We start from the raw sequence: 123,467 nt of genomic DNA, 5'->3' as shown, positions 1-123,467 counted from the left end.
CTGAGAGAGAAGGTTAAATGTCTCACAAAGCTAGAATTCCCAGGATTCCCTAGCACTGAGCCAGGGCAGTTAAAGGGGTGTCAAACTGGATTATTCCTGCAGTGCGGTTGCAGCCGAACACGTTTCTATTTGGCACAAAGCTCCCTGGACCCCCTTCATGTCAAAATAAATATCTTAAAAGTATTAGAAGGACTGAAAGATTCTTTGGTTGGTTTTAATGGTAATTTTGAGAGTTGAAATAAGTTCCAATTATTTTTATTCAATTAGGGCTATGGTTTATTGCCATATTAACATTACGGGGACTTTTGGGGATTTTGACTGAATATTTGGTGAGATACGCGGGGATTTGGTGAGTTTTGGCCAAACGTTTGGGGAATTATCTTTGATGCTTGTTGGCAACACTGATGGGGACGCAGGTGATTTTACCATTGGGTCCCTGTTCCTGAGGGGTCGTGGCCTCCTTCCTTTTCCCTGCACCTACCTTCCTCCGCTCCCATTGGCTTCCTATTCCCGAGGGGCGTGGCCTCCCTCTTTGCACGTGGAGCATCATCATAATTATTTCAAAGCTGAATGGTTTATTGTGATTATTATTATTATTATTAGGAAAACCTTCAAGAGCAATTCCCATCGCTGACATGAAGACAGACACACAGATATAATCTCCCAGGAGAAATAAGAGGCAGTGGCCACTGGGTTTTGCAAAAGGGGACTCTTTCCCTGCGTCCCTCTCTCCATCCTCCATTGATGCTAATGCTGCTAGAAAGACTTACAGCTGGACGGAGGAGGAGGAGAAAAGAAAGGGCCCTTGGCTTTACCCTGTGCAGGATGCCTCTGCGCTTGGCACTTCCGTGTGTGTGTGTGTGTGTGTGTGTGTGTGTGTGTGTGTGTGTGTGTATATATATCAGAAGTGTTGCTGATCCTGCTGTTGAGAGGTCAAATACTGACTTGTATTTTTATTTAATTGGCTTCTGGGTGCAGTTGCCCGACAGCCCTTGCAGGTAGGCTTAAAGCTGAGATTCAGTGGCAGCACTAAGGGTGGGGGGGACAAGATGAGGTTCAAAGTCCTGACCAAAAGGTCTCCAAGCCAGGCCCTGAATCACCAAACCAATCAGAAAGCTCAGGCTCAGTGGGAAACTTAAGCTAAGCATTTCTCCCTCCAGAAGCCTAGGAAGCGCTTCCTTCCCTGCTCCCTCGCGCCCCCTTGTGGTTGCAGGAGCAGCCCTGCAGGCAAAAGGCTCAAGGTTTAAGCTGAGATTCAGTGGACCATTGGGGGGGAGGTGGGATTCGAACTCCTGGTCCTAGGGCAAAGGGGCCTCGGGGTTGACGCTGCCCTTAAATGGTGGCGAAGGGGACCTGGCAGGAGACGCCGTCCTACCCCCCCAATACCCACCTCAAGGGGGGGGCTCTGAAGGTGGGTGGTGGGGGTCCCCCACTGCCTCCCAATCCTTGCCAAGGGGGCTGGGTGGCTGCTGCCCAGGGTGCCCAGAGCCCCCATGCTGGAGGAGCCATGGCTCACTGGAGCCACCTAAAGCCAGGGATGCAAGGGGCAGGAGGGGTGCAGGCCTCAGCGTTTGGGGTGGGTGGGAATGGCACACAGGCATCAGGGATGCCCCTGCCAGGCGCACTGCAGGCGGAGCAGTTATTTGGCTCCGTAAGCCTCCCTTTTCCCAGAACTCAGGCTGGCAGGAAGGTGCCCGTCGTGGGATGACCTCTGACCCCTTGGAGGACAAGGTTGGGTTGCGGCTGTTTTTCCTGACCAGAGGAGAATGGAAGGGTTTTCCCTGCAACTTTATTTTAAACATGTGTGGCCACAGTATGTAAATATTGTAGGCTTATTGACTAACCAGTTAAAAGCTGAGCGGTTAATTGATCTGCTAATCTGTGGGCAGCCAACAGGCAGGGGACCAGAGGAGGCGGCCCAGGGGCACACAGTGTGTTCTGGTGTCACAGCTGGGCAGCCAAGTCCCTTGTGCCAAACCCCTTTTACCCATGCAAGGGATGGCATGACATGGCATGGCATGGGATGGGTTGGGACGGGACAGGACGGGATGGGACGGGACGGGGGGCACCTTATAAGCCTTCCTCCCTCCCTTTTGGGCATCTTTAGGAGCCACTGCATTTGGCTTCCACCTCTGGTTTGCTGTCAGGGCATTTTATGCTCCAGAACCACTTGTCTCAGAAAGGGGATGAGATGGGGTCTGCCCTGCCACTCCTCTGTGGCCATGGCTTGTGCGGCTGCCAGGTCTTGGTTCTCCCTGGATGGAGGCTGGTGTCACGGGAGCCTCCCTCCACCACCACCCCCATCCTCTGCCTGATCAGGGAGGAAGAGGAGAATGGTGTCCAGGGGCATTGTCCTGGCTGTGGCCACAGAGAGAGGGGCTTGGGAGAGAGAGGGAGGAGAAGGTGGCATAGCTCCTCCCCTTCGTGCCCCCCCACTGCCCTTTAAATGCAGCAGCATCCAAAGCACGCCTGATGTTTGGCAGCAGAGGTTCGCTGACTGACACGAGGAGGAGATGCTCTGAGAGCCACAAGCAGAGAGGAACCGTGGGACAGGTGCTGGGCAGGGGTTCGGCCCACTCCCTCAGGGACGGCATATGGGCCGCTGAGCCGAACCGGTGCCTTCTGGAGCCCGGGATGGAGCCCCGGGGCAAGGCAGGGCTGGCGCTGTGCCTGCTGGCCTTCTTGCTGACCCTGCCGACCCCCGGCGCGGCCTCCCCTTGCCTGGAGCAGTGCCGCTGCTACCTGAACACCCTGCTCTGCCAGGAGCCCAACACCATCCGGAGCCTGGTGCAGCTGCGCAGCCTGGAGAACTTCACCGAAATGTGAGTGCCGCCATCTGGCTTCTCATGGGAGACTGTTCCCAGGGACCCCTTGGCTCTCTGGGGTGGAACATGACCCTGGCAACTTGTGGGCAACCTTTTGGCGCAAGGGCAGGGCACTGGCAAGAGCCGAGGCTCACGCTCTCTCCCTCTCCTTACCTGTCGTCACTCCCCAGTGCTGTGTCAGGCAGTGTGCATCAGTGATGGTGCCCTGAGTTCGTTGGGAGCAAGCAGAGGCTGGGGGAACCCTGGCCAAAGAGGGAGGATACCAGCCTGGCACCTGCCAGAAAGGAAGCCAGGAAAGGTCCAGAGGGCTCTCTTGGGAGCTGTAAGCGTCTTCCACCCTCACACTCCTGGCTCCCAGTCACAGCAGCTGGACATGCCTGAACCGGGGCCTTCTGAGCGGTCTTTCTGGTTGGAGAAGGAGAGTCCAAAGTGCCAAGTGAAGAAGCGCCTCCCTGGAAGCAATTCTTGGCCGACTCAATTTGTGTGAACTGAGGGCCCAAAGCCCCTGGAACAGGTGTGGCCCCTTCCCCCAGGGCCAGGAAACCCTTCCATGAGGGACTTTCTGGGGGTCGACAGGTGCTCCCAGCCCAGAGCCTTTGGGCCCCTCTCCTGTTTGCGCAGACAGATGGGTGTTTTCCCTGCTGCCTTTCCGCATGAGGTGCTTTCCATATTCCTGGGGGGGAAGCAGAGGCTCCCCTCCTGCCCCCACAACACCCTTCTTCCGCACACAGACAAAGTGCCCTCAGGCCCTGGCTGGGTCAAGCAGGGCAAGAGGGTGCTTGAATATGTTGGGGGGGGGGTGTTCCTTCCTCCCACATGGAAGCACCTTCTATTTGGCACCAGGCGGCAACTGAAGCCAGGGAGGCACAAATCGGGGAGCTGGTGCTGGAGTGGGGCTGGGGGCCTCTGCCTGGGCCTGGAGAACCCAGGAGCAGCTCTTGTGCCCTGGAGAGATAAGGCTCCACATGTGGATGGAAGACCTCCAGGGCTGAGCTTCTCTTCTGCGTCAACTGACACACCCAGTGTGACACACCCAGCCCCCCCACAACCGCCGAGTGTGGCTCATGGGCTCTGGACTCTTCATTGGGGAAGAGGTTGGTGGCTGGGAGCAATGGGGCTAGCAATGCAATGGTGGGCAGTGGTTCCCTTTGGGGGCCCTGGCATCAGGCATGTGGTTACCACATCTCCGGAGGGCCCAGGTGGGGAGAAAGGCTGCAGCCATTGAGCCTGAGATGAGGAAAGGGGCTGGGAAGGGCTGTGTCAGGAGGGGAATGGGGGGCATGGTGAGATGGGGGGGCTCTTGTTTCACTTAGGGAAACTGGCCGGCCAGAGAACGGGCCAAGGGTCCATGCCAGGAACTGCCTGGCGATGCCCTGTGGCCAGGTGTGGCATGGGAAGGGGAGGCTGGACTCACACCCGTCCTTTTTAAAAGAAAGAGCTCAATTCCTGAACTAAGGATGGGGCCACAGTGGCTCTGGTTAGGGGGCACCTGGGGTGATGAGGGGTCCTTGCGCTCGGTCCCTGGGCCCCACCAGCCTTTGCACCCCTCCCTGGCCCCCTTTGCCCTAGGACTAGATGCCCACCTGGCACAAGCAGGCCTTTGCCCCTGGCCCTTGGGTGCGAAAGACACTGGGTGGGGCTACTTTCAAGGCAGAAGGAGGAGGCTGCAGCTGAGAGTGGCCTGGATGCTGCAAGGGGGGGATTTCGGCTACTCTTCCTCGATGCAGATTTGTGGGGAGCTTGGTGAACTTTTTAATACAGTATTGCATTCTTGTTTGAGAACCTTAAGGTACTTGTTGTCTCAGTGTCTCAAAACTTTTCTCCAGTAGCTGTATTTGGCTGAACCAACGGAGTCTGTTTTTGAGAGGATGCCAGTAACTTGCGCTGGTTGTGACTTTTTGGACAAGCAACTCAAGGCTCTGCAACAGAAACAAGGAGGGCTTTTCCTTGGTGTCCTCTTGCAAGGCTTATGCTGACTGAGCTTGTCCAGGTGCCATGGAGCATCGCAGGTCATTGGGGGCAAGCGGAGTTTGCCCTCTTAACAGGCAGATTTTGCCGTTTTGTTGGTTTGTTTGTTGCCTTGCTGCCTTTCTCCTAAATTGGACCCAAGGTGGCTCGCAAAATATGCTTAAAAGTAGTACAGTTTTAAGTACAGAATTCAGAACTTCACATTTATGTAGCAAATTAGAATTATAAAACCATTAAAAGCATATAAAAGCACATTTTTGTATTAACAAAACGACAACCGATCTTGCTTTTTGATAGAAAAACAAGAAAGTCACTGGACCTCCTGTACTGTTTGTCTCATATATGTGTGTGTACATGTGTGTGTATGTTTACACACACACACACACACACCCCTAAGACAAACCTTTTCTTGGCAACCTTCCTTCAGAGATGTGTTGCCATTGCCATCCTTGGAGACTGAAAGAGCGACTTGCCCAATGTCACTCAGTGGGTTTTCATGGCTGAGCTGGAATTCAAAGCCTAGCCTCCAGAGTCATAGTCCAATGCTCAAGCCCCTCAGCCATGCTGGCTCTCCCTCTCATATATGTATCTATATGTGTGTGTCTGTGTCTGCGTGCATATTTTCAGCACTCACATGAAGTGTTTGGTTCACAGCTTGGAAAAGTCATAGCCATCCCAATTTCCATAAGCACAGATCCCTGTGGCTCCCTTTCCAGGCTGACAGTGGAGCTCTCCTTGGCAGATGAGGAGGAGATTGTGAGACAAAGAGACAAGAGTTGTATTGCAGCAAGGAAAGTGTGGCAGTTTTCGGTTTAAGCCCCGTCTGCTCTTCTATCCATCCAAGATGCACTCATCCATTAAAGGGGGGGGGGGCAGTTCCATCCCATGGAGACCCTCCTGTGACACTTGCGGGGGGGCTGGGTTGGGCATGGGTGCCTTTGCCCGCTCCTGCCTCCCCAGAGGGCCAGAAACAGCCCCCCATAGAAGCCCAACATTTGGCTTAGGGGGGCAGAAGCAGTCGAGGGAGAAGAAATGCTCCCCGACGCTTGGCCCAGAAGCCCCCTTTCAGTGCCAGGACCAAGCACTTGTGCATCGATCCCCAGTCCCACATCCTCATGGCAACATTTTAGCAGTTAGGGGGGAAAGGAGGCTTTTTGCCATGTCACTCTAGTTCAACGGCTGAGGCTTACTGTGCCCCTGCATGGACCCAGAAGGGACCCCTTGGCTGACGCCAGCCCAGCGAAGGCGGCTGGCTTAGCTTGTGGAAAGGCTCCTTTCTACATGGAGGCCGCAGGTGCTATGGAGACCCTCTTTGTGGGGATGTGGGGCTCCTGCCCCAGTTAGTTGGTTGTCGGCCTGGCTGGCCAGCCAGTGCCGAGTGCCTCCCTGTGTGCCACAGGCTTGGCTAATGGCTCTTCTCCATCTTCTGGGCTGTAGATGGGCCATTACCTGCTCTCTCCCACGCAGCATGGGCCATCCATTATCCCCCATACGGCAAGAAGAAAGGTTCCCGGAAGATCTGCTGCGGGGGCGGGGGGGCATGAAACGTTGGCATGGTTCTTGGGCGATGCCACCCAAGCCCTCCTCCCACAGACAAGGCAGAGGCAGAGGGCCGATCATGGTGAGCTGGCACAAGCCCTTTGCAGCACGCTGCTTAAAGGAGAAGCCCTGGGCCCAGCAGACCACCCAAAGTGCTTGTCCTAATGGCCGCTGCCCCATGAAGATGCAGTGCGCAATGGACTGCTCTACGGGGCGGTGGGGCATCAGGGCTCCTGTGTTGCTGCGATGGAGTTTGGAAGAGCTGGACGCATGGCACTCGATTCCTAAGCTGGAACCAGGAGCGCCTTGTTCCAAGTGGGTGCCATCTTTGAGGGGCATATTTTAGGCAGCTGGGTTTCCCCTTTCTCCGGTCCTTTCAGGTCCCTCCTTGCTGAGGACGACATCCAAAAGAGAGGGCAGGGGTCACCTCTGTGGTCCGGTGGCTGTAGTAAAATGGTTTCTTTAACAGAGGAATCAGGATGTAAAGAAGACTTAATTTCACTTCAGAAGTAAAAGTCTTTGTAAAGTAAATGGACACAAATGTACTGTGATTAAAAACAATCCATAATCAAAGCATTGGCTTGTGGCGAAATGTTGAGGGCCAGTGTTAACAGTATGATGGCCTTGGCAGCATCCCTCCTGGCTCTCTCCCAACCCTCTCTGCCACCGAAACGCCTAATGCTGCACGGCTTGCGTTTGTTTGAAGGTGGGGATAATGCTCTAAGAAAGGCTGGCTTAAAATAATCAGTTTTATTTTAGAGGTACTACCAAAGTTTTCCCCGAATGTATTAATATATCTGCTCCTCTCTTGAAAATTAGTTGTGAAGTCCACTCCCTGCAAACCTTGCTTTCCTGCCCAAAGTGTTGCCCTGTCCCTGAGCAGCAGAGAGCCTCGGAGGATCTGCCTTTGGGGCCCAGAGACTCAGGGGGTCAGAGGTGCCTTGTCCCCAAGCATCTATTCCTTACCCACCTTTGGGGCGCTTTCTCTTTATGCTGGCCATCAAAGGGCGAAGCTGGCCTTCCTTTGCGAGGCTGGTTGCACAGCCTCTATTTCTCCTGGTTGCTGCAAGGGAATTGTTATGTACAGGGTGGGCAGCTGGGTGTTCCTCTTAATGAAAGTGTCTCATGACTGAGTGGCTTGGAATGGCGTTGGCGCTTGGAGAGATCCCTGCCGACTCTGCCAGGCAGCAGTGCCATGTTTTAGGTGGGGCTCATTCCTGGAGATCCCAGAGGGGTTATTCCTTGGGGGCAGGAGGGGTCTCCCATCCCAGGACCAGACCCTGCTTAGCTTCCGAAATCAGGCAGAGAGGCAGGGGGCATTTGTGTGCGTTCAGGGCAGGGTCCTGGGAATGGGGGCAGGTGGCTGACCGGAGGAAGAGCCTGGCCCTTGTGCTGGAAATGGACTGAATGGCAGCCTCTGGAGGCCTCCTCTCTCTAACTCTCTTTCCTCTCTCTCTTAGCGTCATTGAGAACCAGACCATGCTGACCAACCTGACATTGGAGGACATGAAGAACCCCCGAGAGCTGAAGAACCTGTGAGTTTTGGGGTTGTTTGTAAGCAAATGGGGCCAACGGGAAGCAATCGCTTACAGGTCCATTCAGCCGTTCCCAGAAAGAGGGGGCCACAATGGATGCTGGAGGGAGAAGACAAGGACCTGACTTTGCCATCAGGAGCTGTGGCAGTGCCCCCCCAGCCTGGCCTGTGAAGATGGGCATGGATGGCTGCAGAGCCATCTTATTCCCTGGACACAGCCAGCCTCTTATTCACTGCCACTTGGGGCTGTTTTGGTGCCCCTTGGGCCTTCCTCTGGGGGGGAGGGGCAGGCACTGGCACTTGGGGGGCTTCATGGCAAACGCCGCCTTGGGTGTCGTTGCAGGACCATCTCAAAGACGCACCTGCAGTACATTTCCCCAGACGCCTTCGCAGCCAGCCCAAACCTGACGCACGTGTGAGTAGCCAGGGAAGGAAGGGCTCCGATCGGCCGCTTTGACCACTGTGCAGAACGGATCGGGGCACCATTCCTGTTTGGTGCTCCCCTGCCCCCAGGCCCCCCACCCCTTTGAAAAATACAGGCCCCGGATTCACTCAGAGCGTCCTGTCCGCCTGTGGGGCTCTGATGCCCCCTCCTCCCCTGCGCTTGCCGCTGAAGGGGGGGAGGAATTGATCGGGATCAGCTGTTCCTCTTCGCAGTGAAATTGATGCAGGGAGCAGAGAGTCCTTGTCCCTTGGCAGCCCCTCGGCAGGGAGCTGGGCAGAGTAACCGGAGGGGCCTCTGGGCATTGAGGGGGGGGGAGTGAGAGATGCTAGCTCTAGCAGCAGGCTTACATCCGACCCCAGCGCCAGTCTGAACTGTGGAGGCTCCCACCCTGCGTCCAGCAGCCCTCTTCCTCCTCCCACAATGCATTGCCCAGAGAGATGTGGGGCCAAGGCCAGGACACACATATCTCTCTTTGGGCCCCTTTGCAGCTTTGGGAAGGGGCCAGGAAAAGGAGGAGGCAGCATCCCTTGTGTGGTAAACAGGCAGAAGGGGGCCATGCCACCCCTGACCTGCATTTGGTTCCTGGCCCAGCTTTACCATTTGACCTCCAGAGCCAGCATGGCGCACTGGTATGCACATCAGACTATGGCTCTAGAAGCCAGGGCCCAAATCCCTCTCAGCCATGAATTCTCTGGGTGATCTTGAGCAAATCCCACTCTCTCAGTCTCAGAGCAAGGCAACGATGGCAACTAAACCCCCCGGATGATTTGCCTTCGAAGCACCATAAGTCAGAAGCAACATGAAGGCACACAATAACTACCAGCTTTTTCCAGGGGTGGGCAATACGTGTGGCATGTACATCACCACTCCCTCTATGTGGGAAAAGATGTTTAAAACTAGAGTGGTGATCCCCCTTTGCAAGAAGGATCACAGCCACCTTGGTGCGTCTCATGGAGGAGAGTCTGTGGGAAATGAAGGGGGCTGCATTTCTGGCCATTTCTGGTTTTGGTGGGGAGAGCCCCCCCCCCCCCCCCCGAAGCCTTCTCTGCACAAAGGGGGATTCCCTCTCAGAACACTGAAAACGCATCTTTGGGGGAAGCGAGTGAGTGAGTTTGGGGTACACAGTGACAAAGTCCCAGAAGCAGATGTGGAAACACGCTCCTGCCCCCCATGCCTCTGGCCCATCCCTCCAAGTCCCACCAGCCTTTGCTTCTCTGCATCTCACCACATGAAGGGCCTGAGCAGGGAGACCGTTCATCACTGTTAGCACTAATGTCCCTCTTCGACAGGGAAGCATTGATTTGCTCCCTCTCAGTGCAGCACACCCCTCGGCTCTTCCCCATCTCACACACGGACACACACTCACACACACCCCACATCCGGTCCAAAGGAGAGGGGCCAGTCCTGGCAGCTCAGCCTCTTGAGCCTCCATGTTCATTTAAAGTACATTTATTCACCCCACAGGGCCACTGAAGGGCAATTGGTCAATGCCAGAACCTCCCAGACCTTATACTCTAAAAAGGCAGGGGAGGAAAAGTGGGGAGTATGGTCCATGGGGAGGGTGTTCTTCCTGGCAGGGCTGGTGGGCAAAGTACAGATGGCAAAGTACAGCAAGGAAACATGCAGCACCACTGGCCGCTAGACGGGTCTCTGGGAGCCACAGTTGGGGTCCTGACCCACAGAGACCACAGTCTGGGCAGAGGCTGGGGAGGGGGCACGGGGCCAGGGAGTGAGTGAGTGAGTGAGTGAGGGGTCTCTCCTTCTCTCCCCCAGGAACCTTGCCTACAACTGCCTGCAGTCCCTGTCCTGGAGGGTCTTCCACCACCTCCGTCTCCAGGAGCTGTGAGTAACCCCCACAGGCGCACATGCATTTGACCACTTGCCTGTGGGCCAAGGCTGTGCCCCCTCCCCATAGCAGTGCTCTCTCCCAGGGTGGGCCCTGTCCTCTGGGGGATGGAGGGTGGTCAGGAGAGACAGGGTCCTGAGGGAGAGCCGAGAGCAGAGGCTGAGCGAGGAGGGGGCTCTTGGGATGCCAGGATCCATCCTCTTGTTGCTCCTCTCCCCTCTGCCTGGTCCAGAGGAGCCCCTTCTTGGGGTCACTGCCTCCTCCTCCTCAAGAGCAGCTGCAGAAAGGAGACCCGCAGCTCTCTTCCAATTTGCCTTTCCCCAGCAGCCTCCACATTCCTATGGACCTGGCATGACCTTCTGCCCCAAAAGAGCTGCTCCCGCCACTAGAACCCCTTACTTCTCAATGGTGCCAGTGCCCCCATTGCCCCCACTGCCCCTTCCATGGGTGCCACAGCATGGCAGCAGGGGGGTTCAGGAGGCCCTTGGTTTCCCCACAGGATCCTCACGGGGAATCCACTCCAGTGCACCTGTGGACTCCTGTGGCTGCAGCTGTGGAGGGCGGGCAGGCCGGCCGAGGCAGGGGGCAACCAGTCCTTCTCCTGCATGGCAGAAGATGGTACAGAGATGCCACTGGCTGACATGAGCATCCAGGGCTGTGGTAAGTGGGGGGGAGCGCTCCGGTGCCTTTTGCGGGTAGGGCCCTCTGTGCTACGGAAAAGCCCAGCGTGGCCCCCTGTTCCTCTCCCCTCACGTTCTCTTCTCTTTGGCAGAGGTCCCTGAGGTCTGGATTGAGTACAATGATGCCCCCATGAGGGAGGGCGAGAATGCCACGCTGACATGCCATGTGGAAGGGCAGCCAACCCCAGAGGTGAGGTGGAGCATGTCAGACTTTGGACCAAACTCCCACATCATCATTACCCAGGTGAGTCCTGGTTGACCATGGTAACCCCAGGTGCAGAGGAGTGGGAAGAAAAGGTGCCAGTGTGGCATCCCTGGGCCTCCGAAGCAGAGCCACAGACAAACCCGAGTGTCTTGGGGGCAGAGAGCTTATGTTCCTCTCTTCTGCCCTGCCATCTACTTGGGAGCCAGGGGCCTGGGGCTCTCAGGGAAGGCTGGCTGGGTGGCAGTGGCCGATGGGGTGAGGGCCGACCAGCGTGGCTAATGTTTTGTGCCCCTGCAGATATCAGAGTGGGAAACCACACTGTGGGTCCTGGGCGCCTCCAAGGACTTCAACCTCCAGAACATCACCTGCCAAGCAGAGAACGAGGCCGGCCTGAGCGAAGGGGTGGCACAACTCAACGTGATATGTAAGGAAGCCTCCTGCCCACCCCTACCATGCCCTCCACCAGTTGGGGACACTGGCAAGGGGGGCAGACAAGCATGGGGGCCCTTCGTTTGACGACTCCCTTGAAATGTCCTGAGAGCGGTCTGGCCAGGAGGTCCTGCATGGGCTGCAATGGAGGGAGAGAGGCTCCCAACCCCAGGCAGTGCCCTGAAGGTTTTGCCATTTGGTCTGTGGGGTGGGGGCTGTATGCCTTTTAAATGCCCCCTTGGAAGACCAGCCCTGAGGAGAGGGGCAGCTTCCTCCCCACTTGAGGGGCTTAGCTCTCGGCCTGACATTTTGGCTGCGGACGGTTCAGGCGGGGCGGAGAGGGTTGCCCCCCAATGGCAGGATGCTGAGGAGAGCTGCCAGTTTCAGACATTGATGGGAAACAAGAACTGAGGGCCAGTTACTTGTTTAAATCCTGAAGATTTGCAGAATGGAATGCTTTCACTGCTGCTGCTCAGAGATCTAGTCAGAATCTCTAGTGGATTCTGGGCTGGATAGATGACCAGTCAACCTACATCAGGCCTCTGTTGGTTCGACATGTGTTCAGTCATGGGTATCTTCTGTCATATTTCCATTGCCACTCTACAATTAAAAAAAATCCACATTCACATTTGTTTCTCATCAAAAGCAGCATTTTGCCCAAATTCTCCCTTCCTCAGCATTACAGGGCCTACTTGCAAATGTTAAAAATGCACCATCACGTCAAAACCTATTGGGGAGGCCTGAATCTCCAGCGTGCCAGCCAAGGCTGCAATTTAGGGGTGGACTGCATGCTGTTCTCGGCCCCCATCCGTGATGCTCTTCCTGCCTTTGCAGTTCCCGCAGCGGTCCGTGAGCTGGGTCCCGCCGTGGAGTACCACAAGTGGTGTGTCCCATTCTCCGTGGACGGCAATCCCAGCCCCTCCATCCGCTGGCTCTTTGAGGGCACTGACCTGCAGGAGACCCCCTACATGCACACCCACCTCTTCCTGGAGGGCCCCCGCAACTCCACCCTCCTCCACGGGTGCCTTTACCTGGATAAGCCCACTCACCTGGCCAACGGCAACTACACCCTGCTGGCGCACAACGCCCTGGGCACTGATGCCCGCACCGCCTACCAGAACTTCATGGACACACCGGATGAGAACTTTCACCTTGAGGAGCCGATCCATGGTAAGCAGTGGTCCTTGTAGGGCAGCTTGCCTGTTAACTGTTCCTTAAAGTCCAGGGAAATAGGAGGTGGTGGTCTTGCGGATGCAGCCAGTGTCCATCTCTTTGTTGCACCTCAGTGACAGAGGCACTGCTTGGGAACACTTTTCCTTCTGGAAACCTCTTTGAGTTTAGTTACTAAGAAACTGGGGGGGGGGGGGGAGGGGCAAAACACCACCCTTCCATGGGGCGCGGGGGAGAAAAAAGGTGATCTGGGCAGCCGATCTCTCTCCTTTGCCTGCCCCCCCCCCCCCCCGACACACACATAAGGGTGTCTGGTCTTAAAGAAAAAGGGCATGTTGCCCAAATATCTGAAGTGGGCAGCAGTTTTGCCACGTTTTTTCTGATCAGTCCTGACTTCTAGGGGCTTTCTGGGTCTTGGACTGAGTCTTCCTCATATGTGGGCTGGCGCATGGGCAGGTGGGCGGCACGTGTGGCATGACCCCCAAGTGTCTGCTCTGTCTCCCACATGCTCACTCTTTCTCTTTTCCCTCCTTTCTGGATGCCTCAGTGTCGCTTCTGCCAAAGAGTAAGTCTTTGAGGAGGGGGTGCTGCCCCTTGGGAACTTGAGGGGAGGCAGGAAGGGGGTCAGGCTCGGACCGAAGGGTCCCCAGTCAGATGGGCCCCTCTGTTGAGAACCCCAGGGTTTGCACCTCGGGGAGGACAGAATGGTGCGCTTCCCTATAGACCATGCTTGGTGGGGGGGATGAGGTTGACCTGTGGAAGCCTATCCCCACTCCTTGCCACCCCCAGGACATGCAGCTCCCCATAGCTCTGGGTGCCTCCAATGCCTTGGGGTACTAACAGTCGGCCTTTGCGCTTTGCTTTGTTTTGTGGGGTGGGTGAGGGGGCTGTGTTGTTTGTGGGGCTGAGGGGACATCAGACTGCTGGGTTGGGGGGGGCAGCACTTCCAGTCAACCATTTGGCTTTGATTCCTGAATGGATTTTTCTTTGAGAAGACATCTTTGATGCAGAGGGTGTCAGAAAATGTGTCCCCATCATGCACTCAGATTCCCAAAGTCCTGAGATGGGGGGGGTCTGGCCCCGTGTGGGTCAGGGGCAGCTGGGAGACCCTCTCTGCTCCTTCGCACCCAGGCGCTGAGGACAGGAACAGCACAGAAGGGGGCCCTGTGGAGACTCCGGAGGAGCACACTGTCGGGGTAAGAGGCCTTTGCTACCAAGGGGCAGGCGGGGGGGGGGGGGGGGGGGGGGGGGGCCAGGGGGGCACAGGGGGGGCCCCAAGACTCCTGCCTGAGGACAAAGTGCCTGAGGACAAAGTGGGAGGGAAGGAGAGGGCCTAAGGACAGAAGAAGAGCTGTGCTTTGGGGCATGCACAGAGTGACCCTGGCAGGGCCAGAGTCCTGCCTCACCCTGACCCTTGCCCTTCTCCTGGGCCACCTTCTCTCTCTGCTAGATCTCCGTGGCTGTGGTCCTGGCTGTCTGTGCCTGCCTCTTTCTCTCTATCATGCTGGTCATCCTCAACAAGTGCGGCCAGAACTCCAAATTCGGAAACAACCGTAAGCTCCCTTCCTCTGCCTTCGCTGTTTTGAGATGTGGCTGCCCCCCCTCCCTCACTGCAACCCCTCTTCCCCCTTGGGATGGTGGGGAAGGGTTTCTGGGGCTCCATGTTTGCCCCTTGCCCCAGGAAACCTCTGGACAGAGCTCAGCACCTCCTTTCCAGCGACAGCTAAGGGGCCACAGGGTGCCACTTGGGCTGTGGGGCAGATCCCCTCCAACTTGCTTCTTTCCCCACAGCTTATCTTTAGCCATTCTGGGTACACCTCCCCTGAACCAGGCGCCCCACGAGGGAAGAGGCAGCATTGGCCCCTGGTTGTGTCCTTCCTGCCCCCTCCTTTACAGGGACCTGTTTGACACCCCCCATCTTTGAGCATTTGGTCTTTCGATCCTCCTGGCAGCGGGGGGGGGGGGGGGGGGGCCCCCCTGAAAGCGGGGGCGGGGGGGGGCCTCTGTGAATGGAAAATGAGGGGGGGGGGGGGGGGGGGGGGGCTAGGCTCCTTCCACAGGCTGCCACCCCCTTCTCCCCCCATTTCATTAGTGCTCTTTTTCCTCCCGTTAGCCAAGCATCAGCTGCTAATTCACTGCTGGAATTGATTCAGGCTGTAAGTGGGTTTGATCTGCCTGGATCACCCCCCAGGGGCCAGAAGGACTCAGGGCTGGGAGGGGGGCAGCCACTTGTAGCATCCCACCCCCCCCTCACATGCTCCGGCTCCCTCTTCAGCAGCCCCTGATCAGCCGGAGGGTGGTAGCCCTTCCAGCCCGACCCCTAGGTCTCCGCCTGCCCCACTGATGGGGGAGGTCTGGGTGGGTTCCCGTGGATATGCCTGGCCCTCCTGCCTTCCCCCAATCAAGAGCTCTGCACCAAGGCCTTGTCTCTCTGTGTGGCAGAACCCCAGTGATGCCCCCCTGGCCCCAGTTCTGGTGAGATGAGCTGAAGCCCCCCAAAGGGGAAAAAGCTTGTCTACACTGGAAGAGGGGCACATACTCACAGTTCCCTATGTGTCTGTGGGACCCCTGGCCTTGAGGCCACAGCCCACCACACCTGTGAGCCCCCCAGAGGTGCCAGGGTCAGGACCAGGAGGGAGACCAGGTTCTCCTAGGCGCCCTCCTTCCCACTGCCACCCTTCTGCAAAGGGGCCACGGTCCAGTGCACCTGCCCGGATTGGCAAGAGGGCTTTCGGAAGGGGGGCCTGGCCCTGTTATACCCTGCTTCCCATCCTGCCCTCCCTCCCCCCTGGATTTGGAGCCATTATCCCCCCCAACAGCTCCCTCGGGCCAAGCAGCCCTGCTTGACGTTGATGAAGATGCATGGGGAGGCTTGTAGGTTATGGACCCTCTCGCGGTAATTACTGGAGGCTAAATGCTCTGGTTACGGCTCCCTTGCCAGTGCCTCCCTCTCTGAGCCAACAACCGGTGAGGGGCTGGCTAGAAACCCTCCACCCTCAGCCTTGGATGTTGGGTTGGGGGGGGGCACAAGCTCCAATATGGAGTCTGAGGAGCCAAAGAAAGGGAGCAGCCTGGAGGCCACTTAGCCCAGCCTTGGCAGCTGCAGAGGAGGCAGTGGGGGGACTATGCCCATGGAGTGAGCAAGGAGTGCCCCCCAAGAAATGGACCAGACCACCCCACCCTGCCTTGGGGCTGCCCAGCCCCAGCTGTTCTATGAGGTTTTCCATTGCAGGCAGTTTCCATCTCCAGGGAAACTGTTCCCCCCCCCCTTTTCTTGATGTCTGTGGGCCCCAGAGGTGAACCCCAAGGCCTCTTTGGCAGACCTGGAGCTTATGAGGTGGTCCAGTTGCCCCCCCCCATGGGAATCTGCTCCCCTCCACCCCCAGGGTCCCATCGCCTGTCAGTCACACACATCGCAACCTCCTGCCCCCCTTCTGAGACCCCAACAGACCACACCTCACAACATGGCAGGGAGATGGCCTACCCAAGAAATGCCTCTTATGCCAGGGCAGCCTTGTAGAGGAGGTCTGAGCGAGGTGCCATTGCTCCTTCCAGACTGAACTTGCTTTTCCAGAGGGGAACTCAGGCTGGAGGGGACCCCCCCCCCCCCCCCCCCCTTTAGTGTCTGTCCTGGGGGTGGCATTGTGGAGGAGGCTCCTCAGTACCCCCCTTCCTGACCGGGAGTGGACGGGGGGGGGGGCTCACTGGCCATGTGCTGTGCCCCGCAGGGTCGGCAGTCTTGGCACAAGAGGAGGAGCTGGCCATGTCGCTGCAGTTCATGACCGTGGGGGGTGGTGGCGCCGGCAGCCCCCTCTCATCTGTCGAGAGCAAGCTGGAGGCCCTGAAGACCAACTTCATAGAGAACCCCCAGTACTTCTGCAACACCAGTAAGTGCCTCACCCGCTCACCCCTTCATGGTACTCCCCACTGCCCATGCGCCCCCCACCATTTTCCTTGGTGTCCTGGGATAGGGCCCATGGCTGGGGGGGGTGCAACTCACTGGGGCAGGCCACAGGGCACCAGATATGGCTGCCAGCGCACTGGGGGCTGCTACAACCTCACTACAGCGACAGCACCACAAAGATCCCCAGCAAAAGGAGGTGGCGGTCCGAGGAAGCTTCTGCATCCAAGGCCCTCCTCCCCATTTACGCCCGCATCCCCCACCCCTTCTCAGCTTCTTGAGATTGCTTACAAATGATCTGAATCCTAGTATAGAAATTAAAGCAAAGCCATTAAAACACCGCAGTATATAAGACCAACTTAAAAGCAATTTTAAAGCGGTTGAACTTACAAGAGGATTGTAAACATCAGAATATGTGAAGGCAATTTGGGGAAATGGAGGCAAATGCCAAATGGCATAAAAGCAGTGAGTGGGAGACTTTAAAGGTCTGGGGGGAAGCAACAGGTGTTTGAATCCACTGTACCAGGGCAAGGGAACGTGGCCCTTGGAATGGCAGGAGGGAGAATATCACAGCCAAAGAGCAGGCCTTTGCTCCTGCCACCCCGTGGCTTCTGTGGGTGGCCAACCCTTTGCATGGTGTCCGGAAGCAGTTGAGCCAGTGCAGCGCGCAGGAGCCCCAGGATTGTGATGCCCAGCTCCAGTTGGGAGCCCCACACAGTCTGGATGGCCGCAATCTGGTCTGGTGGCTGCCTCTGTCCGGTTATAGCTGGTGATGCAGCAGCTGGATGGACCAAGGCACCTTCTTGACACCCTGCAGCCTTGCTTTTTGAGGGAGGCAGCGCCAACCCCCCAATCCTGGTCTGCTGCTCCCCAATCCTGGTCTGCTGCTCCCCAAGCTTTTAGCCAGCATCGAACTTACTCTCTGCAGACGTCCACCACATCAAGCGTCGAGACATTGTCCTGAAGTGGGAGCTGGGCGAAGGGGCCTTTGGGAAAGTCTTCCTGGCTGAGTGCTACAACCTCAGCCCCACCCAGGAGAAGATGCTGGTGGCTGTCAAGGTGAGTGGTTGTGGGGGGTGCCTGGCCCCATTTGTTCCTCACCCCTCATCTCCCCCCAGCCGAGCCTCCAGGTTTTCCTTCCCCACCAGAACTTTTCCAGAGTGCTTGTCTGCGTCAGAGTCTGGCCAGTCTCTGGCCTTTGCTAGCCCTGAGTGGATTTCTTGGGGTGCAGGAGAGGTGCTGGGGTGTTCAACCTTGGACGCAGGGCGAGGGGGTGTTGTGGGAGCCCAGCTTCTCTGACTGACTGGTGCTCCTTCTTTCCCAGACCCTGAAAGAGGCCACGGAGAGCGCCAGGCTGGACTTCCAGCGGGAGGCAGAGCTGCTGACGGTGCTGCAGCATGAGCACATTGTCCGTTTCTACGGTGTCTGTGCAGACGGCGAGCCCCTAGTCATGCTCTTCGAGTACATGAAGCACGGAGACCTCAACCGCTTCCTCCGGTAGGAACCGGGGAAGGGGAGAAGGGTGCCTTGCCCAGCAAGGAAAGGGACACGTGGGGGGGGGGGCAGGGCAGCGGAGGCAAGCAGGTTTGGGCTGGCCTTGGCCCCATGGTTCATGTCCTTGGTAAAAAGAGGTCAGTTTGTCCAGCAAAGCCCACACCAAGTCTAGGAGCAGAGAGCAGGGCTGGTCATTTGCCTGGACTTTGCTGGTCAGGAGGGAGAGCTTCGCAGTGGGGAGGGGGAGACTCTGGGTTGCCCCCCCAGTCTGACCTGTCGCCTTTGCACTTGGGATGACAGTACTGACCCTGACAGGCCCTTGTTCTTCCTAGCAATGGTGGGCAAAGCCCCCCCTCCACAAAACAAGGGTCTCCTATCCCCACCCCCACACAAATGCATACTCCTTTCCCTTTTTCCTGTTGCTGATGCTGGGCTGGTTGGTCCCCGTGCAGTCCTCCCCCCGCAAGTGCCTCCTCCCTGCTCCATTACAGGAGCAGCTTTTCCACCCCAGCTAATGCAATCTTCCCTTGCAATATTGATTAGATTAGCTGTCTGAGAGGCTCAAATTGAGGGAGATTGGCCATCAGATGGAATAAGCAGAGGCTCTTTCGATTGGCCCCCTAGGTATTGCCGATAGACAGGAGCTGCCAACGGCCCGCTTAGCCTCCCCGGGACGAGGGCAGGAGCGCAGGGCTTGGATGGTTATGGTTATGAGACTTGGCATTAATGGCAGGGCTTTACCGGAGACCTGGGCTCCTCACCGCAGCCGCCTCACCCACCACTGTCAGCTGTGCTTTGTCTCAGCCAGGCCACCTTGGCAGCATCTCTTGGGAGGGACAGGGAGCATCTCCCGCACTCGTCACCCCTGGCGTGTCGCTGCAGAGAAAATAGAGGGCTGCCTTCAAAGGCACAAGTGCAGCATTTCCATAGCGTTTGGCTGGCTGCTCTTGGAAATGGGGCTGGGGGAGATCAACCTGAGACTCTTAAGTCCCAGAGTGGGCAGAAAAACACCCATCATCCACACGCACCCCAGCTTGGATTTACATCCTGACAAATGGTAAAGTTTCATGTCATTGCTTGTCAGTGGGCAAAGAGGCCTTGAGGGTCGGCAGATGCCCCCGGGTGGAGAGTGGGGGTCCTGGGCGAGAGACGCATGGACACAAGCAACAGTTGCATCACTGAGAACAGTGCAAACGTTTATCTGCACGCAAGTTGTTTCCTGCCTCTTTCCCGGAATCGGGATCCAAAGTACTGCATGACAGAGTTGAAATAATATTTAAAAGAGCGTTAAGCAACAGTAAGGTTCAAACAGTTTAAAAGTTCCATCGTCAAAATAGTAACTGAAAACCCAATGCACAGCACACCCTTTGAAATCTTGGTCCGTGGCAGACAGTCGGTTCCCAAAGATCTACCTTCAGGGAAAGGACTTGGCTCTTGGGGGAGGGGACAGGGGGGCAACAATAACATCTATATTTTGGCATGGAGTCAGTGGCCATAAACCCCTGGCTTCACCACACTTGGCAGCACTTTCACTGCCGCAGAATAAAACCAAAGGAAAATGTCCTCACCATCGTTCTTGCTGCAGGCTCTGCTAGAGAGGCCTGGAGGAGGGGAGGTTGCGGGGAGCAGAATTTGGGGGTGCCCCAGAAGGAGAGCTCATGCAAAATGGCTTTTGGGACTGGGGGGACCCAGGTTCTGGGCCTCCTGAGCCACGGAAGCCACTGAGCAGTCTTGGACAGCCATGCTCTCTCCCTCAGCCTGACCTACCCAACAGGGATGCAATGGATACAGAGCACAGAAAAGAAAGGCCAGCGCTTAGGCAAGGAGGAGACAGACTGGCCTGTATAGACTGACCCCTGACCCCCTCCCTCTGGACTCCTTGCAGGTCCCACGGCCCAGATGCAAAGATCCTGGACAACGGGAGCAATGGCCCCTCCTTCGGGCAGCTGACCCTCAGCCAGATGCTGCAGATCGCCACGCAGATTGCCTCCGGGATGGTCTACCTGGCCTCCCTGCACTTCGTCCACCGGGACCTGGCCACCCGGAACTGCCTGGTGGGACACAACCTGGTGGTGAAAATTGGGGACTTTGGCATGTCTCGGGACATCTACAGCACGGACTACTACCGGGTGAGCAGCTCAGGGGGATCCCCTCAACTGGCCGGCTGGGCTGACCGCTGGCCATGGTCAGAGGGCATCTGGCGCTGCCTCAGACCCCTCCTGCCCTTCTCTTTTGCCCTTCCAAGGCATTGGCTCTCCTCCTTTCCCTCTCCCATCCTTCCTGCCTTTGGCGGGAGGGGGGCACCCAAGTCCCCATTGAGCCAGGAAGATCATGGGGGAGAGGGCTATTTGGAAGCCAGTTATGGGGTCCCCACAGGCCCCAGCCCCTCTCCCTTTCTCTCCCGCCCTTCCTCTAGGGCTCCATAGGGATTGGCCTCTGACAGGCGGGGGCCCAAAGAGTCACTCCCAGGGGCTCTTTTTTCCCTTTTAGCTTCTGGCCTGGACCCCCATGCATATTTAATGGAGCCCTGGGTGGAAAATCCTGTAAGCACTTAATCAGTGGAAACTCAGGAGTGCTGGCAGGGGTCAGCCATTGAATGGAATGAGGCTGGAAAGCAAAGGCAGGCAGGAGGGGGCTGGAAAGTTCCCAGCTTCCCAGAGGAGCAGGGATTGGCGGCGGAGGAGTCTGTGCCAGCCCTCCCCAGGATGTACAGGCTTCCTGTCTTCGGCTTGAGCGGCCTTCCAGGAACTCTTTTGCCGGTGCCGTCCTCTAGTCCAAGCTGCGAGGCTCCCTTTCTCTCCAAGGTTTCCTTTGCCAGAGCGGTAGGGTCCTCTCTGCAGTCCATCCCTCCCAATCCCTGGGCCACTGCTGGTGCCTCTGTTCTGCCTGGGACGAAGGGAGACCCCCCCCCATAAGGGGAGGCAAGAGCCAGAAGAGGGCTTTCCATCACTGTGCTTAGTGCCAAGGGCCTGTCTTGGCTGCCAGGCATTAACAGTTTCCTCTCCTCTCTCTGTCCACCTTCTGCCCCCTTTGCCCCCACCCACCCCACTCACAGGTTGGAGGCCGGACGATGCTGCCCATCCGCTGGATGCCCCCAGAGAGCATCCTGTATAGGAAGTTCACCACGGAGAGTGACATCTGGAGTTTCGGGGTGGTTCTCTGGGAAATCTTCACCTATGGCAAGCAGCCATGGTACCAGCTCTCCAACACTGAGGTAAAAGGGAAGAGGGATGGGTGAGACCCCCAGAGTGTCAAGGGAGGTGGGGTGGCAGAGGAGGGACACGGGGCCTTTCTTTGGCCTTCTGCTGGCGGTGAGGGTCTGGGGGAGTCTGTGCAGCCAGCTGTGGGGCAGAGCAGCACAATTACCTGGAGGCTGAGCAGGTGAGGGGCTAAGGGCAGCACTACCCACTTGGGGCTGAAATAAAGCTGCCAGAGAATGGCTCCGGTGAGAGCATGGAGGCGTTTTTAGCTGCAAACCTTAGCCTTCCTGGGGGGGGGGGGGTAGGGATGGGATTTCAGTCCCACCCGCACTCGCAATGGCAAAGGACTATGGGAGTTTTGGCCCAGTCCCCTGGGGCAGGCTCCCAGGCCTTCCTTTCTGGTGGTGCCCATTCCTGCTCCCTCACCCCACAGGCCATCGAGTGCATCACCCAAGGGCGGCAGCTGGAGAGGCCCCGGACCTGTCCCTCGGAGGTCTACGACATCATGCAGGGCTGCTGGCAGCGAGAACCCCAGCAGCGGCAAACCATGCGGGAGATCCACCGCCGGCTGTCGGCGCTGGCCAAGGCCCCCCCGGTCTACCTGGCTGTCCTCAGCTAAGAAGCGAGAGGAGAGGGTCTCGTCCATCCGGGACCCACCCCCAGCCCCAGATAAACCTCACCAAAGATTCCCCCACCCCACCCCACCTGTGGCACAAGTGGCGGAGGAGATGCTGGCGGGTGGCCATACGACCGACTTGCCCTTCCGCATGCCTTCAGAGGAGCCGGGGCAGCTGGTGGCCCCTTGAGGGCCGAAGAGGACCCTGGAGAGGAGGACTGGCCAGAGAGCATCAGCCCCTGGATCCCACTCAGTCTTTAGTCCCAGTAGACAGACAAACTGACCGACCTCCGGCCGCCACTCCGTGGGGAGGGCACCAAACGCCGCCTCTGTGGTGGCCGGAGGGAGGGAGAGACGGTTTCCTTGGGGTGTCTAAGCCTGCTGTGGTGAGAGGCACACAAAAGGCAGCAGCGGCAGCTGTTCAGAAAGCATTATTTATTGTGATACGCTTTAGATCTCTATTGTAATTAATAGCTTCTTCTGCCAGGGAGGGGGGAGGGAGTGGGGGGGATGGCATTTGGGTGGAGAATGTTCCGGAAGGAGAGGGGCAAGCAGGACAAGGGCCAGCTATGCCCAGAACACGACCAAAGTTCTCCTTGTGGGTTTCTTGATATTAAACTCAATTAATCTGGAGCTCCTTCTCCCCTTGCTGTCGGACACAATTGGCGCCCTTCTCTCCTCCCCTGGCCTCCAATGTCCTCCTCTTTTGGCTGCTCTGGGAAAGCCAGGCCAAGGAGTGGCCCTCAGCAATGGCCCTTAGAGGGGGTGCCACTAGCCCAGGGTGCTTTTTGGGCAGCGCCAGCCACTAAAGCCAAGCCCAGGGCTGCCACCTTCCATCTTGACTGGCTGACCCGGCTGGCAGGAAGAGGGTGGCCCATCCGCCTTAGGCTCCATGGCCTCGTTGCGGGAGGAGGGCAGCTGTGGAAAAACTCTGCCATGGCTGGTGGCACCCCCCACACACAATTGCCCCCTGCCACACACAATATGCAGGGCAACCATTGCTTGGGGGCCTGCCTGGCAGGGGAGGATGGGCCCTGGGGAGGGAGCCCACGGGCGGCACTTACTGGCATTTCCTGACTCACGTCCAGCGGCCATGATGGGACAATGGCTAAGTGGGATCTGGCCCTTCGTCACATAGATGCCTGGATTACACTCTCCAATATATGCCTGTTGAAATCCTGGGCTGTGGGCAGAGTGACCAAGGCCCTTCCCTCGGAAATGAAGGAGTGTGTGCGCATGTCCCCTCTGTTGGGGGGGGCTTTGAGGAGGCTGGGGGGAACCGGGAGCTTCCTTTTGCTAGACTTCTATGCTACTGCATTATCATCATCGTTATTTAATATTACTTCTGTTGCAAGGTGCCCTAGAAATGTTGACAGTCAGTAAAAAAAAACCCTATTAGATGCCTAAATGTCACCGGGATGGGAGCCCCCTTTCCACCTAAACCTGTGGGGCTATCCTTGCAATGCAGAGCCTGGCAGAAGATGGACCTGGCAGAAGATGGACCGGCGTGGGGGAAGCCCAAAGGGCTGAGGGCGCATGGCCCTTGGGCTTCGGTGGGGCCTTCCTCTGCATGGCCCCGATCCCTCCTTCCTCCGAGTCACGTTCTTTGCCAGGCTGAGCACTGCCTCCTTTTACCTCCAGGCAGCATTGCTCCTCTTTGCACAAGAGAATCAGAGGAGACTTACACTTGGGCTGAGGGCCAGCGATGGGCAGCCTGGCCACAGGCGCAGGGAGACTTGCACAGGCACACCGCCATCTAATCAAAGGGCTTATCGAATCCCCGCGTCATGCCTGCTGCAGAGAAATAGCAACGGCTCCCTTCAGGACCAGGCAGAAATGGAGCTGGACCAATGGCCTGGTCTGGCCATGACCATAAGAGCCCTTAGACAGTTGTGCCAGTGGCCGAAGAGACGGAGGAGCAGGCCGGACTGACAGACGTTTCAGCCAAAAACAGACGGTCTGCAGGGCTCTCCGGCCACTGGCTGCGGGGGGGGGGGGGGGGGGGGCCGGCGGGGGGGGGGGGGGGGGGGGGGGGGGGAAGAGGCCTGGCTGAAGGAGGGCCTCTCCATACAATGGGAAGGCCAGGAGCAGTGGGCCAAGGGGTGCCATGTTCTGGCTGTGGGAGCCCTGCGGATGGCGAAGGAAGGCTCTGGGCAACTGGCACAGTTGGGGGCACTTTCCAGGCGGGTGCCCTTCTGACCAACCACACCAGCCCCAAAGCAAGCCATTTGTGCCTTAAAGTGAGTGGGGATTTGACCCTTGCCCTCCACTGCCCCATGCAACGGGCCCTCGCGCCATTGCTTCCCCCCAAGTGCTCTGGGCCTGGCACTGCCCCAGGGCCCTACTTTGGGCAGCCCTTCTGGGGGCGCCCCCACATAAAGAAAGTTCCCCACAGAGGCCGCCATTGGCCTTGGGGAAGCTCTGCCAAATGGGGCCCTGCTCCTGAGCAATAGGGCACCCCCTGGACCTGCTGGTGTGGGCACCTAAGAAGGCAGAGGTCATGAGGTCAGAGGGCCTGGGTCGAGGCACTGCAAGGCCCATCCTCCCTGGAAGGGGGCACCACTGAGGCATGTGTTGCCCCCTGGTGCTGAAGAAAAGGAAGGCCCTTTCCCATGGAGGAGGAAGAGGAGGAGGAGGAAGGGGCCCAGGGTCTCCTCACTCACTCACTCCCTCACTGGGGTCAGGGCCCACAGGAGCCCCCCAGGGCTAAAAGGGGTCCTGGCCTCCCTTGGGCCTATCCTTCCTTCCCTCTTCCTTCCCCAGAGCCTTCCCTCTGCCTTCTCCCTCTGCTCCCAATTCTGGCTGGCCGCTCTGGTCCTTCCCTCCCAGCCTTCCTTCCTGCCTCTCCCTCGCCCTGAAGCCCTGCACCGCCTTCCCACTTCCATTCCTGGCTTCTCCAGCTGCCTGCGAGGAAGCAAGGAGGGAAGGAAGGGGGCTCTTGCTGGGCCTCAGGCAGACAAGGTACTTGGGGGCAGCCCCATCCTTTTGGGGGGCTGGCAGCCAGGGAGGGAGTGCCGGGGAGAGACTGGGCAGCAGGGCCCCGGGGCTAACTTCTGAGGGCAGTGCCAGGCCCAGACCCTCTCAGGGTTCTGCCCCTGCCCCAGAACCCTCCTCCAAATCAGCCCCTCTTTCCAGAAGCGCAGGAGTTTAAGGGCATGCCAGTGCATGCTTTGGACCAGCGCTTTGGACACTTGAGTGCCAGGCACATCGGTGTGGCTTGGCAATGGCCAATGGACTTCCCCAGGAGCTTGGGGCATTTCCCTTAAATCTTCTTTGTAAGCTGTAACTGTAGCCTTGGCTTTTCAGGACATGCTCCGGCAATCCCCGCACGCTCGCCTTGTCCATGGCCACGTCCGTGAGAACGTCCTTAGCCTCCGTGAGGATGGACAAACAGACGCATGGCAGGGAAGGGCATGGAAGGGCACCAGCTCCCCCAGGAGCCTTGCTGGCTTTTTCCTGGAGCTTTTGATTGTTCAGGAGCAATGTGAGCTTCCTAGATAAGTGTTTATTGCACAGGAGTAATGGTCTGCTCTGTGGCAATGCCAACTGGTTTACCATGAGGAAATTATTCCAGGGCAGTGGCAGAGGTGTCAGAGTGTCTGTGTGTAAAACTGCCCACAGAAGAGAGAGGTCTCTCTGGAGCTGGTGGACAAGCGGACACATCGCCCCATGTTGGTGTGGGGCGCTTTGTCCGGACTGCGTCCGCCTTGCCCCACGGCCGACCCATGCAGCCCAGACTGGGAGGGAGGGGGTGGTTCTGCCACTGGAGAACTGGAGGAACTGAGGCGGGAGCTGGTGTCTCCGGCTGCGCCAGGCCCTTGCTGCTCTGTGTAGGCTCTCAGGGGTTGTGGCATAGAGAGCCCAAAAGGGCATTGTGTCTCTGAGCATATGGGAGTGAGTGTGTGTGCGTGTGCGCGCATTTAGACACTCTGTCAACTCTCCCTTCCTTTGACTAGGCATGCCTCTGGCCTCCTGGGTGCCCTGGACCTGGGCATCCATCAAACCCTCTTTACACAGGCCTTGCCAGCTCAGGACATGTGCCTCTGTGTATGGGAGAGACTGGTTTTGGCCACTGCCTGCCCTCCTAATGTGGCAACAACTTCCCTCCAGCCAGGCTCTCCTGCTTCCCCCAGTAAAACAACAGTAGGGCTATACTGGGAAAGAGGCTGCAGCTCCAGCCGGTCCTCGTGGGGCTCCCAGGAACCATGTGTGGACCCCACTTCTTTGCTAGCAGAGCTCCATCCAGCCCAGTTTTGCCCTGGCTTGGCTGCCTCAGCCTTTGCCTGTGGTTCTGGGGGTGGGAGTGGGGCACTGGCTGTCGGTGGGGGCTTCCCTTTAGTGTGGCACTCTGCCAACTGCCCATCGTTCGCCCGCTGCCTGTTCCTTTCAACAGGGAGATGGACGTAAAGGTGGGTCATCACAGCTCCCTCTCTGAGCTCCAGGAAGAGGCGAGGAAGGTGGGAGGCAAGTGTGTGGCAGGGAGAGAGGGGCCCTATGGGACCCCCATGTGAGATGGAGCCCCTTTGGAGGGTGCTTCCGTGGAGCATGCCCTCCTGCTCCTCCTCCCAGCTGCACCTTCAGTGGGCTTAGCAAGCAGGCTTTTCCTGGAAATGTGTGTTCCTCTGCAGGCGCTTCCGGGCCGTCCTCTTGTGGCTTGTCCCAAACCCTGCGTTTTCCTGCGATGAAGTCATAAAAGACAAAAGACAAGCAAAACAAACCCCATGGCCACAACAGCTGCAAAAGGGGTGCGAAGGACAGAGGCCCTCCTGGCAAATGCCTTTCCGACCCTTTGGGCACCCCTTGCCAGATGGAGACGCTGAGCGCCCGCCATCACTCAGTTGAGGTGCCAGGGAGATGCTCAGCTGAGCTGCCAGCATCCCCAGCTGGAAGGGCTTCAAAGGGCAGGTGGGCTCTGTGACCACCAAGGACTTGGCCTATGTCCCCTCTGCTTCTCTCTTGCTCTCACGTCCGCAGTTGTTTCTCTCTGGCAGGTAAAAACCTACAGCTTCCAGCACCTTGAGGAAAGGTTTTCATGGGACTTGTGGCAGCCAGAGGGAGAACCGAGGGTCTCTAGTAGCAAGCGTGGCTAGGAGGGCATTGGCACAGTAAAGGCCCCTTCCTGAAGAGGTCTGGTCTCGCCTGGGCGAAAGATAATGCACTTTCACTGGGTGCCATGACAGGCTTTCTGTGAGGCAGCCATTGGGAGGATCTCCCTCTGGCAAGCCTGGCTGGATCCACTTTTGAGGTGCATGTGGCTCCTTTGTTGGCAAGGGCAGCCGTGTCGCTTGGCTACCCCTCTGTTTCTGGGCACAAGCCAAACTGCTGGTTTTCCCCTGTGAACTGAAGGGGAAAAATTGAAGGGGGGGAGACCCCACCCTGAGCAGATGATGTGATTGCTTTTCACCCGGCTGTGCTGCATTTAGCCCCTGATGAGGGAAGGAAAGAGGCGGGAGGGTGGTAGAAGTGGGGGGGCAAGGAGGGCTGGCAGCAGATCTGCTTCTGGGAGCATCTGTGGACAGAAAGGCAGAGCAGATGACTGATAAATGAGGATCAGGGTGGTCCACAAAACCTGCAGAGTCAGAAGGAACACAATTAGCCTTATTTCCGAAGGGGATGGAAAGTGCCAGGCTTAGTCTGGAACAGAGGCTGGGAATAGGAGGCTTCCTGCCACTGGTGGTGGTCCAGAGCAGCCAGGAAGAGTCCTTTGCTCCGTTTGTGCAGAGCCCCTGCCTCTCAGTGGCATTTGGTTGGCCACCTCATGCCCTGGCCTGGCTGGCAAGATGGTGCCCGCGATGTGGAGGAGCCTGTCCATTCGGCATTAAGAAGGCATCCCGGGTTCTGGGCAAGAGCAGGAGAGATTATAGTTTGGTGGGCTGGCAGGCAAGCAGGCGCCTGACTATATTCCTCCTAAGCCTCAGTCCAGGAAGCCAGGATCCTTTCCAGGAATGCCTTGGCATGTGCGGGGCTTAGCTAAGCCTGGCGCCACCCTTACCCTGCTCCCCTTCCACCTCTCATGAAGGGCACAGGGGTTGGAGGGCACCGGGGACAAGGTGCTGAGTGTGCCCTGCTTGCCCAGAGGGGAAGGGTGGCCCTGGGGTCTGTCTCCACCCACTCCTTGGAGGGGCCAGACTTTGGGTGGGAGACCATCTGGGGGGAGGCAGGGTCCCTGCTGCGCTTCTGTGGAAGGACCCCTGGGGCACTGAGGTGGGCCCCAGTTCTGGGTCCGACTGTTTGGGTGAAGGGTGCACCCCATCTGCAGCGCAGCATAGGACGTGGCATGTGGTACTTTGAACAGGTGCCGCGTGGAAGGGGTTAGGCTGCCAGCCGGCTAGCTGGCTTCTAACCACCTGGGATGGTGTCTTCGTGGTCTTTCCAGAAATGTTTGTTAGCAGAGGAGTGTGAGCGTGGGAGAGTCCTGGCAGGGAGGCCCTTTGCTTCCCCCGCAGTGGCGTCTTGGGGCTCCTCAGCCTGAATTCAAAACAGGCGCTCCTCTTACCACCCACCACCCATCCCCACCACCGTAGGTCTGAGGAACCGGGATGTCCAGCTCCTCAGCCCCGAGATGAAGCAGTGCCCCCGCAGCTCTTCATGTGGGGCAAGAGACCCCTTCCTCAGGCAAAGCTTGTAAGGTGCAGAGGAAGGCAGGCTTCATGTGGCTGTTAAGCACAATCCGTATCTGCCTGGAGAGGCAAAGGAAGACCTACGTTGCCTCTTCCCACCTTCTCTGCTGTGCAGAGTGCCAAGCATTGCTACTGCCGTACCAAAAGCCTGTGCCAGGAGGAAGAGGAGGATGAGGTTCCTTAGATTAATGTTGAATAATCCCCCCCCATGCCATCCTACAGAGGGAGGCGGCTGGCTGGCATAGCACTGTTGCCTGGGCAGCTCTTTGCACTGGAGCCCACCTCCAGTTTGGCTTGTCAGCTTTTAGCACCATTTGTCAGGCTGTGAGAGAGATCCTCATGTGAAGACTTCTGTCTCAGGACAGGAGGCATTTGAGGAAGAGGAGGAAGGACACCACACCCCACAAGTGCGCGGCTTCTGGTCAGCGGCCATAGTCCGTCCCGAGCTCCTCCTCCGTCCTTCTTTGGTGCCAAACTAATCCCTTCCTAGCCCTAGTTTTAAACTTTGCAGCCCCACAAAGGACCTTGGTTGTTTTAGCAGCAGCCAATAGAGGTGGGTGGACACTCCTCAGCATGGGAACCCTGGCTTAAAACAGTCCAAATGCTCTTGTTTCAGTTGTTTTGGACAGCAAGGGGAAAGTGTTTGGAATTCTAATTCTCATCTCTCTCTCTCTCTATATATATATATATATATATAAATATATATAGTTTGCATGTTTGTGTGTAATACCCCCTTTCAGCCCTTCCTCCTCTCACAGCCTGGCTGCATGTTGGAACCGGGCGCATGGCTGGTGGCTCGGATGGCAGGCAGGGCTGGGCTCTTTCCCAGCTGAGCTCCATCCGTGGGGCTGCGAGAAGCTCCAGGGGCCATTTCCTGTTTCCAGTCAATCAGAGGAGGGAGGCGGCAATGGCAGCGGCTGCGTCCTGAGATTAATGGAGAGGTTTATTGAGTTTCACTGGAACACCTCTGCTTGTGGCTGATGCGCTCCAGATGGGCTGGCTAGCCCTGCCGTGGGGCTTCTGAGGCAGTGCCCTGGGGCACTGCTTGCTGGCACTGGCCAAGGCTCCCAGGCCCTGGCACTCGGAGAGTCTCGTGCCATGGGGAAGTCGGGCTCCAGCCTCACCATCCTCAGCCCCGATTGCAGCAGATGATGATTTGAGGAGGGCCCTATCCTCTCTGTGGCCCCTGCCTGTCCCTGAGCACCAAGGGGGGCTGCCTGGGGTCCTCTTCTGCCTGTTTGGGGAGAAGCCCTTCCCTCTCCAGCTGGCATGGGGCCGGGAAAGGAGACCCACATGGAGGCCCTGGACACCTGGTCCAGAGCACCTGGCTTGAAGCACAGCGGTGATAACAAGGGGGGGGGCTCCTCTTGCTCGGCTTCAAAGGGGCTCCCGCTACCCCAGCCTGCCGGCTCCCTTCCATTCTCAGGATCCAGAGAGTGTCCCATTGCTCCTGGAAGCTATTCATCCTGCCTGGGCCAAGTGTGTGTGTGTGTGGACAGGGAGTGGAGAGATGGGAGGACAACTGCTCCCACCCCCAAGTGCCCGACCGCTTCCTCCAAGCCGTTGTAGCCCCAGGATCCTGGTTTTGCTCCCTGGAACAGGGGCTGGGCAGCGGGGGCGGCCTGCATTGCTGAGCATCTGCATTCCTTCCCCCTCCAGGGGCTGGGAGAGTCCAGCAAGAAGGCGAGCCCCAGCCACCCCCCATATCCAGGCTGCTTCCCTCCTGACTGCAAGCAGTGTGTGTTGGGGGGGGGTCTCTGCTGCTGGGGAAGAGGAGAGGAGGATGGGGTGAGTGGAAGGCGGCCTTTGCTCTGGCCTCACTTCCTCCGTCCCTTGCCAGGCCTGAGGGTGGTCCCTGCCAGGAAGCGGATGGCCCGGGGTTCTCTCAGGAGCAGGCTGGCAGAGTTGCCCAGGAGGGAGCATTCTGGCCTTCCTTGGGGCTCCTCTGCTGCCTCCCTTTCTGGGCAGGAGAAGGAAGGGAGGCATCTCCCAACAGAAAGGAGTGCCACTGAGTGGCCAGCTGGCACTGCCAACAGTCCAGTGCTGCTGGTCAGACTCTGGCCCAGGACTCCTTCCTTGCCCAGGTTCCCTGGCACCTGCCTCTGTTTCTTCAACAGGGAAGCAAGACACTTGCACACCCCAGCCATCCCAATAGAGCAAACACCCTGCTGTGTAATTTTGGGGAGACCAGATTCCCCACATTCATGGTGCTAATGATGGGAGGGGGGCAGGAGAACCCCTTCTCATCCTCCTCCTCTTCCTTCTCCTCCTCTAAGGTTGAGCTATCAGTCCTTGCGTTGCTACTGATAAGCTCTGACTCAAATTACTCCAGGCTTAATTCAGGGGCTGCTGTGACTCTTTCCTCACCCCTAGGAGGAACCTGTTGGACCCTTCACCCCACTGAGGCCCTCCATTACAATGGGGTGGCTCCCTCCTGTTGCCCTTGGTCCCAGGGTCCCTGGTGGCCCTCTGCAGGTTTGGAAGTGCCTTTGGGGGGGGAGAGCAGCCAGGCAGCCCCTCCCCTGTGTCCGCTTCCTGTTTTCACACAGGGCTGCTTCCTGCGCTCCTCTCTGGCCTGGAGGGATGCCACGGAGGGGGACGGCAGATGGATGGACCAGTGGCAGAAGCACCAGGCGCTGATAAGGAAGAGCAGAGGAAGCAGCGGTTGCTTGTCTTTCAGGGGAGAGCAGAGCTCTGGGGGCCCTGAGCACTTCTGTCCAGCTCTCAGCCCTGTCCTGCTCATGCGTACACTCCCCCCCCATATAAACGCACAAACAGTGTCCATAATCCTGCCTTTGGGCCCAGGACAACATCCATGGTGCTTATGTGTGTGTATAGCTCCTTGAATGCCCAGTTATCCAAAGGTCAGTCCAGACCCTCAGAGCCCCTGCAGCCTGTCTGGGCCTCTCATTTCTGATGGCACCTCTGCAGTGGCATGTGGAGCACCTCTGGCATGGCTGCTCTTTCCCAAGGGGGGCTGTACAAGAGGAGCCAGAGTCCCACGTGGTCCCCTCCACTTCCTTGCCCCGGCCTGGCCCTGAGGAGGAGGGCAGGGGCATCTTCAGGGCCCCCACTCCCACCCCCCACAGGGTCCCTTGCCTGCCTTGCCTTCCTTGGGCCTTTCCCCTGTTCTTGGCTTGTCACTATTTGGTCTCCATCTGTCCAGGGAATAGGGAAAGGTTTGGACAGAGGCCTCTGACCATGAGGCTCAGTCTGCACCCAGCTCTCTTGACAGCATTCTGTGTTTCCGGCAGCAGATCCCTGGCCCTGAGCCTGAGAGCGCCAGGGTGCCCCTCCTCGCATTGGAACTGACCCACTTCTTTGTTTTGGGGTCAGGGCTGTCTCTTTGGGGGAGCCTAGTCAGAAGGGTCCCCAACACCTTCCTGCCCTGGCCAATCTGTCCCCCTTTCTCTCCGTTCTCAGGGGGATGATGATCCCGTATGCCATCCTCTTGCTGTGGATGCGACTGGTTTGGGGCTGGTCGCTCACTCCTGGTGATCCCAATGTCTGCAGCTACTGGGAAAGGTGAGCAATGGGGGGGGGGGGGGGGGGTACGGGAAGGAAACCGCTGCCCCAGCCAAGTCATGCCTCTGGGGAGCTCTCTCTCTAGGGCTCACTCTTTATCCCTGATCCCACGAGGCTTTGCCACAATGGAGGGGGGAGCCTTTGGCCTTCCAGGTTTGGGACTACAGTACCCAGAATTTTGGGGGTGCTTTGAGTTTGTTCTCTTCCATCCCCTTTCTTTCTGTTTGATTCTTTTTAGTCTCTATGCCTCTCCTGGTTTGCTTTAAGTATTCCTATTGACATTCTTTCTCTGGGTCTCTTGTCTTGTTTTTATTTTTTTTCCATATTTAAATGGGGTTTGAAGGATGTTGTTTGGGCTGGTGCTTGTGTGTCTGTTATTTTAGCCTGCATCTTTCTCCCTTTTACTCCCCTTTTCCCTTTGCTGGGTCTCAGGTGAGCCCCCTGCCCCACCCCATAACACAGCAGCTGTCTTACGTGCAGCTAATGGCTCCTGATGCCTCTCTCTGCTCAGTTTCACAGTGCCCTCAAAGGAGTCCTACTTGCAGCCCTTCGCCCAGGTCTCCATGGAGCCTTGCGAGGGAATGTGGCCCTTTGTGGAGAAGACCTGCACCCGGCACAAGTAAGAAACTATCCCCCTCTCCTTCCCATTCTTGAGCATCTCCTGGCTCATGCCTGCCCAAATTCTCTGCCGCCTGAAAGGTTTGCCAGGGTACCTATTAGAAAAGGAGGGGGATTTGGGGCCAGGAGGGCAAGGACAGCCCAGGGACCCGGGAAAGGCTGGGCCGAGGGTGAGACTCTGGTAACAGAGGTGGCTTTGGCCTTTTCAGTAGAACTTACCTTTTGATTCATTCATTTGTATCAGCTGTTTTAAGTACTGTCAAAGTGGCTGGCACTCTTGGGGCAGTTTGTATAAAAACCCCTCAAGGAATCAATAACAGCGCAGCTGGAAGAAATGAATCAGTCAATGCTCTGTATCCACATTTAGGGTCTTAAGAACCAGCCATAAAACTTAAATAGCAGAAGTGAAAAGGAGTGAGTGTTGGCTGAGGAGGGCCTGAGCCTGGCTTCCTCCCTGGGGTCCTCCAAGAGTCTGGCTGGCCAGGACCACTGTCCAAGGAGTCTTAACCAACGGCTTAGGGGCAGGCATCTGTTTCCCCCTCATGAATAGAAATGGCTGGCCCTGAAGAGTTTCTGCCCGGCTCCTCTGCCCGGCCCCACAGGCCTCTTTGGGCTAGAGGCCTCCTTGGCATTGACCATCTTGTCTTGGCTCTTCCACAGAGTCCTCTACAAGGCTGCCTACAGGCAGAGCGTGAAGCTGGACTACAGGAGGCGCTACCGCTGCTGCCAGGGCTACTACGAGAGCAACAGCCTCTGCGTCCGTAAGTCCCGGCTCCCTGTCTGGGCCCAGACCCCCACAAGTCCTCACCCCAAGAGGGGCTCTGCTGCCTGAGGGCTTCTCTCTCCTTCCCCTCCCCCAGCACAGCCCCAGCGGAGGGGGACAGCAGAGCCCCCTGCTCTGGGGCAGTTCAAAGAGGGGAGAGGGCAACCATCCACTATCCCCTGAAAGGGGAAAGATGTCTTCTGGGGCCAGCAGGGAGAAGAGGGGGGGGTCTTCCTGAATGCTGGGGGGCAGGTTGATCCCTGGGCCTCTCCCTCCTTTTGGACCCACTTTCTGGCGTCTGTGAGGCAGCTCTTCTCACCCACTGAGACCCTCTGCAGCCTCCCTGGGGCCATTTTGCTTTGCTGGGTGAGCAGGGCTTTGGGGCGATACTGGGGCTCCTTCTTCCCTCCTTCTTCCCTCCAGCTCGATGCACCCAGGACTGTGTCCATGGCAGGTGTGTGGCACCAGAGCAATGCCAGTGTGAGCAGGGATGGAGGGGCACGGACTGCTCCAGTGGTGAGTCTCTTCCCAAGCTATGTGGGCAAGCACCCCAGCTGCCCCTTTTGGCCTCCAGTGTCTGGGGCAGCTGCCCGCAGATAAAAGTGCTGGGGGCTTGCAGAGGTCTTTCCCCCTACAATGTTCCTTCCCCCAGTGCAAGTAAAAGGGATAGCAAACAGGGATAGCAGGAGGAGCATCACAAATCCCAAGGGTTGGGGGTCCAGAGGTCCAGATGGAAGGGAGGGCTCCCAGGAGCCCCATTGCAAGGAGGCTTGCATGGCTGCTTCTGGGCAAGCAGGGACTGGGTCCCTCTCTCTCAGGTAAGGCTGCCTGGCTTTCTAGTTCATGGCTGGGAATATCCACTGGCCACTTAGCAGCCCACAAGTAAACACACAGGCCACCACCAGGGCAGCATGGGAGGAATCTTGGGTCCCCTGGCTGGATCCAAGTCATTTAGCCACCCCCACCCCCCACACTTTGATACCTGGAGCAGCCTGGGGCAGAAGGGGAAGGTGGGGTTTCCTGTTTGTGCATCATAGTGCTGGTTTGCAAGGGGATTTCTGTGGTTTGTGGCTTTTGTAAACCTCCATGTGGGAGTGAGGAATGCAAGGAATGTGTGTGTGTGTGTATGTGTGTGTGTGTTTTCTCTGTCTCTCTTTCTCTCTCCTCCTTCCCCCCTCCCCCCGCCGCCATGCTCCTTGGCCACATTGCAGACTGTCCCACATCAAATCCACCCCCGCTGCTCCATGGAGGGTCTTGGCAGAGGCAGCCGGTTCCCACACAGAGGGACTGTCCCTCTGGGCCTGGGGTTTACAGCGGGTCACTGCCTGGGAAATAAACACCCCACAGGAGCGGAGGGAAGGAGGGGATGGTGTGGGGTGAGGAGTGACAGCTGCCTAAGGGGGAACAGGAGAATGAGGGGGCCCCTCTTCATAACCCTTGTCTCCTTGCAGCCCCACTCATGCCGTGCTCTTCTCATCTGCTGACATGTTTTGATGGCCGCCTGGCCAGCGCAGGCTGTCTGTGGGTTGCCCAACTCACGGATGCCCCCTTTATCCCTCCCGTCCGTTCCTCCAGACTGCAGCAGCCTCTTGTGGGGCGCCCACTGCGAGAACCCCTGCGTGTGTCTGAATGGGGGCAGCTGTGACCCCCTGACCGGGGCCTGCGCCTGCCCTCCAGGCTTCAGGAGTCCCTCCTGCCAAGAGCCCTGCGCCCAGGGCACCTATGGCCCCGGCTGCCTCCTGGATTGCCACTGTGAGAACGGGGCCACTTGCGATGGGGCCACAGGGGCCTGCTTCTGTTCCCAGGGATACGCTGGGCCACAGTGAGTAGCGGGGGCAAGGCTGGGGGCCAGAGTGGGACAGCTGCTAAGCTGCTTTCTTGGGCAGTGGTCAGGGGACTGGCCTCCCCTTCCCTCCATGCCTGTCTCTTCCAGCTGCGAGCTCCCATGCCTCAATGGAACCAGTGGACTTCAATGCCCAGCCCACTGCCCCTGTCAGAATGGGGGCATCTGCCACCCCCAAGAGAGCCATACTTGCGCCTGCCCTCCTGGGTGGATGGTACGTACCTTCCTCAGTTTGTCTGTCCATTTGGAGGGCAGCCGGGCAGCCTTCCTTTAGCCCGTTCCCTGTTCAGCCCTCCTGGCCTTGTTAAGGGCCAGACAGGCCACCCCAAGATCTGAGAGGGCAGAGGAACTGCTCTGAGCCCCTCTGTATGTGTTTCTGGGAGTGCGATCCTCCAGGAGACCCCATGGCAGTTGTGGAAGCCCCTACCCTCCAGCTTTCTGCTCCTACGTTGCAGGGCCCCATCTGCTCCATCCGCTGCCCCGCGGGGCACTTTGGCTCCAGCTGCCAGGGGGAATGCCAGTGCCACAACGGAGGCCAATGTGACCGTGACTCTGGACAGTGCCGCTGTGCGCATGGCTACATGGGAGAGCAGTGAGTAGACGCCGACAGAGAAGGGGGCTGGGGGTCCTGACTGGTCTTGCTTCCCTGTGCTCCTGCCAAGGGGCTCCAGAAGTCTGACCTACTGATTTTGAAGAGCAGCGTCTCATGAGGAGGAGGCTTTTGGGCAGTGGGGGGGGGGGAGTCCTTGGAGTGGGTGAAATCCCACCACAGAGTTTGCCTAATTCCAGCTCTGGCAAGAAACACATATACACACCTCAACACCTGGCATTTGCTTTCATGATCTCCTGGCCAGAGGATCCCTCCCAGAAGGAGGTCCAAGTTTCCCACAGCCCTTCTGTGGGTTGGAGGGAGGAGAGGAAGGGATCTATGGGGAAGGGATACGGCTCTGAACTGAAGGTGCATGTGCTCCCTTCCAGCCCAGCTTTATAAAGTGTTGGAAATGATGGAAGGGCTGAAGAGGCAAAGGCCCTTGGCAGCCCTGGTTTCCTCCATCTGTGTTGGAAGTGGATTCCCAGCACCCATCATGTATTGTGGGGGGTGGGTTTGGGGGGGCTGTGCAAATGATGGGAGGGCAGCAGGGAACATGCCAGTCATGGGGAGTGGTGGGGCGGGGGCCCCCTTTCTGGCAAATGGAGATCTGGGTTCAGCTGGGGGGGGGTCCTTGGATGTTTTCTTTTTGTGGAGCAGCTCTGCCTCCCCGACTTCCTAGGCTTGCTCCCTCCCTCCCTTCCTTTCTTACTTTTCATTGCGCTTTCTCCTTCCCCAACAAAGGTGCCGTGAGGAATGCCCCATTGGCAAGTATGGGCAGGACTGCCAGCAGGACTGCGACTGCACCAATGGCGGGCGCTGCTTCCACATCAATGGGGCCTGTCTGTGTGAAGCTGGTTTCTTTGGCAGCCGCTGCGAGGAGCGTAAATGCTCACCTGGCTTCTATGGCCTGGGCTGCCACTTGCCCTGCCTCTGCCATCCTGGGCACACACAGAGGTAGGGACCCTCTGGGCAGGTTAGGGGAGGCAGGGAGAGAAGGAGGGAGCGCCCCGTGAACGCTGCAGCACCTGGCTCAGACAGCCATCCATCTGGGCTAACGGGCGCATGCCCTCTCCTTGCTCCTTCAGTTGCCACCCGCTCTCGGGCGAATGCACATGCAAGCTGGGTTGGACTGGCCTCCAGTGCAATGAGACCTGCGCTCCAGGCTATCACGGCCTGGGTTGCCAGGAGCCCTGCTTGTGCCTCAATGGGGGAGCGTGCGACAGCGAGACGGGGCTCTGCCAATGCCCAGCAGGCTTCACAGTGAGTTCCCAGAAGGTAGATGCGAGGCTTTGCGTTCAACTGGCCTCAGACTGGCTCTCAGGGCTGCAGTACTAATAGCTGAAATGATAAAATGTGGTCCACCCAGTGGCTTGGCTGGAGGGAGAAACCAGGCCTTTGAGCTCAGGGGAATGGGCATCGTTCTTCTCCCCCTTCCGGCAGCACCAGTAGGAAAGTGCCGAAGATCCTCAGCAGTTGAAGAGCTTTTTGCCCAGCACCCCCACCCTTTCCCCTGGCTCTCCCTGGGCAAGGCAGTCGGGAAGCTGTTCTGAGCTGTGTCCTTTTGACCTCAGCCCTCTCTGTCCATCCCTTAGGACAAGCACTGTGCCAGTCGCTGCCCAGTCAACTCCTACGGCTTGAACTGCACCCAGCACTGTGACTGCAAGAATGCCTTGGCCTGCTCCTCCGTGGATGGGGCCTGCGTCTGTAAGGAAGGTACAGTGCAGTCCCACGGGACGGTGTGGGGTGAGGCAAGGGGCATGTGCTGGCAGGCACCCTGCTGCCATCTCCTGCAGCCAGAGGTCCTCCTTGTTGGAGGAGCCCTCTTGGACTGCCCTTCCTGGAAAGCCAACTCCTTCCCGTCTTGCCCTCTCTGTGCCTTAGAGGCCCATCTACTGGGACCCTCTCCTCTCTCTCCTCAGGCTGGCAAGGAGCAGACTGTTCTCTCCCTTGCCCCATGGGCACCTGGGGCTCTGGCTGCAACGAGACCTGCCAGTGTGCTAACGGAGCCACCTGCAGCCCCGTCAGCGGCAAGTGCATGTGTGCCGCAGGCTGGCGTGGCAGCAAGTGCCAAGACCCATGCCCAGTAAGTGGCTCTGGGGAGGAGGGAGGGAGGAGGAGTTCCAGTGGGCACACACAGGCACACCAACTGCCCAAGGTGCCCTCTCTGCCTCCCACAAAGGACACCCACCCCAAGAGGGTGCCTGCTGGACCTGGCTCCCTTCTCTGGCTCCTTGCCCGAGGGGCATCCAGGCAAGTCTGGCCCTGGGACCCCCCACAAGAAGGGGGGCTGTCAAGCCAGGAGAGCAGTTGTCAGAAGGGGGGAATCTGATGGCTGTGGGAGAAGGGGGCAGCATGTCTGTAGGTGAGCCAGGTACCTGGGCCCAAGAAAGTTTGGTGCCCATCATCCTTCTCTCCCTCTTTCTCCCAGGCTGGGTCCTTTGGCCTGGGCTGCAGTCAGAAGTGCACCTGCCAGAATGCGGCTGGCTGTGACCCCTTCACTGGTCAGTGCCTCTGCCTTCCTGGGTGGACAGGTAAGGAGGAGGCCTCTGCCCATCTCCCACCAGACTGGCGGGGGGGGTGGGTTCATGGGAGGAAGGAGGCTTTGACTTCTGGGAGCCCTTCAGACCATCGCTGGCCCAGGGCTCTGCAGCCTCCCCAGGCTTCCCTCATCATTTGAGGGGGCTGGCTTGGTCCTGTCCACCACGCGCCCTTCTGCGCTGCTGGGAAGGCTGAGCTGGGCCTTTGGAGCTGTTACGAAGGAAGGAGGGTGTCCAGCCCTCCCTCCAAGCACCTTAACTCTTCAGGGGCTGCTTATCTGCCCAGAGGTTAAGTCAGCATTCCCCAAAGGCACCTTGAGATATATGGACCCTTGAGTGTACCCCTGGACTCTTCTCCTCCCTGGGATGCAGAGGGGGCCGGGCTGGGCAGCTGGGGAACGAGGACCCCATGTGCCTGACTGCGTGCTCCACAGGGCTTCACTGCAGCCAGCCCTGCGGAGAGGGCCTGTGGGGGCCGCACTGTAGCCAGCTGTGTTCCTGCAAGAATGGCGCCTCTTGCTCCCCGAAGGACGGGAGCTGCGACTGCAGCCCAGGCTTCAGGGGCCCCTCCTGCCAGCGCCGTAAGTCACGCACCCATTGCCAGGGCAGCCTCATGTCCCCCCCCCTTCTGCCCAGGACCCAGAAGGGAGCCCACGACTCTGGCCAGGGTGGGGGCACCCTCCTCACAGTATAGTTCTTTTCCAGACCAAATGTTTTTGTTGTAAAATGTTAGCATAATAACTTCTATAGCACTACAACATCATGTTAAGCTTTCCAGTCCCTGTGCCATTACTCACTTGCTCCAATAAGCCCCTTCAAGGGTTTCCCTAACATTTAGCAAACAAAGTGGAGCAGTGCTGGTTGAAAGTAAATTATGGGGATCTGGAGAGAATGCCTCTCCTGGGCAGGGAGAGCAGGGTCCCTGCAGCAGAGGGCCCTCAGCTGGGCTGGGGAGAGGGCCGGCCTTTCCTGACCCCAAGGGTCCCAGCCTCCAGGGGCTGCCCAGGCGACCCAGGCCCTTCTCCCTATGGCCACATGTGGGGGCAGGAGGAGGTAGAAGGAAAGGGTGGCCTGTCTGCAGCTCTTTTGTCTCCCCCCTGCAGCCTGCCAGCCGGGACGTTATGGCAAGAAGTGTTCGGTGTCCTGTCGGTGTGCCAACCACTCCATCTGCCATCCTGTGGACGGATCGTGCGACTGCCCTCCCGGGTGGATGGGCAACGATTGCTCGAGGCGTGAGTCTCCCAGTCAGGCCTGAGAAGTGGAGGGAATATGGGAGCGGGGGAGACTGGGAATTGCCATAAAAGAGCTGGGACGCAGTGGCTAAAGGCCTGAACTGCAGCCACAAGGTTGTGGGTTTGATCCCAGGCTGGAATCCAAGGTCCACTCAGCCTTGCATCCTTACGTAGGTTGCTAAAAGGAGTACTCAGCTGGTTGGGGGTAACTGGCTTACACACTGTGAACTGCTTAGGGAGTGCTTAGTTCACTGATAAGCAGTATAGAAATGTACTTGCTATTGCTGTTGCTGTATTGCTACCAGAAGTTCCTTTTCCAGGGTCCCTGTGGCCTTGAAGAGGAGCCAGGACTGTCTTACTCAGTGGGAGACCCACAGAGGCACCTTCAGGCTCCCCTCCTGCCCTGAGTGGTCCCACAGGCCCTGGACACGTCCGCTGAGCTGCTGGGAGGGGGGGTCTTTTGAGGTGGCATTGCCACTCTCAAGGCCTCTGTGCCCCAGTTATTCCTTGCAGACTGAGCAGGTGTCTTTCTGACACCACATGGCACCTGTCCTTACGGTGGCCTCCTGGCCAAGGGGCTTGGAAGTGGGATGTCCCCCCCCCGGAACATTGTGGCCATCCCTGTGAGGGAGGCCAGCAACAGAAACTTTGGTGCCAGAGCAGCAGCCCTAAGACTCTGGGGGGGGGTGTTGTGGGTCTGAGCCCAGGAGCTGCCCAGCGCTCCCCCCACTCTATTGGAAGCAAAGGCGAGAGAGGCGTGGGGGTCTCCCTCTGAGCTTTCCCTTCCGGTCTCTCTTTGCAGGCTGCCTCCCAGGGTTCTTTGGGGCAAACTGTAGCCAGCGGTGCACATGTGAGAACCAGGCCGCTTGCGACCCAGAGGTGGGGAGATGCGTGTGTCCCTCAGGCTTCACTGGGGCCCGCTGTGAGACCCGTAAGCCTGGGGTGTGGCTCTGGGGGGTGTGGGACCGATGGGCTCATGAGTATCAAACGGGGGTATGTGGGGCAAGGGAAGATCAGGGGCTCCATTTGACCACCCTCCCCCTGGCTCCCACTCGACTCCACTTGGAGGTCAACGGGTGGGGAGGTGGGCTGGGGACAGAGGGGGCTGGCGGCCATGTGGACACGGCTCAGCTCTTCTCCTTTGGGGCCTGGCTCTCTCTCTGTCCATCCATCTGACTCTCTCTTGCTGTCGTCCAGGGAGCCCTGACCACCCGCTCACCATGGTCCCAGCCGCGCCAGTGGGCTCCCCCTCCCTGGGGGCTGTCATTGGCATCATTGTCCTGGCGGTCCTTCTGGTGGCCTTGCTAGCCCTCTTCCTCTGTTACCAACACCGGCAGAAGATGAACAAACTGAACCGGCACATCTCTGTGGCCTACACTGCAGGGAGGACAGGCAGTTCAGAGTATGCCGTGCCAGGTGAGACTGGGCAGGGTGGGGGTTGGGACTCCTGGCTTCACACAGCTGACCACAAGCTGGGATTTTGGGGGGTGGGGGACAGGAAGCGCCTCCTACCAGCTCTTCTTACACCAGAGGAAGTGTCCCAGGGCTGCCAGCTCCAAGGGATGGGCCCTGAATGTTAAGTGGGGAATTAGGGACCTGGCCCTCTTGCCCCAAAAGGCTGAGCCCCTTTTTCTGTTAAGGGGCAAAGGAGGGTGCCATTTGAGCACCGCTCTTGGCTCACTTACATTTGCCCTTCTGTCCAGATGTGCCTCCCAGCTACACCCACCACTACTATTCCAACCCCAGCTACCACACCTTATCACCCTGCTGCCCAAGTCCACCCGTACCCAGCCTCCCTGAGACTCCTGTGGGCTCCAGTAAGGTAAGGGCCCTCCCCACCGAGCCTGGCAGTCCCTGCAGGGCCTTGGAGAGGAGCTTTTGACTTCCATCGGTGGGCAGGTGGGCAGGCAGTGCTTTGGGCTAAGGATGGGGTGCTCACCCACCCCTACAGTGAGGTGGAAGAAGGGTCTGTGCAACCAGCCTCCTGCCTAGGAGGGCAGGGGTGGGGAAGGGGATTCCCTTGCAAAGTGGGGCTGTTGGGTGGGATTTGAGTGCTCAGACTGTGCCAACGCTTCCCTCTCGCCACTTCCCCCTGCCTCCCTTGTTGTTCCCCTCTGCCTTCCCTTGCTGGTAATGGGGGTGCCATTTTGTGCCAGAATAGTGCTCTGAAACCTCACAGCTCAAGAGCTCCCCCACAGCTCAGTGCCAAGGATCCTGGCAAGCTACCAGAGGGGCAGCCGCCAACTGACCAGGGAGTGGCCCCCCCAGGACAGATACTTACCCAGCCCTTGCCAGGCTCTCCCTTCACCTGCCTCCTCCCTCCTTGGCCAGGGCCTTACTAGCTGAGTCCCACAGCATCCCCACTCTCTTTGGGCATGGGGAGAGAAGCCCTGGTGTCAGGGGGCCTGGCCACCCTCTACCCCTGATCTCTGGAAGGCAGCCCCTTGGGCCCTCGTCCTGTTCTGCGGTGTGTTGCAGGGCTCTTCCCTGGTGACTCTCCTTCTCTCCTCCCTCCCCCCCAGTTCTCTCCCATGAAGAGCCTGGAGCGCGAGTGGCCAGGGCCACATGGGGCAGAGGGGAACGCCACCCTCCCAGCTGACTGGAAGCACCTCCAGGGGTCCCTGCCCCCCACCTTTAGCCTCACCTCGTGGCAGGGTAAGTGGGGGGCTTTCCTTTGCTAAGGAAGATGCAGTAGGGAGGGGCTGGGGGTGAAAGTGGGGAGAGGGGGAGACAGGATGATGGAGACCCCCCCCCTTGCCCTGCTGACCACTCCGAAGCCACTTTGGCCCTCGTTGGTGCCTTCCACCCTCCGTCTCTTACTGTGGGGAACCTCTGTCCATTCCCCAGAGAGAGGATGGACAGAGGGATGTTAGGAGTCAGCTGAAGTTATTGCCAGAAGAAAATACATACTCAGTGACCTGGTCAGGTATGTTAGGATTCTAAGGTAAGAAGGGGAAACTTTACTCCTTTCGTTTAACTGTAAGTTACTTTTATAGTTAAGAGGGTGCGTATGTGGACTCACTACTTGGGTGCATTTTCTGCTACATGCCTTCCAGGTAAAAAGTAAGACAACTTCTCTGTTTTAATTCTTTTTTGATTATCAGGTGGGAAATGCTTTTTGAAGAGTAAGTGGAGGTAGTAATGCTTGATGACTTTTTGGAAGTCCCTTTCCAAGCCCTCCCCTCCTCAAAGAGCATTTATGCCCCCTTCCCAGCAAACGCGGGGGCCCCATTCGACTGAGTCATAAGGGCATCGCCCCACATGCAGCCATGGGAAGTGCACCTCCTAACTCTGCCACCCCATTTCCTCCCCACATCCCAGGAGGAGGCCAGATGGACCGCAGCTACAGCTACACGAACGGACTGGGGAAGTCTCTCAGCAAAGGTAAGGCAGATGGTGCCCTTCGAACCAAAGAGGCTTCCCTGGGCCTGGTCTGAAGAGTGGAGGTGAGGGGCTGCTTGGAAAAAGTGGGGCTCTGTCTCACGTGCCCCAAGACAAGGCCAGAGCAGGGCTCTGAATGGGGTCCTTGGGAATTGGGGAAGGCCTGGGGGGTGCTTGGAGCGGCACCTTTTGTGGCAACTGGGGTTCCCAGGTGTGGCCTTGGTGTTGGTCAGCCTGGACCCCTCGCCCCCTTGTCACCCCCGCATCCTGCAGGGTATTCCCCTGAGGAGGCCCTGTGCGGAAGCGGCAGCTCCCTGGGCAGTGAAAACCCCTACGCCACCATCAAGGACCTGCCTGTTCTGAGCGGGCGGCCCTCGGAGAGCAGCTACATGGAGATGAAGTCCCCCGCAAAGCGTGAGCGGTCCTACGCGGAGATCAGTCTCTCTGAAGAGCCCACACGGGTCCTGGAGGAGGAAGAGGAGGAGGAAGGTACTGGGCTGGGGCAGGCATGGTCCTCTGTGGGGTTTGCGCCAGGACAGCCAAGAGCGGAGAGGCTTCCCCACTCCTCTGATGGCGCTGGACGCCTGCAAACGCTGCCAGCCTCTGCCTCCCACTGCCTCAGGCGCAACTGTGTCCAGAATCTTTGCTCACATTAACCTTCTTTCTGTCCCCCCCAGCTGCCTTGGGACCCTGACCCCCATCATCCCCAGCCAGCATGGCAAGCGTGTTAAGGGCACAGGAGGAGGGGAGTGGTGCTTCCCCTATGCAGCCCTCCTTGAGGCTGGCGCTGTTCCTGCCTCCTGTTTCCAGAGGTGCCTCCTGGCATGCCCGCGCCTTCCTCGCTTTGCCCTGAAGAAATGCCTCCCTAACCCTAACTCTAACTCTAACCCTAACCTTTCTTTCCCTCCAGGTCGCAGCTGCTCTGGGGCAGAAGGAGCTGCCTTGCCAGGCCCGCCAGCTCTCCCGCCGAACCATTACGACTCACCCAAGAACAGCCACATCCCCAGCCACTATGACGTGCCCCCCACCCGGCACTACCCGCCCTCACCGCCACTCCTCCGGAGGCAGGACACATGAGGATCCCCCGCCAGCCCACCCCTTTGGCTTTTGCCTTTTGAGAAGGACGAGAAGGGGGCAAACAACAGCCTGAGGATCCTGGAAGAAGGTGGCCATGTCCTTTGTGCCCAGGCAGTTTCTCTGGGTTGCTGGCGTTCTGGCAATTCCTGGCAGCCCCCCATGAGCTTCGTGGAGGTGAAACACTGAGCATCCCAGCAAGGGCTCTGTGACGGCTCTTGCGACTGAAAACCTCCAAACTGAGCAGCTGCTTTGCCTCCAGAGCAGAGGAACCCTTTGCACAGAAGGAGTCGTTCATGAGTCAGAAAAGATGCCACCATTTGATTTATTTTGCTCTTGCGCTTTGCCCTCAACGGCTGAGAGGACCCCTTGGGCCGAGCCCCTCTTTCTTCAGTGATCTGGCCCAGAAGCCTCTGCTGTTTGCTTCCCGAAGTGGGTCTGGAATCCAAGCCATCAGTTTTGTCTCATACATTTTGTCACTGAACAAGACTTAACAGGGAAATGTCCTGAGAGGGCCTTCCTGCCCTCCCTCTCCCCCCTCTTGCCCTAATTTTTCTGGGAACTGCGAGTGCTGTGGGTGACATGTGAAATGTTTTGCATAAAAGCCCCTTGCCCTGTTGACACCAAGGGCTGTTGTGCGCAGACACACAGACAGACACAGAGCATGTGCCAAAGGTGCCAGGCTCACCCAGCCCTCCTGCCCTTGGCCTGCTGGCCTCCACTGGGATGGGGAGCGAGTCCAGCTGCCAAGGGGGCTCTGATGCTTCTCGGCTCCCGAAGAGATGCTCACCTGGGCACACTCAGACCGGTGCCCCTCGCTGCTGCTTCTATGTGGGGCAGGAGCATTTCCACAACTGTCACAATGGAGCCCAGCAGTATTGGCTACCATTTGTGCCATTCATGGCCAAAGCTGGACACCCCGTCTGCAATGCTTTGCAGGCAGAAAGCAATTAAGATGGTTTTCTGGACAATTAATTCCTACAGAACTCTTCCCCCGCAACGTCCAAGCTGTGCTGCCTCCAAATGACTTGTGTTGACCATTAGGAGCCCAGTCTGTACCAGGGCCATTGGTTGCAGCCTCTCTCTCTCTCTCTCTGCTGGACCTCCCCCCCCCCCCATGCTTAGTTTCTCATGGAAGAGTGACCGGGTGGCCCTCTGCCAGCCTAGCCTTTGCCTTGCTTTTTGTTGGAGGGCCCTTCGGTGCTCCTGCCTCAACACTGCAACTCTTAACATTTGTACCCTAAGTTTCTTTCACTACTATATGGATTTGGCCACTACAGCGTACTTTGATTTCTGCTACCAGGCCTACACTGAAGTTCCTTATGAGGCTATGCTGGGTAATGCAACCCAAAATGTGGCTGCTGGTCCAGGACCTTATCACACATGGGGGGGGGGAGGAGGTTGCAGCTCAGATCCGCAGTCACTCTGTTCTAGCAATGCAAAGCATGATTTTTTTTTTAACCAGATCCAGAGTCACTCCTCTCTAGCAATGCGGATTGAGGTTAAAAACGTCATGTTTTTCCACACCTGGTTGCCTTTCTGTTGTCCTTCCAAAGTGAAGGAAAGAGAAGTCAGTTCAATTCCAAGTCAGTCCCGTGATTGCTGCGGACTCAAACAAAGGGAGTGAGTGCACCTTTATTACCACACCAGAGCATACTTTGAGGGCTCAACGATTCGAATCGGCACCCTTGCACATTGCTCAGTGGGGCTCTGGACGATGTCTCCTTCCCTGCCCCCCCTTTGCTGTCATCTTTCATCGAAGTGAAGGAGGAGGCAGGGGATGATGGGATCGGTGGCAGGTTAAGGAGAGGAGCAGATCGGGGTCTAGGAGCAGTCAGTGGATGATGATGGGATAGGTCGCTTGGTGGTACCTGGGCCAGGATCAGGTTTGACGGAGAAAAGATGGGTTAGCTCGCTGGGGGTCCCTGGTGCCAGGATCGGGATGCAGGAGCAGTCAGGGGATGATGGGTTAGCTCTCTGGAGGCCCCTGGGGCCAGGATCGGGATGCAGAAGCAGTCAGGGGATGATGGGTTAGCTCTCTGGGGGGTCCCTAGGGCCAGGATCGGGATGCAGGAGCAGTCGAGATGATGGGATAGGTCGTTGGAGGTCCCTGGGGCCAGGATTGAGATGCAGGAGCAGTCAGGGGATGATGGGATTGGTGGGAGGCTGAAGGAGGGAAGCAGATCGGGGTGTAGGAGAAGGCAGGGGATGATGGGATTGGTGGGAGGCTGAAGGAGGGGAACAGATCGGGGTCTAGGAGGATGCAGGAGATGATGGGATCGGCTGGTTGGCAGAGAGGAGGAGATGGCATGAAGGAGGAGGAGGGGGATGACGGAGCAGGACGCAGGGGCCAAGGGGGTGGCATCGGAGTGCTTTTCCACACCAGACCAAATCGCAGTGCAATTGAAGGCAGCCTGGAAGCGAATTCTCTGAAGTCACTTTTTTCCGGTGTTTACCAAAATGGAGAGGTCACTTCAGAAACACTGCTGAAGCAATTTGCAAGCAGCTCCCATAGAGATCAATGGCGTCTGATAAAACAGTTTATGACATGAAACCGCATCATTGGAAGTGCAATCACTTCGGAAGTGAGCGGGAACTGAGCCACAATACCACCAAAAAGCTCCGTGTGATATACTCCCTAGACTCCTCCAGCCAGCATTACCATTAATGACCAGCTGTAGATCCTGTTAATAAAGTACCTTTTTCTAACTCTTGCTGTCACTCGCTAAACTCTTTGGGATACAAAATATATTGAAATCCTGTCTTTTAGGTGCTTTGAATACTACAGAAAACTTTGGGGGCAGATTATAATCCCAAAGCACCTTCAACCAGGACGGTTGGTGTGCGGTGCTGGCTGGCAGAGGAATCCTGACTCTTGCGTTTAAAACAAAAGAGTCTCTAAATCTCTGCTGCTGCAGCCAGATGGAATGATGCCCTTTGAAACCTCAGATTCCTTATAGACAAGTGTCCTCTTCTGATCCCATCTGATGTGAAGCTAAGCGGGTCAGCCTTCACTAGTACTTGAATGGGAGACCAGTGAGTACCAGGCACCGTTTGCTATATTTCAGGGAAAGGAACAGGCAAAACTACTTTGCTTAAGAAAACCTCATGACGGCACACGCACATGTCCACAACTTACTTTGCATTGACACTCTTGCTCCCTTGTGGCTGACTGAGCAGCACAGCGCCCAGCTTTTTCTCCCAAAGGGCTCCTTGCCCTAAACCATCGCCACAAAGGGCCTGATTCTCCTGCAGAGAGCCCACTCCTTTGGCTGGAGTGCCCTCCTGTGGCTCAACCTGAGCACTGCAGCCTCTGACCTTGGTGCCCCACTTTGGCCTCATTGGTTTCATGAGCAAAGTCCCTCTTTGGGTTGAAGAGCAGCTGTGGCCAGCCAAAGACCTGTCCTTTTGCTGAACAGTTCCCAGTACCTGAGTCTGAGCCTCTTTGGCACCTATGGGGCCTGACCCTTGGGAGCATCCTAATTCACAGAGCACTTAACCTGCTTTTCGAGGGGTAAAGCATGTGGCAAGGAGGCTGTGAGTGAATGAGATTGAGCTAGGTCTGGTTCTCTCTCACCAATTCAGTATACAAAGAAAAAAGGTTTATTCTGTGTTCATCTCGTGGCACAACAGGTGCAAATGGCCAAAGCACCCTGCCAGCACTCACCTGAGGAAGAGGGAAGGAGGGAAGAGGGAGGGATGCTCTTCCAGGTCCCATGCCCCAAACCGAGGGGACCTGGAGCAGGGGTCCCAGATGTCTGGTGCTGCCCTTTGGCCTGCTGTTCAGTCATTTGGCCCTGGAGCTCCTGCTTCACGCACAGAGGCTGCCAATGTAACCCAAGGGAACTCAATTGCAACTGTCAGTCTGAGGTGAATGGAAGCGTAAGATGGCAGCCGCCGTGTGTGCCGCCTGGCTCTCTGCAAAACAGATCAGCCCAGGTAGAATGTCTGCCATGAGACCCAAAGCCACAGCTGGCAATGGCAGCACCAGGCACAAGGGGGAAGATGGAGAGGCAGAGAGACGCCGTGGCACCTGCTGCAGCGTCCAGAGCGCAAGAGCAAAAAGGAGAGGGACCATCTCCTGGTTGCTGTGCCTTCAAGGCAAAAAGGGTAGGGAAGAAGCCAAAGATTGTCTCGCAGCTACTTCTGCTCCACAGGGAATGCCCCTTGCCTTGGTGGCAGTCCTTGTCCCTTGCAGGAGGCTCTGAGGGCGCCAGCAGTGGCAGTCTAGCCTCCTGGCTCAATGGCTGGGTCTCCCATTGGGGCAGGGGTCTGCTGCCGGCCCCTTCTCTTTGCAGGGGCCCAGAGAGAGAAGGGGACCATCGGGGGCCCCTGGCACAGGCACTTCTGTCATGAGCAGCTGGTCTGTCTCTGCATCCAAAGCCTCCCAGGAGCTGCAGTGCTTGTTCTCCAGGCTGTAGAAAAAGGAGTGAGTGCGGAAGCTGCTGTTCATGTCCTCTTTGATGCGCTCCAGGATCTGGGTGAAGGAGGGCCGGAGGCGTGGATTCTGCTGCCAGCACCAGGTCATCAGCTCATGCCTGGAGCGGGGAGAGAGAGCGGAGGGGGTCCTGGGCATTACAGACTGGACCAGAGAGCCCCCTTCAAAGGCAGAAGGGACCAGGATGCTCCCAGAGGAGTGGGGCCATGTGGGGAGTCAGACATCCATGCTCAGCCCCACATACTCTGGAGCTTCACTGTTGCTGGGATTGGAAGAGGGGGAAAGAGCGTGGAGCTATGCCATCCTCTTCCCATAAGCCCTGCCTCGGCACAGTCTCACGATCACTCCAGCCCCCCAGGGACAGAGAGGGAGGGAGGGAGTGACTCACAGCTTCTCAGGACAGTTCTCTGGCCTCTCCAGGACGCCGCTGTCCATGACAAAGTGCAGGACCTGCTCGTTGGACATGCCCTGGTAGGGCTGCTCTGCCAGGGTGGCAATCTCCCACAGCACCACCCCAAAGGACCTGCAACACAGGCTCCGGTCATCTCTCTGGTTGCCTCTCCCCTCCTTTCGGCTCAGGAAGAGGAGGTGCCCACTGAGGGAACCCCAAGACCCACAGCTCAAGCCCAGAGCCTCCTCCTGGCTCTCTGGGGAGCAGGGACCTGCCAGCGCTGAGCTGTGTGTCTGGGTTGGGGTCACCCTCCCATCCCCTGCCTGATGCTCGCCATCGCCTACCAAATGTCCGAGTGAGTGTTGAAGAGGCCGTCCTTTAGGGCTTCTGGAGACATCCAGCGGACAGGCAGCAAACCTTTCCCTGTTTTGCGGTAATAGTCAGTCTCATAGATGTCCCTGGTCATGCCAAAATCTATCAAAGGAGAAGTGGAGAAGAACTAGTCAGAAAAGAGTCCCAAAGGGGTGGAGGGAGAAGCAGTGAGGGGCATAGGCATATTCCTTCTGCAGGCCATGCAGCCTCCATGGCAATGTAGGGATGGACAAACCTCTAGAGTAGGGCAGTCAGTCCATCTCCCCAACCTGGCACCCTCCCAATGGGACGGGGATGATGGTACCCATTACCTAATGGAGCATAGCCAGTGGAAGGTGCTGGTTTAGGGAGGCAGCTCTGGCCCAGGGCCTTGACCTGGCCATGTCTCCTGCTTCAAGTTGAGTAGGCGATGGAATGACCAAGGGTGAGCAGTGACTGGAGCCAGGCTAATCCCATGCACATGCACACACACATGCTGGGGGTGGGGGTTTCCCTGCCACGGCCCACCTCCAATCTTCACCGTGAAGTCCTCCGAAACCATGCAGTTGCGGGCCGCCAGGTCCCTGTGGACAAACTTCTTGGCGTTCAGGTAGGCCATGCCATCGGCAATCTCGCCAGCCATCTGGATCATCTCTTTCAGCGTGGGGGGAGGCAGGCCAGGGTTGTTCTACCAGGAAGACACAGGCATGGCTTGGGCAAGGGGGCCAGGGGAGAGGCAGCCCTCCTTGGACACCCTCCCATTGCCCACCACCTTCCATCCGGCTTCCCCTTCCCTCCCTTACTCTGGCAGATGCTCCACCACTTCTTCCTGCATTCAGAGAAACTTCCCTTTGTGGAGTGTTCTCTTGCTTTAGGATTTAGGCTGTTTCCTTCTTGGGAGACTGGCTGGGGATGTTCTGCTCGCCAGGCCCCCAAATGGCCTCCAATTTCCACCCCATGCATTTGGTAAATCCTGGTGCTGGGTTCTGGACTGGCTCTGTCAGAGGAACAGTAGCCCACCTTCTGGAGGGAAGAGGGTCCCAGGACTCAGGGGCAACCCAACCGCCAAGGCCTGGTCCAATGTTTCCACCCATCACCTGGGGTCCCCACAGGCCCTCCCTGCCTGTTCAGAAGGGTCCTCCTCCCAGGCTGCTCTGGAAGTAGTTGGGCTCTGGAGGAGTAGCAGTGGAAGCAGGGTGGGCATGAGGGGGCAGGGGGGATCAGCAATGCCAGGGGTGACCCATGGCACCAGGGGTTCACCCACCTCAGCTTCTGGCCGGAGGGAACGGAGGAAGCTCTTCAGATCCCCGCGTGTCATCAGCTCCATGATGACCAAGGCCGGCTGGCCCTGGGAGACCACACCAAGGAGCCGTACCTGGAGGCAGCACAAACAGAGAGAAGCACAGCCCCCCAAAACACATTTACAGTAGGCTTCCCAAAGGTCCCATGGGCAAGACCGCAGGGAGTGTACTGTCAGCCCTGATGGTCAGGCCTGTGTTGATATTCCTTTGTTTGGGTGGACTATGAAACCAGCAGTTGTCCTTTGAGCTCCTGGGTTGGGGGGGGAGGGAGGGGGCTTGATGGCCGATGGTTCTCAGGGCACCAGATGTTTGGGAATGGCTCCCAGAATCCCCTGAAAACCATCAGCCATGCAGGTCAGGGCCTCAGGGAGCTGAATGAAGCCTAAAAAGCACCCCCAGATGCAGCACCCCAGAAGTCCCTCAACCGTTTCCAAAAGAAGCTTTATGGACTCCATCCCCCCCGCCTTTCCCCCATGATAGTCAATATCCATTCCAGGCCTCCGCTGCTCATCCCCAACTCACCACATGGTGGCACCTGAAGGCTTTCATGACGGAGGCCTCGTTCAGGAATTCGATCCGCTCCCGCATGGTGGCCAGTTCGTTGACCGTCTTGAGGGCCACCCGGGTCTCCTGGCCTTCTCCTTCAATGTCCTTGGCGATCCCCTCATAGACCATCCCAAAGGAGCCCTGGCCCAGTTCACGCAGCACCTGGATCTTCTCCCGGGGCACCTCCCACTCGTCCGGGAGGTACACTGCCCAGCAAGAGCCAGAGAAGGAAAGGCTCAGGGTTAGGAGGGCAAGGGGAAGGGCAGTAGCCCACAGGAGACCCCACCAGTGCGCAAGCAAGGAGGGCAAGGCGGCACCCGGAGGCACAAGCACACCACAAGCAAAGTTCCGGAGGGGCAAACCTTGCATGGCTTGAACCGAGGTCACTGTCCTCCGAATCTTTCCCTTGCTAAGGTTGTTCCCTCCCCGTCACATGCCTGTGCCTTACAAATGGGCCACATCTGCCCCAAGAGATGACTGCGAAAGGAGCATTGTACTCACTGTTGGAAGTGCTGAAGTATTCGGGGTTGACAGAGGCATAGAGGGTCCCACTGGGGTACCCCTCCGTGCTCCTGGGAAGGAAGAAGCGGAGAGACAGAGCTCAGGATGGCCCTAAGTGGGGCCCGGGGAGCAGGTGGGGGGCTTGACTTGGTAGACCCTGCTGTTTGGATCGGCATGTGGAAGCCAAGGAGAAGCATGGCAAACCCCCCTATCCCCAGTCGCCCTGCTCAGCCCCTGCAGACTCTGAGTCTCTCCATCTGGTGTGCAGCTTATCACCCTCCACTTTGCCAAGCATTAGTGTCTTTTCTATGGAGTCTTTCCTTCTCATGATAGAGCCAAAATATGGCAACCTCAGTTTAGTCAGCTTTGCTTCCAGGGAGAGTTGGGTCAACATTTCCTTACACATGTGTGGCAGCAGGTTCAGCCATTCACCCACCCACAGAATATTCTGGTACAAGGAAAGCACAGGGTTTCTTTTGATAGCAATAGCAATAGCAAGTACATTTTGATACCGCTTATCAGTGCACTTAAGCACTCCCTAAGCGGTTTACAAAGTGTAAGCAAATTGCCCCCAACAATCTGGGGACTCATTTTAGCGACCTACAAAGGAAGCAAGCCTGAATCAAGCTTGAGACCTTGATGGTGGAACAAACATGTTATCCCAAAGGTAAGCTTTTCAGTCAGTGCCAGATATGCTGACTCTTTTTGGTTGCAAAAACCAAATTTAGCATAAATGCACCCTGTTTAGGATTTAATCTATTTTACTTCTTTTAAAATGTGTAGTAGCCTTTGAGAAACATAGACACCCCAAACACCAAACTGTCACCATCCCCTGCACCTGCCCGCCCTGAGAAAAGCTTACCTTTTCTTGTTGTACAAGAAGACAAAGATGGCCAAGCACGCAATCCCCACCATCAGGACCACCGGCATCAGCGTCAGGAGCACATAGACGTTCCCCGCCTCCTCTTCCTCTACTTAGAAGCAGGTGGGATGGAAGGAGAGGGGCAGTTTTCACTCCACTCTTTCATTACCAATAAGGCGACCCACCCACCCGGCTTTCTCCCACAAGGGGCCCAGACTGCATTCTGGCCTTCAGAGGGGCAGAATTTCTCTTCCCATGGCCATAGCAGCTGCTAATCTGCCCTTGGGAGGCACCAGGTGTAATCTTGCATGGCACAGGCAAAGTCTCATCTTCTGCCCACGTTGCTGCCCACAGCCCTTTCTGCAGCACCAGGCACAGCTTGCAAGGCACCCCACGGCAGGAAGCTCTGGATGAGGTTCCCTGCTCCTGAGGCACCAACTCAGCTAAAGGAGTGGGCCTCTCATCCCAGTCCTCCCCTCATCCCTCCACCCCCAGCGCAGCACAAGGATCTGACCCTGCAGCATTTCTAAAGGAAAGAGAATCCAACCAGGCTGAGCCACTGAAATACCCTCATCCATGCCACCCCATCCTCCGGGGAAGGAGGCACTTACCCGGCCCAAGGATGTAAAACTTGATGAGCCCCGTCCATGACCCATTCCCTGCCAGCGAAGTGGCACGCACCTTAGCCGAGTAGTTTCCCGGCTGGAGAAGGGCAAGGTGGTAGCCCCCATACCGGGCATAGCGGTGGCGGGAGACACACACGACCGAGACGACCTTCTGCAGGAGGGAAAAGGGGAGCCGAGGGGGAGAGGGGTGCTCAAGGCTGTCTGTGCCTTAGGAAAAAGGGGCCCCTTCCTCACAATAGATGTCCCCCCTCACCTCGTTTTCCCGGCTGTATTTGATCTCGTATTTCAGGACCAGCCCATTAGGGTTCCTAGGCTCCTCCCAGCGGAGGAGGACACTGTTCTTGCCAGCCGACTCCCAGGTGATGTTGCCGGGAATGTTGTCTGCTTGAGCTAGGAGAGTGGGGAGAAGACGCTCAGCCACAGGGCCCAAAAGAGATACCCCCAGACCTCCTCTGGACTCCAGGTAGGCCTTGCAGAGTCTGTCCAGCAGATCCTCCTCAGCCAGCCTTGCCAAGGAGGCTCAAGCAGCCCCCTCACCTGTCCCCCAAGCAGGTCTCTCCCACTGGGCCCCTGGTCACTCACGTTCTGGCATGGTCCTGGCAAAGACAAAGGTGGCAGCGCTGCAGCCCACGGTCTGGGCAGCGTGGTTGCAGGCGTGGATGTCAATGCGGTACTCAGTAAAGTGGCGGAGGCTGCTGATGGCCGTCCGTTCCCTCACCACTTTGTCCTCAGAGATGCGGAATTCCTTCCGGGCCTTTGGGTCTGTCTCCGTGGCATTGGGGGCAGCTGCGTTGCGCGGAACATCTGGAGAAGAGGGGCTGGCAAAGAGGTGTCCAGCCCCTGGTGCGGAAGCAGCATCTCTGCGCCTCTTGGGGATCCTGTCATGGGGGAAGAGAGGAAAAGGGTGGCCACTGGCCTGGCAGGCTGATGGCCAGAGCCAGGAAACCCCCTCCACTGGTGCCTCCAGCCAGCCCCTTCCAAGAGTCAACACCCAGCAATATCAATGGTGGTTTTGATTTTCACATGTGCTTTTGTGGCTATAAGCCCACTCAGTACTACATCCAAAGAAGGGAGGTTATAGCCACAAAAGCTCACATGAAAAACAAGAACTGTTAGCCACCACATTTCTAATATGGCTCCTTCTTTGTAAAGAGCTCCATGAAGGGGGCATGATTCTCCTTCTGCGGCTCACCTGTGGGAGGCCTTGTTGATGGACGTGACTTTCCATGGAGGCCTGGAAGAAGACAGGCAGGAGATGAGCACAAGCCCTGCTACAGCTTCCCCACTGCCAGGGCTCGCTTTCTGGGAAGCCTGCTTCCCACGGAGTAATACGGCATTCAATCCAAGAAATAATGCTTGAGACCCAGGAGCGACTCAGATGCCCTCAGAGGGAGATGGTGAGGCTGGCAGGCAAATGGCTTCCTGACTGGACTGAAGAATGGGAAACCCACTAGCCACTGCTGAGAGGGCACTGCTACTTTCTGGCCATTTTGGGGAGGGCAGCTTTCAGTGTCTCCTCCCCCCCCCCCTTCACCTCCAGAGCCTCTCTTGGCCTGATCACCTGGGGATGATGATGGAGTTGTGGAGGAAGTTTTCAAATTTCTTCTGGAAAGAGACTGTTTCGGCCCCCAGCGGGGTCTGCCCGACAGGGCTCTGGCATGGGCAGCACTGGTCATCTTCCACGTCCCCACGTCCCTCACCATCGTCCGTGTCAAAGCGGGTGTCTGCACTGCTGGTGGGCAGCCGAAGGCCTTGGTCCCGGAAAGAGAGAGAAGGGGACAGCTAGCCATGAGACCCAGTGGCACGGCTGTGCCCAGGAGCCCCTCGCCAGCCCAAGAGCTGACCACTGCCTACCTTTGTGACAGTAGTCGTTAACAAACAGCTCCGAGTCTTCTGCCAGTTGCTGCCACAAGACCAAGTAGTAGGTGAGGTTGCCGTTGGGCTGAGTGGGTGGCTTCCACCGGACAATCAGGTGTGAGGAGGAGTTGGACATGGAGATGACATCCCGCGGCACAGTCGGGGCTGGCGGGCGATATGGGCACAGAGAGAGAAAAGGGGAGGGGCGGCTATGGAGAGGGAGGCCCCACAGCAGCCGCTGCCACCATGGGCCCAGGGGCCCCCCGTACCCCCCCCCCCCAGCCAGGAACTGAGAGCAGTGATCTCCCATATTCCAATACAGTACACTGAATGCTCACCATGGGCTTTCCTAGGCTTTCTAAAGACCACTCACCTGCTGGCATGGTGCGGATGTAGACCACCTTGCTCTGGGCCCCGTAGTTCCTGCCCTCTTCTGCGGTGGTGAGGGTGATGGCCCGCACAAAGATGGCGTACTGGGTCCAAGGCTTGAGGCTCTGCAGGATCACCCCGGGCTCCTGGTCATTGCTCAGGGGGAGCTCCACGTCCACCACATTCCAGCTGTTGGCCCCACAGGCATCCTGCCCCACATACTCTGTCACGTTCTGGAAAGGCCTGTGGAGATGAAGAAGGCTGAGTGGCCATGGCGAGTCAGGGCTGCACAGAATGCCAGGGGATGCTTGCCCCCCCATTCCAAACAGGTGCTTCAGGGGCCTCAGAGGACCTTTAGGAGACCTGTTATGTCCTTGTCCAGGAGGCGCAGGTGAGGGGCCAGGCAGACAGGGGTGGTGTGCAGACCAAAGCACCAAGTGTGTGTGTGTGGGGACTCTGGGTACCCCCTTCCTCACAGGAAAACTGTGAGACTGTGCCCCCTCCAGCCCCTTGGAAAGGATGCTCCCTACAGACTTACGACTCCTTGTAGTAGACAATGAAGCTCAGGAGGTCCCGGTATTCGGGCGGCTGGTAGCGTTCCCACTTGAGGTTGATGCGGTCCGACTCTGTGGCATTGGAGATGAAGCGCAGGGTCTGGGTCTTGCCTGGAAAGGGGGGGGGAGCCCATCAGCTTGGGAGGGGGCATGAAAAGGGGTCAGGGTGAGATAGTATGGCGTTGGAGCCTGGCTTCTGGGAAGACCGAGATGTCAGCTTGCAACCACAGTTACGAACCACAAGCCCTCTCTTCATAGAAAGGCCTCCTGGGAAAGGCCTGGACAGGAATGCAGGGGCAATGGGCTGCGCCACATCTCCTCCTTAAGAGGTTTCTGCTTCCGCACCCGCGGGGGTTTGAGGCCAGTCGAACCGGGGGGGGGGGCAACCTTTGGCCCTCCAGAAGTTCTGTATTTCAAACCCCAGGCGCCCCAAGAGCCACTGCAGGGACTGTGGGGGTTGTAGCCCAAACTGCTTGGACAGCCCCATGCCAAGCAGGGCTGCAAGATAGGCTTGATGGGGTGGAGGCTGAGGAGGACAGGCACCTGATCCTCCCGGGGCCCAAGGAGCCCCCTCCCCGCCCCACAGGCCACTCACAGGAGGCCCTGTCCCCGTTGGTCCGAGGGTTGATCTCTGCCTTGTTCTGCCGGCCTTTGGTGCCAGTGATCTCCTCCATTTGGTAGATCTCTGAGAGGCAGAGCCGGGGGTTGAAGGCAAAGTACATCTTGCCCACCGGGATGGCGAGCATGTGGTGGCGCCAGTCCCAGAGCTGCTGGAGGTTCTGGTTGTCCAGCACATAGAGCGTGTAGTTCCTGGAGGAAAAAATAAGACGAGGGGAGGGCAGCTGAGCACCGGCAGATGGGGTACAAATGCAGGCAGCGGTGGGGGGTCCACGGGGGGGGGGGAGGCAGGAGTTGGGGAGAGAGAGCAGAGATGGTCCACTTGTGGATGAGGCTCAGTGGGCAGGACCTGATGCCTGCAGGGGCCATAATTCTGAATGGCTGAAGAGCCCCCCCCCCGCCACTTGGTCAAGGCTCACCCGGCCCCTCCTTGCCCGCTCTGCTCACCCGTCCACCATGGAGTCCCCTCGGATCAGCCGGAGGTTCTTGAAGAAGGAGAGGGAGATGAGGGCAAAGGAGTGCTTGATCTTCAGGAAGCCTGTGATGGTCTCCACAAGGCCAAGGCTGCCCTGCAGAGCGGAGGCCAGGTTGTCTGCAAGGGAAGGCCAGAAGAGAGAGCACAGCGTAAGCCCTCCATCAGCCTGGCTGGCCTGGTCTCACCTGGTAGCCATCCAAGGAACAGCAGCCTGGCCTCAGAGCCTTGTGGGCAGGGAAGAGTGAAACAGGGCGTTCTCCCTTTGGATGGGCTCTCCACCCACCCACCCAGATGGTGCACAGCCCTCCCACTGATGGGCTCCAGCAATTCCTCCTAGCAAGCACTGGAACTGGGCCCCCAAACATCTCCTCCTGCCCAGACTATCCCAGCCCAGGAGCCCAGCTGTGGGGACTGGACTGAATCTTCAGATGGGGAGCATCTGGGCAGAATTGCTTGTTCAGGGGCCCAGTTCTCCCTCTGGCTGCGAGGAGGAGCTGCAGCCCATCCGCTGCATCCATTTGCCACTAACAATGCTTATCTAACCACAGCAAGCTGTGCCAAAGCCAGGCACTGGAAGAACTCTTGGCGAGGCACAGAGCAGTCCTGGCACATGTCCAGTGGGCTCCCCACTTGGGTTTGGCCTCTCTCATTTTGCACATTTACTTAACCAAACATGTGCTTAGTGCAACTGGTGCTTCTGCTCCTGCCACAAATGGGTGCCACAGAACCTGAATCCACAGCAGCCGCCCCCACCGACACTTCATGCCTCCAGGCCAGAGCTCCCTCCCACTGCCTAGTGCCAGAACGCCACTCACCCCCACGGCGAATGTTGATGATCAGGTTGCCCTCTACAAGGGTGCAGCCAGCCAGGTCCCGGGCTGCCCGGGTGGAGTCAATGGTCTTGGTGCCCACTTTACACTTCTTGGGGCAGAGACCTTCACACTTGTGGCAGACAATGCTGCAAGGAGGGAGGAGGCAGAGAGAGAAACTGGGCTAGTTGGCTGTGCACCCTCCTTGCACCCCAACAGGCCCAAAGATTTAGGGGGGGCTGCCTCCCAGCCTTCGCCCGCTGCTCACCTGCTGTCGTTCCTCGTGTACCCAGAGGGGCACTCGGATAGGCACTGCCGCTGGTGGATGACAAACTGGGAGGAGTCGCGGGGGTTCTCTGACACCTTGCGCAGGCTGGCGCAGTGCTCAGCAGTCACGCAGCGCCAACCCTCGTACTCGTAAGTGAGCTCTGGGCATGAGCGGAGGCAGCGCCCGTTCAGTTCAAAGTGGCGACAGGCCACACAGGTGCGGTGGTCCCGGGGCCGGCTGCAACCCCCCAGGCACTCCGGGTGGCAGCACTCGGCGGCGCTAGTGCAGGCAGCAGCGGCGGTATCAGTGCCAGCAGCCACAGCAGGGGCACCTGCTCCTCCTCCTCCTCCCCCTACTTTGCAGGGGCACACTGAGCAAGAGGAAAGGAGAGGCTGGTTGTGAGGACAGGACCATCCTGCTGCTCCTGCTCCAAAACGCTCCTCCGGAAATGCCCAGGAGGGCCGGGAGAAGACTTGTCTACTCCCCTCCAACCACTGAAGTCCTGGTCTACAGCCTCACAAAGCACCCAACTGGCATGGGCAAGGGCCAGGGACTGTGGGAGCGGTAGTCCACCACACTCCTGTCTTAGAGATCAGGGAGTAGGATGTGAAAACCTTCTGAAATTTTGAAGCATTTCCCTCTCTTTTGTACAACCAGAAGTTGCCTACGGCCATCACATCACTTCTGGCGGCTGAGGCTCTGGCCTGTCGGCTCCGTCTCTTTGCCTGCTGGGGCCACAGACCACTCAACGTGGCCAGCAGATGTGGATGGCTGAGCTAGTACATCCTCTTGTGGGCAAACTCCTTTTACAGATTTGGAAGGAAGCTCTGAGCCAGGACCGCTAACATTTCCCCAAACCTTACAAACCCTTCTTAATTCTATACTATCATAACATGCCCAGCCTGCCTTGAGCCACTGGAACAGGGAGGGCATTCCACCAGGAGCCGGAAGAAAGGAAGGATGGATGGATGTGCAAAGCTAAAAGCCTGTTGCCTAAGCAGACTCCTCTTTCATCGGCCCCTCGCCCAGAATCAGGCCCTTCCTGCAAGCTTTTGAAGGGCTCACTGCCTCCATCCTTCACCCAAACCACTTCTCTCCCACTGCTCACCAGATCTGTTCCCACAGCCAGCCAACCTTCTTTTTAAGAAGGGAAAAGGGAACCCTTTCCTACATCCCTGCCCTAGATAAGGGCCTGTGCCTCCCACCCTGCTCTCCCCACAAACAGCCGCCCACCCTAGAGATGGAGAGGCATCGCAGAAGGCTATTTGCCAATGCTTTTGGGTCTACAAGGAAAGCCTGGGACAGACAGACAGACAGAGGGCTCAGGAGGAGGAGGAAGGGATACTGGCTGGCTGGCTGCACATGATAAGCATCAGTCTGTTTACAGTGTATATTTCATTAGCGGGCCTCTTGTTGACAGAAAACAAACCCAGATGGAGGGGGGAAGGCTCAACACCTTTATGAGCATTTCACAGTAGAGTCAATGGGGGTGGAGGTTAGGGGGCTGGCTGCCCTCCTCCCCAAAGGACAATACAAAGGGGCCCCCATTAAACTGCACCGCCTTAACTGCACCGCCTTCAAAAGAGACAGAGACAAAGAGATCCCAAAGAGATGCCATTCTTCAGGACAAGACCCAGTTCTGACTGTTTTATACAATCAGACACTTTCTTTGTTAGGATCATAGAATCTCAGAGTTGGAAGGGACCGTAAGGGCCATCTATTCTAACTCCCTTCTGCAATGTGGGAATCCACAGCTAAAGCACTCCTGCAGAGCCAATGGGGTGTGTGCATGGGGGGGGTCTCCGTCCCTTCCCCAGGCCCATAGCCCCACATCCAGCCATGACCACAGCAAGGGATAAGGGAAGGTTTCTGGAGGGCCCCCGGAAGGACCCTTCCCAATTACTCCCCCTTAGAAACTAGCCCACCCCAGCCCTCTTGAACCCCCTTCCGCCCCACCACCAGGCCCAGGCCCACCTTTCTGGCAGTTGCTGGAGGTCCAGCAGCGGTACTCCATCTCCCCTCCAAGGCCCTTCTGGGTCTGGACGCAGGGCTTCTCCACACCTAACATGCCTGGGCACACGTCGGCGCACTCCTCCACAGGCTTATTGTGCAAGATGATGTTATGCTCCAGGGAGTGGGGGGGCTGCAGGAGCCCCCAGTCGATGGTGGAGATGTGGCAGAGCTCCTGGTTGCGCTCAATGCGCACCGAGCCATTCAGAACACTGGTCAGGCTGAAGAGGCCGATATCACGCAGGTGGGGCATCTCAAAGATGACCAGGGCATAGTTGAAGAAGAGGCTGGTCCCCCGGATGACCGCCAGGTTGGGGAAGAGGTCCCGCAGGCTCTCCAGCCCATAGACCCGGAAGAGGAGCAGGTACTCGGTGACCATGACCAGCCGGGGGAAGCTGAGTGGCCGGAAGTCCTCACTGCTGCTGGTGAACATCAGCAGGATCTGGAGGCTGCCCTCCACCACTGTGCAGTTCTCCAGCCTCCGCAGCTGGGAAGCCTCCAGGCGGATGTCCAGGCTCTCACAGACTATGCAAGGGGCAGAGAGGAGGAGAAAGTGACAAGGGGTCAGTCAGAGGAGGCTGCTGCCACTGTCATCCCCATCATCCCCATCTCTTTCCCCAGTTTGGGACTCAAGTTAAAAGAGGTACAATTAAAAACCAAAAAGATCCCATCATACGAATGTTAGCAGGCTCTGAGCTGAACTGGATGCCCCAGTGATACCCCCAGAAACCTCTGGCATCTCGAGGGGCAGCGGCTGCCTGGGCCCCCTTCCATTAGCTGACCCAGAGAGAAGCCTGACTGAGCTTGGGGAAGTTACTTTTATAATAAACGTACGGCAACAAAGGGGCTTTCAAATGTGCTGCACTACCTTTTTAATAATCACAGTTTTTAGTTGATCAGTGCTATAATTGAATAAGAACATTAATGTTTATACAATTTGAATGTTATAACTGTTTCTGTATGTATGCCACCTTGATTCCAGGAACGGAGAAAAGGTGGGATACTGTTGGGTTTTTTCTTCTTTTTGCATGTAAGCTCCAGTGTCCCGTGAACATGATGAATGGGGGACTCTGGAAACTCTTGTCCCACACTGGTTGGGGAAATGGTCACCCAAAAAAGTAACCTCCCCAAGCTCTGATCTATACGCACAGTTGGAAAGGCAAAGAGGGTCCCAGGGTCTCCCTCGGATTTTGTCACAAAAACACTCCAGGCTTTGAGAAGGGACCCGATCTGCATACTCTTCTTGCCTTGCCCAGAACAATCATAGCTCCCTCTGGACAGGTGCACCCCATGCACATGCCTGCCTTGGGCCAGTTGCTCCAAGCAATCGTGTGTGGGCAGGCTGAGGGGCCGCAGCAGAGGCCTGGGACTGGATGGTGATGGCATAGGAGCCCAGGGAGGCTATGCTTTGCTTTGGCTGGCACCCGCCTCTGCCCACTCTCAGGTGCAGATGCCATCCACTCCTGGCAGGAGAGTCAATAAGCTAGTGCGGCCCCTCCACCATGGGAACATGCTGCCTGTTCCCAGGGAAGGAGCCCTCCGCCTGGCACCTCCCTTGCCCTGCTCTGCCCTCCTTGCCAGTCTCCCTCCTGGCACTGTTTGCTGAGCTATTTGCTCAGGAGGGCGAACGGGGCCGTTCCCACCCACTCCCCCTGAGCTGCCGCACTCCTCCTCCGTGGTCCAAGGAAGAGATGGGTGAGACTGCCATGCAAGGGGGATGCTCTCCCTTCTCCTCTGCTGGCGGGCAGAGGCAGGCAAAGAGCAGCCCAAAATGCTTCATACAAAGAGGGCTCCATGGCAGGGACCACCGGGGAGCCCCCCGGCTCAGCACCAGAGCCAGGGGTGGGGGCGACCAATGTGGACATCCTGAAAGCCCCCCCCAGAGGCTTCCCATGGCGGGGGAGGACCAGTACCCCTCACAGGGATCAGAGTGAAAGCGCCTGTTTGCCCAACTGTTTAAATAGAGCCAGGAGGACTCCTGTGCCAGTCTGGGCCTGAACTGCCAGCAAGGACACCACTAGGAAATATTTGCCTACTGTTCAGATTGCTCTGCAACAGTCACCTGAAGAAAAGGACAATATTGAGGGAGGGGAGCTGGACCACGGCCCCATGGCTTCTGCGTGTCAAAATGGCACAAGAAAGATGGTGCTCGGGGGGCAATGATGCTTCCAGGAGAGCCACCAGCAGGCTCTCCCATTGGGTTTCTGATGCTCTGGGGACTGAATTGTTGTTGCAAGAGAGCCAGGCTCCCTGCTCACTGACCCTCAAGGGCCACATCCCAGAGGGCTGGGAGCCAAAAGGCCATCTTTATCCAAGCCCACCGGCCCCTCCTTCAGGCCGAGACCTCCCCCAAGAAACACCCCCCAAAAGCCCCTGAGAAAGAAGTGACCTCAAGGAGCAGAAGGAAGGGAGAAAATGAATAGAAACACCCCACCACACGCACACACAAAAGGTTGTCTCATAAACTGGGAAGTCAGTTATAACAAACTATACAGTGACATCGTTGCTTAATTGACCTCAGGGACAAGGAGCCGTTTTCCTGGGCTGTACTTTTTATGTAGGGTGGGGAAGGCACTTTGCACACGTTCAGAGATACCATTGTCAGCCAGGCAGCTGAAGCTGCAGCAGAAAACCGAGTTAGTTGATGGAGGTGCAGACAGGATTTTCTCATCCCCTCAGCAATGGCTTGGCAACAAGGAGAGACTCCCCGCGAATTGCGCAGAGTGCACTCCTGTGCCCATCTCTTCTGCGCAGCCCCTGCCCACGCCTCCCTTCCATGGTGAGTGTGCTTGCGCCTGTGAAACCCAAAGCCAAATTATCACCTCGCGAGCCGCCTGCCAGCCTGCCTGAGGCCCAAAGCCTAATTTACTATAAACACTGCAGACAAACTCTGTAAACTCTGCTCAAACCCCAAACACTGCACCCGGCAACAGGAGGGGTCAGCGGGCACTTTGGGGCAGCCTTCGCCAGCAAAGGCATGGGAGGAGGGTCTGCCGTGGGCAATGTGGGGCCCGTCCTCAGCCCAGAGGGCAGCCAAAAACATGGCAGGCCTCCTTCCCCTTTGGACCCCACCTGCTTCTCCCTCTGAGCCCAGGGCTGGCATTCTCAGAAAAAGGCTGAACTGCCCACAGATGCCTTGTTGGGCCAAAGCTCATAAAACCATTAGATTACCACCTGATAAAGGCAGTTATAGCAGCCCGCAGTACCTGAGCTGGAGGGCAGGAGATCTTGGCTGGAAGGTGAGGGGACCCCACAGCAAGGACTGGGGGTCCTCTTCTCCACCCCACATCCCTTGGGATCCCCCAAGGAAGACCCCTTCTGCCCAAACGTAAGGGGTCCCCCTCCCCCTCCATTCCCCTGAAGGCACAGATCTCACCCCAGAGGAGCCCCAACCGAGGGGACAATGGGGTGGCTGGGAGATACCCTCCCAGTGGGCCTGGAGGACGGGGGAGACTGTCTCGTGGGCACCATATGCACCCTTCTGCCCAAGGACTCCACAGCAGTGCCCCTTCAATGCACTCCCTGCCCAGGTCTCCCTCCCTGGCTGTCCCCTGCCTGGACCCCTGTTCAGGGGGTGGCTGTCTTCTCCTTCAAGGCAGGCTCCCCCTTTTCCACCCCCAACGCTTTGCCACCACCGCTGTGTTGCTTCTGCTCTGTTTGCCAACACAAAAGTTTCTTTTCTGCCCGGCCCATAAAACCAGCCAGACTGTGCAGGATACTGTGGCTCCCTCCCTCCCGATCTCTCTCTCACACACAATGCTAGCCCTCATCAATCTTGTGTGGATTTCTGAAAAGCTGGTATGCCAATCCCCCCCCTGCAGCCAAAGCAGGAGGACCAACCTATGGATGACATGTGGCACAAAGGGCCAGAGCCAAAAGAGGGCAGGACGGCAGCTGCCCAGAGACCACCTGGGTGGGCACCGGTATGGAAGCAACCCTTGGGTTCAGGCATGAAGGGCCCAGATGAGGGGCTGCTTCCCACTGGCGAACCAGTTACCCCAGCAGGAGGGCACTAGCAGGACAGGAGGGCAAAAGCACCCTCCAAAGGAACATCCTCTGGAGGCAAATGCCCAAACGGCCACCCTGACCAGTAACCACCAATAGCTCCAACCTCATGAATCAAGACCCGTGCCCCCTTTAAAACCAGCCAGCCTGGCAGCCGACCCTTCCCCTTGAGGCAGGGAGTGCCAGGGATGGGCACCATTTACAGAAACCTTTCCTTCTCTGTGGGAAGGTGCTTCTCCCCTTCGGCCACACCAGACGGGAGGAAGATCACCAACCGCTGCACATAACTAAAGGTGTGAAGGTTGTGGGGGTCAGGGGTGGGAGGCTGAAATCTCTGGTTGCTCTCTTCTCTTCCTAGAGCCCCCTCCCTGCCAGGAGATGCCCCTTGGCTCATGCCACAAAGACACACACAAACACACCCCCAGAGGCTGTTGCACTGTTTAATGGCAGAATGTGAGAGAGGGGCCTCCATCCTTCCCCAGAGACCAGAACTGCCCCATAGCACCCGAATGCACACCAGGGAGGCCACCAAGGGTCCTCTCGCTCCTGAAGGCCAGGGAGTGTGCCCCGCATTGTGCCACCCGCTCTCCGCACACTTGCCTTGGGGCGCATCAGCGGAGTTCCTGCCATTGCCCTGGGCCCCCCAGCCTGCCTCTCCCACCCCTCACCCCTCCTGCCCCCCAACTCCCACCAGGAAGGACCCCCATCACCTTCCCAAGGACAGGCTCCTCTCTCCCTGGAGACCCCCTTCTGTCCCACGAGGCAGGACAGGGACGTAGCCAAGGGGGGGGGTCTTGGGGTCCGGACCCCCCCTTGCGTTAGAAAAATGAATGGTGTGTGCTGCTGCACCGCCACACTCAAGCCCCATTATAATGGTGGCACTTAGTCTGGACCCCCCCCCTTCCTAAAATCCTGGCTACGTCCCTGGGCAGGAGCATCCTCAGGAAGGGCACATGCCCGGCTCCCCGCCAAACCCTTGGGAGCATCCCCCCAGATCTGCAGAAAAGGCCAAGTGACCCCCCCCAAACCCCCTGTGCGGCCCCAATGAGGAACTTACTCTCGGGGCTGACCAGCTGGGGTCCCCCCCTGAAGAGGCCCAGGAGGAGGAGGAGGAGGAAGGGGAGCTGGAGGGGGCGCCGGGGGGCTCCTTCTTCTTGCCAGGGGGGGCGCAGGGGGAGGGCCCCCTCCATGGTCCATGAAGGGGCAAAGGGCGAGCAGAGCGGCCGAGGACCGGCGGGGCTCTTTCCCGGCCCCCCTCCTCACCCCTGGCAACTTGTGGGGGTCTCCAGCGGGCAGCCTCCCGGGAAGAGCAGCCCCGCACCTGGGCGACAGGTGAAGGGATGGAGGGACGGAGGCAGGGATGGAGGGTGCCAGGGAGGGGCCCAGCGCCCAGGCCGGACCTCCCCTCCCTCCCTCCCTCCTCCCCCGGCGGACCAGGCTGGATCCCGTCCAAGGGATGTTTTCCATTGTCAGGTTCATAATATTTAGCCTGACAACTGAGGCGAGGCTGCCTTGGCCCCCAGCGCCTGCTGCCCTTGTTGGGGAAATAAGGCCCACCGAGGGAGGGAGGGAGGGAGGGAGGGAGGGAGGGAAGGGGTCCTTGGGGGAAGCGCCGCTCCCAGCCCCGCCAGGCCCTTCCTGGCTGAGGGGGCCCCGCTGGGACTGCCTTCCCCCCGGACCCCATCCTCTCTAGGGGGCGGGGCCTTGGCGGAGGAGGCGGGGACGGGGAGGCTCCCTCCGAGGGCGTGGCTTTAGGCCCCGCCCCCTCGCAGGAGGATCGCTTTGCCTGCGCCCTTCGCAGCCGCCGCTGACTACGGCTCCCAGAGTGCACCGCTCACCCCCGCCCCTCTACTTCCGGCGGAAGCGCCTAGTACTGCAGGGCCATCGGAGCCAGTCAGTCCGCCTTCCTTCCCTCTCTCTCTCCTGCCGCCGCCATGCGCCTGGCCTTGGCGCTGCTGTCGCTGGGCGAGAAGTTCCAACCGTGGCCCGGCTACCGCTTCGGGATGACCCGCCCGGGGTCCTTCGCCGACCGGATCAGGCACCCCCCCTGGCTCCGGCGGAGGAGGGTCTTCGTGGAGCCGCTGCGGGAGGAGGACCGCACCGTCTTCCAGGGGGACACGGTGGGCAGGCAGCGAGGCAGGGGTCCTGGAGGGGAGGCTCCTTCCCCGGCAGACTGACTCTCTCTTCCTCTTCCTCCTCCTCCAGGTGCAGGTGCTGGAGGGCAAGGACCGCGGGAAGCAAGGGCTGGTGGTGGGCCTCGTCAAGGAGCGCAACTGGGTGGTCCTCAAGGGCCTCAACGTGGTAAGTGGCCCCTTCCTCCCCGGAGACCCTGCCAAGGACCCCTTCTCCCTCTCACTATCTCTCTCTCTGCCTCCGCAGCACTACCGCTTCCTGGGGAAGACCGGCGCCCAGCCAGGGACCTACGTGGCCAGCGAGGCCCCCCTCCTCCTCCGGCAAGTGGCCCTCGTCGACCCCACAGACAGGTAGATGGCAGCAACCCTTGCCCTTCTCTGCCCAGGGAGGGAGGGAGGGCACTGCCAGCCCAGGAAGGAGTCTCCCAACAGCCTTCCGAAAACACATCTTTTGCTGTTTGCTTTGGGATGCCGTTGCGCTCAATGGGAGCTGGGCATCCGTGAGTTTTTGGGGTCCGGGAAGCAAACCCCATCAGATGCCTTATATTTTCATTTTGCTCTGCATTTGTTGCTTGTAGAAGTATGGAGCCTGTAGCAGTTTTTATACCAAGCGTCCCTTTATTAGGAGAAGACAGTAGAGCCTTTTAAGCACAACTGCTGACGCTCCAGGCGCCTCTTGGGGCTTTGCCTGGCGCTGGGGTTGGGAGCCTCTTTACTCCGGTGGATCGGTCATTCGGCCCCTTTGCCCGCTTTCTGTCATCCCGCCCCCAGGCAACCCACGGAGGTGGAATGGCGCTACACAGAGGAGGGGGAGCGAGTGCGAGTCTCCCTCAGGACTGGCAGGATCATCCCCAAGCCGGTGGAGCAGCGGGAGGATGGCATCATCCCAGAGCAATGGACAGGTGAATGGGGGCTTCCTGGGGGGAGAGAGGGGCAGCACTTGCCCCGGACCCCCTCCCCAGTTATTATCATTCTGGTATTGCCATGAGAACAGCCTTATAGAGAACAGGACTGGGAGAAAAAGAATGCTAAACCTTTCTTTCCTTCCTCCAAGATGGCCCCAAGGACACGTCTGTGGAGGACGCCCTGGAGAAGACCTACATTCCCTCCTTGAAGACGTTCCAAGAGGAGATCATGGAGCTGAAGGGGATCGTGGAGACGCGGAGCTTCAGGAAGTCTTACTGGTATTGACGCTGCTCTCTTCTCATTACGGACCAGAGGCTGCCTGGATCAATCATCTCCTCAATAAAGGACTTCCCAGCCTTTCCTCCTCTTGCGGTCTGTGAAGATCCAACCCACCTTCCTCTGCTGGAAATCCTTTCAATTACCTCTCAAGCTGTTTTTTCCAGTGTCCTGGGCAAGTCCTGGGCATCCAAAGTGGCGCACTTCAAACCCTCAGTGTCTTGGGGTTTCCAAGCATGGCTCTGCTTGGGAAGGAGCTGCCCAGAGGCCCCACATCCAGCTGGGTCTCTTCCATTGGGAGAAGAAAGGAAACTTCCCACTCAACTCTCTCTTGTTAGGTTTCTGCTGAGAGGCCTCTGAGGAAGGAACCCAACTTGGTCTTTGCTGCCAGAAGCACCAGGTTCCTGGGGGAGAAGTGGGGGTCGAACAGCGGGAGGAGCTCACATTGGAACCCTGTGGGGTGGAGGGAGAGACGCAGCTTTGTTGATGTAGGGGCAGGTGCCCCCGCAAAGGCAAGGGTTGAGCTCCAGCCATTTGGGGGAGGGTATCTGTGCTCTGAGGCAGCTGAAACGTCCACCTCCACCAATGGATCCCAGGGTGCAAAGTAGGGTGGCACGGGATCCAGTCCATGTCTGAGTTAGCTCCAAGGAGCCACCAGCTTACTGGGACACAGCTCTGGGGCAGGAAATGGGTGCCTCTGAGCATGCACAGATTACGTCTGTGGGAGGGGGGTCAGGTACCTTACCAACATCTGCGCAATGCAGGCCCAGCTTGCAGCACTCCTGATTGGAAAGGTACCCTCCTCCCAGCCATCTTGCCCCTTCTTCCGGGTCCTGGCTGGCAGGAGGGGTTAGCCCCTCCCACAGGATCCCACCCCTTATGTGGAGCCCTCCCTCACCCCCAGACCCCTGGCCAACCTTGCTCCTGCAGGTAGATCATGCGGTCCAGCAGGATAAGAGTCTCCACCACGGGGGCCAGAAGGAGGGCCAGGCAGAAGAAGACCACTACCTGCTGTTCCTGGGCCAACATGGCTGCCAGGGGCTCAGGTGGCACGAGGGCCAGGCTGGCCTCCAGTCCTAAGCGCTCCAGCCCCAGTCGGGCATACCTGCAAAGAGAGAAAGAGTTGGGGGAAGGGGGAGAGGCAAACTTCCTCACCCTTTGGGCACTGGCTGAACCCAGAACCTTTAGCCTTAAGCCAAATGGCTGTGGGGGCAGAGCTGCTCAGGGGATAGGTGGGGACCCTCTGTTCCTTCTTTTGAGGGTCCCGTTCCCAAGCCATGGATGGAAGCTCACCTTTCTTCCCACTACCCCCAACAGTTTCTACCTCTCTGCCTCTGCCAACAGCATCCTGGGGGCTTTTGGGAAGAGAGCAGTCCTCATTTCCCAGCTTTGGGGGGGGGGGGGCTTTAATTTCTTTGGCTGACCACTGACATCCCACTGCAAAGGCAGCCACTGTGGGTCTGCATGAGCAAGGATGGGGCTGGCCCGCATGTGAATGGGCTGCAGCAGCTTGATCTTCCCACCCCATACTAGCAGGCCAGTGAGGCCATGGGACACACTCACTCTTGGAAGGAAAGGGTGTGGGCCTTCTTGATAGTCTGGACCCCCAAGCGCCTCTTAGCTGGGTCCACAGCCCGAATCACCGTCTCCAGGGTGGCGCGGAAGCAGTGGGTCTGGAGGCCAGGGCTCTGCCGCCTGAGCCGGCCAATGTAGTCCTCAAGAGCATGGCAGGCCCCCTCGCGGGCCTTGTAGGAGAGCTGGTGGCCTGGCAAGGAGGCAACCCAGCTGCTCAGAGGGTAGCCCCACTCATAGGGGCAGGGGCCTGTTTCCTCAGTGGTCAGCTTCATGTAGCAACAGCCCACTGAAGTGATGGCCCCTACCTGTGGGCAGCGGGCAAAGTGACGCAGGACTGCTACACTCAGGTCACCGCAGGCATGCAACCCGGTGAGGAGGAGGCGAGGGCCCCCCTGCCCCTCTCCCAAGCCCCCATCCTCCAGGGCAGCTGGGTTATCTTCCCTACCAGCTCCTGCTCTCCTTCCTTCACGGGGCACAGTGATGGGTGGGCAGCTTCTCTTTTCAAGAAGCATCCCGGCTGCCCCTTCAGGGCTGCCCCCCGGGTCCTGCCTAGGCTGCAGCAAGTGCAGAAACTCGGTCCATGGCGCCTCAGGATCAACCCATCCCACTACGTGCCGCGGCCCTTGAGGAGAGAGGCCGCCTGGGGCCTGCAGAGAGGGAGAAAGGGAAGAGGTTGGGTCAAGGGCTGGGTCTGAATCCAGTGGCATGGAGGCAACTGGGCTGAGCTGGTTTCTTCTCTTATATAAGAGTACAAGGGCTGTACTTACACTGGACCCTGAATACATCCACTCAGATTTTTTGACTAAAATTTCTGGACTTCTACATGCGTATATTCCATAAGTCCCTTTTACCTCCGCCTTCCCATACCTGGCTTCCTCGACTGCAGCCCCTCCCTCTCTGTCCCCCATCTTTGGGGCCCCCTTTTCCTCACCTGAGAGCCTGTGACCTCCTCTTTCTCCAGGGCCTGGAGCACCTCTTGGTCAAACTTGGCGGCCTGAGTGACCAGGCGGGCATCTCCCTCAACTGCAATGACCGGCAGATGGAGACCAAAGGCCAGGAAGCGGGAGAGGTGGCCCTGGGGGGGGGGGGAGAGGAAGGAAGGGGATACAGGTAGGGGTAGCTCAAGCTATCCAAACCCTTCTGTTGTAGCTCTTTTCCGCATCTCAGAAGCCTAAGGGGATGTGGTCCAATTGAGGTGTTCAGCTGGCAGTTCAGCTTTGCCAAGGGGCTGCCACCACCCCAGCTGTGCAAGCAAAGTGACCGTGTGTGTGCGTGTGCTGAAGACCCACCTGTCCAGACCCCACATCAACAATGTGGTGGCATCCAGTGAGTTCGCTCAGCCTCTTCACTACCTGTGGGAAAGAGGAAGGCATGGGGCTGCCATAACGGTTGAATAGGGGACAGGGCAGCCCCACCCGAGTGATCCTGGGTAGGAACGGCTGGCATCCCGCCTTGCCAGGCTCCCCTGGGTGCCATCACCAGGGACCTCCCCCACCCCTTCCTGTGCCCACCCACAGCCCTACCTGTCCCAGCCTCCAGATTTCGTGCTGCTTCTTGGGCTTGACGTGCTTCCGGAAGAGGGGATGGAGCCTGGCGCTCTGCAGGGGGTTCCCCTGGAACTCTTCTGGGCCCTCGGACCCCGAGGTGCCCCCTTGGCCCCCAGCTCTTCTGGGAAAGGCCAAGGAGTGGGCGGTGGCTCTGAAGGCCAGCAGCGAGAGCGGCCAGACGGAGCTGTAGCTGGGCATGAAAAGGACAGCGAGGGAACCCTCAACCTGGGGGTCACGAAAGGCCCTGGGGGGGGAGGAAGGGTTCCTTGGGCTCTGAGGCACTCTTTTTTCCTGCTCATCCCAGCTCTCTCCCACCATCTTTGCCCAGGGATGGCTGTGGGGCATTTTTCTGGGTTGATAGCGCTGCTCAGGGCACTGGCTTCTCTGGTCCCAGTGCAGAGCATGTGCTTCCGGAGGCTGAAGCTCCTTCCTTCCCAGACAGAGGGGGGTGTCTTGTGCAGACTGTCCAGTGCAGGGGCCCTTTGGCAACCCAGGGCTGCCCATACCTGGCTTCCGGGGAGCGCCTGTCCTCCAGCAAGAGGGCCGCCAGCTGCGGAGGGGTCAGGTGGGCCAGGGCTGCCTGCCAGGAAAGGGGGAGGCTGCCCCACAGATTGTCTGTGAAGAACTCCTGTGGAAAGGAGGGGGGAGGTGAGCGGGGGGGGGGGGGGGGGGAAGCCCCCCCCCCCCCCCCGGGGGGGGGGGGCGCAGGTAGGCGACGCTGGCTCTTACGATGACGTAGGCGTCCGCGATGTGGCCGTAGAGGGCGAGGAAGCGGGTGATGTTGGCTGCCAAGCGCCTCTGCTCCTCCAGCGAGGAGAAGGCCGCCATGCCAGGCGCCCACGGCGGGTCTGCAAGAGAGAGAGGAGCCCATCCAGCCTCATGGATCCCCCCAGAGCCCTTGCCCAGACAGCCCCGGGCTGGGTTTGGGGACTGAGAGGGGCAAAAGGCCACGAGGACCCTCTCTCGGGTGCCCTCTGCCCCTCGCCTCCCGGGAGCTCCTTTGGGGGCGCCCTCCCTGCGGAGGGCCAGGGGCCTGCGTCTGCCCTTGGTCCCTGGAGGCCGGCCTTTGGGGCCTCCCCGCGAGGAGGAAGGGCAGCCAGTGTCGTCCTGGCTTTACCTGTTGAGGTCGTTGTTGTAAGCCGCCTCGCATCCCGTTTTGGGAGAAAGGCGGGATACAATACAAACCCCTTCGATCACTAAATGCAAGCCTGGCGCAAAGAGAGACTATTGGCGCGGCTAGGAGCAGGCCCCGCCCCCAAATGACGAAGGCGCCTGGAGGCGGGAATGGACGGACGGACTCACTTGACCCCGCCGCCGCCGTCGCGGTCTGGATGGGGCGCTCCCAAGGGCTGCGCCTGCGCACTGGCGCTTCCTCTTCTCTCCAGGCCTGGGCCCGCTAAGGGAGCCTCCCGGCCGGGGTTTAATGCAGCATCGGCGCCTCTTGCAGAGGAGAGCGAGCCGCGGCCTAGAGCGGCGCCGGAGGGTAAGGACTTCCGGTCTGGAACGGAAACGCTCCTCGTTGGCCGGGTTCCGGTTCCGGCTCCGCGCTGGCGCCGCTCCCGCCTCTCTCTCTCTCCCTCTGGAGTCGGCATGGCGACGGCGGGGCCTTGCTGAGCTCAGCCCCGGTCACAAAGCAGCGCAGGAGGAGGAGGAGGAGGAGGCGGGCCTCTTCCGGAAAGGCTCTCCTCGCTCCCTCCGCGGCGGAGCTGCCCTCGTGAGTCCCGGCCAGGGACCATGTCGGACCTGATCCTGAACGTGGAGACGGCGCTGCCCCCGCACTGCGCCAGGAAGAGCGCCGCCGCCGCCGAGGGCAACAAGAAGCACCAGCGCTTCGTCCGGCGGCGGCACTTCCTGGAGCGGAAGGGCTTCCTGCGGCAGAAGCAGCTGCCGCCCCTGGAGCCCCTGGCCCCCTCCTGGCCCAAGAGGGAGGCCTCCCCGGGGATGACGGGGACGGCGGCGGCAGAGAAGGACGGGAAGCAGGCCAGGAAGGCGGCAGCGGTGGGCTGGGAGGGTCCTTCTTCCTCCTCCTCCGGGGCCCAGGCCAAGGGCCGCCCCCCGAGGGCCCTGCTGCGGAGCGTCTGCGAAGAGAGGGCCCTGCTCCTGGCGCCCGCCAAGCCCAGCAAGATGGTGGCCCTGGACTGCGAGATGGTGGGCACGGGGCCCGGCGGGCGCAACAGCGACCTGGCGCGCTGCAGCGTGGTCTCCTACCAGGGGGACGTGGTCTACGACAAGTACATCCGGCCCCTCAGCCCCATCACCAACTACCGCACGCGATGGAGCGGCATCCGCAGGCACCACATGGCCAACGCCGTGCCCTTCAAGGCGGCACAGAAGGAGGTGAGGGACCCTGGGGAGACCCTGGCGCCCTCCCTCCCTCTGTCCGTCTGCTGCTCCTCCGGAAGCACTGGGGGCCTGGGCTCTGCCTCAGCGTTGCCCCCCACAGAGGCTAGAGAAGGCCTGCCCTTGGCCTTGCAATGGAAAGGCAAAGGGGCACATTGGGGGGATCAGCAGGGTGCCTCGGTGGTGGTCTCTCTGGGGGTGGAGGCTTCCTTCCCCTTGCGCTTCTTTGTGGTGAGGATGGCAGGCAGAAAGGAGCCTTTGCCTGGCCTTTCTGCAGGCATGGCTCTTTCCTCCTGAGCACAGGCAGCTCCCCACTCTTCCTTCTCTTGCGGCTCTGACCCAAGACATGTTGATTCCTTCTGAGGCGAGAGGAGTGGCCGCCTTCATGCGGGCGATCCTTCCCCACGTCATCTTCGCCGCTCCACCGCCATCCCACAGCCTGCCTTTGACTCAAAACCCTCCTCTCCTCCCCTTCCAGATCCTAAAGCTCCTGTCCGGGAAGATCGTCATTGGCCACGCCATCCACAACGACTTCAAGGCCCTCAAGTACTTCCACCCCAAATCCCTCACCAGGGACACCTCCAGGATCCCTCTGCTCAACCGCAAAGCCGGCTTCCCGGAGAACGAGTCAGCCTCCTTGAAGCGCCTCACCAAGCAGCTTCTCCACAGAGACATCCAGGTAAAACCCTGCCTCCTCATGGGGCCTCTGCGCTCCCTCTCAGCCAGGGCTCCCCAGGGAAGGCTGGGAAGGGGTCCGTTGCTGCTGCCAGTACTCCCCAAGGGAGACCATGCGCTTCTGCGCCATCCCTGTGCCGCCTGCCTCTGGCATTTGTAGGGCCTTGTTGTTGTTGTTGCTGCTGCTGCTGCTGCTATGGACCTTCCAGTCATTTGTGACTTACGGCGACCAGAAGGCAAAGGTGTCATAGGGTTTTCTTGGCAAGATTTGTCCCAAGGGGTTTACCCCTAGGCATTAATGCAGTGAGAGAGGATGGAGATTGTTGGGCAGTATCCTTGGCACAGGCAGCGCACCTCAAAAGGCTCCCATGTGGGTAACGTCGGACTTCAAGCCTTTCTTCAGGCTGGGGGTGGTGAACCTCAGGTGCTGGATAAGGCTGCACTGCCCTTCGACCATGTAGGGACCTCGTTTCTTGTGGGGGGCCAGGCGACAGCAGGGGAGAGAGAGGGATTGTGGCTTTCTTGCCCGCTGACCAGATGGCCAATCGGGGGGTTTTGCAGGGTGGGTTTGGGTGGCTTTCCCCCACCCCTCAGCCTCCCTCTCTCTCCCCTCCAGGTAGGTCAGAACGGCCATTCCTCTGTTGAAGACGCTCGGGCCACCATGGAGCTGTACAAGGTGATTGAAGTGGAGTGGGAGAGGCACCTGGCCAGCTGCCCGCCTCAGGACTGACCCTTCCGAAGGCCCTGGGAGACTTTGGCCAAGGAGCTCCAGGGTGGACGGGTGCCCCAGAGCCCCTGCAAACAAGATGGAAGGCCTGGCACAGCCCAGAGGGGACATGTGGCGGGCGGGGGGCAAGTAGGGGCCTATTACATCGTTCCCACTTGAGGCCCGTGTTGGCGTGGTTCTCTGGGTGCTGCCCAGCCTGTTCCTCTGAGCACAGAGACTCCTTTACCTTTGGGGAAGAAAACCCCAAGTTTCTTAACGGTGCTATTGACTCCCCAGTCCCTGGCCTGGGATTGGGTCCTTTTTCTCAGAGAGAGTGCGTTCCATGGGGTCGGGTGGGCTGTTAAATCAAGCCAGGCTGTGCCTGCCGATCTTCACCCATGGCACTTTCCTGAGGCACATGGTGACCACGTTCCTTCCCACCCACCCCATGATGCGATCCAGCACAGCTGGGGGTCTTGCTGCTAGGGCTGATGGGGAGCCTATTGCCTTTTGCTCCAGGACTGTGAGGGGTGAGTGCTGGGACATGGCTGAGAGCAGCTCCCTCTCATGCCTTGATACAGTGCCAATCTGGGCTTGGACCCCTGCTCTGGCCTCCCGGGGGCCCTTGAGGACAGTCGGATCAAACAGCCTTCCTCCATCCTCAGCTTCCTTTCTCTGTCCCTGCCAGGAGCACCAAAGCTGGGTGGGAACTGGGTAAAGCACTTTGGAGGTGGGAGTCCAATGCAGGGAATGGTGAGTGCAATTAGGTGTGTTGTGGGCAGCATAGGCCTGCTGTATTGGGAAGGTCCACATTTGGGCGCAGAAGGCCAATTTGTAGAGGCATGGAGAGTTTGTTGGTTGGCTTATCCCAGGGGCTGAGGTGAGCATGGCCCAGAGGCATCCTGACAGCTCCAAGGTTCACAGGAACTGGAGGGGGCCTCATAGGCAGGGGGCATTCTGCACTCCTCTTGTGGGAGCCAAGAAGGCAGGTGGCACCATGAAACCCCCTCCAGCTGAATGACTAATTTCCTTCTGATGTAAGTACCCCACAATCATCATTGCCTTATCAGATCCTCAGCAAAGGTACCCAAGATGTTCCCAGTGACAGAGGGGTCCCAAGAGAGGCTCAGCAGGTACATAGCCCCCACCCCACACACCCCAGTCTGCCCAGCTCCTCTCCTCCTCGGAGGGCAACCATGGTGCAGCTGCGGGACCAGGAGAGAGTAGTAAGTGTCTGAGACCCTTAGCAGAAAGGATAGGAGCACATTAAGTGAATCTTCTGGAACAATGAGTGGCCCCCCCACCAAAAAAAATCTACAGTGTCTTATTCTCTTTCTCATAAGAGAAATGTTTTCCCCACAGGATCATACTAAGGGATCTTGGGGCTGAGCTTTCATAGACATTACCAGCTTCTTTCTTTCAGTTAGTTTGAAAGTGGCTCCAAGATCCTTTGCATATGGTTTTCCAGACAATTACAGCTATGTTTTTGAATTCTGTGCTAGAGAAACCACCAATGTATTTCTGAGACACAAACTATCTATGTCCAATTTCTTTTAAAAAACATACCAAAACAGCGTGTTGGGCGTTGAGGTTTCTCCCAGTTGCTCCCTTTGTGTGTTATACACACACATGAACGAATGGTGTCTCTCCTGTAGTACTCTTTCTCTCTGAGTAAGTCGGAAGGGGTGGCTTGGGATTGGACCCCTCCCCATCTTTCTCTGAAGCCTCAGAGTTGGGGGCTGCTTTTGGCCGATAAGATGGAGGGTTTCTTTTGCTAATGAGAAAGTTTCCCCTGATGACGGATATATGACCAGGTTGGGGCAAAAGGGAATTGCTCCCACTTAAGAATTCAGCAGCCCCCCTAAGTTTCCAGGAGAGCAGAGGGTGCCATTTTGGGCCTGGTTCCCACAGGAGCTGAGTGTGCCTTCCCTTGGCATAGAAGCTCTGCCAGCCCTTTTCTCTTTGCAGGCTTCAACTGCCTTCCTGGATGTACCACTGAGGTTTCAAGTTGTGGCCAGGGATTTGGGGACTGAAGGTAAATTCCATGGGAGGGAGCAGAGGCTTGCTTGGGAAGCAATGCATCCATCATCCCACCCCCTGGCGGCCTCTCTGCCCCAGCTGCCATCCAGTGTCCTGTTCTCCAACCAAAAGCGCTCTGGTGGTTCCTAGTGGGGTTGTTGTCCATCTCAGACAAAGACTGTTTGCCTTTTCTTTTGGGGGGAAAATAAATTTTACCTTTTGGCTGCCTCTCTCTGTGGTTGGTGAGCAGTGCCCAGGTTGCCAGCGGAGGGGGGGACGAGGGGCCCTGCCCTGCTTGTCTGCCGCCAGGGGTCGCCCTGCCCCTGAGTTGGGGGCTGACTGGAGGGTCCACTGCCTCCCTGTCCCCCAGCTCTTTCTGCATCCCCCCTTTGTGCCCCCTCCCCATTGAGGGGCATGTGCCAGACAAAAGCTCTTAAAAGTGAAATATGGCCTTTGTCTCAGGTCTCTTCCACCACCACCCTGCTCTCAGCCTGGAGCCAGCCATCCGGCTCTTGATCAATGGGGTCCCCAGAGCCAGAGAAGCCACTGGGCCTGGAGTCCCCCCCCTCCAATGGCTGTAGGCAGGAGGGAGATGGGGATGTTCTTGGGGGCAGAGGCCACATGGGGTTCTTGGTGGAATGGTTAAATGCCTGTACTGCAGCCATTCACTCAAAACCACAAGGTTGCGAGTTCAAGACCAGCAAAAGGGTCCAAGCTCGACTCAGGCTTGCATCCTTCTGAGGTCGCTAAAATGAGTACCTAGACTGTTGGGGGCAAATTAGCGTACTTGCTAATTAGCTTACTTGCTGTTCACTGCTATGATCCTTGGAATAGCGGTATATAAATAAAACAAATTACTATTATGTGCCCCTTTCCCCATTCCAAACATTTCCTCTTCCACCCCAATCTTCCCGCACACCCATTAGGTACAATAACATCCAAAATCCTCAAAACAACGATGCCTTCAATTGGCCAAGCAAAATGCACCATGCAAGCTTTCAAAGCTCCCCCGACGTCTTCATCAGGCAAAGCTGGTATGTTAAAGCCAAACCTTATTAAATGACGATGTTAGCCACAGGCCTGCATTTTCTCAAGGTGTTGTTGCTGTGTTGTTCTGTGGAGGGATACCTATGCCAGTATCTGTGGGTTTTGGCTGTTCTTTGCTATATGGCCAGCTTGGCTACCCATGGATATAACACCCATGAGGTGCCTCTCTGGCCCGGCTTCTCCTCAGCGCCACCTCAGTCCCAGAGTAAGGGAGGGGGGAGAAGGAGCCAGAGGAAAGGCCTTGGTGCCTCCCCCCCCCCCACTTTGACCCATGGCCAAGGGAGGGGGAGCGGGACTTCAGCCAAAATCTTTGCCCCTTCTTCATCTCTCAAAGCTCCTGCACTACATTTTCTGGGGAGCAGTAGCTCCTTCAAGGAGAGCCCAGAAAGACCTCTGGCTCCCCATAGGAATTAGGTTGAACCCTGAGAGCTGGATCTGAGCAGAGGTGGTGGTGGGTGCGTAGCTGGTAGTCTTGTCGGGGCATGGGCCCTTCCCTTTTTGCTCATGCTGCAATATGCCTCATGCAGTCAGAAAACCATAGGGCCGAGGGGCGGATATCCCACCGGGTCCCATCCCAGGCCAGGCCTGCCTCCCTGCCTGCAGCCAAACCCCAGGAAGGCATGGGAAAACACTCATGCACACACATGTGCACGTGTGCATCTCCAGCACTGCCATCCCGTCACCTTTTTTGCGCCTGAGCTTCTCTGTAGGTTTCTCAGGAGGGAGGGCCTTGACCTTAGATAGCAAAAACACACAATATTATTCTTATTACTCATTACATTTCTGCTTTGCGTCTCACAATAATAAAATAGGAACAGAAAGTTGGGAAGTGTGGCAACAAGTTACAAACACAAAACGCAGCAGGGACTCGGAGCCAGGCTCATTATGGCTTGAAAACGCCAACGTCAGCAAGAAGGAAAAGGGGCTGGCTTTAAGTGCTGGAGCAGAGCCTGCGCTGTTTGAAGCCTGGATCAGCCATACAAGCCCATTGGGTGCCCTTGGCCAGGTCACACTCTCTCAGCCTCAGAGGGAAGTAACAGCAATCTCCCCCCAAAGAAATTTGCCAAGAAAGCCATATGATAGGTTTGCCTTAGGGGCACCATAAGTCAGATATGACTTGGAGTCACACAATGACAACGGTATGCTAAACCAGAGTGCCGTGTGGAGCCTATTCCCTCTTTTCTTGGCTGCCCATGTGGGGCCTGAGTAGAGGGAGCTGCTGATAGTAGCCCCACAGCCTCCTATGTACCCGGCCTCCCCTGACCTGGCACTAGCCGGACCATCACTGTGAGGATGGTGGGACTTGTAGTCATACCACTTGGAAAGCAGCAGGTGAGGAGGTCGTGGTTCCTCCGCTGCCCAAATCCTGCCCTGGCCATGAAGGTCTTCTCACAGCCCAAGCCCTTTGCCTTCTGGAGACGGGAGCAGCAGGTGGGAGATGTGAATGAGGAGAACAACTTCCTTCCTTGTGGCTGTAGCAGGAAGCCATAGAAATAGCAAAGAGCCCGGCCATTGCCTGGTAGGAGAGCTTGCTGCTGCTGCTGCCGCCCCCCCCCATCTGGCCCCGTGGGACAATCTCAGTCCCTTGCGCAGGGATGGAGGGGGCTGAAGACCGAGGGGGCACCAAGCTGGGCCCCTGACTCCCTCCACACTTCTGGGGGGGGGTTGTTGGGCATTCATGGGGGGACCAATGGAGAGTGGGGGGCAGAAGGGCCTGACCCTTCTTCCCAAAGGGCTCCTCGGTATCAATCCCCTCTCTCCCTTTTGGCCAGGAAGCTGCCACCCTGCTGCTCTGCCATCATATCTCTGGGGAGGGTTTGCTGGCTCAAAACTGGCCTGGAGCAGTGTGTCCTGGCAGCCCCTTCCTCACCTGCTCCACAGCAACAGGCTCAGCCCTCTGCCTTTCTTTCCCCGCCAGCATCCGGTAGGCTGCTTCCTAAGCTGGCGGCTTTCTTTAATAGCCCCCCCCCCCCCCCCCGCTGGTCTTTTGTACCCCTGGAGCCTGTGATGCCTGCCCTTTCGTTGGCTGGCACAGAGAAGTTGGCCCTGGCTCTTTGCCATCCTGTTGCACCCTCCCATTTCCCCGGGAATTGTCCCCAAGGCACACTGAGAGCCCAGCCAGACAGGAGCAGAGGGGGGTGTGGGGTGGCCTTTATGGGCTCAGTCCTTCCAGGACCAGGCCAAACACAGGTCAGAGGTGGTGGTGGGGGGTGTCCTTGCCAGCCATGCAGGGCAGGGGGGGCTATCTGGGGTAGGGGTCTTTTGGGGTGGCATCTGTAGGCTTAGCCCTGCAAAGGGCACAGACAGTGAGTGGCTTGACTGTCACCCTGTTGATCCCAGAGGTGTTTCTCCCTTGGAGAACTGGTCCTCGGGGCTTCATGGCTCCAAAGAAGGCCTGGCAGGTGGAGGACACTGGGGGATTCTGGGAGCTCCAGCCCCGGCAATTAATCTCTCTTAGTTTCTGTCAGGAGGCAAACCTCAGCCATTCCTCCTCCGCTTCTCACCTTGCCTTTGGCTCCTGGTCTCCCTGGCTGCCATGGGGGAGGCTGGGCAATTCCAGCTCACCTGCAGGTGTTGCAGGCCTTGCTGCCTGGCAAGCCAGAACCAAAGGCACCCCTGCCCCCCTTCCTTGCCTCCCTCTCCTTTAGCTGCTCATCCAGCTGGGAAAGGAAGGAAAGAAGGAAGGCAGCTGCCCAGACCTGCCCGCCTGAGAGCCTGCCCGCCTTCCTTCCTTGTCTTCCCGTCTCTGCCACCTCCCTGAACACTGGCAGTGCCAAAGCCTCCAAAGCCCTGTGTCTGGAGCAGAGGCCCAGGGAGATGCCCTCTTTGCCCTTCCCTTGGCTGGAGGGCAAAGTGCAAGCATGGCCTGTGGGTGACCCCCAAGCTCTCTAGGCCCTCCACCCCATGGCTGTCCCTCTGTGCCCCTCCTTCAGCTCAGCACAGCCCTGAATGGAGGGAGGGGGAGGAAGGGGCTCAGGGCTGGCCTGGCTGCCTGTGGGAACCTGCCCTCGATCCGGGAAGGGAGAGGACCACACAGGCGCTGGCGGGCGCCTTGGCTCCCCTGACCAGACTGCATCATGGTGGGGTGGGGTGGGGTGGGGGAGCTCCCAGGTTGATGGAGATAAGTGGCGAGCAGCCGGGACGGTAGGAATTAATGCCAGCTGGAGATCTCCTGCAACAGGGACTTTTTCCAGACAAAGCGGAGAGCACATGGGGGGGGGGGGTTCCTTTTGAGCCCCACCTTCTGGCTGCATTCAGAGGCCAAGATGGTGGACACAAAGCCAAGCACAACAGGGAGGAGCATCAAAATATTGCCCTTCTGGTAGAATTCAAAGATACAGCCATGTTAGCCTGTAGAGCCAGTACGTGGAGAGGTCTTATAGCACTGTTGGTATGCTCAGGGCTCTCTTGATGCTCTGCTGGAGAAGAGGGGCCTCCAAAGCCACCCCAGCCTGTGTGCCTTCCCTGCTCTGTCCTGGCAGAGGGACAAAGGTCTCCATGGGGCCTGTGGCCTCTCCAGGATGGGTCTTGGCTGGTCTGCCATCTGGGACAACAAGGGAGGTATGTGCCCAGAGTTGGCACTGGGTTGCCATGGGCAAGCACTGGGGGCAGAAGCAGACCCCCTCTGCCTTCCTTGAGCATAATGCCCCCCTGCAGTCAGACAGCAGAGCAGCCCTGGTGCTTTGCCAGGAGTTCAGCTTCCCTCTATTATGGCAACTCCCCCCTCCCCAAATTTCCTTCAAGCATGGTTGGGTTCCTCTTTAAAAACCCTCAGAAGGTGCAGACGAGTGGAGAGGATGGATGGATGGATGGATGGATGGATGGGGGGAGGAAGGCTGAGTGTTACTGGAAACACTGCTTAATCTAGAAGAGAAGCAGGAGCAAAGGGGTTGGGGGAGAAGGCAGAGGGTCCTTTGTGTAACATGAAACCTCCTCCTGTTGTGTTACCCTTGCGAGACCTTCATTAAACTACAAAGGAGGAATGCCTCTCAAACAAGGACCAGGCGGTGGAGGGACCACTTTCCCAAGAGTTGTGGGGCTGGAGGGCAAGAGGGTAGGAAGCCATTAAGGCTGAGGGGGACCAAGGAGTGGGGAGGATGGGGTCCCTTGAGCCTTTGTGTCTGGCCTCGATTTGGAGGCAATTAAACCTGAACGTTTACAATCCAGGTTATATAAATGGCCAACCGTTAAAACTTTTTACGTCTCTGGAAATTGGAAGCAGGCTCAGCCAGGCCCCATCTCAGAGGCAAATGGTGGGACCACAAGAATGAAGACCAAGCCCTCCCCTCGCCCGCTTTCTAAGGAGGCCAAGAAACCCCTGCATCCCAAATGTCTTTGCTCTACAGCCTGGGATGGAGTTAAAAGGAGCAAAGGCTGTGGGGGGGGGTAGCACTTGGGGAGGTTATGGTGGCATCTCCCAAAATGTGGTAACTGAGTTCTCCAGAGCCGCTTCCCCAAGGCCTTGCTGACCTTCCACCTGCCGAGAGATCCGTGGGAGACCCTCTCTTGGGCTAGAAGCTGGCGCTTTACTGCTCCATGTTGGACCAGGTTGGCTGGCAAGGCAGGTCCAGCCAAGCACCTCCTCAGTCCAGGAGGGCCAAAGCCCTCCAGCCAAGGCCGACTTGTGGGCTTCCATCCCTCCTGGCAGGGTGGCAGTGCCCAGCCCTCCTTGCCCATTCTTCCTTCAGCTTTACCACCGGAGGCAGGGAGACCCCATTGGGGTGGAAGGGCTCCAGTGCCCCCGTGGTGCCAGCTGTTAGCCACTCACAACCATCAAGCCACCAAATGCATCTGAGGAAGGAGGCACATGTCTGCAAAAGCTCATGCTACCAATTTCTGTCTTTCAGTGAGTCTCAAAGATGCTCCACTCTACTGAAACGGTGAAAGAAAGGGGGCCATGCCTCAGGCCCCTCCATCTTCCCCCACACTCCGTCAGCAGCCTCTCTGCAGGGCTGGTCTCCCACCTCCGAAGGGATGCTGGACATTGAAAGCAAGGTGGAGGGGACACAGCTGCAAAGCCTGGGAAGACAGTGTGGTTTTGGAGGAAGAAGCAAGCCAGGAATGAGGCAAGAGGGGCGGATGAAATCATGGAGGGCAGCGGGGAAGGAGGGATGCTGCTTTCCTTCCTTCCTGCCCGGCCCAGACTCATGAGAACCATGGGAACCAAATGGATTTGGGAGGGAAGAAGGGGGGACCACCCTTGCCAGTCCCTTGGGGCTGGGGAAGCCTGGGTGGGCCCTGGAGCACAGCCCTGGCTTTCCTAAGAGGGACTGGGCCCAACTAGGAAGGAGGGGGCCGTAGGGTGTCAGTCTCCCCTTCCCTCCCTCCATTTTGCTGCCATGAAGAGAAACAGAGGCCAGCGGTGCTGGGGCTGAGCCCATCCAGCCGGGCTCCGCTTCCCCTCCTGGAGCAAAGAGCTGCTTGAAGGCCGTCCAGGAAAACATGACTGTGGCTCCCTCCCTGCCTGCCTTGGCTCGCACTCCTGACCCCAGACAGATGCAGGCAGAAGAGCCAGGCAGCCCTTCCTGCCCTGGGGCAGGTGCAGGGCTACTGTAGGAGGAGGGCACCCCTTTCCTGAGCCACAAAGGCCCTGGGCCCTCAGGAGCTGCTGCTGCTGCTGTTGTTGGGTACCTCCAAGTCGTGTCTGGCTTATGGTGACTCAAAGGGGAATCACAGGTTTTCTTGGCATGGTTTGCTCAGGGGGGGGTTTGCCACTTTGGCTGAGGAAGTGTGACTCGGCCACGGTCACCTGGTGGGTTTGCATGGCTGAGTGGGGATTTGAACCCAGGCCATAGTCCAGCGCTGGAACCACTCTGCCAGAGGGGCCGAGGAAGAGGAGGAGGAGGCAGCAGCCGGAAGGGGTCAAGAGCTGCCTGGCAGAGTGGTTCCAGCGTTGGAACCACTCTGCCAGAGCCCCTCCTGCCCTCCTTGCCCAAAGAGGCAACTGCCCTCAGTGGGAGGAGGAGGAGTGGATGTAGCCCTTTTGGCTCTGGGGCAAGGAAGCCCCCTCCTCACTCCTCCTTGGCTTCTTTTCTGGAAAGCGGCTGCTCTAATTGGAAGAGTCTGTGGGCCAGAGGAGCTGCTGGGCCTCCAAGGCCCCGGAGGAGGAGGAGGCTTTGGAGTGGGGTGACCCTCCAAGGAGGCCTCCCCGGGAGCCAGAGGGGGCCCAGAGCAGCCCCCAGGAGGCTCCAGGTCCGGCTGGCTTGCAGAACCAGGGACAGGGCAAGGCTCTTCCGCAGCCTCTCCTGCCCAAAGCTCTTCTCCTGAGGCCAGGCTTGAGTGCGAAAGAGAGCCTGGGGGAGAGAGAGGGAGCCCTCCTGGAAGGAGAGCCTGGGCAGGGCCTGCCAGCCTCTCTCGGGCCCCTTCCAGGCCCCTGACTCCGGGAGGCGCTGGATGCCCACCTTCCCCTCTCCCGCCCTTATCTTCCAGGGCAGGCCCCCGCCAGTGCCAGCCAGCCATGCCAGCCCGGCCGAGGGGGCAGCGGAGGGTCTCTTGCCAGGCCTTGGGCCTCCTTCCCTGGGCCTGTCTCCCTCCTCCTGCCCTGGGCCCTGGGGCCTCCCCTGGGCTTCCTCCCGGCTGGAATCCATTTGGAGTCCGATGGCGTGCCTCTAACCACTTGCACATGGCCCCCTTGCAGGCCCCCTCCCTGCCTCACTTTCCCTCGGAGGAAGGCCAAGGGCCTGAACCCCAGGCGGCCGGGGCTCCCTGGTCCAGGGGGGAGGGAGGGAGGGGGTCCCGGGGTCTCCCTTCGGGGGGGGGGGGGGGGGGGGGGGCCCGGGGCCCCCCGCCGGGGGGGGGGGGGGGGGGGGGAGGGGCGGCGCCCGGCCCTCCCTCCTTCCTTCCTCGGGGGAGGGAGGGAGGGGCCAGGCGGGGCAAAAGGGGAGCCACCAGGAGGGAAGGAGCCTCGTCTTCTCCCGGCTCCAGAGACCCACAGAGGCAGAGGGAGCTCTCCTCCGTCCCTCCGCCTGCCTTCTTTCCCGGCCGCCTTCCCTCCTGCCTTCCTTTCGGGGGTCCCTCCCGGCCGAGCCCCTGCCCTGCCTGCCTCCTTCCCGCCGCCATGCCGCCCAACTTCTCCGGCAGCTGGAAGATGAAGAGCTCCGAGAACTTCGAGGAGCTGCTGAAGGCGCTGGGTAACAGAGAGAGAGGGAGAGGGAGAGGGAGAGGGAGAGAGGGCCCCCCCGGAGGGAGGGGGAGCAGGGCAGCCGGGGAGGGAGAGGCTCCGAGGCGCCCTCCACCTGCCCCAGGGCCAAGGAAGCCGCCCTCCCTCCCTCCGCCCGAGGGCCCTCGCTCACGGCTGGCAGATGGGGGGCAGATGGGGGTGACGGGGCGGGGGCATCCCCCAAGGCCAGGAGGCCAACCCCTCTTCTGAGCATCTAGGGCCTTGGCAGGGAAGGGGGGAAGGAGAGCCTGGGGGGGGCGGGGGGAAAGGCCCCCCCCCCCCCATGCCTGCCCCCCCCAAAAAGCCCGAGGGGCTCCGGCAGCAGCAATGGCTTTGCGAGTGGGGAGGGGACCGTCTCGCCGGTCCCTTTTTGCCCCTCCGCCCCATTTCGGGGCTCTTGGGGCAGAGGAGAGGGAGGGGTTGTGGGGGTCCCTTGGCCAGCCCCCCCCCCCCCCCTGGCCCCCCCCCCGAGGCCGGACAGACACGCCCCCGCCCCCCCCCTCCCCTTCCCCGGGCCCCGCCCCCCCCCCCCCCCCCCACAGAAAACTCTCTCTTTGGAAAAGGGGGGGCAAGGGCATTGCCAAGGGGCAGAAGCAGGGAAAGAGGGCGCCCTTTCTGGCCCAGAGGATGCTCTTCTCAGCCTCGGCCCCACGAAGGAGAGGAGCCCCATATAGGGCCTTGTGGGGACTGCTCCCTCCCTCCTGTGGCCCCTTTTCTCCCTTCTTCTTCTTCTTCTCCATCTGCCAGGGGCAGCTCCAGGGGCATGGCTGCCTGGCAGACACCAGGAGAGGAGCCACAAACCAGGACCACCGCTGGGCCCCAAATCTGGGGGGCAAGAGCAACCCATTTCCCCACACAGGGCCCTCTGTGTATGTGGGGGGGGGTCAGCTTAGGGGGTCTGCTGCCCATCACTATGGGCCAAGGGAGGAGGGAGGACTTTGCCTGCCCCCCTCTCTCTCCTGCCTTGGGCCCCACAGAGACCCCCTTTGGTCCCTCTGCCCCAGGGCCCTTGGGGAGGAGAGGGCAGGGCCGCCATGGGGCACAGTGGGCTTCCCCTTGCCTCAGCTAGCCTTGCAAGAGCCCAGCTGCCCTTGGCAGAGGATGCCCGATGTGCTCGGTCCTTCCCTCTCCAGGCAGACAATGCTCCTTTCCTATTGTTGGTGTTTCGACAATGCTCAGGAGGAGATGTGTTGCAAACCAAGGCGCCCCAGGCACCTGGAAGCCTTGCAGGCGGAGGTGGCAAGGCACCCATTTCGCCACAGGAGCCAACCCCTGGCACCTGCAGCCAAGGCAGCGCCCGGGACTGAAAGGGACCCATTCAGGACGGATCCCATCGGAGGGCGTGAAGGGAGCCTCCCAGACGGCACTGGGTTGGGAAAGCAGATGAGTGATGCCCTTGTCTGGCTTGCCCTGGGACAATTTTGTGGCGCAGCCGGTGATGAGCTGCTCCTGTCCCAGTTGTGTCAAAGCAGAAGCAGCCAGAAACAAGGTGGGAGCCTCGGGGTGCCCTGCAGGAACGCCCGGATCCTGGCAGAGAAGGTGGCATTGATCGCGGGGGAGCCTTGGCCGGAGCCTCCACACAAAAGGTCCCTACGGTTCCGGCAGGGTTGGCTCCTGGCCAGGGCCTGCTTCCTCTTTGGCACACAGAGAGGGCACAGCGAGTGAACCTGCATTGTTGTTGTTGTTGTTGTTGTTGTTGTTGGCACACTTTACTTATACGCCACCTTATCCCCCAAATCAGGAATAGAGGTGGCTTACAGGTAAAACCAGACACAAAAAGACAGACAGATCAAGCAGACAGATAAAACCAGACAGAAGGTTATTGTGGAAGTGCAATTAAGGTCTCAGTAACACTGGCAACTGTTGAATACTTGTAATTTAATTTGAAATTGCTGTTTACATTATTGATCGCTAATTACACTTTCATGATAAGCTTTAACTGGAAACAGTTTAAAATGCAGTACAGTTTCCTGCTGAAGACTTTCCTTGGAGAAGATCTAGAGGTTTATCTTGGCTGCCACCATGTTCTCAGGCTCCGTTTGAAAAGCTAGGAAGACCTTTAAAGTCCTAAAAAGGATCCAAGGCCAATCTGTCTTGACCGCGGCCCCCTTGCCCTGAGCTCTCCCTTCTAAAAGGACCAGGCTGGGCCCTCTGGGGGGCTTCTCTCCCCCCTCCCGGTGGGTGCTGAGGGCCTGCCTCCATCTCCCTCCAGGGGTCAATGTGATGCTCCGGAAGATCGCGGTGGCCGCTGCCTCCAAGCCCGCCGTGGAGATCAAGCAGGAGGGGGAGGCCTTCTACATCAAGACCTCCACCACTGTCCGCACCACCGAGATCCACTTCAAGATTGGGGAGGAGTTTGAGGAGCAGACGGTGGACGGCAGGCCCTGCAAGGTGAGGGGTGCAAGTGGGGCTCCCTGTGGCCTGCGGCCCCCTTTGTCTCTTGGAGAGAAATGTCCATCTGGCAGGGAGGGGTCTCTTCTGACCCCTTGGCCCCCTCCTTCTCTCCTTCCCTGCTGCTCTAGCTCCTGGGCCAGGGGCTGCATTGCCACTTTGTGCCTCACAGCATGGCCAGCAGATGGCATGAAGGGCCACTTGGTGTCCCCAAGAGTCCTGTCAGGATGGGAGCTGCCTGCCAGGGACAACCCCTTGGTCATCGGGGCCTCTTCCCCATCTCCCCTGGAAGGATGATGGAGGAGAATGGGGCTCCATGGTGCTATTCCCCCCCCCTCCGCAGAGCCTGGCCCGGTGGGAGAGCGACAACAAGATTGTGTGTGAGCAGCGGCTGCTGAAGGGCGAGGGGCCCAAGACCGGCTGGACCCGAGAGATGACCAACGACGGGGAGCTCATCCTGGTGAGAGGGCCAGACCCTGCGTGGGGGACAGAGGGTGAGAGGGATGGTGGCATCCTCAAGGGAGGGAGGCCAATCCTGGAAGGGGGGGTTCGGCTGGACACAGGGTGGAGGGGAACCTGGGGGGTCTGATCCACTGCTGCCTGGCTTGAGCTCCCTGTCTCTTCTCCCTTGCTTTGCAGACTATGACTGCCGACAATGTTGTCTGCACCAGGATTTACGTCCGGGAGTGAGAGGCCGTCGGGGGGGGAGATGGAGGGGGTGCAGGAGCCAGACCCCCAACTCAGCCACAGAGGGAGCCTCTGGCCAGCAGCTCTCCCCCACTGTCCATCTCTCTGTCCATGCTCAGAGGCTCTGCATCCCGCAAGACTTAAGGGAGCAGCTTGTCTCCTGGCTGTTCATAACATTCCCTTATCCCATTGTGGATGGGGGGAAGAAGCCCCTTCTCTCCTGGCACTCCCCTCACTGCCCCCCAGGCCGGCCAGACCCCCAGCTGCCTCCCAGGGTCCTTGACCAGCTGACCTCTGCCCTCTGAAAGAAGACACCCCACTCGCACACTCACACAGAGACACAGATGTGCCGAGCATCCTTCTTTGGGGGAATATGGGCTCAGATGTGGGGGGCTCACCAAGGAGACCCCCGTCCTGGATTGTTGCGTCCTTCCTTTTCTGCTGGAGGTGTGTGTTGGGCACCTCTCCAGTCCGTCCAGTTCCTAAAGTGGCTGCAGCTGGTCTCCTCAGTGGAGGAGGGGGCTGGGTGACCTTTTTGGCTGAGGGTCCTTTAAAATGGGGTACAAAGCCAGAGGCACATCTGGGTTATTTTGCCGTCCAGAAGGAGCCTGGGGCCCCCTTATCCCCCCCTCTGCTCCTGTAGCATAAGAAAAACAGAGAGAGGGTCACTCGCACCCCACCCCAAAGGTCTCCCCCACTTTCCCTAAAGCTTCTGCCTTCGCTTTGGAAGTATTTATTTGCTCCTTGTGTAACAAAGACCAAAAAAAGGAAGCCCCCCCCCCCCCCCCCCCACTAGTGGCCTCCTTCATGTTCATCTGCCGCCTTTTGGCTAATAAATGTCTTTCCAAATCGATTCCTGGCGAAGGAGCGGCTCTTTTGTGTCTGGTGCTTGCTGGTCTGCAACTCCATAGGCCTCTGCTGCCCTTTCTCAGCTCCAGGGCCCCCCAGTCACTCCAAGATTCCCCCCAAAACACACAGCATTCTGCCAGTCCCATAAGAGGATCCCTCCTGGAGGCAAAAGGGCTCCAGGATATTTAGAGACAGAGAGAGAAAGAGCACTGGCTGGTGGCTTTTGGCAAGCAGCCCCCCTGGTCTAAAAATAAGCCATAAGGGGCTAATGGTCTCTCCAGATGCCCCCCCCCCCACAGAGTGGCATTTGGGCTCAACTGGGGGGCAGGAGGAGCAGAGTTGGTGGGGCCCAATCCCCATCTTCCCCCAAACATCCCCCTCCAAAAGTGCCAGGGAGGGGGCTTCAAGGGCAGCTCCCCCTCCCCTCCTTGGAGCTCTTGGCTTCCCTGCTGAGGGCTGTTCTATTTGGGGCTTTTCCTGGAGGAGGGCAGCATGGGTCCACATCTCTGCCTAGGAAGTGCTGAGGAGCAGTCTGGGGTGGCACAGGGCCTGGCACACACCTGCGGAGGGGCACTGTGTCCCCTCTGCCCCCAGACTGGCCTGAATCTTGTCTCTAAACCAAAGGCAACCCTTCACACTGAGGGGGGTGGTAGAAAATGGGGCATTGCCCCCCTAAGAGCTCTGCCCTGCCCCCTAATTCTCTTTCTCTCTCCTGCTTTCTAGCCAGCAGTAACTTGAAACCTGACCGTTTAGGAACACAGCTCCAGACTCCAAAGCCAAGAGGCAGGCCAAGAGAAAAGGAGTCCAGCCTCTGCTTTGCAAGGCTAGAAATGGGAAGGGAAGTTTTATTGGGGGGGCAGACCTGATTCTGCCCCCCCTTCCTCCTGCTGGTGGCCGCAGCCCCACTCCTGCAAGCCTCCCAGGGGTGTGTGTTTTCCCTTAAGTGTGGGCATCTGCCTTGGTACAGTATGTTGCTGAAGCCAGGAAGGAGGATCCCGGGCCTTTGTGATGGAGCTGGGGAGGGGGGCTCTTCATGCCGCCTGCCCCCCAGCAGCCCTCTTGGCCAAAAGACCCCTCTCTCTCTTTGGCAGCAAGACCTCTTGAACTCTTTGCTCTGTGTGGGAAAGCTTGGCAGGGAGGGAGACGATGCCAGCAACAAGCCATTTTCTGTCAACCCAGGTGGCCCCAACTCCCAGGCAACTGGCTCAGGGCAGAAGAGCAAAGGACAAGGCTGTAGGGAGGGAAGTGGGGGGCAAGGCCGGCTTGGGCTGGACCTTTCCACCTGATGGCCAAGAACAAGGGGTGCCTGCCTCCCCCTCTGCCTGGCCTGGCTGTTGTGTTAAGGATGCCGAAACCAAGGCGGGGTGGAGGTTCTCTGCACCCTCTGTAGCCCCCCCTAAGTAGCAGCCCCTTCCTTCTAGGCTCCTGTGGCACCGGTGCTGCCCAGCTGGCTTGGCACAGATGTCCTCTTGCTCCCAAGCCCTGGGCCCTCTTGCACTCAGCACTTGTGTCTTCAATCTCAGGACTTTTGGTCTTTGCAAAGAGGTATCCTTCATCTATTCATTTTCATGGATTGCTTCACCCACCTTTCCAAAGTTGGCTATTACCCCAACAGAAGACTCCTGTGTGGCAAGATTTGTCCAGAGGGGTTTGCTTTTGCCTCATCCAGGGGGCCATTGCTAGGCCTCTCTCTCTCTCTTCCCCATCCTCTCCCTCAGCCTTTGGCTTTCTCTAGAGCCCAGTCCCCCCCCATGGCCACTGCTGACCCCAAAGAGGAGGCCCAGGGAGAAAGGGGAGCCCCTTTGCCCTGAAAGGAGACAAAGACCCTGGCTGCCTTCTCTTTCTCTTTCCTTCCCCCCCCCCTTTAGGTCAGGGGCCTCCTGAGGGAGTGGGGCTCCCCTCTGACCCCTTGGTCAATGGTTGCTAAGCCCTCAGGGGCCCCTCACTCCCAGGGCAGCCATGCACCCCCCCTACCACCCCCTTCCCCTCCTTTCTGAGGACTGATGATGGATGGCCTGCCAGGACTGAGCGCTTTCCCAACCCCTGACCCCCTTGGCCTCCTGGGTTGCCAGGCTGAGTCCCCCCCCCATCCATGGTGCTAAGGGGGGTGGGGGCCCTCCTGTGGGATTTGGGGGTTCACCGCTGGGAAAGGGCCCCCTCTGCCCCCTTCATAGGCTTCCTGGCCATAGATGATGGGCCACCCCAAAGGCCCTTCCTCTTTTCTGGAGGAATGGTGGGCTTTGGCTCAAATGAGGACAGGCCCCCTCCCTCCCTCCTGCCTCCAAGCAGAGCTTCTGCTGCGCCAACACTGCCCCCCGGAGGCTCCAGCTGGCACTGCAGGGCGCTGTCCTGGGTCCTCTTCCTCCCTTCTCCTCCTTCTCTGAGAGCATGGCCTGCTGGCCTTCCACCAGCAGCAGCAACTGCCTCCCTGCCCGGCCTAGTGGCCTTCCCCTAGACCCCCGCCACCTCCTCCTCCTCCAGCTGCAAGGGTCTTCCATTGACATGGCTGCCAGTGAGAGGCCCCTCCAGACCACCTGCCCTCCTCCGCCCTGGTCAAGCCCTGCTTCAGGCTCATGATGTGGCCAAATATGACAGCCTCAGTTTCACCCTCTTGGTTTGTAAAGGGATTTCAGGGCTGATCTGTTCTAGCAGCCATCTGTTCGTCTTCTTGGCCATGCTTTGCACTCTTCTCCAGCATCACTTCTGAAAGGAGTGGCTTTTCTTCCTATCCGCTTTCTTCACTGCCCAGCTCTCACATCCGTAGATAGTGATGGGGAATACAATGGCTTGGAGGGTTCTGACTTTAGTATTCAGTTGTCTATCTTTACCCTTAGGATCTTGCCTAGCTCTTTCATGGCTGCCCTTCCCATCCCTAGCCTTCTTCTGACTTCTTGACAGCAGCCTCCATTCTGATCAATGCTTGAGCTAAGGTCTGGGAAACCTTTGACTATCTCAATTTTCCCATTGTGTAGGATGAAGTCTTGCAGTTCTTCTGTGGTCATAATTGTTGCTTTCTTAATGTTTAGCATGAAGCCTACCGTGGCTCCTTCCTCCTTGACCGTCAGTAATTGTTCCAGGTCCTTGTTGGTTTCTGCTAGTAGTACTGTGCCATCTGCATAGCTTAGTTTGTTAAAGTTCCTTCCTTGGGTCTTTGCACCTCCTTCCTCTGACCCTAAGCCTGCTGTGCAAACAATATTTCCTGCATACAGGCTGAACAGAGTGGGTCATCATGTGCAACCTTGCCATGCCCCTTACCCAGCATGGCATGGGTCAGGAAAGACCCGCAGGAGCCCAGTCCCAGCCAGCCAGGGCTGCCAGGACTTGCTGGGCTGGGAAGTAGGCCCCTCTCTGCTGCCAGAGCCCCAAAAGGATGAAGACAAGGATGTCAACACACCTTTTGCTCTTGGTTAGCCCATTGCTCAAATAAAGACATGGTGAGGCAGGACTCTCTCTCTCTGATGGGGAAATCCATCGTTTTAATTCCAGCTAGAAATCACTTCTGAGAGAGACACTGGGTCAAAACAGTAAATAAATTAATGGGATCAACTCCTGCATTCAGTGCCTTCCTTCCAGAGATGTGAACACAAAATCCCCAAATCCATATTTTAGAGCCGCCCCCACCAGTCTTAGCTTTATTTTCTGTTTGTCTTTTAAAGCAGGATCCCAGCAACTCAGGGGAAAGTAAGTGTGGAGGGATGGATGGACAGACAGCATCCCAGCCATGGAGCCCGGCTCAGCTCCAGCCTCTGCTGCCCCCTCCCTTCTTCAAGCAAGGCATACCCCACTACCTTCTTAGGGTGCCCCCACACTCTCACCCCATCGGCCCCAACCACCACCCCCGCCCACCTCACCAAGAGTACCCGGCTGCTGCACCTGTTGGGCTTATGGGCTACTCAGAGTAACTATTTCTGCCCAGCCCCCAAACCCTTCTAAACATCACCCACCCCTTGCCCTCCCCACTCTCCACATAATAACAGTGATTATTGCTAATGTCCTCCTCTGCAAAGGCCAGAGAAGGCAGGCCTCTTTCAGGGCAGGGGCCCTGGGGCCCCTCCAGCCTGGCCTCTGGAAGGAATGCAGGCCCCTCAGCTTGTGGGGGGGGTCCTGAAGTGAGAGGCCCTGTCTCCCCCAGCCCCCCATGCACACACACCCCATTCTGCTCCTGCTACAGGGACTGTGCCAGCATCACCCCAGCCTTTGATCCTGGCTTCCCAAATTCCAGAGCAGACTCTCCTGTGTGGCAGGCCCAGGCCCATCCGCCTCTGCAAGGCACAGCAGTCATCGCCCTGAGCCAAAGGCCCTTCAAGTGTTAGGGGTCTGCTTTGTCTTTAATTGTGGGGGAAAGTCATCCGCTGTGGGCCCCAGAAGCAGATTCCTCTCCCGCTCCATCCCTCCCTCTGCTAACCCTAGCCCTAGCCCTAGCCTTGCCTCCCAGGGATGGGGGAAGGAGAGGGGTCTTTCAGCCAACATTCTCCTTCTCTGGGAGATGGGGTCAAGTGCTGACGGGGAGGGAGGGGGGGTCATAGTTTCTGGATCCTTGCCAGATGGAGACATTTCAGGGGACACTTTCCAAAAGAGAGAGAGAGAGAGAGAGAGAGAGAAAGCAGCTGGTGATGGAGACCCCAAGACCTAGATGGCTCTCCTGAGGTCAGACTGGCTCCTGGGTGCCCCCGAGGAATCAAGATTTGGGGTGGGAAAGTGTCTGCTTCAACCCCAGGGCTTTTCTAGAGGGATCAGGAAAATGTCCTAAAAGGCTGAAGCCATGCGGTGGGGGGATGGGGATGGGACAGCCACCCCCTCCCTCCAAGCCCCCAGCCCCAACGCCTCCTGACAAAGCTGCCAAAGAGAGAAGAAGCCCTTACCAGAGAAGGGAGACAGGGGCAGTTGTGTGGAAGCAGCCTTGCAACACAAGGGGTGGGATGGGGGGGCTCTTGAGAGAGGTCCCTTTTCCTCATCTCCCCACAAGTCACCCCATTGTGCCCAAAGGAGCAGACGAATTAGGGAAGCCATTTCTGGGGCAGGCACAGACCCTTCACAGACAAGCAGACAGGTTGGGATCCCAAGGCTCTCTGGACCCCCACCAACCTCCTCTGGCAGAGGGATGAAGGGCAGCCCCATGGAATTAAGGGGCTCTACCCTCTGCCCCCCAACGGCTGCTCCCTCACCACACACCCCAACCCCAGGAGGCTGTGATGGCTCTGTTGATGGTGTTAGGAGGTCTGGCACTGGACATTGTGCCGGAGTGGATCCTCACGGGGGTCTTCAGGGAAGGCCTCGCTGGTGAAGCGCCTCCCCCCGAACCCCGGCTGGGGGAAGTAGTCACGCAGCTCGGCCTCCTCTGTGCCTTCGGTGGCCATGACCTCCTCCCGGGGAGGAAAGAAGGCCTGGAACTGGCGCAGCTGGTGGGGAGGCAGCCAGCCAGGATCTGGGAACCTCACCTGGGAGAGGGGAGAGAGAAGTGAGCCCCTTCTCACACATCAGGGCCCTTCCTCAGAGGACCTGGGGGGACCTGACTGGCACAGAGCTCCCCTCTGCCACGGTTCATATGTGAACAGCCTGGCCTGGGGGGAGCAGCGGAGAGGAAAGTGTGTTGCCAGAGAAACAGCCCCCCTGCAGGTTTGACCTGCCTGCCCTCCCCAGTTGTGCTCTCAGTACCTGGAACTCAATGATCAGCTTCCCCTTCTGGGTGGGGCACTGGTAGATAGGCATCCCTTCGTTGGGCACACACTTCCTGTCCCCCGGCTTAATCATGGTTCCTAGGGGGCAGCAGGAGAGAAGAGGATGGGGGCTCAGAGATGCAGAGGGAAGACCCCAACCACCAGGCAGGCAGTGGGCTTCTAGTGGCCCCCCTTTGAAGTCTGGGGAGCACAATGCTGGGACACCCCTTTCAAAGACCTCTGCTGAGAGAATGACCATCAGCCACTCAAGAGCTACCCACCTACTGGCACACTGAGTGTGCCACCTTGGCCTGGCCAGCTGAGAGGCCATCTTCATGGGTTCTTCTGTCTCAGGCACACTGTTGGGCCCTGATCCCACCCACTCACCTGGCCGTGAGGAGAGGAGGAGGCGCCTGTTGTCCAGGGTGTAGATGACCAGCTTGCAGCCACAGAGGGCATCCACCAGGGTCACCTCCCGCTTGACCACAAGGTCGTTGCCCAGGCGCTGGAAGATTGGGTGCTGCTTCTGGTCCAGGACTATGACCACATCTCCGGGCTGGAAGCCGGGAACTTGGTCGCCCTCCTGGTGGAAGGTGAGCTTCTGCCTGTCTGCCATGCCTGGCAGCGAGGTGAGGGACAGAGATGGGAAGGAGGCACGTGAGAGAAGTGGTCACCCAAGTGAATGCTGGTGGCCCCTGACGTTGTACCATCTTTCGCAGCACATGGGAGAGCTCCATTCGGGATTCCAGTTACCAGAATCCACCTCTAGCTAACATGGCATCATCAAATCCTGACCTGAAAGTGCTGGTGGAGAAATAGGGTCCCAGGGGAAGGCTCCAACCAGAAGGAGTCCTGCATCAGTGCCCTCCCAGACAGCCCCAGCTCCCCACCTTTCTCCACACAGATGTCGAGGAGCTTCTTCTCCCGGATGACCTTCCGGCCGTTGCAAGAAAGACAGCGATCCAGGGGCTGCACCCACTCCCCTTGACCGAAGCACTGGGAGCACATTGCCTGGACGTGATGGACCAAGTTCGGGCCAAGGCGGTGAATGACCACCTCCACACCAGAGCCATGGCACTTCGGGCACCTCGGGTCATGCCCTTCTCTGCCTCCGCGGCCTGGAAAAAGGGTGGGAGTCCACTCAGGAGGGGACCTGGAAGACTCCAGCCTCAAAGCTGGGGCAGGAGAGGACCTCCTGAGGGCAAGAGCTCTTTCACTGTGGTCTCTAGACCACCTGGAAGGGTGGCCAATGCTTATCCTTTGGAGATCTCTAAACAGCAGCAGGGTCAGGGCTCTCTCGGGAATGCTTTATTTGTGGAGACTAGATGGCCACCCAAACTCTGCCTAAGGCACTGCAAAGAAGGGACATCCCTCACCCTCCAAGGGAGTCCTTCCGTTCCAGGGCCAAACTTCCTTGGTTGTTCTTTCACACCCCGGTCTCTAGGTTCTGTCTGCCATTGAGAGAAAGTGTATTTGCTTGGCAAGACAGGGGCATGAATTAAAGAGGCAGGGAATTGCTCTCTAGGGCATGGGCAACCCAAAAGCCTCCTCAGAACAGACAGCCAAGCAATGTCCCTTCCCTCTGCCAACCCCAGAGGAATAAACTTGCTCACCACCACAAGTCTTGCAGATGATGTTCTTCTGGATAGAGATCTTTCGTGTGGTGCCTTTGTACAGCTCCTCCAGAGTGACTGACAGGTGATGGAAAGCTGTCCTTCCTAAAAGGAGACCACCAGAAGACCCCTGACCCTCTCTGGTGAGCACCCCCTCCTCACCTTGGTCCAGTGTTCACCAGTGGGTCAAGAGCTGGCCTGGCAGAACTGTTGTGCGCTCCTGACCTCTCTCCTCTGTCTGAGCAAGGGCACCACTGGGGACAGGAAGCCCAAGCCTTTGGAGGAAAAAGAGCCCTTTCATAGGCATTGACCCATGTTTTCCTAATGCTCTGCAGGGAGGAAATGTGGGATGAGCGTCTGGGAGGAGAGACTGGGCAGGGACTCTGAGGAGCAAAGACCTCTCCCTGTGAGCCAGCTCCAAGGAAGCCCTTAAGGGGACATGAGGGCTCTCCCCTACAAACACCCACACACACAATGGCACAGTGCCTTCCTCTGCTTTTACCGGCCAGCCAAAGGCCCATAGCCCTGGGTTTCCCATGTCCACCCCACAGGGAAGGAATGATGGAGGACAACTCCTCAGGGGACTAAAGAAGTTGTCCCTCGCTCCTCCCCAAGACAACTCAGACCAGCCCCAGGGAACATGGCCCATACCCACCCAGCAGGCCATGCCAAAGGCCCCCCTCATCTCCCCCTCTGTGCCACCTCTAACCCATTACCCCTCCGGCCGCCTCCCCACATACCTTTCCTCTCCACCCGGGCTCCGTGGGGGGAAGGCCCCCCACCAAAGAACAGGTTGAAAATGTCCATGGGGGGCCTGAACCCCCCTCTGCCAGCCGCGCCCCCTTCCTTCATGGCTCTCTCCCCTCCACGGTCATACACCGACCTTTTGTGGGGGTCTGACAGCACTTCATAGGCCTGAGAAATCTGTTTGAACTGCAGAGGGAGGGAGAGGGCATTAAACAGGCGCTGCTGCTGATGCCAGAACCCCCCCCCAGCCCAGCCCAGGCCCCCACCCAAGAGGACCACACTCCACACCTACCCGCTCGCCTTCGCTGGGGTTCTTGTCTGGATGGTACCTTAGTGCCAGCCGCCGGTACGCCCGCTTGATCTCCTCCACTGTGGCACTGGGCTTAACCCCCAGGAGGTCATAGTACTCGGTTTCCTTCACCATCTTCCCTCAAGAGTGGCCTGGAGGGGGGCACAGAAAGAGAGGGTGAGCAGCTGGGCCGCCAAGTAGCATGGAGGCCCCCCCTTCCCCCGGCTACCAGGCAGGAGGGTCTGGGGCCCTGGATCCAGGGAACCCCATCTTCACACACACACACACAGATGCAACAGCCAACACTTTTAAACCTAAAAAGAACACCCAGCTAGCTCCTTTTGAGAGAGAGAACTATCCAGCCACCTCATCAGCTGAGCCCCAAGCAAAAGCACCCCCCCCCCCTAACAGCTGCCACTGACCTTGGGCAGCTTGGGTTCCTTGGGGGGGGGGAAAGTGGGGGGCAAAAAATCGCCTTCCCCCGGCAGGCCCCCCCCCGCCTACCTGGCCCGGCTGGCCACCCCCTCCTCGGCGTCCTCATGATAATGCCTCCTCCTCCTCCTCCTCCTCCTTGCAGTGGACCAACCTGTTGGAGGAAGCCATAGGAGGGTGTGGGTCTGGACCTGGGAAGGGGGTGCGTCACATTCCACAGGTGCTTATTACCTGGCCCGCCTCACAGGATGAGCGTGAGTGTGCTCCTCTTAGGCCCTGCGGGGCGTGGAGTGCATCACTCAGGCAGCTGTGGTGGTGGCACCCAAAGCACAGGATGAGCCGGCTCCCATGCCCTACTTCTGGCTCCCTTCCCCCCTGCAGCTGCCACCTCACCCCAGGGCCTCCCTTCCGCTGGGGCACTTGCTTGCCAGGCGATGCCACATGGGCGCAGGGGGCCAGGGGCCAGCCCTTCTGGAGGCCTCCCTCTCAGCAGCCCCTTCCTCCTCTTTCTGCTGCTGCTCACCCTCTTCTCTGCAGGAAAATAACTCCACAGCTGTTCAGCCAGACCTGCCTGCTGTCCTGATTGCCAGACAGGACTATGACTGGCCATCCCTCCATTCCTTCACTCCTCCTAAAAATGCTGGTTGGGTGAAGGGTTGCAGTGGGAGCACAGGGGCAGAGCACCTCCTTTGCTTGCAGGAAGTCCCAGGTTCATATCCTGGTAGCACTGCTCAGGACAGGATGGGGAAGCCGGCAGAGCCAGAGCAGCCCAAGATGGAAACATGGGGCAAGAGGGAGCTCAGGGAGAGATGCCCAGGCCCCTTCCTGGCTGCTTGCCCACCTGCCTGCCTCCTCCAGGGCTGCAGAGGGGGGCGAGCAAAATTATCTCCCCAGATCCTCCTGGTCAAGCCACACCAAGCAGCCCACTTGGGGCAGAGTCTGTGCCAGCCATGGCAGGACCCTAAGGATGCACAACCCATGACTTGCCCCATCCACTCAGGGCGCTCACCCTCCCCTCAGCCATCTTGGCAGCTAAAGAACAGCAGGGCAGCCTCGCACATTTGGAGTGGGGTTTTACAGGTCGTCTGTGTCTGCCAAAGGCCCCAAGAGCAGCAGCAGCAGCAGCAGAGAAAGATCTCCCCCTGACCCCCAGCCCCCTCCCCACATAGGAATTTCCTCTGGCTCTGACTGAACCCATCTTCCCCATGGAAGAGACACAACAGGCAAAGACGGAGCCATGCATGCAGGTGCCTGTGGGTACCCATCTGCCCCGTCAGCCCTTCTGCAGGTGCCAAGGCAGCTGAGCTCAGGAAACTCTGTTCTCAAAACACTTGGCAGACTGTGCTGGATCAGCAACAACTGGAAAGCAGCCTCGTCCCTCAGGGCCCCTGGGCTCCTGGCCATGCAGGAGCAAGGGATGCCGTTGAGACCAGATGTGTTGAGAAGTCTGCAGGATGGGCTCCGGTTTCTCTGTTGCCATGATAGGTCAGTGCCCTTGCCTCGCCTCTGATGAATGTTATGGCCGGTGCAAAGTTTGCACCATCCAGAAGCTGACAAGTTGGTGCCAAGCCAGAGTTAGGATGGCACAGTGGTGCTGATGCAGCAGCTCCCAAGACCCCAAAAGCATCTGGGGTGATCTGGACAGCCTCCTGGTCTCCTCTTTGTGGAAGGAAAAGACCCACCTTGGCTGGGCAGATTTCCAACACTGACCGCTTTAATGCTGGTCAAGCGAGGATGCAGCAAATGATGGGTCAAGCGAGGATGCAGCAAAGAACCGGTGGCAGCTGAACGAAGGTCATTCATGCTCTGCAGAGGAAAAAGTGAGGCAGGACCTTCTCATCTGGAAACACTTCTGACCTGGAGGAGGTCCTGGCTCTCACCAGAGGCAAGCAGCAAACAGCAGTGTCCAAAGGAGAACAGCCTCTTCCTGAGGCAATGGGTTGTTCTGGCATGGAGCAGCACACAATAGTCAAAGTCAGCTGCCACAAGGTGGTTGTTGTTTTGTTTTTACTCTGGAGCTGGGCTGGGGGTCTTGCTCCTGCTGGGCCTTTCCTTAGGCTGCACAGCCCCAGGTGCCCCACAGAGAGACCCAGGGGGCAAAGAAGGGCCCCCAGTGCCCAGTCCTGCCCAGGGCATCCCAGCTGGAGAGGCAGCCAGGGAGGAGGTGCTTTTGGTGGGAGAGGATGGGGAAAACCTCCTTCCTGGGAGGACCCCAGCAGAGGGTTCCCCTGAATAAGCAAGAAATGGGTGCCTCTGCCAGAGCCAGAGCCAGCTAAGGACGCCTGGCTGGCCTTTCATCCTCAGCCAAGCCAAGCCAAGCCAAGCCAGCCGGACTGGTTTGCTGCTTCTCCTGCCCAAGGGAAGGAGAGGCCCTTGTCTGTAAGCACTGATAAAAGTGAAGGCGAAGGCTTTCGTGGCCGGCATCCCTAGTTTTTTTGAGGGTTTTTGGGGCTGCCTCGCTGGGGTCTCTTGCCAGACCTTGCCTCTATTGAATAAGCTTTGTATGTCCCACTTCTCCTAATGATGCCAGAGCTGTGCAGGTAGTTAGGAGAGGCTCTTCCCAGCCTCACCAGCCTTGCGCTTCTGGTTTGTAGGAGAACCTGAGAGGGCCATCGGTTGAGCAAGTGCCCTCTTTGGCCTTCAGCCACCGGGAGGAGAGAGCAAAGTGGGGCAACAACAAAGGGAAGAAAGCCATCCCTGAAAGAGTCAAAGCACAATAGCAAGCTACATTAATCTCTGGGGATCCCTCCTGGGAGCCAATGTTTCCGACGCCCAGACGTGGGAGAGCCATATTGACCGCATTCTTGTTTGGGAGTCCAGCTGCTCAGCACAGCTATAAGGGTTGGAAAAACCATCATCCAGGAGGAGGCCTCTGGCTCCCATCCCAAGACATTCATTTTCTTAATGACAAACAAGAATCATTAACAAGGAAGAAATCCTTGACCTGCAATTGCCAGCAACAGATAATTTGCATTTTGTGTTACAAACAAGGGAGGTGATATTTACTTCTTTTCTTGGTGTTTTAAATAATGCTTCAAAATCCAGGGCCCTTTCACACTACACGGTCATACAGCTCTCTCATCCCTGTCTAATTGTCATGGCAACATTTTGTGGCATCCTGGGATTTGTAGTTTAGGGAGGGGTCAGTACTGACAGCCAACATGGTGTAATGGTCTGAGCGTTGGACTTTGTCTCTGGAGGCCCGGGTTCAAAGAGTGACTCAAAACAGTTTAAATATATAGTCCAAACTCAGCTTTAGCAATATATTTCAAGGCCCCCTCCTCTGTTTCTTCTTCAGTTGCTGTCCTTCCTTCCTTGTGGCCACAGGAGGGCAGCAACTGCCGTGTGCAGGATCCTCTGGCTGGCTGGACTTCCTGACTGCCCTCCAAGCCAAGCTGTCCAGGGCGACAGCTGGGCAGCAGGCCAGAGCACCCCAGAAAATGCCACCAGCAGGGAACCAGCTTCCTCTGGGGAGCCCCCCAAAACAGCATCAACATGAGGGATGTGTGAGCACCAGGTCAGGAGATGAGGCAGAGCCAGATACCCGCTGGACCCTTCTTTGACAGGTCCCTTGTCAAGAAGAAACAGAAAAGCCGCTTCTCTCCTTGGGGCCAACGCAACGTAAGGCAGGAGCACAGCAACGGGGCCGGAGTGCCAGGCAGGGAAAGGGGGAGCCCCATCTTGGCCGTCCTTTGGCAAACAGCCCCAGCAACACCAGATGGATGCCTTTTCAATTGCTTTGTGCCCTAGCTGTGCGTGAGGCCTTCAGACCAGACAGAAACCCAGGCCAGAGATGAATCCCTGGGCAACAGAGAAAAGGCAGGGACCAGACCTCGCCTCAGTCGTGGGAATTGCGGCTCTGAGCTTCTTTGATGCAATCCAGAAGGAACTCCTTGGCTGAAGGGTTTGTCCCATGGCAAGTGGAGCTTCCGTCACTTACAATGGACTGCTGGGTTTCCCTTCAGTCCAAAAGCAAATGTCCAAGGAACAGTTGTAAATATGATGGCGGCACTGGCTGCCAATAAACCTACACATTGTAAACCGCTGTGGGAGTGTTTAAGTGCACTGATAAGCGGTGTATAGAAATGTACTTGCTGTTGCTTCTGCTATCCTTCAGGTTCAGATGGCCAGCACAAGCTTTCCTGGGCAAGAAAGCATTTCTTCTGTCTTAATTCCCCACAGAAGTCATGGGCCTGGCAAGGAAGCTGCACAAAGGCTGGATCTGAAGGGGTTCCCACTGCAGCCTGCTGTGTCTCTGGGTGTCCCTGTGGGTCTGTGTGTTTGTGTCGCTAGATGGCACCCACTCGCTTCTCTTTCCTTCTCTCCCCTTCCCTTCCTTTCCTCTGCTTTCATCAGCTGTCAGCTTTCCATCACCTGGACAGCTGTGTCAAAGGTGCAGAGCTTCCGAAAATATTTTCTTGGCTGACAAGATGCTGGAACTGGATTCAGCCACCTCCCAGCGTCTAGTTGCCTGGTTGTTGCTAGCTTTCTTTTTCTTTTTGTCTTGGGGAGGAAAAGGATGGAGAAGATGTTGAGGCTGCCCTGGGCCCTGCCTGAGACCACTGCAAGAAAAGGAGGGCAAACTTTGGGTAGTTCACAGTTTGTGGGGTGGCAGAAATTATCCCTCTGCAGTGGGACTCTTGGATCCTCCATTCACATCTGAAAATCCTTGGGAAGGAAAGCATTTCTGCAGAGGCCCATCACACATGGCTTGCTGAAAAGTGCAACAGGTCAAAAAGATCCTGCTTGCCAAACTGCTGGTCCAGGCCAAAACCCCTGGTTCAGCCAAAGAGTAACTCTGCCAGGGTCAGCGCCAGAGGCAGACAGAAGGAGATCCTGAGATCTACACACCACGAAAGACAGAGGAGGGAATGAACAGCTCCCAGTGTTGGGGATGATGGTGGTGGTGGTGGGAGTGGGGACAACATGATGCTCCACAGCTGGATCTAGCGGGGAAGGGGCACGTGTGGTTCAGACCCACATGGGGTGGGGGCAGGGGCTGCTTTGACTGTACCACTTGGAGTAAGTGAAAGAATGGGATAGGAAGTCAGCACTGTTTTCAAGATGTCTTTTCAGTTTTGGTCTGAATCATTCACATCTGCTAGGAGAGGGAGGAAAACAGGAAAGGGCCCCACGAGGAAACCAGCCGAGGCCTTTTCTTTCAGTTCTCCTCCGAATAATGGCATTTCCAGACCCTTTCGAGAGGCATTACTCAGCTCTCAAGTCTGATGTCATCCCATTATCTGCAGAAGCCGGAGGAGGGGGAGGAGGAGGAGGGAACACAGGAGGGCCAAGGAGGGGAAAAGGCTCTGGATCTCTTGGGACTCCAGCCAGGCATTTCCCTCTCTCTGACTCATATGTTTCTGCTGAATTAACCCTGAATTAAACCTAGAGGGATCCAACTTGGGCAGGAAGGACCCCTGAAGAAGGTGACGGCAGACCTGAACTGTGCCTGGGAGACCAGAGGGACCCAGTTTGGACATTGGGGTGCGGCACACATCCCCTCAACAGACAGAGCTGTGAAATGCTCTGTTCCTGACAAACGGAAGAGATTGGCAAAGGTGCCCCTGCCCTTCACCCAGCTTGGACCACTTCCCACTAAAGGCAGGCAGGCAGGCAGGCAACCTCCAACCTCCCTTTGGTTGCTCTGCAGGGATGCAGAGCTGGACTTGGCCAACCCACATGTTTGGTAGCCCTGGCAGCAGAGGACAAATCCTGCAAAGGGGGCCCAGTGGGCAAGAGGCTGGTTAAGAAAAAGCACTCTGGGTCAGTCCCCGGGCCTGGAGTCTTCTTTGGCAGACGGTTCTGTTTCGACCAGAAACTAGAATTCCCACCTCCCCTACAGAGTTCCTGAGAGGGCTCCTGTGCATGTACAGAGTGCATTCCCCTTCCTGTTCAGGGAAAGGGGAACCCCAGCCCCTCGCCTGGAGGGCCGCTTACACCCCCTGGATGGTACAGAAACCATCTCACAAGGAAGGACCCGTCAGTCAACGCCTGCACCCTGCCTAAAGCAAGGCTCTCGGTCTCTCTCCTGACAACTCCAGAATGGGAACGTGAGCCAGCCAGACAGTTGGCAGCCAGCTGGTGTGAAAATAACCCCTGCCTCCTCCTCCTCCTGAATGGGACTGGCCAGCTGGAAGCACTGCTCAGATTCCACCGGTGCTTCTGTGATCTGTGATACTTTGGAAGAGAGCCACTCCTGGGGCTGGCTAGCTTGTCTCCAGTTCAGGTAGCCCAGCCAAGTGTCTCTGAGAGGTCCAGGGTCAGAGCGAGAGGAAGAGGCAGCCATCCTCACGCAGATCAAGGGCATTAGGGTGGGACCCAGTTACCCACCCAAAAAAGTCTCCATGTAAGACTCCAAAGTCCTGCATTTCATATTACTTGGTGGAGCCAAAGGTGGACTCAGGAGCAGACCAAAATGTGGACAGAGAGGTGCCCCCCTGGGACCCCTGGAGGAGCCACAAGGGGCTTCTGGACCAGCCAAGGCCTTGTCCTCCTCTTCTTGCGCTCTGGTCCCTCTGACCCAACAGGTGTTAAGGAGCCTGACTATGGTGCCTTCCCAAGGCATTACAGCCCTGTGAGCAAATGCTTGGCACTCCCTGGGCACCTGCTCATGCCTTGGTTGCTGCAGCCCTGCCTCTGGTTTACTCTCCCTCCTGGGGCAGTTGTGTGTGTGGTTGTGTGTTGTGCAGCTGAGACCCCTCCTGGAGTCCAAGCATTCTGGGATGCCATTCCAGTCTAATCTCTGCTTCTCCGCAGAAAGCCAGCTGCTCTCTGGCGTCCTGCAAGATGCCTCCATCCCCCACCTCCCAGCCTCCCTCTTGGCCAGAAATAGACATTGGGGTGAGACAAAGTGGGGACTGCTCCCCCCTCACCCAGGTGGCCTTTCCTGGCTCCTCTTCTCCCGGGGCAGGCCCTGGACAAAGGGGTCCCTTGGAAAGTGGTTCTGCGTTGGAGACCCCCAGCTCTGCCGGTGGCCTGCCCTCCTGCCCGCCCTTTTGTGGGCTCCTCCAGTCCCCTCTCTTCCTCCTCCTCCTCCTCCTCCTCCTCCTCCTCCATCACCTTCCCTTGCAGCAGCTGGGGACTCATAATTACTGGAGAAATCAGGATGTTTACTCCTTTGGAAATTGCTGTTTACTGTTGCCAACTAAGGCCCTTTTGGCGATCTTTGGGCACAGACGGTTATTTTTGTTCTCTATTTTAATATTCCCTCGTTGTTGCTGAGGTTGCCATATGCCTTGCAGACTCCCAGGGAAGTAGCAAAGCAGAGACTTCACCTGCAGTCTCTGCCTGGACCCCCAAATGGCTCATGCACTCGACTGATCAAAAAAGAAATCTTTGTACTCTGGCACAAATTTTGTGCCAAGTGAGTCCTGAACTGTAAAAAGAGTCTTCATAGTTTTGGGATTGACTCTGTGCAAAATTTTCACATAGTTGGTTTGTGCAGTCATTTCAGGACTCTTCTCGTCTTGGCACTCGAGGAACATGATTCCAGACCATTTCTGAAATATTATTTCCAGCCTAATACACACACACACACACACACACACACACACACACACGGTGATTAGGCTGCCCAAGTGACTTGGGGAAAAGGCCAGGTTTTGAGAGCTGCAATGGTGGTCTTCCTGGTGGATGCAGCACTTTCTGACACATTCCTCTATGGGGAGGGCCCATGCTAAGGGTGCCCTTAAATGCCCACCATTAGCCCAATGAGTCCCTGTCTCAAAGGCTCCTGCCGCTTCCACAATGCTTTAGACAAGCGGCACAAGCCAGTCTGGGACTCTTCCCAGTTGATGGCGAGGTTTTCAAGGGGCAAAGGGGTGTCCTAGGGGTAGTTACCCCAAGGAAGGAAGGTGTGCCCAACATTGGGAACTATTTTATTCCCCCCTCTGTTGCCATTGGCACAGTCAGCCAGCCAGACCTGGTTGCCTTGCCCGCTTTGCCCTTGGAGTGCTCCGGTGTGAATAGATTGGCAAGGGCTCCTTGGAGGCTGAGCATCCAAGGGGCTTCATAGCATCTTAGAGCTGAAAGGGGCCACAAGGGCCATCTTGTCCACACAAACCCTGCCAGACAGCATTTCATTTCAGCAGAAGCTGCTTGTTACCTGATTGTGGGACAAGCCCCATTGGGTGAAATGCACAGCATTTCAAGGGACATGACCTCCTCTAGTACAGTATTCAGCCTGGCATCCCAAGGAATGAAGCCCAGCATGCAGGGGAGGGGGTGGGGGGTCCCAGAGTGGAGCAGGAGCAACATCTGTTGTGGGCCGCTCCCCCCAATTTCCATGAAACCGGAGCCCCTTCAGTTGCTCCTCTCTCCTCCACCCGTCCTTCTCTCCTTCCTTCCTTCCTCCCTTCCTTCTTTGGTGGGGCTGATGGCCCCAGGAGCGCATTCCAGAGGGCAGCCCCCTCCCCACAGCTGAGGGGCTCCTAATCCATCTCCATGGAGTCCAGTCAAAGGTGAGGGGCCTCTTGTGATCTTCCCTTTCTGGGTTTAGACACTTCACGGGAGAAAGCCCTCAGGGTTGTTGGGTTTTTTTTCCTTCTGGAGGCCTTGTATTGGCAACAGCTGCAGAATTGGGGGGGGGGTCTTTTTCCAGGGAGGGAGGGAGGGCTTATTATAGAGCCAGGGCTGAGCCACCCTTCCTTTTCTGGCCCTGACATAGACTAGCATCCATCCCCGTTGACTCCCAGCTCTCTCAAGCTCAGGACCAGCAAGAAGAGGAGCTTCACTTGTACTTGGAAGCAATCTCTGTGCGCATGTGTGTATGGACCCTTGTCTCTGGAAAGTTCACGGTGCAAAGGATGGAGGTTCATAAGGCTCTTCCTTGCAATGACCCCCAAGGAAAAGTTGTCCATCACGACAGATGCTCCACAAGTTGGGAAGGAATCAGAAAAATCCATGGGGTTGCCATAAGTCTCTGCCACATTAGTGAGACTGTTTGTAATTGGCATCATGGCACCCCTCCTGGGCTTCCCTTTTTGAGGAGGAAATGCTGCTGTTTTCAAGGATTGAGCCGCGATTTGCCATTTCTCCAGCTTGCAAGGAGATTCCTCTATCAAGGTCCTCCTGGTGTCCCTGGGACACTACTCTCCTGCCTCCATCTTCCATGTGCTATTATAAATAACTCTTTGACTTTGCAAGTGATTTATTTACATTGTTCTTTAATCCCAGCACCTCTTATTTTAGAGAGGAGGAGAAGCCGAGATGGTCGATGGGTGGGTGCCATGGCACTCCCTTCCCCAGGGCCCTGTGACGAGGCCGATCCAGTCATGGCAGCAGCGCACTTGTGGGGAACCGGGCCCTTTCCTGGGGTCCCCAATGGAGCCCCACATGGGAGGGCTGCCCCTCATTCCTGGGCTCTGCCCTCATCCGAAAGGAGCAAGCGGCCAGCCAAGAAGTGAATCTGGGCAGCTGAGGTGCTGGTGGTGATAGAGGGTGGGAGGCAGAAAACAAACCTGCCAAACAATGTGGTCCTTTGCATTTTTTGTGTCCCACCCCATTTTTTCTCCTTCTTTTTCTTCCTCCTCCTCTTCCTCCTCCTTGACATTCCTCCAGGGCTGCGGGAATCGCCTGGCACATTCCTCCCTTCCCACATTCATTCCCTCCCTCCCTCCATCTGTCTGTCAAGGAGCCTTCATTGTTCTCAGTCTTTGGGAATGAAATGAGGGGCTTTTTTAGGGGGAACAGGGGGAAAGATGGGGCTAAGGCGCAGAGCAGTTCCCCCTGGTACACAACATGGAAGAGGGGCAACAGGATGAGTGGGCAAAGCTCAGGGGTGGAGGAGAGGCTTCGCCCTTCTCTGCTTGGTGCAAGCCCCCCATGAGTTTGTGGGGATGTGAGCATGGAGGCACCCCTTTCCTCCTCCTCCTCCTGGTCCTCTGCACAAAGCCTGCGGCCGATGTGGGGAGCTGGGCTGGATGAGCTCATGGCGCTGGGTGAGGTCACCCTCTCCTCCTTCCCAAAGAGCTGCTGCTTTGTCTAGGTCTCCTCCTCCTCCATTGAATTGGCCCAGAAGGAAACAAAGGCCCCCCATCATGCCCTGGACCAGGGCCAGGGAGCTGCAGAGAGAGAAGGGGGAGCCTCAGCCATCATGGGGCAGGGGGCTCAGGAGGGAGGCTTCAGGGGTGGACAGAGAGATGGATGGATAAGCACCGAGCGGAGGGTCAGCAAGGAGAGGGAAGGTGGATTGGTGCCATCCCTGTGCCAAGCCCAGAAAACAAAGGCCACGCAGTGCCCGGCTTCTGGTTTTCACTGAGGCCAGGTTGGAATATTTCCAAGGATTCACATTACGTTTCCTGGAGATCATGTGAATGCTGGCCTTTCAAAATGGGGTTCAGTGACCCATTCCTCAGGGTCTTAGCTGTGAAGGCCTTGCTTCTCTGTGACACACCTGAATGTTGCTGCCTAACAACCTGCTTCGCATGTCGCTCTACAAGATCCAGAACTTCATGCTGCGTCGCATGTATTGCTTCTGGCTCGTTGAAGTTGTGATTTTTAGAAGCACACTGGCACTGCCCTTTCTGTTCACCCATACTGTGCAGGAGGAAGAATCATTAAAATGTGCCTCCTTGCATTTGTAAGTGTGGCCATTTGTTGTTGTTGTTGTTTTGTTGTTGTTGTACAAGCAAGCACACCCGACCCGGCTGCCTGGTGCTTCCCTTGCTGGCCCATCTCTTTGCACCCCTCCGGAGTCCCATGACACCCAGGGACATGCCAGGGACACTGCCCCCAACGCATCTCCATCCCCAAATCGGATTACATGTGCTCCAGCGGCCGCATTTAACAAGCCCCAACCGTCTGTTCTGGCACATCGATGTAACAGAGACAATAAAGGGACTTAGGTTTGGTCCGGTGGCTTCTCCTCCCACCAGAAACTGGGGCTGTGGATGGAGTTCTCTTGGGGTTCCTCGCTCCAGCTTGGGTGCCCCCAGAGCAGGAAGGGGCCTCTGTACTTAAGCGCTGCTTTCCTTCTTTCTTCTAAAATAGTAGTAATTAGAATTATTACTGTTGTTTATTTATTTATTTCCTCCTTTTTCCCAAGCTGGGACTCAGGGCAGCTTAGAACATTAAAAAACATGTTACAATTAAAAGCATACAAAAATTAAAAGCATGCCAAAAACCAGAATTAAATCGAGTCCCGAAAGAGTAATTGCTTTGTTGTTGTCCCTTCTTTAAATTCCCTCCTCAGTCTTTTCTTATACTGTATACAATGTCGTAATGTTAAGTGGGGATGTCTGGGGATAGATAGATAGAAGAAGAGAAATCAAACCAAAGAGATACAAACCATAGAGAGAAAGGGAAAGCAACAGGAACCAAATGGAAGCAAAGAAACAGAGGAGCAAAAGAGGCCAAATGTAGATCAAAACCCATCAAAGAGCCATAATTCAGCCTCAGGGACCACTTTTGGAAGCATTATGGCTTTCCTTTCCCCACAAAACAGGAGCCTAGTGCAGAGGGCTATTGGTTTGGGAATGGCTGACCCAGAGCAATGGTTCCTAACCTTTGGTCCTCCATTTATTTTGGACTTCAGATCCCAGAAACCTCCTCTGCAGGCAATTTGGCCTACAGTCGGGGACGATGGGAGCTGAAGTCCGAAGGCGCTTGGGAACCACTGGTTTGTTCAGAGGAGGTTTGCCATGTCTTTTCCCTGAGGCTGAGAGAGTGTGACCAGAAGTTCACAAGCACAGCTTCCCCAAATGACCCTGAAATCCCTCTCCATTTTGCCTTGGGAAGTGGGGGACTCTTTTCTTCCAAACAGAGACAAGATGGTCACCTTTGGGGGCTCCTTTGCCAATGGGGCTGGACTGGAAGGCCTCTGGGAAGAGGAGGGCGGCGGGCTCTCCTTCTTTGGAGGCTGTTTTGAGAGAGAGGCTGGGCGTCCATTTGCCACAAGAGGGAGGGCTCCTTTGACTGTGAGTTCCTGCATTTGGATGCTATGTCTATTAATACGTCTGTAGCGTTGTGAGGGAAGCAAAAAGGAGGGTGTCACCAGGAAGAAATGAAACAAACAAACAAATAAATGTGTTTTATATATATTTGTTCGTGTTCATTTAATTTATACTCTACTTTTTTCTCTCAATACAGGACTTGAGAGGCAGAATGAAACCTGAAGATGTTTGAAGATGGAAGGATGGAAGAGAAAAGGAAGGAAGAGAAGGAAGGAGCAAAGAAAGAAACGAAAGGAAGGTAAAGCAGTGCTAAGGTGCGGATGAATTGCAGCCAACTCAGTGAAGATAATCATAGAATCATAGAATCATAGAGTTGGAAGAGACCGCAAGGGCCATCCAGTCCAACCCCCTGCCATGCATAACGTAAGGCCTTCCAACGTGAAGGAAAATGCTGCACGTACACATACACAAACACACATAGACACATACACACAGCGACAACCATCCATAGACTAGTCATAGGTTTGGTCACGCTCCAGGGATCTGTCCTAAAGATGCCTTGAACCACTTTGGAGTTCTTGCAAAGAGGTTGCAAAGAGCTGCTGCCAGAGTCTGGCTAAACCTTTAGCTAGTGTTCAGGTGCCACTGAGCAGGTAAAGAGTAACAGCATAGACCCCCTCAGTTTCCTTCCTGTGCCTAAATCGAGACTGCAGCCTTGGGACCTGCATTCTTGGCAATGGAAAACCGAAAACTTTTAGTGCCACTCCTAGAATAAGCGACAAAAGGTATATTTAAAGGCCCAGTAAATGTACTGATTGCCTTATGTTAAAGCTGTAGGAATGGCAACAGTACGAGAGGCTTTTCCTCAAGTCTAATGCAGCTTTATTGTTCTTCTGCCCTTCTCAAAACTGAATAGAAAAATCAAGAATTGGAAAAATATAGCTGATGGAGTGGCAAAACAATGGCAATTGCAAAGGCCTAGTTGAGGCAATAAAAAGGTTTCTCTCTACTGGGAGAAATCATCCCCAAAAGGGGGAAAAATAGTAAAAGAGGTCCAGGAGAATGAAGGGAGGTGGCTTGGGTCGCATATTAATGCAAAGCCTCTCTGACTTTACCCTCAGCCCCTATTAGAGTAGTTGGAGACGATGACAGAACCAAAAGGGGAATTTGAATGTGAGAGAAAAGCTTAAAGCATATGAGTTAAGGTATTATGTCAAAGACAAGTCTAGAACAGAATCTTTATTATGGTCCTAGAATAGCAGAAGCATAAAAGACATTTAGCCTGAGCTATGGCCCATAAGATGCCTTGGAGGACAGTGGACGCTCCTTCATTGGAGAGTCAAAGCAGAGGTTCCGTCATCACTGTCAGGAGTCCTTTAGTGTGGATTCCTGCGCTCTCTGTCAGGGTTGGTCTTTATGACCTCTGGGGTACCTTCTAGATTTATTCTTCTACAGTTAGGATCTGAGCCATCAGGTGAGAGAGATTAGCTCCAGAGTAAGACCACACACATTCTTCATGGATGCTGCTTATGCAAAGATGAGAACTTTTTTATTCAGGTTAGTTCTAGCCCAGAGGGTGGGAATGGCTGAGAAAACCATGCATTTTGCTTATTCCTTGAAGGTAGTGACAGGGAGGGGAATTCTAACTGCCATGGGGCCTCTGTCAGTAAGTACAGCACACCAAGGAAGGGTTTTCTCCACTCGTGCAATCATCCTTTTCATTATTTCTCTTCCTAAACGTCTACATGCAGCTTGGAGGGCAAATCCCCCGCGGGGCGAAACCCTCCACCTCCGTTTTGGGGCACTGCAGTGGCTTCTGGACAAACCCTTTCTATCTGTTTGCCCAACGCAAAGCGCAGAGGGGCATCCCTGGCAGAGCATGCTTCAGGCCCCACCGGAGGGAGAGCGAGGGGACGCACCTCTGCCGCCGTGGGGGACGCCATGGGGACCTGCCATCTTGCTCCAGCCTTTTATTTAAAAAAGCCTGCCTGGGGGAGGATGGGCCTTCCCTTCATCCACCATCTTGAGGGAGAGAGAGGTGGGCTAGCTCCACCAGGCATGCCTGGGGGAGGACGGGCCCTCCCTTCAGCCGCCATCTTGAGGGAGGGAGAGGCAGACTAGCTCCAAGAAGCCAAGTCCTCCCTCCAGTCCATCTGCCTTGGTCCAGGCCTGGGAGGTTGAGAAGAACTGCTGGACCTCATCCCCTTCCCCACCACCACTCACTTCCCCTTTTGTGTTGTGTCTTTTTAGATTGTAAGCCTGAGGGCAGGGAACCGCCTAATTAAAAAGATTGTATGTACAGCGCTGTGTAAATTTACAGCGCTTTATAAATAAAGGTTAATAATAATAATAATAAAATCCTAAAATAAAGTAAATTTAAAATCCCCAGATAAAACAGCATAATAAAATAGTTTTAAAGACCACAGCGTGTTTTTATTTATTATTTTATTTTATTATTTTATTTATTTATTTTAAAAACCACCCCGATAAATAGCTTCCCTGCTTAAACGTTAAAAGCCCCCTGAAACCAAAGAGACCCTTCCCTTTGCAGAAGGGCACCTTTGGGATTAACTGGAAGATGCCTCTTCCAGTTAGCCTCCAAGGTCCTCCCAGACCCCTCTCCCTTCTAATCCTTAAAGCCCTGGCAGGCCCCTCTGGCGACCAACACGGCTGGCCTCCGTGGCATTCCCCGCAACGGCAGGGGCCCCTTTCCTCGTTCCCCTCCAGCATGGCTCTTGGCATCCTCTGCCAGGAATGGCTCTCTGTGGTCCGCATTGGGCAGACCCCTCTCTGGGCAGAAGGAGAAACAGACTGAAGCCAGACTGCAGACTCTCCTCCTTTGAAGGAGATCCTTTTTAAACCAAACCTCCCAGGAGCGCCTTGCTGCCTGGACCTGCATGGCAGGAGGGTTGGGGAGGATTTCCTCTGGGGCTCCCCTCCAACCTCAGCGCCCCTAAACTGGAAGCAGAGTCTTTTGCCCTCCCTGGTCATTCATTCTCTAAGCTGCAACTGGACCTTTTGGATGAAAAACAATGGGAAGGGAGATTGGAAAAAGTAAGAGCTAGTTTGGGATGCGTTCTCTAATTGGAATCCATGAGCAGAAATATTAAGAGAGAGGACTTCTTTCCTGGTGTGCTGCATTTATACAGGGGGTCCCATGGTAGTTACAATTAGGTCAAGACCACTGGCTGGTAATAAAGGTTAGGAGGTACTGTTCTGAGCAGTAATCCGAACTAGCCTCGTCCTTCTCTGAGCGTGGTGCTTAACACCCCCTTGGTTCCTTCTCTGCCCTTCTGGAAGGACGATGACCCTCCCTCATTTTCAAAGCCAGTCAGGAGGGGCATGGGTTAGCTTGCGGGCGGTGGTTTATGGAGGCTGAGCTAAATCTCATGTCCTCCTCTCTAGTCCAGGCCAAAGCTAAGGGGTGGAGGCAGGTAGGGACTGAGGGTACAGTCTGAGGCTGTGATAGTGGCACCCAAGGAGGCCTTTTTAGAAACGGCAGGAACCCACTGAGCCAGATGTTAAGGCTAGGGGCTCAGTATCTCTAGCGTACACACAATTTCTAGAAGGGATGTGCCACTAGCTGTAGTCCAGGTGCATGCCTCTATTGCCATTGCCCAGAAGGCAGAGTGCTCCCAGGTATAGCTCTGGATTTATGCACAGGAAGGATGGAGGCATGTGGCAAGGCAGTGGCTTAGCTCAGGGTAGGATTGTGCACTTCAGCTCTTGTGGAGACTGAGGTGCGGACAGAAGAGGACTTTTTAATGGAGACATTCTCTAGGAATCTCTTCCTATTTGTCATCCCACAGCTATGCACTAGATGTTTGTATTTTCCCAGTTCTGTCCAGGTTTTCCCAATGCTGTGGATCATTGTAAATTCTCTTCCTTTCTCCTAACCTTTTAGTCCAACAGGAATCTGGTTTTAGGATGGAAGGAACCTCAGTTTCAGCAGTAGGGCTTCGTGGATTTCAGGTAGGTTTTCCTCCTCAGGCTTTGCTGGATGAGGCTGGCACCCGTTCCTCTGAAACCAAAGCCCCCTTCCCTGGTGTCACTGGATGCTGTACCACAGGGACCTCCGACCCTAGCCATCTTTTAGGCTAGGATTTGGGTCTTGGCTGGGAAGGGACAGGGGACAACTGGTCACTGCTTCCCCATCTTCCTCCTCTGCTGCTTCCTCCTCCTTCGCTGTCACTTCCTTTTGGCTGCTGCTGCTTCCCCCTCCTCTTCCTTCGCCGCTGATTCCCTTTTGACGCCGCAGCTTCTTATTGGCTGTCGCCGCTTCCCTGCCTCCTCCTTCACCGCCGCTTCCCTTTTGCCACCGCAGTTTCTTATTCGCCGTTGCCACTTCCCCTACCACCTTCTTCGCCGCTGCTTCCCTTTTGCCACTGCAGCTTCTTATTCGCCGTCGCCGCTTCCCCCGTCTCCTCCTTCACCGCTGCTTTCCTTTTGCTGCCGCCACTGCTTCTTATTCGTCACTGCTGCTTCCCCCTCCAAATGCTGTGTCCTCTCTGTTGTCTCTGAGGAGATGGAGTTGTATAGGAAGGTTCTTAGTCTGGAAGCAAGGTCTCTGTGTAGCAATGGGTGGTCTCCCTTTATAGTGTGGCACTTAGATGCTGTGGCTTGTTCTTGGTGGCCTTTGATGGTAGATGGCAGGATTTTAGTTGAAATGAGAGGGTCCCACTGTTTGCCCCCTGCAGCAACCTCTGAGACCCCTCCAGTGCAGCAGCAGTCCTTCTGGGTCTTCTTGCCCTCTCCTTTTCCACAGAGAGCCCCAGGAAGAGGACCTGAAGTGGTGGGGGGAGAGTGGTGCCACCCAAATGCCAGCATGGCCTGCCCCATTGACACTTCTGGGACTCCTGGGAGCTGGACCATGCTGGCAGACCCTTACTGCCTTCTTTGTTCCAGCACCATTGAACTCGGAGGTCAAGAGGAAGAAGAGTCAGGTGGAGGTCCATCCGGTCCAGGCCTAGAAGCAAGCAAGGAAAGGTCCAACTGCGGAGAAAGAGGAGGAAGATCCCAGCCCCGGATGAAGGAAGGAAGAGAGGCGGACTTCCCCGGACCCGGTTCCCCTTCCCCAGGGAACCCCCAACTGAACCACTTGCTAAAAAATTTTTGAAGCTGAATAGTCAGATGGAAATACTTGTCATTAAAGACATAATTTGTGTTGAATATTGCATTGTATTGTTCTTCATTAGATTACAAAGATATAGTCATATTAGTCTATAGAATCAGTCTGTAGAAAGCTCTTGTAGTCCCTTTGAGACTCATTGAAAGAAAGAAGTTGGCAGAAGGAGCTTTCCTAGACTCAAATCTCCTTCCAGATACCTCTGAGAAAGTAGACTTTAGTATAGGAAAGCTCCTGCTGCCAACTTCTTTCTTTCAGTAAATCTCAAAGAGGCTACAGGAGCTCTCTCCGTATGGATTCCTTGGCCTCCCACATTTTGGGCTTTGGCTTCATATGTTCTCTCTAGGTATTTCTAGTTCCTCCAATACGAAACTATAGCCAGAAATGGCACTGGAGGACCTAGGGATTCCTAGAAAGAACACTTCTCCAGGCAGATGTTGACCATAGAGCTGCCCTGGAAGAGCTAGACCAGAGATTGCTAGAGAGGTGTTTTTAGTGGTTTTTCTAGTTTTATGGGGGCCCTTGAGTCAGCTGTAGTTCATAAAATATAAACTATACACACACACACACCCATTGATTTGACTTTCAGTGCCATGGCCCCTCCTTGCAGAAACCTGGGATGTGTAGTTTGGTGAGAGCACCAGTGCCAAGGTCCAGGGGAGTGGACTAGTTTGAGTCCCTTGTTCCCAACTTATGGCCATTCACCTTAATTTCCTTTCCCATTTCTCAAGGGAGTAGCGACTGCTTGATTAACCCCCCCCCCCAGCATGTGTTCTTGTCTTTCTGCACATCATGTCCTTAGTTTGGGAATCTCAGCAGCTCCCCCAGTTGAGTTGCACTTTGTCTCCCCCTCCAATTTTCAGGCTCTGCCATCACAACCAAGGCAAGAATGTGGGGCCGCTCTCTCCCATGTCTTTTCCCAGCTGGCATCCAAATGGCACAGAGCCTGATACTCCCCTCGGTTAACTGGGGGCCCTCCTTGCCCATCCATCTCTGCTGACTGCAGATGAAAAAGCTGTGGGGAAAGGCATGAGATATCCCTGTATATGGGGGGCTCCAGCCATAACAGCCCACGCAAAGCTGGGCGCAAGGGCCCCTGGATGGTGCATGAGCCCAGCAATGCTGCTTTTCTGATACGCCTGGGGCTAACTGGCAAAAGCACCCCCACTTGCTGTGCAATACACCATCATGCTGGGAAAGGCTGACCAAGGTGCCAACCTGCCCTCACTGGCCACCAGACTGCCCTTCGAGAGACAAGCTGCCAAGCAGAGGCCTTGGCTGGAGCTCAAGTGCTAGTCTGCAGGTGGAGTCCTGGAGGCGGAAGCATCCGACGGCCCTTGTAAGAGGAAGGAACCGGCTGAGAGAGTGTGGCTCCAAGCCAAAGGGAAAGCCATCTGGAGAGGATACGCCGCTGCTTGCTCGCCTGCCATCAAGACCCGAGAAGGAGAGAGAGAGTCGATGGCGCTTGCCCAGGCTGGCAGATGCCAAGGCCTTTGGCCAGGGCTTGCTCCTGAGGGGAAAAAGGGACCATTTGTGTCTTGCTGGCCCAAAACTCCACCGGCGCCTGCCCTTAAAAGGACTTTCTGAGATGGAGACTGGAGGCGGCTTATCAGGCTCTGGCTCCAGCCCTTACTCCTGGCAAGAGGAGCTGGTTGGGTGGGGGGGGGGGGGGCTTGTTTTCCTGGGACCCCTTGTGTCTTTGCTGTTGCTGCCTTGGAATGCATCAGGCGGGCCAGCCTCTGGCAAAAAAGATTCCTTGGGCAGGAAGGTGCCCTGTCCCCTCAGGAAAGAAAACCCTGGCATCCATCCAGGAAGGAGGCAGGGAGAAGAAGAAGAGAGGGAGAAGGGGGCTGGCAGCCAGTGCCCCTCTCTGTGTGTGGCCACTGCCGCTGCCTTCTCCTCCTCTGGTTTGGGACAAAGAGAGGGTCTGAGCCAGCAGGGATGTCCTGTTAGCATTGTCTGATCATCTAGTTTTAGCAGGAGGATGGAGGAGAACATCTCTCCCTGTTCCCAGTTTCACTGGATGAGCTCATGGTCTTTGAGAAACAAAATGACTGTCTCTTGCCTTGAGGCTCAGCGCTGACCAGTCTCCATGGTGTTCCCTCTTGGTCATCTAACCCCCCAAATGGAGAGGTCTGATTGAGAGAGAGCCTCAGGCCACACAAACCGGGCACCACTTGCCCTGCTGCCAGGAAGACAGACGCCCCAGTTGACAAAGGGAGCCCTTTTCTCCAGTCTCATTGTGACTCAGGGGCATGCCATGTGTCTGGGGAAATGCCATGGGCTGGGTGGCACTGCTGCATTGAGAGGGGTGGGGAGCCACAGGAGGAGGTGGTCTGCCACCCACACTCGTCACTCTAAGGGCATCTAGGCAAACAACCCCCCTGTAAAGCCCAAGACTCCTTGCTTCCTGAGAGGAACGAAAAGCCCCCTGTGGCAATGCAGTAAGGGGTCCAAAACACCCATGGGCAGCAGTAGCCCCTTCTTAATACAGGCCCTTCTCCAAAGGCAGATGCCCCCACAGCTTCTCTGCCCAGCTGCGTTGCATGTGGGATGGGGCCTCTCTCCTGCCCCCCTCCCTCAGTCTAATCCTCTCCTCTTCCTCACCCGGCTCCAAACACAGCCTCCCTTTTCTGGGGGGGGGGGGAGGAAAGTGGGACACATTTAGCTCTCCCTCTTCTCAGAATATCTCTGGCCTCGAGGGAGACGATGGTGACCATCCCAGGGTTGCATCAGCCAGCTGCAGGCGCATACTTCAGGCCTTCCATCAGAGGGGCTTTCTGGCCTCCTGGTTGCTATAAAAAGCCCCCCCCCTCCTTTCCTTCCACAAAGATGGCTTGGCTCTCACTCTCTGTCTTGGTAGGGACTCACACCTCGGACCTAAAAATGGCCAAACAGAGTGTGGTTGTGTGCAAACACTACTAAAAAGGAAGAACAGACAAGATAGGAAGACGTTGCAGCCACTGGTTTGTGCCTGAGCCTCCTGGGAAGGGCAAGGTTTGGCCCCCTTTTCTCCTCTCCTTCTTGCGGAGTTCATTGTGTCCAAACCACTTCTGCACCTTGAACTCAGTTTGCTGCAATTGAAGCAAACAAAAGGGGAACGTGGGAGGAGGAGAGAGAAGTGCTGAAAGTGGCTAAGAAAGTGAGAAGGCAGAGGATTAACCTGGACTCTGCCTTCCAAATATACTTGTGGGGGATATGTGTGGTTCTGTGCCGTCCCCCAGCCTTCCCCCTATTTTCTCGCCCCTACTTGCCCTTAATAATAATTAATACTAGCAGTCAGTGTGTTGCTGGGGACAAAGACCCTTCTTTCCTTCCAGCCCTTCTCTGGACAAAGAGGGCAGCCAGCTGCAGAAGAGCTCCTTGGCCGGAGGAGGGACCGACTTTTGGCGCCTAGAGTTTGGAGGGGCTAAGGCATTTCAGCCACCCCCTTTTCCTCTCCTAGAGGCTGGCTAGACCTGCCTATGCTGTCCTTGCACATTCCCTTGCTTCTCGGTTTCTCAGTCCTTCCTGCTGATGGTTAGATGGAATATACCATTTTGCCTTCAAATGTCCAGTTTTAAAAACAAGACACAGAGAGTTTGGACCTGGTGGGAAGTAATGTCTCTTTATTAGCTTAAGAAAGAGGCACTGGAGTTGGCTTCCAGTGGTTTGTCACCCCATGGAGGACGTGGCAGTGTTGGGCACTCTGAGAGCCCTTCCCAGAATCCTTTGCAAAGTGGCACTGGGGATGATGGGTGCCTCTCTCTGGTGGCATGAGGCAGCCATGGGCCTTGGGCCGTGCAGTCCCCTACCGGCCGCTGCTCCTGTCCCCCTCCAGCCCCACGGTGGGTGATCAGATCCCAGTAAAAGGGCAGAAGGGCAGAGGTGGGGGGGGCTGCTCTGCCCACTTTGCCAACAGGCGCAGAACAGGCATTTCATTTTTCTTCTTTCTTCTTAAAAACAAGCAAAGTCCTGGATGCACACAGAGAGCACACAAAGGTGTTGCTCTTAAATTATGCACTCACAAACACACAGAAAGACAGACAGACAAACCAGCAACCAAAAAAAAAAAGGGGGGGGGGGAACCAAGCACAAAATGGATTAGAAATTATCTCAGAAAGAACAGTGTTAAAGAGAAAGTGGGGAGGAGGAGAGAACGGAACTTTATTAATTCACATTTATGGGGAGGACTTTGGGGTATTTTCCAGAGCCCAACTTGCCTTCCCATCCCTCCTCAGCTCTGGGACCCTCCTGTTCAACCGGCAAGTCCAGCGGCTGCCTTTCATGGTCTGGAGCCAGGTTGCCCAAACCAGAAGCCACGTCTTCTCTGGTCTAGTAAATTTTGACCCCACACCAAGCTCTGGGGAAAAGGAGGCCCAGCTGTGGGGCCCCCTACTTTCTTCAAGTTACCCCATGAGCGAGCGGAAGACCCTGGCCCCCCAATTTCCCACCCACCCACCCAGCCAGGGCCAGAGGTAATGCAGGGCATCCCAGGGAGAACCAGCAGTGCGGCATAAGGAGAGGTGGGCACCCTTAGCAGAAGGCCAAGCCCCACGGCTGCCCCACTGGGACTTACAAGGCACAGGACTTGAATGCTCCTTGGAACAAACAGGCTTTTAAAAAAGCTACCACAAAGTGTTTTGGGGCAAATATTCTATAGGTAATCAGAGCTTTTGATTGTTATTTGGACTGCCTCTTTGAACTGCCAAATGGAAGGAGGGAGGGAGGGAAGTGGGTTGGAAGAAAATGTCCCCTTTGGCCAGCCGTGATAGTGCTGGAGCTCATGGTTGGGCCAGGTGGGATCTCAGTTGCCCTCCAGAGACCAGGGCTCTTCCTCCTCCTCCTCCTCATCTTCTTCTGGTCGGAACTTGAGGTTTTGGCTGGGCTGCAGGCAGAGAAGGTCCTCCCCAAAGTCTGGAGCGACGGAGACATCCTCCAGATCCCTCTCCCTTCTTCCCTTCCCGTGAGAAGTCTGCAGGATTTCAGCAAAGATGCTCTGGGGTGCTTCCAGGGCTTCTCGCCCTCCTCGCTGGTCCAGAAAAGCTTCCTCATGGGTTTCGGAGCCAACTTCTCCTGCTCTTGGTGCCTCTACAGTGGACAGGGTCTGAGGCAGGCTGTAGCTAGTGGTGTCCACCATGGGGAGGTCATCATCCATCTCTTCTTGGGGGAGCTCTTCAGAGATTGAGATCTTCTTGACCTGTCCTTCTGCAGAAGTGCTGACGTCCCTCTCCATGGTCCTGGGAAGGAGAGGCCCAAGGCCATTCAGCATCTCCCCAGCAAAATCCACAGTGCTGGGATCTGCCTGAAGCCCATTTGTGGTGCTTTTGGTCCACAGATGGGGGGGGCCCTGCTGGGTCTTTGGCACTGGAGGAAGACACCTCTGGCACCTCTTTCACAATCTGGGGCACGTCTCTGTCCAATGATGTGGCAGAAACATCAGGACTCTTTTCCTCTGGGGAGAGAGGTGCTTCTTCCCCTGCAGATGGTGGTCCAACCTCAGTGCTCTGCTCAGCTGCTTTGATCAGCTCCTGGTTGAACTCCAGGGCTTGCTCCACAATTTCCAGGATGTCAGAGTCTTTCATGCCATCTAGTGAAGAGCTCATGGTCACCTCTGGTGAGGGGTCAGGGAAACCCTTGGCCCTTGGACCAAGCTCAGCCGGATCTTCCTCTTGAGGTTCTTCCTCCCTTCCATGACTCTCTAGCTTGGAGGTCTGACAGGGTTCAGGGGCACCTGGCAGCACTATCTCAGTGCATGTCAGATCTTTGGGGTCTGCCTCCATGGCCCTCTGGAACCCTAGGGGCTCTTCTTCCTCCAGCACAATCTCCCCCAGGTCAGCCACACTGGTCAGAGGGGAATCCTTATGGGGGCCTTCAGCCTCCACCTCCTCTTGGTCGCTCAGTTCCAGGGAGCCACCATCTTCTGCAGGGACACTTTCCTCTAGGCTCCCAGGGTCAAAGGAACCCGCTTGGAAAACGCTGTCCTGCTCTGGCTTCCAGGCAAAATCTGCCCCGGCTTTCCCCTCAGGGGTCTGCTCTGCCAACTCAGGTTCTTTTTCTACATCGCCTCCCTGTTGGGGGCTGCTCCCCTCAGCCTCTTTCTCGGATTCTGCCTCCAAGGGCTCAGGATAAAGTGCAAAATGCTCTTCTGCTCTGGACAGCTCAGGTTTTGCTATGTGTGGGTCTTGGTTCTCTTCTTGGAGGGGTTCTGGCCTTTCAGTCTTAGTTTCTTCCATATCTTTGGCAGCTGGTGTCTCCTCTGACTCCACAGGGCAGCTTTCCTCCTCCTTGAACCCTTCCTGTTCCTTGTCTTTTTCTCTTGGTGGGGGGCTGCTTGGACCTCCGTCCTCCAGCACTTGCTCGGTCTCCTCCTTCAGGAACTCATAGCCGTCTCTGGCAGCGTCCTCATCCTCTGGAAGCCGCTGGGATTCAGTGGTTGTGGCCAACGTCTCTGCCAAATATGCACACAAGGGTGTGTGATCTGGCAAGGTTTCCTCTAGCATAATCTCTTGCCCACTTTCCAATTCTTTTCCAATTCCCTCTCCTTTGCAGGTGGCATTCGGGGAGGTATCTGGAGATTCAAGGGACTCCTCTGACTCCAAAGAGTCATTCTGTGACTGAGGTTCGCTTGCGTCGGTGTGGCCTGTGTCTTCGGACCCACTGAGGGTGTCTCTCTGTACTTCTGAGGGAGCCTCAGTTTCCTGGCTGGCATCGAGGGTGGTGCTTTGCCCGAGGGCAGTTCCCTGCTGGCTCTGGTCAGTTTCCTCATCTTTCCCAGTGATAACCTGCTGCTCATTTGCAGCCCCTTGTCCCTCAGCCATCGCCTGTTGGGCTTCAGAGCCCTCTGGGGGTCCGTCCTTTTCCTCCAGGTGAAGACAGGGGCTGACCTGGCCTGCCTTTCCTTCCTCCTCCTTCTCAGCCTCTGTGGCTTTTGGGTCTTTGAGCATTTTGGCTCCCTCCAGGGCACAATCCTCGGCCTCAGGAGAAGCCATGGGGATCTCCTCTTCCTCCATTTCCTGCTCCATCTGCAGTTGCTGAGGAGACGCTTCCAGAGCTCCTTCCACTTGTTCTCCTGTGGAGATCTCTTGCTCTAGAACAACGTTCTCCACTTCCTGATGCTCCAAGGCCGCCTCTTGCAAGCTAACAGCCTCCATGCCTGAGAAGTCTTCATTTTCCAAATCATTCTCTTCTTCCTGGAGATCTCTGGGTAGGGCAATTCCTTCTTTACCCTCCTCTTCCTCAGCTTCCCTGCTGTCCGTAACCCCTGGCTCACCTGGCAAGGTGTTTTCTTCATTCCTTGCTGAATAAACACTCCCCAAGAGAGTCTCTTCCACACTGAAGGCCTCTGGTTCCAAGGCCACCTCTTCTGCTTCTTCCTCTGGCAAGGAAGAATCGGTCTGGCAAAGCGGTCTTTTTTCCTCCTCAGGCTTCTCCTGCTCCACCAGAAGAAAGAGGTCCTCTTGACACCTTTCCAGAGGCAAAGCCGTGTGGCTCAAGGGAGACAAACTCCCAGTGGCCGGTCCTCCATCCTCTGTCCGAAACTCACTTCTTGGCATCTTCTCCTGAAGGTCACACTCCTCATTCTCCCTGGAGGGGCTCCAGAGCTCCCTCCTCTCCTCGTCCTCCGAGAAGTGGAGGGCTTCAGTACTCACCACCTCAAGGTCTTCTGTCCCTCCCTCTGCCTCTTCCCAGCATCCTCCTGTGGCACCAGCGGGATCCTGGCAGTGGCCAGCGCCAGCCTCCCAGCTCTCCTTATCCGCAAGCGCCTCTTTCCCCACATGATGTGCTGGTGCTGGGCATTCAGAAGCAACTTCAGGCTCATCCAATAGGAAAGCAGGTGGCTGCCCACCATCATCACTCTTGTTCTGCTCTGGATATTTGGTTTCTTTGTAAATCTCCATTCCTTCAGTGACAGGAATGTCCATTGCAATTTGTTCCCTGATTCCTTTCTCCTCTGACAGTCCGCTCTCCAAAAGAGAGGGTGGTTCTGGATCCCCAGAAACCCACAGCCCTCCTTCCTCTTCTTGACATTCAGCATGGGCTTCTTGACCACCATTTACCTCAACAGATGCTTCAAAGCCTTCAATGTTCTCTGGCCACTCAGCCGGTTGACTGTTTCGCTTCAAGTCTTTGTGTAGCTCCTCCATGCCTTCCAACCCTTTCCTGCTTGGAGCAGGAGTTGCTTCGTTTTCTTCTTCCAAGGAGGAAGAGTCATTGGAAGGGAAACCATTTTGTGTCTCCATCATGATAAGCAAGCTAGATTCAGGAGGAGTGTCTGTGCTCTTCATGTCTTTGGTTGCAATTGCTAAAGCTTCTGTGATCAACTGGCTGGGGGTCTCTCCTGGTGGTCTGCCACTGGGGTACCTCTCTTCCTCTTCCTCTACCTCTTCCTCTTCTTCTTCCCTAGCTACTTCAGAGTCATCTTCCTTCTCCATTATCCCTTCCACTTTCTCCATGTGGGTTCCAGTTTTCTCTCCTCCTCCTTCCTGGCCCTTCTCTTTGGGGCTGGACTCTTCCAATATATTTGGAATGATGGGACTGATGGAGTCGGACACTGGGGGAGATTCACGGAAGAAGGACTGGGAAACACTTTCGATCCGGGTGGCTGTCACCACCTGGCTTTGCTGGGATGCACCCAGCTGGAAAGCAGTGGACTCAACAAGGACCGGGGCCTCCTCCTGGGTCAGTGCCAGGTCAAAACCTTTGGCGGATTGGGACTGAAGGACGGTCTTGGCTTTCTGGAACTCCCTGGCCACTGGGCTTCTGGTCTTGGGCAGCAGAGAAGCAGGGCTGGATGCGAGGGAGGGCTTTCCGGGGCTCCTGGGTGACCACAGCCTTGTGCTTCCCCTCAGGAAGGCGGCAGGACTTGGCCAGGGATCTTGGGAATCCAGGTGGCCCCTCTCTCGAGACATGGCGGCTTGGGGCTTACTGCCATTGACTTCTGCTCTCAGATCTGCAGGGGGCACAAAGGAAGAAGACAAGGCAGTTCCCTGTTAGCGCTAGAGGTCAGTGAAAGAAACAATGGTTCATTAATGGTGATGGGTGTTAGTAGAGCAAGCCAGAGGTGGGGAGGATCCAGGCTTGGGAGCCACAGGGAGGTTGGCAGAAGGCTGGCACAGGAGCCCCACTCCCAACAGCAGCCAAATGCACCCATGACTTCCCTGTCTGAACCAGGCAGATGAAACGAAGGGAGTGCTGGGAAAGCCAAGCTGGGAGCCAAGCCCACTTGAGCTGCCAAGGGCATGTTCTTTGTCTCGGAATATCTCTGCATGTGCCCAGAGGCATTGCAGTCCTTCCCCTCAAAGACCACATCCCTTGGCTTGGGCTCTGTCTAGGAGTCTTGGGGTGCCACTGAAAGAACCCCAAGTGTAGCTGACCCCTGAGATCTGCCAGCCCTTCATTAA

The 123,467-nt window shown here is 57.3% G+C and overlaps 9 protein-coding genes across 18 annotated transcripts in view; 5 read left to right on the top strand and 4 right to left on the bottom strand.

Moving 5' to 3' along the window:
* The first annotated feature begins 2,047 nt into the window (after positions 1 to 2,047).
* NTRK1 (neurotrophic receptor tyrosine kinase 1) lies at positions 2,048 to 22,478 on the top strand. Of its 2 annotated transcripts, XM_042440960.1 has the most exons (17): positions 2,048 to 2,822; positions 7,793 to 7,867; positions 8,210 to 8,281; positions 10,085 to 10,153; positions 10,657 to 10,817; positions 10,930 to 11,081; positions 11,340 to 11,466; positions 12,306 to 12,641; positions 13,189 to 13,206; positions 13,773 to 13,837; positions 14,092 to 14,194; positions 16,370 to 16,528; positions 17,471 to 17,601; positions 17,867 to 18,039; positions 19,922 to 20,165; positions 21,092 to 21,250; positions 21,670 to 22,478. In XM_042440960.1, the coding sequence occupies exons 1-17, from the start codon at positions 2,473 to 2,475 to the stop codon at positions 21,853 to 21,855; spliced, it is 2,580 nt and encodes an 859-aa protein (XP_042296894.1). In that variant the 5' UTR covers positions 2,048 to 2,472; the 3' UTR covers positions 21,856 to 22,478. The 2 variants fall into 2 exon arrangements, with proteins under 2 accessions (XP_042296894.1, XP_042296895.1); XM_042440961.1 differs by lacking the exon at positions 13,189 to 13,206.
* A 1,991-nt stretch (positions 22,479 to 24,469) lies between these two features.
* PEAR1 (platelet endothelial aggregation receptor 1) lies at positions 24,470 to 45,509 on the top strand. Of its 4 annotated transcripts, none has more exons than XM_042440360.1 (23): positions 24,470 to 24,813; positions 31,022 to 31,336; positions 31,896 to 31,997; positions 32,509 to 32,616; positions 33,276 to 33,376; positions 33,802 to 33,894; positions 34,954 to 35,200; positions 35,312 to 35,435; positions 35,677 to 35,813; positions 36,555 to 36,767; positions 36,899 to 37,073; positions 37,406 to 37,526; positions 37,733 to 37,896; positions 38,242 to 38,344; positions 38,785 to 38,931; positions 39,454 to 39,582; positions 40,385 to 40,513; positions 40,780 to 40,998; positions 41,286 to 41,404; positions 42,105 to 42,237; positions 42,904 to 42,966; positions 43,237 to 43,452; positions 43,874 to 45,509. In XM_042440360.1, exons 3-23 carry the CDS (start codon positions 31,900 to 31,902, stop codon positions 44,038 to 44,040), a joined length of 3,006 nt encoding a protein of 1,001 aa, XP_042296294.1. In that variant the 5' UTR covers positions 24,470 to 24,813; positions 31,022 to 31,336; positions 31,896 to 31,899; the 3' UTR covers positions 44,041 to 45,509. The 4 variants fall into 4 exon arrangements, with proteins under 4 accessions (XP_042296294.1, XP_042296293.1, XP_042296292.1 ...); XM_042440359.1 differs by lacking the exon at positions 31,022 to 31,336 and adding an exon at positions 26,481 to 26,843; XM_042440358.1 differs by lacking the exon at positions 31,022 to 31,336.
* A 2,114-nt stretch (positions 45,510 to 47,623) lies between these two features.
* Positions 47,624 to 65,587, bottom strand: INSRR (insulin receptor related receptor). 3 transcript variants are annotated; one of them, XM_042440771.1, is made up of 22 exons: positions 65,076 to 65,584; positions 59,978 to 60,538; positions 58,004 to 58,373; positions 57,742 to 57,884; positions 56,899 to 57,043; positions 56,429 to 56,643; positions 55,818 to 55,944; positions 55,284 to 55,522; positions 54,908 to 55,075; positions 54,615 to 54,804; positions 54,246 to 54,287; positions 53,636 to 53,931; positions 53,307 to 53,443; positions 53,039 to 53,204; positions 52,428 to 52,539; positions 51,566 to 51,636; positions 51,041 to 51,270; positions 50,482 to 50,592; positions 49,746 to 49,905; positions 49,211 to 49,340; positions 48,864 to 48,998; positions 47,624 to 48,575 (listed from the first exon to the last, which is right to left on the bottom strand). In XM_042440771.1, exons 1-22 carry the CDS (start codon positions 65,206 to 65,208, stop codon positions 48,278 to 48,280), a joined length of 4,179 nt encoding a protein of 1,392 aa, XP_042296705.1. In that variant the 5' UTR covers positions 65,209 to 65,584; the 3' UTR covers positions 47,624 to 48,277. The 3 variants fall into 3 exon arrangements, with proteins under 3 accessions (XP_042296705.1, XP_042296706.1, XP_042296707.1); XM_042440772.1 differs by having other exon boundaries at positions 52,428 to 52,536; XM_042440773.1 differs by lacking the exons at positions 47,624 to 48,575; positions 48,864 to 48,998 and having other exon boundaries at positions 49,207 to 49,340; positions 65,076 to 65,587.
* A 294-nt stretch (positions 65,588 to 65,881) lies between these two features.
* On the top strand, positions 65,882 to 67,417 carry MRPL24 (mitochondrial ribosomal protein L24). The gene is made up of 5 exons (XM_042439961.1): positions 65,882 to 66,138; positions 66,224 to 66,319; positions 66,398 to 66,501; positions 66,922 to 67,052; positions 67,205 to 67,417. The coding sequence occupies exons 1-5, from the start codon at positions 65,953 to 65,955 to the stop codon at positions 67,339 to 67,341; spliced, it is 654 nt and encodes a 217-aa protein (XP_042295895.1). The 5' UTR covers positions 65,882 to 65,952; the 3' UTR covers positions 67,342 to 67,417.
* METTL25B (methyltransferase like 25B) lies at positions 66,749 to 71,917 on the bottom strand. 4 transcript variants are annotated; one of them, XM_042439959.1, is made up of 10 exons: positions 71,757 to 71,911; positions 71,184 to 71,302; positions 70,961 to 71,082; positions 70,431 to 70,644; positions 70,197 to 70,259; positions 69,839 to 69,982; positions 69,353 to 69,554; positions 68,896 to 69,097; positions 68,250 to 68,437; positions 66,749 to 67,785 (listed from the first exon to the last, which is right to left on the bottom strand). In XM_042439959.1, the coding sequence occupies exons 2-10, from the start codon at positions 71,280 to 71,282 to the stop codon at positions 67,667 to 67,669; spliced, it is 1,353 nt and encodes a 450-aa protein (XP_042295893.1). In that variant the 5' UTR covers positions 71,283 to 71,302; positions 71,757 to 71,911; the 3' UTR covers positions 66,749 to 67,666. The 4 variants fall into 4 exon arrangements, with proteins under 4 accessions (XP_042295893.1, XP_042295892.1, XP_042295890.1 ...); XM_042439958.1 differs by having other exon boundaries at positions 68,896 to 69,554; positions 70,431 to 70,638; positions 71,757 to 71,917; XM_042439956.1 differs by having other exon boundaries at positions 68,896 to 69,554; positions 71,757 to 71,912.
* Positions 71,918 to 72,032: 115 nt separating this feature from the next.
* ISG20L2 (interferon stimulated exonuclease gene 20 like 2) lies at positions 72,033 to 76,422 on the top strand. The gene is made up of 3 exons (XM_042439960.1): positions 72,033 to 72,791; positions 73,273 to 73,473; positions 74,086 to 76,422. The coding sequence occupies exons 1-3, from the start codon at positions 72,189 to 72,191 to the stop codon at positions 74,197 to 74,199; spliced, it is 918 nt and encodes a 305-aa protein (XP_042295894.1). The 5' UTR covers positions 72,033 to 72,188; the 3' UTR covers positions 74,200 to 76,422.
* Positions 76,423 to 84,094: 7,672 nt separating this feature from the next.
* On the top strand, positions 84,095 to 88,321 carry CRABP2 (cellular retinoic acid binding protein 2). Its single transcript, XM_042438841.1, has 4 exons — positions 84,095 to 84,371; positions 86,613 to 86,791; positions 87,135 to 87,251; positions 87,431 to 88,321. The coding sequence occupies exons 1-4, from the start codon at positions 84,299 to 84,301 to the stop codon at positions 87,479 to 87,481; spliced, it is 420 nt and encodes a 139-aa protein (XP_042294775.1). The 5' UTR covers positions 84,095 to 84,298; the 3' UTR covers positions 87,482 to 88,321.
* Positions 88,322 to 93,361: 5,040 nt separating this feature from the next.
* LOC121915774 (dnaJ homolog subfamily A member 1-like) lies at positions 93,362 to 96,777 on the bottom strand. Its single transcript, XM_042440286.1, has 7 exons — positions 96,637 to 96,777; positions 96,338 to 96,530; positions 95,598 to 95,702; positions 94,875 to 95,102; positions 94,372 to 94,602; positions 93,983 to 94,083; positions 93,362 to 93,765 (listed from the first exon to the last, which is right to left on the bottom strand). Exons 1-7 carry the CDS (start codon positions 96,766 to 96,768, stop codon positions 93,538 to 93,540), a joined length of 1,218 nt encoding a protein of 405 aa, XP_042296220.1. The 5' UTR covers positions 96,769 to 96,777; the 3' UTR covers positions 93,362 to 93,537.
* Positions 96,778 to 117,672: 20,895 nt separating this feature from the next.
* NES (nestin) overlaps positions 117,673 to 123,467 on the bottom strand; it is a 10,072-nt gene continuing 4,277 nt past the window's right edge. The window contains exon 4 of the mRNA XM_042441028.1: positions 117,673 to 123,016. Within this exon, the coding sequence (XP_042296962.1) occupies positions 119,241 to 123,016 (3,776 nt within the window). The 3' untranslated portion in view covers positions 117,673 to 119,240. The remainder of the gene's footprint in view (positions 123,017 to 123,467) is intronic.

Source organism: Sceloporus undulatus, chromosome 9 (assembly GCF_019175285.1).
Source record: "Sceloporus undulatus isolate JIND9_A2432 ecotype Alabama chromosome 9, SceUnd_v1.1, whole genome shotgun sequence".
Classification (NCBI taxonomy): Eukaryota; Metazoa; Chordata; class Lepidosauria; order Squamata; family Phrynosomatidae; genus Sceloporus; species Sceloporus undulatus.
Note: the sequence above shows the minus strand (reverse complement) of the source record. Positions and strands in the feature narration are given on the sequence as shown.

Bases quoted from the DNA above. Each gene is read 5' to 3' on its own strand.
- NTRK1 (XM_042440960.1), top strand. From the start codon at position 2,473: ATGTTTGGCAGCAGAGGTTCGCTGACTGACACGAGGAGGAGATGCTCT. The intron at 8,282-10,084 runs GTGAGTAGCCAG...TCTCTCCCCCAG, and splicing joins AGCCCAAACCTGACGCACGT to GAACCTTGCCTACAACTGCC. The intron at 13,838-14,091 runs GTAAGAGGCCTT...TCTCTCTGCTAG, and splicing joins CGGAGGAGCACACTGTCGGG to ATCTCCGTGGCTGTGGTCCT.
- PEAR1 (XM_042440358.1), top strand. From the start codon at position 31,900: ATGATGATCCCGTATGCCATCCTCTTGCTGTGGATGCGACTGGTTTGG. The intron at 37,074-37,405 runs GTGAGTTCCCAG...TCCATCCCTTAG, and splicing joins AATGCCCAGCAGGCTTCACA to GACAAGCACTGTGCCAGTCG. The intron at 43,453-43,873 runs GTACTGGGCTGG...CTTTCCCTCCAG, and splicing joins GGAGGAAGAGGAGGAGGAAG to GTCGCAGCTGCTCTGGGGCA.
- INSRR (XM_042440771.1), bottom strand. From the start codon at position 65,208: ATGGAGGGGGCCCTCCCCCTGCGCCCCCCCTGGCAAGAAGAAGGAGCC. The intron at 53,444-53,635 runs GTGAGTGACCAG...CCACTCTCCTAG, and splicing joins TGCCAGGACCATGCCAGAAC to CTCAAGCAGACAACATTCCC. The intron at 48,999-49,210 runs GTAGGCGATGGC...CCTGTGTTGCAG, and splicing joins AACACTCACTCGGACATTTG to GTCCTTTGGGGTGGTGCTGT.
- MRPL24 (XM_042439961.1), top strand. From the start codon at position 65,953: ATGCGCCTGGCCTTGGCGCTGCTGTCGCTGGGCGAGAAGTTCCAACCG. The intron at 66,320-66,397 runs GTAAGTGGCCCC...CTGCCTCCGCAG, and splicing joins TCCTCAAGGGCCTCAACGTG to CACTACCGCTTCCTGGGGAA. The intron at 66,502-66,921 runs GTAGATGGCAGC...TCCCGCCCCCAG, and splicing joins CTCGTCGACCCCACAGACAG to GCAACCCACGGAGGTGGAAT.
- METTL25B (XM_042439956.1), bottom strand. From the start codon at position 71,282: ATGGCGGCCTTCTCCTCGCTGGAGGAGCAGAGGCGCTTGGCAGCCAAC. The intron at 71,083-71,183 runs GTAAGAGCCAGC...TCCTTTCCACAG, and splicing joins TCGCGGACGCCTACGTCATC to GAGTTCTTCACAGACAATCT. The intron at 69,555-69,838 runs GTGAGGAAAAGG...CCCTCTCTGCAG, and splicing joins AGGAGGTCACAGGCTCTCAG to GCCCCAGGCGGCCTCTCTCC.
- ISG20L2 (XM_042439960.1), top strand. From the start codon at position 72,189: ATGTCGGACCTGATCCTGAACGTGGAGACGGCGCTGCCCCCGCACTGC. The intron at 72,792-73,272 runs GTGAGGGACCCT...CTCCCCTTCCAG, and splicing joins TCAAGGCGGCACAGAAGGAG to ATCCTAAAGCTCCTGTCCGG. The intron at 73,474-74,085 runs GTAAAACCCTGC...TCTCCCCTCCAG, and splicing joins TTCTCCACAGAGACATCCAG to GTAGGTCAGAACGGCCATTC.
- CRABP2 (XM_042438841.1), top strand. From the start codon at position 84,299: ATGCCGCCCAACTTCTCCGGCAGCTGGAAGATGAAGAGCTCCGAGAAC. The intron at 84,372-86,612 runs GTAACAGAGAGA...ATCTCCCTCCAG, and splicing joins GGAGCTGCTGAAGGCGCTGG to GGGTCAATGTGATGCTCCGG. The intron at 86,792-87,134 runs GTGAGGGGTGCA...CCCCCTCCGCAG, and splicing joins TGGACGGCAGGCCCTGCAAG to AGCCTGGCCCGGTGGGAGAG.
- LOC121915774 (XM_042440286.1), bottom strand. From the start codon at position 96,768: ATGGTGAAGGAAACCGAGTACTATGACCTCCTGGGGGTTAAGCCCAGT. The intron at 94,603-94,874 runs GTGGGGAGCTGG...CCTCGCTGCCAG, and splicing joins CGACATCTGTGTGGAGAAAG to GCATGGCAGACAGGCAGAAG. The intron at 93,766-93,982 runs GTACTGAGAGCA...CCCCTCTCCCAG, and splicing joins AGCTGATCATTGAGTTCCAG to GTGAGGTTCCCAGATCCTGG.